Here is a 144,179-nt window from a genome sequence, read left to right on the forward strand (position 1 = left end):
AGATCACTACATACAGATTATACACCACCACTAGGAGGATATCACTACATACACATTATACACCACCACTAGGAGGAGATCACTACATACACATTATACACCACCACTAGGGGGAGATCACTACATACAGATTATACACCACCACTAGGGGGAGATCACTACATACAGATTATACACCACCACTAGGAGGAGATCACTACATACACATTATACACCACCACTAGGGGGAGATCACTACATACACATTATACACCACCACTAGGGGGAGATCACTACATACACATTATACACCACCACTAGGGGGAGATCACTACATACACATTATACACCACCACTAGGGGGAGATCACTACATACACATTATACACCACCACTAGGGGGAGATCACTACATACACATTATACACCACCACTAGGGGGAGATCACTACATACAGATTATACACCACCACTAGGGGGAGATCACTACATACAGATTATACACCACCACTAGGTGGAGATCACTACATACAGATTATACACCACCACTAGGGGGAGATCACTACATACAGATTATACACCACCACTAGGGGGGAGATCACTACATACAGATTATACACCACCACTAGAGGGAGATCACTACATACACATTATACACCACCACTAGGGGAAGATCACTACATACACATTATACACCACCACTAGGGGAAGATCACTACATACACATTATACACCACCACTAGGGGGAGCTCACTACATACACATTATACACCACCACTAGGGGGAGCTCACTACATACACATTATACACCACCACTAGGGGGAGCTCACTACATACACATTATACACCACCACTAGGGGAAGATCACTACATACACATTATACACCACCACTAGGGGAAGATCACTACATACACATTATACACCACCACTAGGGGAAGATCACTACATAAACATTATACACCACCACTAGGGGGAGCTCACTACATACACATTATACACCACCACTAGGGGGAGCTCACTACATACACATTATACACCACCACTAGGGGGAGCTCACTACATACACATTATACACCACCACTAGGGGAAGATCACTACATACACATTATACACCACCACTAGGGGAAGATCACTACATACACATTATACACCACCACTAGGGGGAGCTCACTACATACACATTATACACCACCACTAGGGGGAGCTCACTACATACACATTATACACCACCACTAGGGGGAGCTCACTACATACAGATTATACACCACCACTAGGAGGAGATCACTACATACACATTATACACCACCACTAGGGGGAGATCACTACATACAGATTATACACCACCACTAGGAGGAGATCACTACATACAGATTATACACCACCACTAGGAGGAGCTCACTACATACAGATTATACACCACCACTAGGAGGAGATCACTACATACACATTATACACCACCACTAGGGGGAGATTACTACATACACATTATACACCACCACTAGGAGGAGATCACTACATACAGATTATACACCACCACTAGGGGGAGATCACTACATACAGATTATACACCACCACTAGGGGGAGATCACTACATACAGATTATACACCACCACTAGGAGGAGATCTCTACATACAGATTATACACCACCACTAGGGGGAGATCACTACATACACATTATACAGCACCACTAGGAGGAGATCACTACATACAGATTATACACCACCACTAGGGGGAGCCGACTACATACAGATTATACACCACCACTAGGAGGAGATCACTACATACACATTATACACCACCACTAGGGGGAGATCACTACATACACATTATACACCACCACTAGGGGGAGATCACTACATACAGATTATACAGCACCACTAGGGGGAGATCACTACATACACATTATACACCACCACTAGGAGGAGATCACTACATACAGATTATACACCACCACTAGGAGGAGATCACTACATACACATTATACACCACCACTAGGAGGAGCTCACTACATACAGATCATACACCAACACTAGGGGGAGATCACTACATACAGATTATACACCACCACTAGGGGGAGATCACTATATACAGATTATACACCACCACTAGGGGGAGATCACTACATACAGATTATACACCACCACTAGGAGGAGATCACTACATACAGATTATACACCACCACTAGGAGGAGATCACTACATACAGATTATACACCACCACTAGGAGGAGATCACTACATACACATTATACACCACCACTAGGAGGAGATCACTACATACAGATTATACACCACCACTAGGAGGAGATCACTACATACAGATTATACACCACCACTAGGAGGAGATCACTACATACACATTATACACCACCACTAGGGGGAAGATCACTACATACAGATTATACACCACCACTAGGGGGAGATCACTACATACACATTATACACCACCACTAGGAGGAGATCACTACATACAGATTATACACCACCACTAGGAGGAGATCACTACATACACATTACACACCACTAGGGGGAGATCACTACATACACATTATACACCACCACTAGGGGGAGATCACTACATACACATTATACACCACCACTAGGGGGAGATCACTACATACACATTATACAGCACCACTAGGGGGAGATCACTACATACAGATTATACACCACCACTAGGAGGAGATCACTACATACAGATTATACACCACCACTAGGGGGAGATCACTACATACAGATAGTAGAGTAGATAGAAGATACGCGGAGGCGGCCATTGCTGGAGAGCGGTATATAAATAATTTACTGTCCAATCTGCCAATCCTATAAAATGGTTATCACAAGTGACCAGTATGAATGACAATGTCCACGTGTATCGGGGGGAGGGGCCCATGCAGCACCCGCCCCTCCCACGTTCTCCGATGATTGGGCCGCAGGATCGGGGTCTGTACTCGGGGGAGGAGTTTATGTATAAAACTTTAGTGGTGACATGTGATCGGTGGCAACAGGCAAAGCCAATTCAAGTGCTGGATTGTGGAGGGCGGGGCTTCTCAGGGTGGGAGGCGGCTTGTATCACACATCCGTCATCTCATCCTCCAGCTCCGCGTCGTCCTCTTCCTCCTCCTCGGACGTCACATCCGGGTCCTCAGACTGAGAGAGGCACTTAGGACAACTACACACAAACAGATAGTTCTCCCTGCAGAGAGAGGACACCATTACTAAGAGGGAGGAGCCTAACCCCAAAGTATGTGGAAACTCCTCCCACCTCAAATTACACCACTCAACTACATTACCCAGAATGCATAGCTGCTATGTCACGTCAGGAAGCAGAACACACACATACCTGAGGATCTTGTGTCGGGAATGTCGGCTCCGGTCTCTCTGACAGCAATCAAGATAACTAATACAGATCTCCTGAGGAAAAGAAGACCAGCAGAATAGTGAGTGCAGCTCTGGAGTATAATACAGGATGTAACTCAGGATCAGTACAGGATAAGTAATGTCATGTATGTACACAGTGACTGCACCAGCAGCAGAATAGTGAGTGCAGCTCTGGAGAATAATACAGGATGTAACTCAGGATCAGTACAGGATAAGTAATGTCATGTATGTACACAGTGACTGCACCAGCAGCAGAATAGTGAGTGCAGCTCTGGAGTATAATACAGGATGTAACTCAGGATCAGTACAGGATAAGTAATGTCATGTATGTACACTGTGACTGCACCAGCAGCAGAATAGTGAGTGCAGCTCTGGAGTATAATACAGGATGTAACTCAGGATCAGTACAGGATAGGTAATGTCATGTATGTACACAGTGACTGCACCAGCAGCAGAATAGTGAGTGCAGCTCTGGAGTATAATACAGGATGTAACTCAGGATCAGTACAGGATAAGTAATGTCATGTATGTACACTGTGACTGCACCAGCAGCAGAATAGTGAGTGCAGCTCTGGAGTATAATACAGGATGTAACTCAGGATCAGTACAGGATAAGTAATGTCATGTATGTACACAGTGACTGCACCAGCAGCAGAATAGTGAGTGCAGCTCTGGGGTATAATACAGGATGTAACTCAGGATCAGTACAGGATAAGTAATGTCATGTATGTACACAGTGACTGCACCAGCAGCAGAATAGTGAGTGCAGCTCTGGAGTATAATACAGGATGTAACTCAGGATCAGTACAGGATAAGTAATGTCATATATGTACCCAGTGACTGCACCAGCAGCAGAATAGTGAGTGCAGCTCTGGGTTATAATACAGGATGTAACTCAGGATCAGTACAGGATAAGTAATGTCATGTATGTACACAGTGACTGCACCAGCAGCAGAATAGTGAGTGCAGCTCTGGGTTATAATACAGGATGTAACTCAGGATCAGTACAGGATAAGTAATGTCATGTATGTACACAGTGACTGCACCAGTAGCAGAATAGTGAGTGCAGCTCTGGGGTATAATACAGGATGTAACTCAGGATCAGTACAGGATAAGTAATGTCATGTATGTACACAGTGACTGCACCAGCAGCAGATAGTGAGTGCAGCTCTGGAGTATAATACAGGATGTAACTCAGGATCAGTACAGGATAAGTAATGTCATATATGTACCCAGTGACTGCACCAGCAGCAGAATAGTGAGTGCAGCTCTGGGGTATAATATAGGATGTAACTCAGGATCAGTACAGGATCAGTAATGTCATGTATGTACACAGTGACTGCACCAGCAGCAGAATAGTGAGTGCAGCTCTGGGGTATAATACAGGATGTAACTCAGGATCAGTACAGGATAAGTAATGTCATGTATGTACACAGTGACTGCACCAGCAGCAGAATAGTGAGTGCAGCTCTGGGGTATAATACAGGATGTAACTCAGGATCAGTAACGTCATGTATGTACACAGTGACTGCACCAGCAGCAGAATAGTGAGTGCAGCTCTGGGGTATAATACAGGATGTAACTCAGGATCAGTACAGGATAAGTAATGTCATGTATGTACACAGTGACTGCACCAGCAGCAGATAGTGAGAGCAGCTCTGGAGGCGGTTACCTCGTTAGAGGAGGGTGTGTCTGTGTGTGGAGCTGCTCTATGCTTGTGCTCCTGGAGGATCCATCTACCTACCCAGGGCCTGCTCTCTCCTCTCCCAGGGAGGGAGTTAGGTTCCTGGGGATGAGCGAGGGAGCCGACTCCCAGGCTCCTGCTTCCCGGGCCAGGCCGGCGGGGGGCAGGAGAGGACAGCAACCGGCCAGCGCTATGGAGGACTCAGGGGTGAGACGTTCCACCAGGAGTCGTAGTAATACGGCTCCTACTCCCCCTGAGTCCAATGTGAAGCAACACCGTAAGAAGCTGGATGTCCATGATGGTGCGGGTGAGAGCGGTCCTTCCGGGGCTGGAGCCATGAAGCGGAGTGCTCACAGAGGTAAGGCTGACCATGCGGGGGGAGGCTGGGCGGTGCAGGGACCCCGGGAGTCTTTGTCCACCTATGCCTCCCGGGTCCAGAGCCACCTCTGTGAGTACGAAGAGGCAAGTAAGACCATCAGGAGGCTCCGGGAGGAGCTGCGTTGTGCCCGCGCCAGGGCGAACACAGCGCCAAAGAAGCGCAAGACGGAGATATGTTGTGAAATTAACAAACTTAAAGCGGATATTGATAAACTGCTGAAAAGAAAAAACTTTATTTGCAACAACAGCGGACCATTTAAAGAAAAACTTTTAAATGATGACCGATTTGCTCAGATGGCTGATAACAGAGAGCAAAGGCTGATGGGGTTGCAGCCTGCGAGCCAGGTGGAGGAGGAGGATGATGATGATGACGAGCAGCAGTTCCCACCTGGCGGCCTGCAGGAAGATCAGCAGGCCTCGTGCAGTGGGCCCCCTGCGGGACAGCCAGCAGTAACACCTCGCTCGGGGGAGGACAGTGACACCGGCAGCCAGGGAGGGGCGCTCATGGCAGAGATCCGGCTGCTTGAGTCCCCAGTGCACATGGAAAACTTTTCTTTTGGCGATGAACTCCCAGAGGAAGCCGCTGGGGGGAGCAGCCGGAGGAAGAGTAAGAAGACCAGGCCCAAGCAGCAAGAAGAGGTACGTTTCATCTTTACCCCCCTCCCTGTACACCCCCCCGGGCAAAGCGCAGGGTCAGCTCACTGTGCAAGCCCTGCTACCCAAACCCCCCCCGAGTCCTGCTGTGGACCCGGTGCAAAGGTGCAGGGAGATTACTGGTGTGACATCTGATGTGGCGATGGGCTCCGTCTCTGTTTGTGGTAACAGTGGGGGAGCAGGGGAGGCATCGGCCGCAAGGCCGGACAGTCAGGGCGGCTCTGCAGTGGCGATAACATCAAAATCCGGTGCTGTGGTGCGTCCCCCAGTGGGAGGGGGGGATAGCCCGGCACTGGTGGCAGCTTCCGGTGCCTCGGTGCCTCTTCGTGCCTCGGCGCCTCTCCATGCTGTCGCCGCTGATCACTTGGTTATGGGGCGGCGGCAGTGTGGAGGGGTCGCTGAGGCTGAGAGCTCCGGACCTCCCAGACAGAAGGTACTCTTTTGTGTCGGTGTTGGGGATAATGATAATTCTATGCAGACCGGAGATCAGCGGCGCCTCACACCGGCTAAGGAGCAGCGGCGATTGTTTCCGAGCCCCAGAAAAAGCAAAATAACATCTGCTACCGATGATGCGGAGGGCACAAGTGCGACAAGAGTTGGGGTCCCCTTTGGGCGATGCTCTGCGAGGGGACCCCCGTCCCTTGTGCCCGAAGATGCGGAGGTGGTCATGTCCCCTGATGTTGTTGTTGGTCCAGCCAGTGTGAATGGTGTCAGTAATGTTGTAGTGGCTAGTGTGAATGGTGTCAGTAATGTTGTGGTGGATAATGTGAATGGTGTGAGTGGTGCAGAACCGTTACCAGTTATGGGAGTGAGTGTTGGAGTGACTGGTGGTGCGAGTGGCATGGAGGTGGGTAGTGTCAATGTGGTGGGTGCAGGGGTTGGTCCGGTCGCTCCCCCAGTGGCGGCCCCTATTAAGAGCTATGCCAGTGTCGCTGCTGGGGGAAGTAGGGGTCCATCATCCTCGTCTCTGGGCTCTGGGGACGGCTTTTTGCAACGGCGCCTCCTGCAGGCCTTACAGAAGGGTGAAAGGACGATCAATGTAGCGGGGCAGGAGGTTGATTTGTCGTTTTGGATAGAGAGGCACGGCCTGTCTGCCTTCCGAGAGCAAAGAGGCAGGGAGACATCATGGTCGCTCCCGACAACCGGGCCGGGTGCTAACCGTAGGAATGTGGTGCGTCTTCGGTGGCGTGGCAGTGATGTGTGTCCCCCTCGGGCACGGGTAGTTGAGCTGCTGCTGAAGATGGACTTCAAGGCGGCTGACATCTTTGCCTTGATCCATCCCTATGGTACATCTGAGTTTGATGTCAGCTTTGTTCGGCCGGAGGGGCTTGAGCTCTTCTGGTCCAACTATGAGCTGAGATACAACGAGCCCGAGTGGCGGGACTTTGCTGTACAAGCAGTGTCCCGCCAGAGCGAACTCAAGAAAGTGACCGTTCTTACCCGTAACGAATCACTATCTTGCTTTGACATCATGACCTGGATGAATCGTTATGGAGAGGTGCTAGGATTACCGGAAAAAAATCGTGATGAGTATGGTATCTGGTCAGGGGCCTGGACCTTCATGGTGAAGTTGAGGTGTTCAGGTAACTCAGTCGCCCACATCCCTTCATCAGCCTTCCTGGGGAGGGATCGGATCCTGATCTTCTACCGGGGGCAGCCTAAGCTGTGTCACAGGTGCGGTGACCCCACACATTTCAGCGCAAACTGCACCGTGCAGAAGTGTGCGTTGTGTGGGGGTGTCGGCCATCTCGCTGCATCCTGTACGGGACAGATTAGGTGTAACCTGTGTGGTGATCTCGGTCACCCGTACAGTCGTTGTCCTCTTTCCTTCGCTAATGCGGGCTCAGCCTCAGCGGATGAAAGCCATGAGGCTGAATCTGCTGGGGAGGGGACTAGCAGAGGCGGAGGAATGGAGGGGCCAGGGAAGAAAGACAGGAAAAAGACGCCTGCCCAGCTAAGGCGTCTAGAGAAGCGTCAACAGGAGAGAGAGCGGGGGGAGTCTCGGGCTGCTGGGACAACCTCTAGCGCTATCCTGGAGACCACACCTGTCGCTGAGGCCCCAGGGGATGATGTACTGGATGAAGAGGTCAGGAGGATCGAGAGAGAGGAAGGTGCCACGTCCTCAGACTCCTCCCATTATGAGAGTATGGACGAGGATAATAGGGCATGGCTAGAGGAAAAGCGTAAGCGTGGCGCCAAAAAGAAGAAAAAGGGTAAAAAGAAGGGAGGTGTAAGATCTTCTCCCTCCCTGACTAAGGTACCCAAGGAAGGTGCAACCGACCCCCCGCTGGTCGAACTTTCAAATCGATTCCTGGCCCTGGATGGAGCCTCTCCTGCCGATGGAGGGGCTGAGGGTGAAGGGCCAGAGGTGGCGGAGGGGCCTGCAGGGGGTGCCGAGTCTCCCCCTGGGGAGTCAGGGTCCTCAGAAGGGGAGACTGGCCCAGAGTCTGGAGACGAGGATGAGGGGGCAGGTCCTGGATCTGCCCCTGAAGCATCGGAGGTGAGGGAGATGGACACCACAATATGTCTAAAAAGGGGGTGTTCATTTCCCGAGGGAGGTGGTAAGATGGGTAAAAAGAAAGCCGTCTAACTCAATCACTCATGATGGCGGCACCCACTCCGTTGACGCTGGCGTCCATTAATGTCGCCAGCATTAAGTCTGATGCGGCTAGATTTGAGGCCTTTGATTTTCTCGGCCGTGTTGAAGCCGACATTTTATTTTTGCAGGAGACCAGGCTGCCAGATTTGGTGGCCGTGTTTAAAGCTAAGAGGGAATGGAGACACGGGCCTTCCTATTGGTCTCTTGCGGCCGAGCCGTATAGCGGAGTGGCGGTCCTTTTTACCGCACCGGTAGAATGCCGACGAGTTATTGAGTTAGAAATGGGGAGGTGCCTGATCCTGGATGTCCTCATGAAGGGACAAGAACTTCGTCTAATTAACATCTATGGTCCCCAGTCCAAGTGGGACAGGAAGTGTCTCTTTATGAGGATCAAGCCCTACCTTTTTACAAGTCGGCAGGTGGTCTTTGGAGGGGACTTCAATGCTGTCACGAGGTTCCAGGATAGGGGAGGTTCCAGAGACAAGCTGACTTATGATAGTGTCGCTCTTAATAGCATAGCTAGTGAGGCTCGCCTGGTGGATGTCCACATCCGGCACACCCCAGGCCACGCGGGGTTCACCTATTATAGGGGTAGCTGCAGTTCTAGAATAGACAGGTTTTATTTAAAGGAGGAAGCCATTTCTTCACCAGTTTCTGTTGTTGAGGTGGAGTTCTCCGACCACTGTCTAATTTTGTTTTCTCTGAATGTTACAGAGACCCCCCGGATGGGAAGAGGCTACTGGAAGCTCAATTCGTCTCTCCTGGAAGAAGCAGAGATAAGACAATCCTTCGAGGACTTTCTTCAGAGCCAGGTACCTTTGCTGGGCCTTTGTAGCAGTAAGTCAGAGTGGTGGGAGATGCTCAAGAAAAGGGTGGCGAGATTCTTCCGCCAGCTCTCGAGCCTCAGGAGCCTGGACAGGTACCGCCTGTATCAGGGCCTGAGGAGGAAACTCGAGCATCTCGTCTTGACTGGAGGTAGTCGTGAGGACATCTCCAGAGTGAAATCCTTGCTGAAGAGGTGTCAGTACGATAGACACGCATCTTTGGTTTTTGAGAGGGATTACGGGAAATACTGCTCGCCCGACCCTTACAGAAACTGCAAGATGTCAGTGAATGGTAAAGTTGTCACAGGACTGGTTGACAGTACGGGATCCCTGAAAAGGTCCAGATCAGGGATTCTGGAGGTCGTCAGATCCTTCTACTCGCACCTCTTGGGCAGGAAGGATCTAGATCGGGATGTGATGTCGGCTTTCCTGGCTGAAACTGTCCCTGAGCCAGGAGTAGACCACTCTCTTGATGTTTTGACCGAAGTGATCAGGGAAGAGGAAGTCAGCCGGGCGATTGAAGGGCTCGCCCTCAAGAAATCGCCGGGTCCGGATGGCTTAACATCTGAGTTTTATAAGACCTTTAAGGACGCCTTGGTTCCCCTCTTGACTGAGGTATTCAATGAGTGTCTTTCCTCGGGCGCTCTGCCGAAGTCAATGAGGAGGTCAGCCCTGATCATCCTGTCAAAGGGTAAGGACCGATCTTGTATTGAGAACTGGCGTCCCATAGCGCTTCTCAATACAGACAGAAAGGTTTTGGCAAAGGTGCTGTTTAATCGGCTGGTGCAGTTTGCACCCCGGCTCCTTTCGGGGACCCAGCACTGCTCTGTTCCAGGCCGCAGTACATTTAGTGCTGTGCTTTGTGTTCGGGAGGCAGTGGAGCAGGGCAGGGCTGGTAACTGGAAGGGGTACTTGCTGTCCTTGGATCAGGCAAAAGCGTTTGATCGGGTTAACCACGAGTACCTCTGGTCTGTCCTTCTGAGGTATGGCCTGCCGGGAGAGTTTGTCAATTGGCTTAAGGTTTTGTACGCAGGGGCAGAGAGTTTCCCGCTTGTGAACGGTTGGATTGGCCGCTCTTTTGAGGTCGGGTCTGGTGTTCGCCAGGGTTGTCCTCTGAGCCCACTTTTATACGTGTTCGCGATTGACCCATTCCTTAGGAGGGTTGATCGTGGGCCGTTGGTGGGAGTCGGGATGGATCGGGCAGCACCGGAAGCCACTCTAAGGGTGGTAGCATATGCTGATGATGTCACCCTTTTCGTGTCCTCGGGAGAGGAGGCGCAATGGGTGATGTCAGAGGTTGACCGCTACTCAGAGGCTTCTGGGTCCAAGATCAACCGGGATAAGTGTGAGAGTCTCTGGCTGGGAGAGGGAGGTCCAGGCTTTGATCTCCCGGACACTCTTCCAGGGCCCCAGGACTCCGCCAAAGTTCTCGGCATCGAATTTGGCCAGGGGGATTACCCCATGCAAAACTGGGACGGCAGGCTTAAGATCGCCGCTCAGAAGGTGGACCAGTGGAAGGGTTGGTCTTTGACCCTCAGAGAAAGGGTTAATCTGATCAAAACTTACCTGCTCCCGTTGCTGATATATCTGGGCAGTGTGTGCATGTTGCCAGAACCCCTCTGGACTCGGGTGTACAGTCTGTTCTTCCAGCTGTTATGGGGGAATAGGCTGAACCTAATCAAGAGGGAGGTTACTTACCGCACGAGGAGACAAGGAGGGTTGTGTATGGTCAACCCTGTGGTGTTCCTAGTGAATACCTTTCTTAAGATCAATGTTGCAAACCTCTGGAAAGAGAGGGCTCCTCCGTGGGTATACTCCTGCAGGGGATGGTTTCGGCCTTTCTTCCAGGAATGGGAGACAGGAGGGCAAGTGAAGGATCTTCGTACACCGCATGGGCATCTTCCGGCTTACGCTACCCCGGTTCTGAAGGTGATTCGCCGGTGGGGTCTGGGAATGTGGGAGATCAGGACCATGTCGAGGAAACTCCTTGACAAGAGGGTTCTGTTGACCCATTTCCAGAAGCCTCTGGCCCTCAGGGATTGCCCAAGTCGGGATCTGGGGGTGGGTTTGAGTTTATTGAATTCCATCAGGATCCCCTTGAAGTTTTGGGACGTGACTTGGCGCTGCTTCCATGGAAAGCTGTGTGTGAGGGACAATCTGAAGTGTAGGAGCTCTGAGGAAAGGGGTTGTCCCCGGGAGGAGTGCGGTGGCCTGCTGGAGAGCATGGACCACTTCCTGCTTCAGTGCCCCTTTAACACAGAGGTGTACAACCGGGTGGGCGCTTCCATCCATTGGCCCGGGTTGGCCGGTCTCTCCTATGCGGAGTGGGCCTATGGAGCATTCAGAGGCCTGGGTGGCCGGGACCGCTGCACGTTATTCCTAGTTAGTCTAGTGGTCAGGTACCACACGTGGAACGCACGGTGTTTAGTATCGACGCAGCGTAAAATCCTCCCGGTGGATGAGGTGGTTAGGAACATTCTGGGTGACCTGGTGAAGGTGCGCTCTCTGGAGTATGAGAGGCTGGGCACGGGGAGGGCCTCTCTCCTTTGGAGGGGGTTCTCCTTTAGTGTCCCTTAGTCTGTCATCTCCTCTCCTGGTGTTGGGCTGATGCTGCACTGTAGATTTTTGTTTTGTGTTCTGAGCATGTAGTGATGTAGGGGCTTGCAGGCGCCGAACCTGGGCTTTATGTGGTTTTGATTGATGATGTTGAGATTTTATTTGTATTCTGTTTTCTTTGTTATGTTGTAATTACTGTATATATTGTATATAGTGGGGTTTGGGACATAGTGTTAGGTTGGGAGGGGGGTGATGGTGTTGGGATTTTGGGATTTATGAACTGACCTTGGCCACTGGTCTGGACTACTCAACGCAAACTTTGGACGTTAGACCAGTGTCTGGGGGGAAGGGGAGGGTGCGGGCGAGGGATCTAGTAGTTAGTGTAGTGTTATGTGTATTATGTGTTTGTTATTATATATTTATAAAAAAAAAAAAAAATTAAAAAAAAAGTGGGTGTGGGGTGGTTTGTTATTAGAGGGTGTGGGGTGGGTTTATGTATATTTATAGTCATTTATGTTTATTTGTGGGTGTGACCATCGGTTGGGTGGGGGTTGTAGTATTTGGTGTATTTTAAATTGTTTTTGCTAGGAGTGAATGTGGCTGGACCAGCAGGTAAGATATTGTATATATTATATTATGTTTGGTTTGTATTGTTGTGTTTTTTATTTTTATATAAAATAAAAGATCTACAGGATGTAACTCAGGAGCAGTACAGGATAAGTAATGTCATGTATGTACACAGTGACTGCACCAGCAGCAGATAGTGAGTGCAGCTCTGGAGTATAATACAGGATGTAACTCAGGATCAGTACAGGATAAGTAACGTCATGTATGTACACAGTGACTGCACCAGCAGCAGAATAGTGAGTGCAGCTCTGGGGTATAATACAGGATGTAACTCAGGATCAGTACAGGATAAGTAATGTCATGTATGTACACAGTGACTGCACCAGCAGCAGATAGTGAGAGCAGCTCTGGAGGCGGTTACCTCGTTAGAGGAGGGTGTGGCTGTGTGTGAAGCTGCTCTGTGCTTGTGCTCCTGAGCTCCTGGAGGATCCATCTACCTACCCAGGGCCTGCTCTCTCCTCTCCCAGGGAGGGAGTTAGGTTCCTGGGGATGAGCGAGGGAGCCGACTCCCAGGCTCCTGCTTCCCGGGCCAGGCCGGCGGGGGGCAGGAGAGGACAGCAACCGGCCAGCGCTATGGAGGACTCAGGGGTGAGACGTTCCACCAGGAGTCGTAGTAATACTGCTCCTACTCCCCCTGAGTCCAATGTGAAGCAACACCGTAAGAAGCCGGACGTCCATGATGGTGCGGGTGGGAGCGGTCCTTCCGGGGCTGGAGCCATGAAGCGGAGTGCTCACAGAGGTAAGGCTGACCATGCGGGGGGAGGCTGGGCGGTGCAGGGACCCCGGGAGTCTTTGTCCACCTATGCCTCCCGGGTCCAGAGCCACCTCTGTGAGTACGAAGAGGCGACTAAGACCATCAGGAGGCTCCGGGAGGAGCTGCGTTGTGCCCGCTCCAGGGCGAACACGGCGCCTAAGAAGCGCAAGACGGAGATATGTTGTGAAATTAACAAACTTAAAGCTGACATTGATAAACTGCTGAAAAGAAAAAACTTTATTTGCAACAACAGCGGACCATTTCAAGAAAAACTTTTAAATGATGACCGATTTGCTCAGATGGCTGATAACAGAGAGCAAAGGCTGATGGGGTTGCAGCCTGCGAGCCAGGTGGAGGAGGAGGATGATGATGATGATAACGAGCAGCAGTTCCCACCTGGCGGCCTGCAGGAAGATCAGCAGGCCTCGTGCAGTGGGCCCCCTGCAGGACAGCCAGCGGTAACACCTCGCTCGGGGGAGGACAGTGACACCGGCAGCCAGGGAGGGGCGCTCATGGCAGAGATCCGGCTGCTCGAGTCCCCAGTGCGCATGCAGAACTTTTCGTTTGGTGATGAACTCCCAGAGGAAGCCGCTGGGGGGAGCAGCCGGAGGAAGGCGAAGAAGACCAGGCCCAAGCAGCAAGAAGAGGTAAGATTCATCTTTACCCCCCTCCCTGTACACCCCCCCGGGCAAAGCGCAGGGTCAGCTCACTGTGCAAGCCCTGCTACCCAAACCCCCCCGGTTTCTGCTGTGGACCCGGTGCAAAGGTGCAGGGAGATTACAGGTGTGACATCTGATGTGGCGATGGGCTCCGTCTCTGTTTGTGGTAACAGTGGGGGAGCAGAGGAGGCATCGGCCGCAAGGCCGGACAGTCAGGGCGGCTTGGCAGTGGCGATAACATCAAAATCCAGTGCTGCGGTGCGTCCCCTGGTGGGAGGGGGGGATAGCCCAGCACTGGTGGCAGCTTCCGGTGCCTCGGTGCCTCTTCGTGCCTCGGCGCCTCTTCATGCTGTCGCTGCTGATCACTTGGTTATGGGGCGGCGTCAGTGTGGAGGGGTCGCTGAGGCTGAGAGCTCCGGACCTCCCAGACAGAAGGTACTCTTTTGTGTCGGTGTTGGGGATAATGACAATTCTGTGCAGACCGGAGATCAGCGGCGCCTCACACCGGCTAAGGAGCAGCGGCGATTGTTACCAAGTCCCAGGAAAAGCAAAATAACATCTGCTACCGATGATGCGGAGGGCACAAGTGCGACAAGAGTTGGGCTCCCCTTTGGGCGATGCTCTGCGAGGGGACCCCCGTCCCTTGTGCCCGAAGATGCGGAGGTGGTCATGTCCCCTGATGTTGTTGCTGGTCCAGCCAGTGTGAATGGTGTCAATAATGTTGTGGTGGCTAGTGAGAATGGTGTCAGTAATGTTGTGGTGGATAATGAGAGTGGAGTGAGTGATGCAGAACCGTTACCAGTTATGGGAGTGAGTGATGGAGGGACTGGTGGTGCGGGTGGCATGGAGGTGGGTAGTGTCAATGTGGTGGGTGCAGGGGTTGGTCCGGTTGCTCCCCCAGTGGCGGCCCCCGTTAAGAGCTATGCCAGTGTCGCTGCTGGGGGAAGTGGGGTTCCATCATCCTCGTCTCTGGGCTCTGGGGACGGCTTTTTGCAACGGCGCCTCCTGCAGGCCTTACAGAAGGGAGAAAGGACGATCAATGTAGCGGGGCAGGAGGTTGATTTGTCGTTTTGGATAGAGAGGCACGGCCTGTCTGCCTTCCGAGAGCAAAGAGGCAGGGAGACATCATGGTCGCTCCCGACAACCGGGCCGGGTGCTAACCGTAGGAATGTGGTCCGTCTTCGGTGGCGTGGCAGTGATGTGTGTCCCCCTCGGGCACGGGTAGTTGAGCTGCTGCTGAAGATGGACTTCAAGGCGGCTGACATCTTTGCCTTGATCCATCCCTATGGTACATCTGAGTTTGATGTCAGCTTTGTTCGGCCGGAGGGGCTTGAGCTCTTCTGGTCCAACTATGAGCTGAGATACAACGAGCCCGAGTGGCGGGACTTTGCTGTGCAAGCAGTGTCCCGCCAGAGCGAAGTCAAGAAAGTGACGGTTCTTACCCGTAACGAATCACTATCTTGCTTTGACATCATGACCTGGATAAATCGTTATGGAGAGGTACTGGGATTACCAGAGAAAAATCGAGACGAGTTTGGTATCTGGTCAGGGGCCTGGACCTTCATGGTGAAGTTGAGGCGTTCAGGTAACTCAGTCGCCCACATCCCTTCATCAGCCTTCCTGGGGAGGGATCGGATCCTGATCTTCTACCGGGGGCAGCCTAAGCTGTGTCACAGGTGCGGCGACCCCACACATTTCAGCGCAAACTGCACCGTGCAGAAGTGTGCGTTGTGTGGGGGTGTCGGCCATCTCGCTGCATCCTGTACAGGGCAGATTAGGTGTAACCTGTGTGGTGATCTCGGTCACCCATACAGTCGTTGTCCTCTTTCCTTCGCTAATGCGGGCTCAGCCTCAGCGGATGAAAGCCATGAGGCTGAATCTGCTGGGGAGGGGACTAGCAGAGGCGGAGGAATGGAGGGGCCAGGGAAGAAAGACAGGAAAAAGACGCCTGCCCAGCTAAGGCGTCTAGAAAAGCGTCAACAGGAGAGAGAGCGGGGGGAGTCTCGGGCTGCTGGGACGACCTCTGGCGCTGTCCTGGAGACCACACCTGTCGCTGAGGCCCCAGGGGATGATGTACTGGATGAGGAGGTCAGGAGGATCGAGAGAGAGGAAGGTGCCACGTCCTCAGACTCCTCCCATTATGAGAGTATGGACGAGGATAATAGGGCGTGGCTAGAGGAAAAGCGTAAGCGTGGCGCCAAAAAGAAGAAAAAGGGTAAAAAGAAGGGAGGTGTAAGATCTCCTCCCACCCTGACTAAGGTACCCAAGGAAGGTGCAACCAACCCCCCGCTGGTCGAACTTTCAAATCGATTCCTGGCCCTGGATGGAGCCTCTCCTGCCGATGGAGGGGCTGAGGGTGAAGGGCCAGAGGTGGCGGAGCCTGCAGGAGATGCCGAGTCTCCCCCCGGGGAGTCAGGGTCCTCAGGAGGGGAGACTGGCCCAGAGTCTGGAGACGAGGATGAGGGGGCAGGTCCTGGATCTGCCCCTGAAGCATCAGAGGTGCGGGAGATGGACACCACAATATGTCTAAAAAGGGGGTGTTCATTTCCCGAGGGTGGTGGTAAGATGGGTAAAAAGAAAGCCGTCTAACTCAATCACTCATGATGGCGGCACCCACTCCGTTGACGCTGGCGTCCATTAATGTCGCCAGCATTAAGTCTGATGCGGCTAGATTTGCGGCCTTTGATTTTCTCGGCCGCGTTGAAGCCGACATTTTATTTTTGCAGGAGACCAGGCTGCCAGATTTGGCGGCCGTGTTTAAAGCTAAGAGGGAATGGAGACACGGGCCTTCCTATTGGTCTCTTGCGGCCGAGCCGTATAGCGGAGTGGCGGTCCTTTTTACCGCACCGGTAGAATGCCGACGAGTTATTGAGTTAGAAATGGGGAGGTGCCTGATCCTGGATGTCCTCATGAAGGGACAAGAACTTCGCCTAATTAACATCTATGGTCCCCAGTCCAAGTGGGACAGGAAGTGTCTCTTTATGAGGATCAAGCCCTACCTTTTTACAAGTCGGCAGGTGGTCTTTGGAGGGGACTTCAATGCTGTCACGAGGTCCCAGGATAGGGGAGGTTCCAGAGACAAGCTGACTTATGATAGCGTCGCTCTTAATAGCATAGCTAGTGAGGCTCGCCTGGTGGATGTCCACATCCGGCACACCCCAGGCCACGCGGGGTTCACCTATTATAGGGGTAGCTGCAGGTCTAGAATAGACAGGTTTTATTTAAAGGAGGAAGCCATTTCTTCAGCAGTGTCCGTTGTTGAGGTGGAGTTCTCCGACCACTGTTTAATTTTGTTTTCTCTGAATGTTACAGAGACCCCCCGGATGGGAAGAGGCTACTGGAAGCTCAATTCGTCTCTCCTGGAAGAAGCGGAGATCAGACAATCCTTTGAGGACTTTCTTCAGAGCCAGGTACCATTGCTGGGCCTTAGTAGCAGTAAGTCAGAGTGGTGGGAGATGCTCAAGAAAAGGGTGGCGAGATTCTTCCGCCAGCTCTCGAGCCTCAGGAGCCTGGACAGGTACCGCCTGTATCAGGGCCTGAGGAGGAAACTCGAGCATCTCGTCTCGACTGGAGGTAGTCGTGAGGACATCTCCAGAGTGAAATCCTTGCTGAAGAGGTGTCAGTACGATAGACACGCATCTTTGGTTTTTGAGAGGGATTACGGGAAATACCGCTCGCCCGACCCTTACAGAAACTGCAAGATGTCAGTGAATGGTAAAGTTGTCACGGGACTGGTTGACAGTACGGGATCCCTGAAAAGGTCCAGATCAGGGATCCTGGAGGTCGTCAGATCCTTCTACTCGCACCTCTTGGGCAGGAAGGATCTAGATCGGGATGTGATGTCGGCTTTCCTGGCAGAAACTGTCCCTGAGCCAGGAGTAGACCCCTCTCTTGATGTTTTGACAGAGATGATCAGGGAAGAGGAAGTCAGCCGGGCGATTGAAGGGCTCGCCCTCAAGAAATCGCCAGGTCCGGATGGCTTAACATCTGAGTTTTATAAGACCTTTAAGGACGCCTTGGTTCCCCTCTTGACTGAGGTATATAATGAGTGTCTTTCCTCGGGCGCTCTGCCGAAGTCAATGAGGAGGTCTGCCCTGATCATCCTGTCAAAGGGTAAGGACCGATCTCGTGTTGAGAACTGGCGTCCCATAGCGCTTCTCAATACGGACAGAAAGGTTTTGGCAAAGGTGCTGTTTAATCGGCTGGTGCAGTTTGCGCCCCGGCTCCTTTCGGGGACCCAGCACTGCTCTGTTCCAGGCCGCAGTACATTTAGTGCTGTGCTCTGTGTTCGGGAGGCAGTGGAGCAGGGCAGGGCTGGTAACTGGAAGGGGTACTTGCTGTCCTTGGATCAGGCAAAAGCGTTTGATCGGGTTAACCACGAGTACCTCTGGTCTGTCCTTCTGAGGTATGGCCTGCCGGGTGGGTTTGTCAATTGGCTGAAAGTTTTGTACGCAGGGGCAGAGAGTTTCCCGCTTGTGAACGGTTGGATTGGCCGCTCTTTTGAGGTCGGGTCTGGTGTTCGCCAGGGTTGTCCTCTGAGCCCACTACTGTACGTGTTCGCGATTGACCCATTCCTTAGGAGGGTTGATCGTGGGCCGTTGGTGGGAGTCGGGATGGACCGGGCAGCACCGGAAGCCACTCTAAGGGTGGTAGCGTATGCCGATGATGTCACCGTTTTCGTGTCCTCGGGAGGGGAGGCGGAATGGGTGATGTCAGAGGTTGACCGCTACTCAGAGGCTTCTGGGTCCAAGATCAACCGGGATAAGTGTGAGAGTCTCTGGCTGGGAGAGGGAGGTCCAGGCTTTGATCTCCCGGACACTCTTCCAGGGCCCCAGGACTCTGCCAAAGTTCTCGGCATCAAATTTGGCCAGGGGGATTACCCCATGCAAAACTGGGACGGCAGGCTTAAGATCGCCGCTCAGAAGGTGGACCAGTGGAAGGGTTGGTCTTTGACCCTCAGAGAAAGGGTTAATCTGATCAAAACCTACCTGCTCCCGTTGATGATTTATCTGGGCAGTGTGTGCATGTTGCCGGAACCCCTCTGGACTCGGGTCTACAGTCTGTTCTTCCAGCTGTTATGGGGGAATAGGCTGAACCTAATCAAGAGGGAGGTTACTTACCGCACAAGGAGACAAGGAGGGTTGTGTATGGTCAACCCTGTGGTGTTCCTAGTGAATACTTTTCTTAAGATCAATGTGGCAAACCTTTGGAAAGAGAGGGCTCCTCCGTGGGTATACTCCTGCAGGGGATGGTTTCGGCCTTTCTTCCAGGAATGGGAGACAGGAGGGCGAGTGAAGGATCTCCGCACACCGCATGGGCATCTTCCGGCTTACGCTACCCCGGTTCTGAAGGTGATTCGCCGGTGGGGTCTGGGAATGTGGGAGATCAGGACCATGTCGAGGAAAGTCCTTGACAAGAGGGTTCTGTTGACCCATTTCCAGAAGCCTCTGGCCCTCAGGGATTGCCCAAGTCGGGATCTTGGGGTGGGTTTGAGTTTATTGAATTCCATCAGGATCCCCTTGAAGTTTTGGGACTTGACTTGGCGCTGCTTCCATGGAAAGCTGTGTGTGAGGGACAATCTGAAGTGTAGGAGCTCTGAGGAAAGGGGTTGTCCCCGGGAGGAGTGCGGTGGCCTGCTGGAGAGCATGGACCACTTCCTGCTTCAGTGCCCCTTTAACATAGAGGTGTACAACCGGGTGGGCGCTTCCATCCATTGGCCCGGGTTGGCCGGTCTCTCCTATGCGGAGTGGGCCTATGGAGCATTCAGAGGCCTGGGTGGCCGGGACCGCTGCACGTTATTCCTAGTTAGCCTAGTGGTCAGGTACCACACGTGGAACGCACGGTGTTTAGTATCGACGCAGCGTAAAATCCTCCCGGTGGATGAGGTGGTTAGGAACATTCTGGGTGACCTGGTGAAGGTGCGCTCTCTGGAGTATGAGAGGCTGGGCACGGGGAGGGCCTCTCTCCTTTGGAGGGGGTTCTCCTTTAGTGTCCCTTAGTCTGTCATCTCCTCTCCTGGTGTTGGGCTGATGCTGCACTGTAGATTTTTGTTTTGTATCTGAGGTTATAGTGATGTTGGGCTTGCAGGCGCCGAACCTGGGCTTTATATGGTTTTGATTGATGATGTTGAGATTTTATTTGTATTCTGTTTTCTTTATGTTGTGTTGTAAATACTGTATATATTGTATATAGTGGGGTTTGGGACACAGTGTTAGGTTGGGAGGGGGGTGATGGTGGTGGGATTTATGAACTGACCTTGGACTCTATGACCCTGGGCACTGGTCTGGACTACTTAACGCAAACTTTGGACGTTAGACCAGTGTCTGGGGGGAAGGGGAGGGTGCGGGCGAGGGATTTAGTTTAGTGTAGTGTTGTGTGTATTTGTTATTATATATTAAAAAAAAAAAAAAAAAAAAAAAAAAAAAACGGGTGCGGGATGTGATCTGTGTGGGGTGGTTTGTTATTAGAGGGTGTGGGGTGGGTTTATGTATATTTATAGTCATTTATGTTTTATTTGTGGGTGTGGCTTGTCTTATTGTTTATTGGTTTGGTTTAGGTTGTGATAATCGGTTGGGTGGGGGTTGTGGTAATTGGTGTTCATTTCGGTGTATTTTAAGTTATTGTTTTTACTAGGTGTGAATGTGGCTGGACCAGCAGGTAAGAGATTGTATATATTGTATATTATGTTTTGTTTGTATTGTTATGTTTTTTACTTTTATATAAAATAAAAGATCTACAGGATGTAACTCAGGATCAGTACAGGATAAGTAACGTCATGTATGTACACAGTGACTGCACCAGCAGCAGAATAGTGAGTGCAGCTCTGGAGTATAATACAGGATGTAACTCAGGATCAGTACAGGATAAGTAACGTCATGTATGTACACAGTGACTGCACCAGCAGCAGAATAGTGAGTACAGCTCTGGAGTATAATACAGGATGTAACTCAGGATCAGTACAGGATAAGTAACGTCATGTATGTACACAGTGACTGCACCAGCAGCAGAATAGTGAGTGCAGCTCTGGGGTATAATACAGGATGTAACTCAGGATCAGTACAGGATAAGTAATGTCATGTATGTACACAGTGACTGCACCAGCAGCAGAATAGTGAGTGCAGCTCTGGGGTATAATACAGGATGTAACTCAGGATCAGTACAGGATAAGTAATGTCATGTATGTACACAGTGACTGCACCAGCAGCAGAATAGTGAGTGCAGCTCTGGAGTATAATACAGGATGTAACTCAGGATCAGTACAGGATAAGTAAAGTCATGTATGTACACAGTGACTGCCCCAGCAGCAGAATAGTGAGTGCAGCTCTGGGGTATAATACAGGATGTAACTCAGGATCAGTACAGGATAAGTAATGTCATGTATGTACACAGTGACTGCACCAGCAGCAGAATAGTGAGTGCAGCTCTGGGGTATAATACAGGATGTAACTCAGGATCAGTACAGGATAAGTAATGTCATGTATGTACACAGTGACTGCACCAGCAGCAGAGTAGTGAGTGCAGCTCTGCAGTATAATATTGCAGGGATACAAGTGATCGGGTCCCATGTACCTACCTCTCCGGGTTGTATATCCTCTACAGCGATGAGATGGAGCAGATAGTTGTTGTCGGGGAATGAGGCCTCGGCGTTGGGGACACAGCTGTGATTACCTGTAGGTGAGGCAGAAGAGATGAGAGGCCGCAGTGTATAATCACCGGTGTATAACGCTCCAGGTCAGCAGCTACTTACAGCAGCTCTGCAGCATGTACAGCCCCGAGCCCTCACAGTTCAGGAACTCCCCGGTCTCTGCAGAGGAGAGAGGTCACATAGGGTCAGACTGTACACAATACACTGGGGGGGAGCAGTACATTATACACGGGCGGGGGGGGGGGGGCAGTACATTATACACTGGGGGGGGCAGTACACCCCTCCCCGGCCCCTCACCCTTCTCGATGTCCTTGTAGAGTTGGTCTATCAGGGCGTCCAGCCTCTCCCTCTCCGCCGCCGGCAGCTCCAGGGCGTCGCACGCATGAACCCACTGACTCAGAGAACTGCAACAACAGGACACCAGCTACGAATCTGAACCCCGCCACCAGGGGGCCCCGCACTCACCCACAACTCCTGCCTCACCTGGTGCCGATCCCCTGCCCGTTGGTCCCAACCAGAGCAAAGAGGGAGCGGAAGCCGTCCGGGGTGAACCACTGCAAGGAAGACACAGAGGGTCAGCGCTTACTCCTGTGCAGTGACTGCAGAATTTCAGCTCTGGAGCACAAGCCATCATGTGAGGTCAGCGCTTTACTCCTGTGCAGTGACTGCAGCTCGGGAGCACCAGCCATCATGTGAGGTCAGCGCTTACTCCTGTGCAGTGACTGCAGAATTTCAGCTCTGGAGCACAAGCCATCATGTGAGGTCAGCGCTTGCTCCTGTGCAGTGACTGCAGCTCTGGAGTACAAGCCATCATGTGAGGTCAGCGCTTACTCCTGTGCAGTGACTGCAGCTCTGGAGCACAAGCCATCATGTGAGGTCAGCGCTTACTCCTGTGCAGTGACTGTAGCTCTGGAGTACAAGCCATCATGTGAGGTCAGCGCTTACTCCTGTGCAGTGACTGCAGCTCTGGAGTACAAGCCATCATGTGAGGTCAGCGCTTACTCCTGTGCAGTGACTGCAGAATTTCAGCTCTGGAGCACAAGCCATCATGTGAGGTCAGCGCTTACTCCTGTGCAGTGACTGCAGCTCTGGAGCACCAGCCATCATGTGAGGTCAGCGCTTACTCCTGTGCAGTGACTGCAGCTCTGGAGCACCAGCCATCATGTGAGGTCAGCGCTTACTCCTGTGCAGTGACTGCAGTATTTCAGCTCTGGAGCACAAGCCATCATGTGAGGTCAGCGCTTACTCCTGTGCAGTGACTGCAGCTCTGGAGCACCAGCCATCATGTGAGGTCAGCGCTTACTCCTGTGCAGTGACTGCAGCTCTGGAGCACCAGCCATCATGTGAGGTCAGCTCTTACTCCTGTGCACTGACTGCATGATTTCAGCTCTGGAGCACAAGCCATCATATGAGGTCAGCGGTTACTCCTGTGCAGTGACTGCAGCTCTGGAGCACCAGCCATCATGTGAGGTCAACTCTTACTCCTGTGCAGTGACTGCAAGATTTCAGCTCTGGAGCACAATCCATCATGTGAGGGCAGCGCTTACTCCTGTGCAGTGACTGCAGGATTTCAGCTCTGGAGCACAAGCCATCATGTGAGGTCAGCGCTTTACTCCTGTGCAGTGACTGCAGGATTTCAGCTCTGGAGCACAAGCCATCATGTGAGGTCAGCGCTTTACTCCTGTGCAGTGACTGCAGGATTTCAGCTCTGGAGCACAAGCCATCTTGTGAGGTCTGCGCTTTACTCCTGTGCAGTGACTGTTGAATTTCAGCTCTGGAGCACAAGCCATCATGTGAGGTCAGCGCTTACTCCTGTGCAGTGACTGCAGGATTTCAGCTCTGGAGCATAAGCCATCATGTGGGGTCACATGGATAGACTTTACATGTTATAGTAACGTGTGTGACTACATCCAGACTCCGGAGAGGTCGTACCCGGCTGACGCGCTCCTCGTGCAGAGCCTCCATGAAGAGGCGGCGTAGGTGATCCAGCTGCCCCTGCAAGACACGGAGAACGCCATGAATCCGGGGAGAAGACGCGGGAGCTCTGCCTGTAACAGGGGATGTTACAGCAGAACTGTGATCGCAGCTCTGCAGGTAGGGACTACCAGTATAGAAAGGGACTTCTCTCACCTTGAACTTGTCCCCCAGCAGCTTGTGGACGATCTCCTCCTCCTCGTTGGCTGCCTTGTTACAGAACTGGGAGAAGAGCTGCAGCCACCAGTCCTTGTCCTTGGCCTATAGTCCCCAGGAGAGAAGATGGGGGTCAGTATCAAGTAGCCCCCTCCTCCACATCACACAGAGGGTCCTGCCAGTGACTACCATACAGGGGCGCTGCACACATCCTCTACCTACCTGCTTCACAGAGGCCACCATCCGAGCCATGAGCATGATGCTGGCTGTCTCCGGGGGGTAGTGGATGTTCCTGGAGGGGGAAAATACACAAGTGTCATAGTGGTGCTGTACAGGGGCTGTCCTGCTCTTATACTGGCGGTACTGGGGCCGTCCGGCTCTTATACTGGCGGTACTGGGGCCGTCCGGCTCTTATACTGGCGGTACAGGGGCTGTCCTGCTCTTATACTGGCGGTACTGGGGCCGTCCTGCTCTTATACTGGCGGTACTGGGGCCGTCCTGCTCTTATACTGGCGGTACAGGGGCCGTCCTGCTCTTATACTGGCGGTACAGGGGCCGTCCTGCTCTTATACTGGCGGTACTGGGGCCGTCCGGCTCTTATACTGGCGGTACTGGGGCCGTCCGGCTCTTATACTGGCGGTACTGGGGCCGTCCGGCTCTTATACTGGCGGTACTGGGGCCGTCCGGCTCTTATACTGGCGGTACTGGGGCCGTCCGGCTCTTATACTGGCGGTACTGGGGCCGTCCGGCTCTTATACTGGCGGTACTGGGGCCGTCCGGCTCTTATACTGGCGGTACTGGGGCCGTCCGGCTCTTATACTGGCGGTACTGGGGCCGTCCGGCTCTTATACTGGCGGTACTGGGGCCGTCCGGCTCTTATACTGGCGGTACTGGGGCCGTCCGGCTCTTATACTGGCGGTACTGGGGCCGTCCGGCTCTTATACTGGCGGTACTGGGGCCGTCCGGCTCTTATACTGGCGGTACTGGGGCCGTCCGGCTCTTATACTGGCGGTACTGGGGCCGTCCGGCTCTTATACTGGCGGTACTGGGGCCGTCCGGCTCTTATACTGGCGGTACTGGGGCCGTCCGGCTCTTATACTGGCGGTACTGGGGCCGTCCGGCTCTTATACTGGCGGTACTGGGGCCGTCCGGCTCTTATACTGGCGGTACTGGGGCCGTCCGGCTCTTATACTGGCGGTACTGGGGCCGTCCGGCTCTTATACTGGCGGTACTGGGGCCGTCCGGCTCTTATACTGGCGGTACTGGGGCCGTCCGGCTCTTATACTGGCGGTACTGGGGCCGTCCGGCTCTTATACTGGCGGTACTGGGGCCGTCCGGCTCTTATACTGGCGGTACTGGGGCCGTCCGGCTCTTATACTGGCGGTACTGGGGCCGTCCGGCTCTTATACTGGCGGTACTGGGGCCGTCCGGCTCTTATACTGGCGGTACTGGGGCCGTCCGGCTCTTATACTGGCGGTACTGGGGCCGTCCGGCTCTTATACTGGCGGTACTGGGGCCGTCCGGCTCTTATACTGGCGGTACTGGGGCCGTCCGGCTCTTATACTGGCGGTACTGGGGCCGTCCGGCTCTTATACTGGCGGTACTGGGGCCGTCCGGCTCTTATACTGGCGGTACTGGGGCCGTCCGGCTCTTATACTGGCGGTACTGGGGCCGTCCGGCTCTTATACTGGCGGTACTGGGGCCGTCCGGCTCTTATACTGGCGGTACTGGGGCCGTCCGGCTCTTATACTGGCGGTACTGGGGCCGTCCGGCTCTTATACTGGCGGTACTGGGGCCGTCCGGCTCTTATACTGGCGGTACTGGGGCCGTCCGGCTCTTATACTGGCGGTACTGGGGCCGTCCGGCTCTTATACTGGCGGTACTGGGGCCGTCCGGCTCTTATACTGGCGGTACTGGGGCCGTCCGGCTCTTATACTGGCGGTACTGGGGCCGTCCGGCTCTTATACTGGCGGTACTGGGGCCGTCCGGCTCTTATACTGGCGGTACTGGGGCCGTCCGGCTCTTATACTGGCGGTACTGGGGCCGTCCGGCTCTTATACTGGCGGTACTGGGGCCGTCCGGCTCTTATACTGGCGGTACTGGGGCCGTCCGGCTCTTATACTGGCGGTACTGGGGCCGTCCGGCTCTTATACTGGCGGTACTGGGGCCGTCCGGCTCTTATACTGGCGGTACTGGGGCCGTCCGGCTCTTATACTGGCGGTACTGGGGCCGTCCGGCTCTTATACTGGCGGTACTGGGGCCGTCCGGCTCTTATACTGGCGGTACTGGGGCCGTCCGGCTCTTATACTGGCGGTACTGGGGCCGTCCGGCTCTTATACTGGCGGTACTGGGGCCGTCCGGCTCTTATACTGGCGGTACTGGGGCCGTCCGGCTCTTATACTGGCGGTACTGGGGCCGTCCGGCTCTTATACTGGCGGTACTGGGGCCGTCCGGCTCTTATACTGGCGGTACTGGGGCCGTCCGGCTCTTATACTGGCGGTACTGGGGCCGTCCGGCTCTTATACTGGCGGTACTGGGGCCGTCCGGCTCTTATACTGGCGGTACTGGGGCCGTCCGGCTCTTATACTGGCGGTACTGGGGCCGTCCGGCTCTTATACTGGCGGTACTGGGGCCGTCCGGCTCTTATACTGGCGGTACTGGGGCCGTCCTGCTCTTATACTGGCGCTACTGGGGCCGTCCTGCTCTTATACTGGCGCTACTGGGGCCGTCCTGCTCTTATACTGGCGCTACTGGGGCCGTCCTGCTCTTATACTGGCGCTACTGGGGCCGTCCTGCTCTTATACTGGCGCTACTGGGGCCGTCCTGCTCTTATACTGGCGGTACTGGGGCCGTCCTGCTCTTATACTGGCGGTACTGGGGCCGTCCTGCTCTTATACTGGCGGTACTGGGGCCGTCCTGCTCTTATACTGGCGGTACTGGGGCCATCCTGCTCTTATACTGGCGGTACTGGGGCCATCCTGCTCTTATACTGGCGGTACTGGGGCTATCCTGCTCCTATACTGTTAGTACTGGGGCTATCCTGCTCCTATACTGTTAGTACTGGGGCTATCCTGCTCCTATACTGTTAGTACTGGGGCCATCCTGCTCTTATACTGGCGGTACTGGGGCTATCCTGCTCTTATACTGGCGGTACTGGGGCTATCCTGCTCTTATACTGGCGGTACTGGGGCTATCCTGCTCTTATACTGGCGGTACTGGGGCTATCCTGCTCTTATACTGGCGGTACTGGGGCTATCCTGCTCTTATACTGGCGGTACTGGGGCCGTCCTGCTCTTATACTGGCGGTACTGGGGCCGTCCTGCTCTTATACTGGCGGTACTGGGGCCGTCCTGCTCTTATACTGGCGGTACTGGGGCTATCCTGCTCTTATACTGGCGGTACTGGGGCCATCCTGCTCTTATACTGGCGGTACTGGGGCCATCCTGCTCTTATACTGGCGGTACTGGGGCTATCCTGCTCCTATACTGTTAGTACTGGGGCTATCCTGCTCCTATACTGTTAGTACTGGGGCTATCCTGCTCCTATACTGTTAGTACTGGGGCCATCCTGCTCTTATACTGGCGGTACTGGGGCCATCCTGCTCTTATACTGGCGGTACTGGGGCTATCCTGCTCTTATACTGGCGGTACTGGGGCTATCCTGCTCTTATACTGGCGGTACTGGGGCTATCCTGCTCTTATACTGGCGGTACTGGGGCTATCCTGCTCTTATACTGGCGGTACTGGGGCTATCCTGCTCTTATACTGGCGGTACTGGGGCTATCCTGCTCTTATACTGGCGGTACTGGGGCTATCCTGCTCTTATACTGGCGGTACTGGGGCTATCCTGCTCTTATACTGGCGGTACTGGGGCTATCCTGCTCTTATACTGGCGGTACTGGGGCTATCCTGCTCTTATACTGGCGGTACTGGGGCTATCCTGCTCTTATACTGGCGGTACTGGGGCTATCCTGCTCTTATACTGGCGGTACTGGGGCTATCCTGCTCTTATACTGGCGGTACTGGGGCTATCCTGCTCTTATACTGGCGGTACTGGGGCTATCCTGCTCTTATACTGGCGGTACTGGGGCTATCCTGCTCTTATACTGGCGGTACTGGGGCTATCCTGTTCTTACACTGGCGGTACTGGGGCTATCCTGTTCTTACACTGGCAGTACTGGTGCTATCCTGCTCTTATACTGGCAGTACTGGTGCTATCCTGCTCTTATACTGGCAGTACTGGTGCTATCCTGCTCTTATACTGTTAGTACTGGGGCCATCCTGCTCTTATACTGGCGGTACTGGGGCTATGCTGCTATACTGTTAGTACTGGTAGGTGCGCACCTCCAGGCCTCCTCCAGCTTGTTGAGCGGGTGCTGGGGGTTGTCTCGGGAGGGCCCCAGGCACAGCACCTGGTGATATTGCTCCCGGGCGGCTCGGAGACATTCTGCGCTGCAGTACGACACCTGCAGGAGGAGGAGCACAGGGTTAGGTGCATAGGTGACTGTGTGGCCGCTGGGTGCACTGGGCCGGTGCCGCTCCTCACCTGGCACTGGGGGCACTGCTGGTGGAGCCCGTTCTGGACGGCGCACAGCTCGGGGTTAGGGAGGGTGATGTGCACATTTCCGGACAGACGCTGAGCGTTCTCCTCCGCCGTCTCCAGGGATCGCAGGCAGTGGTCACAGGCTGAGGGAACGAGACAGAATGTCATGGGGGAGGGGCTAACACATACATAACCCCTCCTCCCTGACCCCTGGGATTCAGATAGAACAGACGTCCTCACCTCTGTATCTGTACAGCGCGTTCCACTGGAACTGGGAGGACACCAGCGGCTTCTCCTGGAATATGGTGTCCCCCTTCCTGATACTCCGAGCCGCGAACAGACCCCTCCCCTAACCAGCAACGGGAAAAGGTAACCATCAACTAAAGCAGAGCCGGGGGCAAAGGGGCAAAGGGGCAAAGGGGTGGGGGGAGGAAAGGGGGACAGAAGGGGGGAGGGAGAAGGAGGAAAGGGGGACAGAAGGGGGGAGGGAGAAGGAGGAAAGGGGGACAGCAGGGGGGAGAGAGTTGGATGTGTAGATGGGGCAAGGAACAATGTGGGTGGGTGGGTGGGGGGGGCACAGTAGATGTTATAACTGTTGCAGGAATGGAGTCATAAATAAGCGATAAGCCGCACTATGTGTACATATTGGCAGTATGCGGCACAGGTGATGCGGTAAGTTGTACATATCAGATGGAGCGGTAGGTGCATGTACACACAGTGCGGCTCTGTCCTCCCTCTCCCCGGGGCCGGTACCTTGCCGCTGCTGATGTATCGGATCTCCACCGCCCTCCGCGCCGGCTCCGGCTCCACACAAAAGGCGAACACGTCGCACATGGAGGCGGCCATGATGGGAGAGGAGTGACCTGTGACCCGGAAGCAGCTGACATGGGCCGGTCACATGACCGCGGCCCGCCGGGTGTGTATATATTGTATATGGGTCACACCGCGCGCTCAGGAGATGTTTGTCAGAGAAAGACAAGAGGGAAATAATAACAATAACTGCGGCGTATAACGGTGACTGCCGGTAATAACTGCAGCGTATAACGGTGACTGCCGGTAATAACTGCGGCGTATAACAGTGACTGCCGGTAATAACTGCAGCGTATAACAGTGACTGCCGGTAATAACTGCAGCGTATAACAGTGACTGCCGGTAATAACTGCGGCGTATAACAGTGACTGCCGGTAATAACTGCAGCGTATAACAGTGACTGCCGGTAATAACTGCAGCGTATAACAGTGACTGCCGGTAATAACTGCGGCGTATAACAGTGACTGCCGGTAATAACTGCAGCGTATAACAGTGACTGCCGGTAATAACTGCAGCGTATAACAGTGACTGCCGGTAATAACTGCAGAGTATAACAGTGACTGCCGGTAATAACTGCAGCGTATAACAGTGACTGCCGGTAATAACTGCGGCGTATAACAGTGACTGCCGGTAATAACTGCAGCGTATAACAGTGACTGCCGGTAATAACTGCGGCGTATAACAGTGACTGCCGGTAATAACTGCAGCGTATAACAGTGACTGCCGGTAATAACTGCAGCGTATAACAGTGACTGCCGGTAATAACTGCAGCGTATAACAGTGACTGCCGGTAATAACTGCAGCGTATAACAGTGACTGCCGGTAATAACTGCAGCGTATAACAGTGACTGCCGGTAATAACTGCAGCGTATAACAGTGACTGCCAGTAATAACTGCAGCGTATAACAGTGACTGCCGGTAATAACTGCAGCGTATAGCAGTGACTGCCGGTAATAACTGCAGCGTATAGCAGTGACTGCCGGTAATAACTGCAGCGTATAACAGTGACTGCCGGTAATAACTGCAGAGTATAACAGTGACTGCCGGTAATAACTGCAGCGTATAACAGTGACTGCCGGTAATAACTGCAGCGTATAGCAGTGACTGCCGGTAATAACTGCAGCGTATAGCAGTGACTGCCGGTAATAACTGCAGCGTATAGCAGTGACTGCCGGTAATAACTGCAGAGTATAACAGTGACTGCCGGTAATAACTGCAGCGTATAACAGTGACTGCCGGTAATAACTGCAGCGTATAACAGTGACTGCCGGTAATAACTGCAGCGTATAGCAGTGACTGCCGGTAATAACTGCAGCGTATAGCAGTGACTGCCGGTAATAACTGCAGCGTATAACAGTGACTGCCGGTAATAACTGCAGAGTATAACAGTGACTGCCGGTAATAACTGCAGAGTATAACAGTGACTGCCGGTAATAACTGCAGCGTATAACAGTGACTGCCGGTAATAACTGCAGCGTATAGCAGTGACTGCCGGTAATAACTGCAGCGTATAGCAGTGACTGCCGGTAATAACTGCAGCGTATAGCAGTGACTGCCGGTAATAACTGCAGCGTATAACAGTGACTGCCGGTAATAACTGCAGCGTATAACAGTGACTGCCGGTAATAACTGCAGCGTATAACGGTGACTGCCGGTAATAACTGCAGCGTATAACAGTGACTGCCGGTAATAACTGCAGTGTATAACGGTGACTGCCGGTAATAACTGCGGCGTATAACAGTGACTGCCGGTAATAACTGCAGCGTATAACAGTGACTGCCGGTAATAACTGCAGCGTATAACAGTGACTGCCGGTAATAACTGCAGCGTATAACGGTGACTGCCGGTAATAACTGCGGCGTATAACAGTGACTGCCAGTAATAACTGCAGCGTATAACAGTGACTGCCGGTAATAACTGCAGCGTATAACAGTGTCTAAACATCCTAAATAGCATATGCTAATTAAACATATCTGTCTGGCGGGTGGTCCAGGCCGGGGCCAGATATCTTCATCATTCAGGAGTGGAGCGGCTGTGCCAGAACCTGAAGAACAAGACTTACACAGAGTTGGGTTTGCCAATGAAATAAAATTTTCAAATTTCAACCCGTTTTTATGTTACACTATAAAGATAGTTTTTAACGTCTTACTTTAAATTGTTACTCAGTGTTATTGGTGTTTTAGCTCCCATCACTCAGTGATGGTCGGTGTAGGATTCCAGAGTGTGAGCGGCCACTTTCTAAGCAGACACTTCATGATCTCTCTGTGCTGTGAGATGCTGTGTGCTGACAATGTGCTTAGATTATCAGGGTCCAGGGTTATCTACACTTTTATTTAGCTTCTGAACATTTTAATAGTATCTGACACATAGAAAGAGATAGATTAGACAGATGAGACATGATGGGATCCATGAGATGCATGTAACATCTCTGCTCTGTCAGATTTGCTGTGCCTCCCTCTCCCTTCCCGGATTAAGAACTTATCTGCCTGTAGCTCGTAGTTCGCCTCACTGTGTGATGTGTTTGGCGGCAGGAAGTCAGTGTCTGTGTATCAGTGTGAGCTCCTCCTGGAATGCATGGGGAGGGGGCTCTAGGGTGGAGAGCAGAAAACAGCTCAGCTCATGCAGCTTCAGAGAGGAGAGCAAGATGGCTGCCGACTTTAACGTCAGAAGATCCAGGTTCGGAAACCAGACATTGTATACACCAGGACTGCATTATATCTGTGAGATGCTGTATTTTTTTTAATAACAGTGAAATAGAGAATGTGATATTTTGTTATCCTGAGTACATATAAGAAACTTGTCTTTGTGGGAGGAATACCCCTTTAAGCATTACCTAATTAAAGTGCCAAATGTGGTAAACGTTTGATTCACAAACAAACGAATAGCTTAGTAATTTGGATGATTAGAAAGCCGGCTCGCCTACGTAAGGGCTTGGTGTCACGCTGGTTCTTGGAACAGTCAGAGACCATTGGGCCCTGACACTAAACCCCCTTTCCAGTTGTCTCTGCCCGATTGCCTTACCTACCCTAAGCGGTAAGGAACAAGACGTCCCCTACCTGCGCCAAAGTGCGGACACAAAGACCAAACAAACATAAGAATGGTCGTCGAATACGAGTCACTCATAACCAAGAGGAGAATGAGGGGATCACCAAGTAAAGAGATGGTCAAGATAACAGGAAAGGATATTCCAGTGTTCATATTAAAAACACAACACAAGAAGCTGAAATGTCCGCATGTCCTCAGCCATATCGATCGCCTATTCCGTGGCCACAGATGACCAAACTCCTCAGGGGTGGAGCTAGGGTCTTATATAGTGTATAATATATAAATACTTGTTTTATGAGCAGAATCCATTGGCACATACTCTGAGGACTTTCCTGGCTGGACGTGTAGGATGTCTGGATGTATAAATCATCAGATACAGATACAGTGTCCAGAGAACTGATTGTAGATACCAAGGTAAATGAGATCATTCTGGAAACCCACAGATAACAAAACAAGGACATAGAAGAAGATTGTATTCGATTTCTACAGCTAATCAATGGCTGAATTACTAAATACTGAGGAGCTCAATGAACCTCATATAACATGAGGCGAGCACATTATTATGGGGTATCTCTAATGCCAGGACATGCATCTGCTTTCAGATTACAGATAGTAGTTACTATGTATTCAGATTATAATGTGTAACTCCATTCCAGGTGCCTTCAATTTCGGTCACAGATCCATAAAGGGTCCGGACTTTAGCCCGATACGGCACAACGAGATTGGCCTTCAATTTGAGTGAAGTTGGCCCCCCCACCTTGTTCAAATCAAACAAAATTGGTGTCAAGCGTTAGTGCTATGTTTGTGCAGCAAAAAATTTTAGTTTGTGCCGCTATCATTTTTAAGGTATGTTCAGGTTTTTAAGGTGTTTAGGATGAACTAGTAAAAAACAAACCTAGTGACACTTCCCTGGTTTGATCACCAGGGGGAGCTAGCAAACACATTGGGGCAGATTTATCAAGCAGTCTGAAAGTCAGAATATTTCCAGTTGCCCATGGCAACCAATCACAGCTCAGCTTTCATTTCACCAGTGCTCATGAATATTTTAAAGGGGAGCTGTGATTGGTTGCCATGGGCAATTGGAAATATTCTGACTTTCAGACACTTGATAAATCTGCCCCATTGTACTTTGGAAGAAATGAACTCTGATGACCTCTGGAAAAAAGTATGAATATATTATAGCGCCACAAACTGAAATTTTTGCTGCACAAACGTAGCACTAACGTTTGACACCAGTTTTGTTTGATTCGGTTAATGGGGGGGGGGGGCTGGTTGAACTTTTGAACTTTAATTTTTTGTTCATTTATTCAAAACAAAAGCAGCACAAACAAAAATTTGAGCAGCACAAACCAGCACATACGTAGCAGAATTGTTCAGTCCCAGTTTTGTTTGATTTGGGCAATGTGGGGGGGCTGGTTGACCTCTGATGACCTCTGATGACTTTCATTAAAATCTTAAAAACGATAGCGGCACAAACCAGCACAAACGTTTGACACCAATTTTGTTTGATTTGAACAAGGTGGGGGGGGGGGGGGCAACTTCACTCAGGTTGGCCTTCACCACCGATGCCACCACCCGTATGGCTTTACCGGGAGGAGCCTCCACATCGGCCGCCGCAGAAAACTCTTCCTGAATGAAGAGACAACAGTCTGCGGTCAGTTCTTCTCCCAGTAACATCAAGAAAAGCTAGAAGGCATACAATTTATACGAGAGGGGGGGGGGTAGGAAGGAAGAGATGGGATAAGAACAGAAGAGGAACTTGGGAGGACTACAAGAGGCCACAGGAAGGGTGAAAACAACGCAGCATAAAAAGGAAGAGGGAGAGACTTTCCTTTACCTCAGTCTCATTGTTCTTCATGAAGCTCCACTTGTGGTTATTGCCCCATTCTTAGCAATACATGGTACCCCAGCCATAAATCTAATGTCAGCACCAAGCTCAGAAGTAAATCCGTGTTCATGTGTAAATGAGATGAATTCCTTCACTTTCTTACGAAATCTGCCACAAGTAAGAGAATAAAAGTGAATATGTGTATAGCACCATCTATATACGTCTATATCACCTATAGAAACCAGACAAGACATTAACATGGTTATATGAAACTATCGGAGCAAGGGCCCTGCACACAAGAGCTTACAGTCTATGAATCGTTTTATCCTGCTGCTGTGTAACAAATTGTCTACCTAAAACTTTCTAGCTAAAACCTGTCTCGGCATGGTCCGGTGATGGACTGGCTTTGATGTATGACCGTTGGCAGATCCATAATATTTTGGTAGGAAGTTATATCTGGAAGTTATGAGCGGTAGGGTTACACATACAGATTTTCAAACAAATTTGTCAAACTGATAAAATACTCTTTTTGAGTTGGAAAGTGTATAGTGTCTAACCATATTGTCAGGGTCAAAGGTGGCGGAACCACTGAACCACCGCCAGCGAGTGGTTCAGTCTAAGTGGCACCCGATTCTCACCAGAGCCGCCGCAAAGTGGGTTGGATGTGCTGCGGCATCAAAAAGTGGATGGAAGAAAAATATTGGCTACACGTTTCAAGATATTACAATACGCCTCAATATGGTTGATTTTTGTCATTGTTGGTTAATGCTGCACGTCCCAGATAAATGTTGTGCAAAGTAGATAGATAACAGATCTAGGGAGGGGGGGACTTGTCAGCTCAGGTAGTCAGGCTCTTACACCTACGTGTAGTCATAATCAGTTCTTGCAAAAATCTTACGTATAATATCCTCTCCATCTTTATTGATATGACCATTATGTATTCTGTAGTTAAGGGAGACGCGTTTCAGCACTAGCATTGATCCCGTATGCAAATTCACTAGAACTAAATAAGAACCTCTTCTGTGCACCCGGGTGTAAAGGCCCCAAACTTTTTGACATCTTTTTAGCAAGATTTATCAAGAACATGCAGAATTCCACCATATTGATGTATCACGTTATTACAATATGTATCAAATTGGTCAACGTTGGTTAATTCTGCACATTCTTGATAAATCTCTCTAAAGCATACGTTTTGCATGTTATAGATTTGTGTGTACTTTATTTTAGTTTGTTAGCTAATTAAATGCTTAAACCCGCAAAGTGGATTATACAATATTTGTGAGCAACTTACAGGACTTGTTTCCTGGTGTTGGCAAATTCTGATTTTATGAATGAATATTATGATGTTTACTTGTAACCACAATTCAGGCTAAAGGTTCTGTCTATAGTGAGACAAATCCTTCATCATACACCACATGGACCGGGGTCCTCGCCAGTAGCGTAGACGTCGTAACACTCACGTGAAGGATTGCTTTGATGGGCCGCTGCTCTTTCTGTTATGAATGGTTTCTTCTGTGATCACTTCTGGGTTCTCTGAACTTCTTTCCCCTCGTTGAGGCAGAAATTCAAAGCTGATAATTTTACTGATCGTCTTGTCTTGTGTGAAAGAGAAGAAACTGAATTGATGGTAATTAAATCCTAAATGCTCAGCGTTACCCAGGTATCTATCGCCATTGGGAGTGGATCCACTGTATATGTTTCCTTTTTCCTTCTCTACAAACCATAGTTTTCCATCAGGAGAAAATAACATGGAAAGGCGGTTCTGGAGCCAGTCCCCTCCATCCAGTTCTCCGCAGGTCCTCAGCCAGTCCTCATAATTTGTTGTCGTCGGTGGTTTTCCTTTCACAAGTTTTTTTTCATTGGTTACTGAGTACAGATCACTGGATTCTGGATCAAAGAAGAAGGCTTCACTCTTATTCCAACCTATTGGAATGAAACTATTAAAATGGTTGCTCCAAATGTTATTGTTATGCCCTATCTACAGGCTAACTGTTAGGGTTGGGTAACACAGAAGACAGGGGATAGTGTGCCCTGAGCTTGCCCCAACCTCTGTCCCTTCCTATAGCCCCCCCACGCTAAACCGTGGGGCGACTACCTGAAGACTCGAAATACACTGATAAGTGTGGGAAGGGAAACACAAACAGACTGACAAACATAAAACACAAAAGAGGTAAACTAGCCGGAGTCACAACGAGAGAGTATGTCAATAACAAAGTCAGAAGGCAAAACGTCAATGTCAAAAACTAGCCGGGGTCACAACGATACAGATACAGAGCAAGTCAAACCTAATGCTGAGAGCGAGTGGAGAAGGGATTTCAAACACTGGCACAGGTGACTAGTGAAGCTGCAATATATACAGCCAGAACCTGATAGGAGCTGAACAACTACTGAGAATTAACCCCTCATGGTGCAGAATAACCAAGCACAATAGAAGGCACCATGCAGAGGTACCACAAGTCCCAGCAGTTCAGAACACAACTCCTAGACAGTGTGAAGTCTTAGCAGCCACTGCCTGGGGCACACGACAGAGACCGCTGGTAGTTGGCGAGAGGTGGAGTATGCACTGGAGGTCGGAGAACGCTGCTAGCACCACCAGAAGAACCAGAAGTCCCATCATTCTCCCTTGCGACCCTGACAGTCCCCCCCCCCTGACGGGGGGCCTTCGGACCCCTAGATTGTAAAGATGGCTTCTGAGGATAGGCCTGATGAGTTACTGTGGAGCATGAACATCTCTAGCCGGAACCCAAGACTTATCCTCAGGACCAAAACCTTTCCAATAGACCAGGTACTCCAGTGAGTTACCTACCCATCTGGAATTCACGAAACAGGCTCAACATAGCGCTTCAGAAGACTCTTATGGAAGGTGTTATGGACCCGCCACCCTGCTGGAAGAGTAATCTTGAAGGAATGGTTAACAATTTGAGTAACAACAAACGGACCTACAAACCTGGGCGCAAACTTCAAAGAGGGGACCTTCAATTTAAGGTTTGGGGATAACCATACTTTATCCCCCACCACAAACGTATCAGAGTTAGTGCGCCTTCTTTCAGCCTGTTGGACCATAGAATTTTGTGCCCTCTGAATATTCTACTGGACTTGTGACCAGAGCGTGCGCAACTTGGATGTAATAGCTTCCGCTCGAGGAATATTAGAGACAGGCACAGATGAAAACCATAATTGCAGAAAAACGGAGATACCTGTGTGGACGAACTACAGTGATTGTTAATAGCAAATTCTGCCAACGGAAGGAATTTCACCCACTGGTCCTGACTGTCCGAGACAAAGAGTCGCAGATATTGAATCATCTCCTGATTCATTCTCTCGGACTGAAACGCCGACGAGAACGACAAATCAACTTCCAGTCTAGAACAAAATGCTCGCCAAAATCTGGAATCAAATTGTACGCCCCTATCTGACACAATATCATCTGGTATACCATGGAGGCGTACAATATTCTGTATAAACAATTCAGCCAATTCTTCAGCTGAAGGTAACTTTTTCAATGGAACAAAGTGTCCCATCTTAGAGAAACGGTCCACTACCACCCAAATCACTGTATAACCTTGGGATGCTGGCAGATCAGTGACAAAATCCATAGACACTTTAGACCATGGCCTGGTGGGAACTGGAAGCGGAAGAAGAGGCCCCTCAGGACGTCTCCTGGGAGTCTTTCCTCGCGCACAGACCTGACAGGCTTGGACAAATGCGTGCACATCCTTAGTCATGCAAGGCCACCAGTAACTTCTCTTTAAGAGATCCAAGGTACTCCGCATTCCCGGATGACCTGCCAACACCGAGCAATGCGTCTCCTCCAACACTCTCAAATGACAAGAAAGAGGAACAAATAATTTGCCTTCCGGAAGGTCTTTAGGTGCAGATCTTTGTCCTGCTAAAATTTGGAGAGGTGGGAGGAGACAGCCGCCAGCACAACACCTGGAGACAAAATATTTCTGTCAGTAGCCTCTGGAAGCTCAGGAGTCCCGATGTTACGGGACAAGGCATCAGCCTTCACATTTTTTGACCCAGGTCGGTAGGTGACCACAAAATTAAAACGAGAGAAAAACAAGGCCCACCTAGCCTGACATGAGTTTAAACGCTTAGCAGTGTCCAAATATACTAAGTTCTTATGATCCGTGAGCACACTTAATGGCAAGGAGCTCTCGATTACCAATATCATAATTCCTCTCACAAGAAGAAAACTTTCTAGAGAAATATGCACAGGGTCTGAGTCTGGTGAGAGTGGAGGACCCCTGAGACAACACTGCACCTACTCCAACCTCGGAGGCATCTACCTCCGGTTGAGAGAGGTCAGGTTGAACCAAAACTGGGGCTGACGAGAATGCCGCTTTTAGAGTTTCAAACGCAGAGCAAGCAGCAGGGGACCAATTACTCGGATCAGCACCCTTACGGGTTAAATCCGTGAGGGGTTTGGCGATCACGGAAAAATTCTTAATAAAGTTCCGATAATAGTTAGCGAAACCTAAAAAACGTTGTAAGGCCTTAAGATTGGTAGGCCGAACCCAGTCCATGAGCGCCTGAACCTTACTCGGATCCATCTGTACATCAGAGGGAGTAAGAACATAACCTAAGAAGGAAACCTTCTGGACGCAAAAAACACACTTTTCCAGTTTAGCGAAGAGGTGGTTTTTGCATAACCTGGTAAGTACTTGGCGGAGATGTTGCTGGTGTGAAACCATATCAGGAGAGAAAATCTAAATATCGTCTAGATACACCACCATAAACACACCGATGTAATCATGAAAGATGGAGTTCATAAACCCTTGGAACACCGCTGGGGCATTACTCAAACCAAAGGGCATAACCAGGTATTCAAAGTGTCCCAAAGGTGTATTAAATGCGGTTTTCCACTCATCCCCTTCTCGGATCCGAATCAGATTATAAGCCCCTCTGAGATCTAATTTAGAGAAAACTTGGGCCCCAGAAACCTGATTTAAGAGATCCGGGATCAAGGGGAGAGGACCTGAGTTTTTTACCGTTATCTTATTTAATTCTCAATAATCAATACACGGCCGTAAACCACCATCTTTCTTCTCAACAAAAAAGAACCCGGCCCCAGTGGGCGACCCAGAGGGACGGATATGTCCGATTGCCAAACTCTCATCAATATATCTCTTCAGTGCCTCCCGTTCTGGTACTGACAGGTTTTATATATACGACCCTTAGGCAATCTAGCATCAGGAAGAAGGTCAATTTTACAATCAAACTCCCTGTGAGGAGGAAGGACTTAGGACAAGGGTTTTGAAAACACATCTGAGTAATCAGAGAGAAAACCTGGAAGACTCTGATCTTCCGCCACCACTGTACATAATGAAACTCTGGTCAGGTGATCCTTACAGTGAGGACCCCAATGAACCAGCTCCAGAATTTCCCAATTAATTACCGGATTATGGATCTGGAGCCAGGGTAGACCAAGAATGACATTTTCAGACACGTTTTCCATAACTAGGAAAGAACACCATTCTTCATGCATAGCTCCTACCATAAGCTTTATCTGCGGGGTTCGGAATTTGATCAACCCTGCCTGTAGAGGGGTCAAATCCGCACCCGACATCTGGATAGGAGTGGACAAAGGAATCAATGACATGAAAAACTGAGAGACAAAATTATAATCAATGAAATTAGTTGCAGCGCCTGAATCCAAGAAGGCGCGACCAGTGCAGGAAACAGACTGAAACTTAACCGTACAAGGTAAATACATTCTAGACACAATTGGGAGTACCTGAGCTCCTAAGCAGAAACCAAGATGGCGTCTTATTCGATGTTGCTTCCGCTGTGCAGGAGAGATGCTATCCAGCTCTATTCTGGACTGCCTGGAGACAGACTGGCCGCTGGCTGACAGGGGACACCCGGATCTGGATCTTGGGCGACGATCAACTCGGATGACCAGAGTCATAGCTTCATCTAATGTCTGAGGCTCGGCATAAGCTAAGACTAAGTCCTGTACTCGGTCTGACAGTCCGGACATAAATTGGTCTTTTAGGGCGCAGTCATTCCATTGCGAGTCAGTCACATACTGTCTGAACTGGGCACAATAATCTTCTGCTGTCCGTTTTCCCTGACACAGAGATCTAAGGTGGGAAACTGCAAGTGCTTGGCGGTCAGGTTCGTCATAAATCTGGCCTAAAGCAGAAAAAAAAGCGTCAAGAGAAGAGCGGGATGGAGAGTCAGGTGGGAGAGAAAAGGCCCAATTTTGCGGATCCCCGCGCAAAAGGGAAATGACCACGCCCACCCTTTGTGTCTCGGTGCCCGATGAGTGAGGGCGTAAAGAAAAATAAAGTTTACATCCCTCCCTAAATGAAAAAAAATTTCTTATGGTCATCAAAAAACATGTCAGGGAGAGGAACCTTAGGTTCTGGTGCAGGTGGTGGTGGAGCCTGCGGTGTTGTCTGCCCCGAAACCTGCATTTGAAGACGGGCAGACAGACTCTGAACATGCTGAGTTAGGGTCTGGACCTGAGCGACCACAGCGGACAAAGGCTCCATGGAAGGAGTGAATGTAGCAGGTCGGATACAGGATGCAGACCAACGTGTGGCCATTGTTTCAGACTGACAAACATAAAACACAAAAGAATAGTAAACTAGCCGGAATCACAACGAGAGGGAACGTCAATAGCAAAATCAGTAGGCAAAGAGTCAATGTCAAAAACTAGCCGAGGTCACAGCGATACAGATACAGATACTGAGCAAGTCACACCTAATGCAGAGAGCGAGTGATGAAGGGATCTCACACACTGGCACAGGTGACTAGTGAGGCTGCAATTTATGCAGCCAGAACTCCACCTCCAGAACCTGATAGGAGCTGGACAACTTCTGGGAATTAACCCCTCATGGTGCAGAATAACCAAGCACAATAGCAGGCACCATGCAGAGGTACCACAACTCCCAGCAGTCCAGAACACAACTCCTAGACAGCGCGAGATCTTAGCAGCCGCTGCCTGGGGCGCACAACAGAGACCGCTGGTAGTGGGCGAGAGGTGGGGTTTGCGCGGATACCCGCCGGTGGTCAGAGAACGCTGCTAGCACCACCAGAAGAACCAGAAGTCCCAGCATTCTCCCTAGCGGACCTGACACTAACAATTTGATCGGAGAGGGTCAGACCACAGTAAACCCCACTGATCACAAGAATGGGGGTTGAATTCTGGCTAATAAATGGCCACCTATACAGAGCACAGCACGGGGGTATTTCTGACCCTATTATTCATCGTCCATGTGGACTGACAAGAACATGGCTGACATTATGCAGTTTTCCTATCACCGCAGCCCGCTCAGGATAATTGTCATGATAACTATTTGGCGGTAAACCGATTTTCATGGTTCCGTCCTTGGTAACAGTCAGCAACAGGGTCTCTAGAATACAAATCATGAAATGTCACTAGAGCTAATTATAGATCAGTAAAACGCCTATCTCACATAGTTAGGTAACAGATATGGACGCTATTTGGATGTACTGGGGGTAGAGGTGTTTATTCATGAAGCTTATTATGGTTGTGTGTGTCTTGGATGGTAGATATGGGGCAGTTGGGGGCAGGTGGCCCCTGGAAGTGGTCTTCCTCCTTCAGCGGAAGTTATGTTTGAGTTAGGCTCCAAAATGTTAGATAGTGACATAGTAATGACTCCTTACCTCTCCCTGCCTGCCCATGTCAGAGAGTCTCAGTGGGGAACTGTTTCGGAGCTGTGCAAAGATCCGGCAATGTGGTTCCCAGGATGGTGATTAGTGTTGTGTGAAGGCCACAGCCTATACAGAGGTGACGTCACCATCTTATGAGCTGATGTGGTCAGTTCTGAGGAATCTTCTAGGTCATTCAGAATAGCCGGAGCATAAGTGGTGCTTTGACTGAACCCCAGGACCTGTGTGGGCCGTTCTTATTGAAGGTCCATGTGCAATATTCCTTTAATGCTCCTCTACAATCTTGTCACGGTGATTTCTAGTGGTGGCAGTGGGATACTACAACCCTCGGCATCCTATGAGTTGATGATGTACAAACGACAATATCCCTCAAGGTGAACGAATTGCGCTGCCACAAAATCTACTACGCTCTTTCATCATATAATCACCAGCTCTATTGGGCGCCATTGGTTCCTCAGCTCTGGGTCTCTCGGAATATGGAATGTCAATCTTCTATGCTCAGGATCAATCTTCTATCACTGCGGGAACCTGAGTAGATGAATTATTCTGGATATGACGGATCTGGAGTCTTATAGAGAAGATATAAGAGAGGGTGAAGGCTTATACACAGTTTACTACATTAGAACCAGTTTAAAACCCATTGGGGACGACTAAGGCCTAAATTATACACAACTGAGTAATGCAAAAAAACTTTTCCATCACCCAAAAATTGTCTTGTGATCCCCCCCGTATCTACTGACATGTATAAGAAACACACTGCAGTAAAGCAGTTGAGCCCCAGGTGCTCAGGGCAGAGCCTAAGCTACACCCCGGGGCCAGCCTCTCCCAGACGGGTCTCATTGGCGGATGCCTGTGCATCCAATGAAGCTTTGCAGACACTTATCTGTTTACCTGGGGTTTTGGCTCCTATCCAGTGCCCCTCCCAAGCCCCTGGCTCTGTTTGAAGACTGCAGCCTATTCAATTGTTATCTACTGCTGGTGAGGGCTTCAGCTGGATCACGTCAACACCAGCCGGCTCCTCAGAGGCCTACACATTACACCATACACCCGACTGTGGGGTCCCTGCAACAGCTCCAGGTACTTATAGCTACAAGGCCCCATTCCTCCTTTATTGGCCCCCGCCTAACCTGAATCAGAACCCCAACCTATGATCCAGAGGAGAAGGTGGACTCTCCTAAAGCAGCAGACCACTTTGTTTGCTTACTCCCAGATGCCTCTGAGCCTGACCTTATTATTCATAGAGCTCATCGCCTGCCCAAACCCAAAACGCTGTCACCATCTACTCCAAGAGATTCTTAATTAGGCTGGGGGACACCGCACCTCACACATACTCTGCTGCGACTCAACATACCCGCACTTTTTCAATGGTAGTAAAATCTATTACTTTATTAACGTTAAGGGTCCGAATCCCCTAGTAAGCAGTCCATGCGGTGGTCTGCAGCTTGTAAATCTCAGGCGGACATCATGGTGGTCCCAGAACCTCACTTATACTCTGATGATTGTGGAAAGGTTTTCCCATAATTATTCCTGCTCTGCCGATAGCCGAGCCATGTGTCCAGAGCTTCTAGAGATACAGTTAATGTTCGGGGACAGATAGCTGATGACAGAGGTCGCTCTATAATACTTATAAACAACATTGAATATACAATAGTAGTGGTTTATAATCCCAATGAAACACAATGGGGCTCATTTACTAAGGGTCCGAACACAGCATTTCCTTCGGGTTTCGTGTTCTTTTTCCGTTTTGCCCCGGGTTTTTGGCATACTCGATCGGATTGTGGCACATCGGCGCCGGCTTGCATGCGACACAAATCGGGGGCGTGGCCATTGGATAACCCGACTGATTCGGACAAACCACGGAATTTAAAAAGCAAATTGTGACGCAAGATCAGAACTCACATGCACCGGGAAGAAGAAGGTGAACTCTGCGGAGGAAGCAAAATGTATATCTATGTGAATGTATCCACTTTGGCCCTTAGAAATGATATAGTCATCTTTGGATACGACCACTACAGCACTCTGCCATCGGTGGCCAAGCATGCTGTTTTGGGGCCTGACCGATCACCTGGATTCATCAATCATTACTACAGACAGATGTGGGACATGCAGTAACTCCCGGACATTTCATATAGAAAATAATTACTTTATTTGTGGTGGTCGTATCCAAGGACAACAATCTTGTTTATAAGGAGCCATTTGGCTACTTTTATGGGAATTTTTTTTCACACAGAACATTTTATTTTATAACATCACATTGAAGAAATGTATTTATATGGCAGATGAATTTAAAATTAATGGGAATGTCAAGTCCCAGATGAGAAAACCCTTTAACCTCCGGAGCTCGCAGAGGCTACTCCACGCCCTCAAGTAGCCTCTGCAGATAATATGCATAAAGATATAATGCAGTTTATCAACTGAAAGGTTTCGTGTTAAAGGATAAGGAACACCTGGGAGATCTACCGCATGTAACTACTAATAGCAGCAGCTTCCAGGCAGGAGATTTAAGGCCCCAGCTGTTTGCGCTTTAAAGGGGTTTTGTCTCTAAATATATTTATTCCCCATACACAGAATAGACAGTGAATGTCTGATGGTGGAGGTCCTAGCAGAACAGTGAGAGGTAAGTTGACCCCAGAAGTCCCATAGAAATCAATGGTCGGCAATGTAGGACGAGTCATGTGGGGATAATAAACCACAACATGGGACAAACATCTCCGGTCAGTGAGAGTTTCTATCAGCACTGAACACATAGAAAGATATTTTACCCCACCCATGGGATGACATGCACCCGGCCATTCCTAGAAGTTTATCTGATGTTGTCAGGGTTGATCCAGGACACATATGTTCAGAGTCTTCAGTGGTCTCCATTCCTGTACAGAGACCCTTCACATGTGGTTGGGACAATAACAAGTGTCATATACAACGACAGAAAACACAGGGAAACCTCTGCCTCTTCCATCCAGTGACTGCAGGTGACGTGTCCTCGGACTCTAGTGGTTTCTATCTTCTCCAATAGCTCCAGTGTCACCAGCCAAGTGTCCTCTACGTCCTCTCCATCCTACTACGTGTCCTCCATCCTACTACGTGTCCGCCCTCCTACTACGTGTCCTCCATCCTACATGTCCTCCATCCTACTGTGTCCTCCATCCTACTACGTGTCCTCCATCCTACTACATGTCCTCCATCCTACTACGTGTCCTCCATCCTACTACATGTCCTCCATCCTACTATGTGTCCTCCATCCTACTACGTGTCCTCCATCCTACATGTCCTCCATCCTACTACGTGTCCTCCATCATACTACATGTCCTCCATCCTACTATGTGTCCTCCATCCTACTACATGTCCTCCATCCTACTACGTGTCCTCCATCCTACTACGTGTCCGCCCTCCTACTACGTGTCCTCCATCCTACTACGTGTCCTCCATCCTACTACATGTCCTCCATCCTACTACGTGTCCTCCATCCTACTACGTGTCCTACATCCTACTACGTGTCCTCCATCCTACTATGTGTCCTCCATCCTACATGTCCTCCCCCCTCCTATGTGTCCTCCATCCTACTACGTGTCCTCCATCCTACTACGTGTCCTACATCCTACTATGTGTCCTCCATCCTACTATGTGTCCTCCATCCTACTACGTGTCCTCCCTCCTCCTATGTGTCCTCCATCCTCCTATGTGTCCTCCATCCTACTACGTGTCCTCCATCCTACTACGTGTCCTCCATCCTACTACGTGTCCTCCATCCTACTACGTGTCCTCCATCCTACTACGTGTCCTCCCTGTAGAGTTTACCACAAACACGTCTTATCTTCTTCATTGTCCCTACATCTTGAGTTATCCTGCGGCCACCCCTAGCAAATACTGTAATAGAGCTACACAGAAAGTCCTCCTGAAATACTAGTAACACAAATAATAAAGGCTTATAAACAATTGTGAAGTGGAACTAAATTTATTGGATATTTTAAACTTTTGTAAGAAATAATGAACTGATAAGTTGGGGGTGTAATATTATCCGGCCCCTTAGGTTTATACTCTGTGGCTGGGATTACAGCTGTAGGCGCTCGGGGTATCAGGTCTCTATCAGTTCTGCACATGGAGAGGCTGAAGTTCTTCCTGTTCTTCCCTGGAGAAGAGCCGGAGCTCAGGGAGGTTGGATGAAGCGTCTGTGAGCAGCAGTTCCGGCTCTTTCCTCAGATTCTCCATTGGATTGGGGTCCGGATGTGACTCGTTCCATCACCTGGAGACGGATATTTTTGAACCTTCCAGTGTAGATTCTGCTTTATATTTGGGATCTTTGTCTTGTTGGAAGATAAATCTCCGTCCCAGTCTCAGGTCTTTTCCAGACTCCAACAGGTTTTCTTCCAGAATTGTTGTGGATTTTTCTCCATCTTCCCTGTCCCTGCTGAAGAAAAGCCCAAACCATGATGCTGTGGGGATGGTGCCCCCACCATGTGTGACAGTGGGGATGGTGCCCCCGCCATGTGTGACAGTGGGGATGGTGCCCCCACCATGTGTGACAGTGGGGATGGTGCCCCCACCATGTGTGACAGTGGGGATGGTGCCCCCGCCATGTGTGACAGTGGGGATGGTGCCCCTGCCATGTGTGACAGTGGGGATGGAGCCTCCACCATGTGTGACAGTGGGGATGGTGCCCCCCACCATGTGTGACAGTGTTGATGGTGCCCCCCACCATGTGTGACAGTGGTGATGGTGCCCCCCACCATGTGTGACAGTGGGGATGGTGCCTCTACCATATGTGACAGTGGGGATGGAGCCTCCACCATGTGTGACAGTGGGGATGGTGCCTCCACCATGTGTGACAGTGGGGATGGTGCCCCCACCATGTGTGACAGTGGGGATGGTGCCTCCCACCATGTGTGACAGTGTTGATGGTGCCTCTACCATATGTGACAGTGTGGATGGAGCCTCCACCATGTGTGACAGTGGGGATGGTGCCCCCGCCATGTGTGACAGTGGGGATGGTGTCTCCACCATGTGTGACAGTGGGGATGGTGCCCCCCACCATGTGTGACAGTGGTGATGGTGCCTCCACCATGTGTGACAGTGGGGATGGTGCCCCCCACCATGTGTGACAGTGTTGATGGTGCCTCCACCATGTGAGACAGTGGTGGTGCCTCCACCATGTGTGACAGTGGGGATGGTGCCCCCCACCATGTGTGACAGTGGGGATGGTGCCCCCACCATGTGTGACAGTGGGGATGGTGCCCCCACCATGTGTGACAGTGAGGATGGCTTCTTTGCTGCCCTCCTTGACACCAGGCCTTGCTCCAGGAGTCTCCGCAGTGTCACAGTGCGTGCAGATGCCTCACACCTGCTGCTGCCATTCCTGAGCTCTGCGATGCTGGGAGCCCCATCCCCAAGCTTAGACACTTGTAAGAGATGCTCCTGGCACTGGCTGGTCCTTCTTGGGCTCCTGGAGGATTTTTACATGCACCGGGAAGAAGAAGGTGAACTCCGGGGACCTGAGCAGGGAAGTGACACATGCAGGATATCGGGCGCAGGATCTTAGTGACTCCCCGCACAGCGCATTATACACGGACAGTGCACTTACATGCACCCGGAAGAAGAAGGTGAACTCCTGGGACCTGAGCGGGGAAGCGACACATGCAGGATATCGGGCGCACGATCTTAGTGAATTGCGGCACAGGGCTTTATATACGGACAATGCACTTTCTGTGCTTCTTATTGTTCAACTTTTTCCAATAGGTCATCTAGATTTTCACAGAACTCGTATCTAGTGGCTTCAAAGTTCTCTCTTATCTTCTGCGATGGTTTAAGTTACGTTTAGGTCGTAAAAGCTTGATCTTCGATAAAACGTGGACTCTTATTCCTGTACATCTGAGCTCTGGGTAACGGTGCATTTGCTTAGGTCCAATGACAGAGGAATCCACAGAGGCGTTTGTGGACAGGCTGTTATCTATTCAGGTGATACTGACCCTTCAAGACAGGAGTGCGGCTGGAGAAGCCATGTGCTTGTAGGATGGTGGACAGCTCTGAGCTTACAGACTATGGGGGACATTTATGGATATTCGCAGCAGCTTCCTCCTCTTAGTGTATCGGGGCAGGAGGCTAAGCGGCATTTATTCTTCGTCCGACAGGGCTTGGCGTAGCGCTCCGGCGCAGGGACAGTAACGCCCCACGCTGGCCCATTCCTGGCCGGTTGAGCCCCCCCACTCACGTTCCACTACCGTGAAGGAGGCGGTGAGGGCAAAATAGTCGCAAGTGCTAGAAATAACCTGGCATTTGCGATTATTTCGGGGCATGATAAATGTGCCCCTATGTGTCATTTGCAGACACTGCAGATTTATCTTTTCTTTTGACTATTCTGCCACCGACGTACGTCTAGAGAAGTCCCTGAAGAGTGTGAGCAGCATCTCTGTACAAGTGAATGGTAGATGTCTGCTACAGAAGGCGCAGGGAAGGAGGATATGACATCACAGGAAGGGAGGAGTAACTCGAGAGCAAAGACACATGGGAAAATTACATCATAAACACCTATGCCGATAACTCACAGTGGCCACAAGGCGTCAGTAAGGCACATAGCGAAATATCATAGAATAAATGGATCCGGGTTGGGAAGGATAGAACATCCAGCGCGTTAATATTCATAATGAAATCATTGTAATACAGAAGGTGCAGCTAATGTTTAGATTTATTAGATACATGTATTATAGAAATTCTTTATCCTGTTATACTCCAAGTCAGCGAAATTCTAAAAAATAATGGCCCAACTTTAATTTTTCATTTTCAACAAATGTTTATTTAGAGAAATCAAAAATAAGAAGAATGCAAAAACGCCAAAGATTCCGCACACAGGGGGCGTATAAAAACAGCAACCGGGGGAAAAGGGAAAGCAAAGATAAAAATAATGGGGTTAGGAGAGGGGGTATTAGGGACGCAGCCATCAATCACATCACACAGCAATGGAAAGTAGGACGATGAGTCCATGGAGCGCAGGTCATGTATCAGCACTAGCCATAAATCTGAGGTAAACACCTAAGGGTAAAGGGTCAGCGCCCTCCGGGGTCATTAGATAGGACAAAGGTCATTCCAGGGCTCCCAGAGGCTTTCAAAGAATGAGAAGGTATCGGACCTGCGCATCTCAATTCTACCATAAAGTATAATGAGGTTAATACGACCCCAATGGGCAATATGGCCATCCATGTACCTGGACGTATTGTCCACCACACCGTATAAACATATAGAGCATGTCCTATTTACCACCCTATTTCTGTTCCGTACGCCCCATAGAAGTCAACGGGAACATATAAAATATGGACTAAATACATGCTGCATACGGCGATGCCCTGTATGCTGCCGTATATAAGTGCAGTATCCAGAACCAGTGGGAGGGGCGTTCTGTCAGCCAGCCAATAGTCAGCCATCCATCATTTGCCAGCCCACTCTATTTTACGGATACGGTGCCATATGGTTGCAATACATCCCATATTTATGGCCAGAATACAGCCGTATACACAGAACAGAAACGACCATACGGTTAAAGGTTCTACAAGTACGGGGATAGTAAGTGACCAGAAAAGGTATCTAGATCCTCTTCACCGAATGGACTCTCCCTAGTCACTACAGGTGGGTTTAGACCATTTATTAAGTAAATTTCTTGTGGGATAAAGTTCCATGTGGATAGAAATGACAGGGCCCATTTATTATATGCCCGGGTTGAGTGCCCCAGCGTATCATGTAGCTCCCAGCCCTGGCGGGTTTATCACAAGGCTCTGGCCTCCAGAGAAATCCTGATGGGCTACAGCGCTACACTGCGCCAGCGTGACCCCCTTCACAACCCATCCACTCCCTATTTATCGTGGAGGTGGCTTGAGGGGGGGAAATAGGCACAATTTCTGTCTGTTTTCTATGAATTGTGCCCCAACTGGTGAAACTGAAGATGACGGCCCAAGTAAGTAAGATAATATAAAGGAGTTGGAATCTAAATTCTGTCATTTTTATCATCAGTGGGTGTATGGAGTAAGAGGGATTCAGACTTGACCCGATAGGGAGCCATAGGTGGTGGGAGGGTCAGACAAGGGCGGGTGTCCAGGGTTGTGTGGCAGACAATAAATAGTTGTGAGCAAACAAACTGACTTTGAAGGTTTTTTGAGGTCTGATCCTGTGGCCTCCTCCACCTCAATGGTCACGGCCGACAGGGCTGCTGACACCGCGATCAGGGAGGGTCTGGTGGTGCCTGATTTTAAGTTACCCACTGGGTTATCATATAGCAAGCGAAGCCAAGATGCCAATTGTAATTTTTTTGCTGTTGTTGCAGAATAGTTTCATTGACAGAAGCTAAACAATCATTTTTGCTTTATCATTATCGGTATAGATTATTTTTCATGGCGCAGAATCTTAAGCTTTCACACGGGAATCATTCCTTTACTTGGAACAATTGTCAGAATTTGTAATCATCTTGTGTAACTTTTAGATTATAAACGTCAGCTCCATCCCAGGTGCCTCCAACTTCTGTCTCAGAGCCAAAGATGGTCTTGACTCTGGCCCGATACGGCACATTGAGATCGGCCTTCACCACCGAGGCCACCACCCGTATGGCTTTACCCGGAGGGACCTCCACATTTGAGCTTGAGGAAAATTTCACCTGTATAAGGAAAAAGGGTCAGAAATGTTCTATAATTCATCCAGTAACATCTCATCTATCACTGGCAAAAACAACTGACAACTTATAAGTAGCGTTGAGCAGACCTGAACCACAAAGTATGGGTTCGTAACAAACTTGGGGGGTTGTGTCCACTGGACCAACCCCAAACTTAGAGGTTCAGGTCAAGTTTCTGCTGTATCCTCCTTGCCAGTAATTACCATGATCGGTACCAGTGTTACTGGACAGGTTTTTAAAATTTGGGTTTTGCTGAATTTGGTTCAGCTTGATGGAAGGGGCTGCTTCTCCCTGGGACAAAGGTGGTGACCATGTGATACTGCACAGAGAGTAGCATCACATGGAGCCTTCTCCCTCCTCTAGGGCATTTTGTCTGTGGATTCAGAAATTGCCTCAAAAAGAATTTGGGTTCTAGAAGGTCTCCCCTGTTCCCTATCAGTCTCTCCATCAAGTTTGTGATCCTCTACAACTTTTTATGTCTCACATATTTGGCTGCACCACAGACAATGTCACTCCACTGCCCCCCCCCCCCCATCCCCGCCACTGGTCTCTGGACACTTCCATACATCAGGAAATCTGTTAACCCTTATTGTTTACACAGCACAGACTTCATGTAATTATTTCAGCATGAGTCTCTTCTCCTCCATGTGATGAAGGCTGCCAGGCTATGTCTCTATATACATGTATATCCTTATGACTGCGGCTCTAATGGATTTACTTGTTGGAATCTCATTGGATGTGGAAATAAGGGCTGTACGCAGTAGATAGGAAAACGGTTAGACTCCTCCTACTTCTATGCTGCTGAGGAAGATTTCTGAAAAGTAGCTTCATAATATGTGCAGCACAATATGGGCTTCGTTCTGTTTGTTTTGAAAGTGGGAAACAAATATAACACTTTGTGAGAAATCATCATGAACCAGGAGGCACCTAGGACTAATCCTTCTCATGGTAATGGCCCTTTCACGATTCCACTTCTCTCATAATCGTCACTTACCTCGGTCTCGTTGGTCTCGGTGAAGCTCCAGGTGTGTGTGGTGCTTGCACTTATCTTCACAGTTGCCTCTGTCTCTGCAAAAAATGGTATCCCGGCCGTAAACTTGACTTCTAAACCAGCTTCAACTGTGAATCCATGGTCCTGGGAGAAGGAGCTGGAGATCTTCACCGCCTTATCAAACCTGCCGAAGTACGAATACAAATAACCAAATACTGGAGAGACCGCACTACACCTTCTGCAGCTGAAATGAGCACATTTATTATTTGTAGGGGGAAATTCCTGCTCAGGGGTTACAAAAAAATGCAGAATTCTTGAATAAATGGAACATCTGATTGTTCTGCCCGTACAATAAAATTAACAATTGATATCTAAAAGGGGTTGGCCACTTTACCTCATGTTTTTATGTTTTTGTGATGTGTGAAAGTGTGGGGGGCAGGATATTAGGTAATTTACCAATATACATCTATTACTAGTTCTGCTCCGCTTTCATACGATTGCTAATGGACAGATAGAGATCACATGACCATCTACGGCCATTTTATGGTCAGAAATCTAAACCTGATGAGGTAGCAGACAGGAGGCGTCACTTTACATATCAAGAAAGCGGAGCTGAACTATTGCCTTGCGAATTTTGAATTTTACTACCTTTTGCCACATTTGAGGCTTCAAACATAAAGATATAAAATTGTAATTTATTGGAGTAAAATTTATTGGAAATTTTAAACTTTTGTAAAAAAAATAATAAACTGATAAGTTGGGGGTGTAATATTATCCGGCCCCTTAGGTTAATACTCTGTAGCGCCCCCTGTTGCTGTGGTCGCAGCTGTAGGCGCTCGGGGTATCAGGTCTCTATCAGTCCTGCACATGGAGAGACTGAAGTTCTTCCCGTTCTTCCCTGGAGAAGAGCCGGAGCTCCGGGAGGTTGGATGAAGCGTCTGTGAGCAGCAGGTTCCGGCTCTTTCCTCAGATTTTCCATTGGATTCGGGTCTGGATGTGACTCGGCCGTTCTATCACCTGGAGACGGATATTTGTGGACCTTCCAGTGTAGATTTTGCTTTATGCTTCAGATCTTTGTCTTGTTGGAGGATAAATCTCTGTCCCAGTCTCAGGTCTTTTCTAGAATCCAAGAGGTTTTCTGCAGCAGCTGTATTGCATATCGTTGGATTGTGGTTCCTCTGAGCAGGCTCCTTCTTCCACATGTTTGGTGTCTTCCCGGTGGCTTCTTCTTGCCTCTTCCATAAAGAGCAGATTTGTGCAGTGACTGATTGTTGTGCTATGGCCGGTCTCTCCCCCTCGGCTCCAGGTCTCTGCAGATCATCCAGAGGGATCAGGATCAGGATCTTGGCGGTGTCTCTGATGAGTCTTCTCCTGGTGTGAGATGAAGGTTAGAGGGGCGCCGGGTCTCAGTAGATTGCCGGGGTCTGATGCTTCTTCCAGTACAATATGGCACTTGCATGCGGCTTCTCGGGACGTTCCTGGACCTCGGCCTCGTGGAACCTTCATGATGCAGAACCTGAGATATCACCTGGCAACCTGATTACACAGGGGATTATATCCATCATCAGCAGTCATTGAGGACAACATTGGATCAGTTAGAGACCTGAGACTGAACTTCTGGAGGGAGTTTGCTGCACTGAAAAATATTACATGTCCCAATATTCAGTTCATTATTTTTTTTTTACAAAATCTTAAAATATCCAATAAATGTCATTCCACTTCCTTTGTGTCCCACTTGTAGTTGATCTCTTACCTAAAAAAATTTACAATTTTATTAAATTCAATTACAGTTTGAAGCCTGAAATGTGACATTTCAAGGGGGCCAAATGGGGCTTATTTAATAAGGGTTCCGCGGCCGTGTTTCCATCAGGTTTTCCGACTTTTTGGGGATTGGGCCCCCTGGACACAAATCAGGGGGTGGCTGTGGAACGATCCAACAGATTTGGACAACCCGCGGTTTTTAACTTAAAAATTGTGTCGCAATCCAAGCACTTACATACATCGGAAGGAAGATGGTGAACTCCGGCGGACCTGAGCGGGGAAGCGACACATGCAGGAAATCGGGCGCACAATCTTTGGGATTCGCGCCGGAGTGCATGATCATCAGAAACTTGGGAACTCCTGTGGCCGGGTAAGTAAATGTCCCCCATTGAGTTCAATCAGTTTTTGGTCACAGTTTGTTTGGTTCCATAACACATTGCACTTGCATGTAGCTCAGAGTTTGATGCATTTTTGATGCGTCTCCTTAGACGCTATTGAGCGCTTTTCATACAGTTGTGTGTGCATGGAGTCTGACCCAACCCGATGAATACAATGGACTATTGTGGAATGAAAGTCCTGCATTTCAAAAAAATACTCATGTGAAGGGGCATTGTCCACGAACTTAGAACTGGACATGAACCACGAGTCACGTTCTTCTTTGCTACATTTCTACTGAATATAAGAGGACAATGAGGCAGAACTTTCCCCATTTCATATAAATATAGAAGAGGTTCCACATGATATTTTCTCATCTATCGGTGTCAGAGTGATCAGAATTTAGGTTGAAGGCGTCTGATGGAGAAAACTCCCTGACATATTGCCCTTACCCTGGGGTCAGTCTGGGGTTGATACATTTTGCATAGACTTTGTATTACTCACGTGAAGGTGTGGTCTAATGGGACGCTGCTCCCTCGGTTATCGTAGATCCTCTCCTCGATCACTTCTGCGCTCTCAGAAGTTCTTTTCCCTTCTTCAGGAAGAAACTCAAAGCTGATAATGTTACGGATTGTCTTATCTGGAGTAAAAGAAAGGAAGCGAAAGAGATGATAGTCATGTCCCAAGTGCTCAGCCGAATCAAAATATCTCCCGTCCTCCGGGATGGATCCTCTGTAGATGTTCCCATTCTCTTTATCCACACTCCACAGTTTCCCATCAGGAGCAAATGATATAAAATGGCAGAGCTTGAGCCATCCGGTTTCTCCAACCAGCGAGTTATTTTGAGTCCAGTCGTAATCTGGGCCGGTTGGCGGTTTTCCTTTCACAAGTTTGTCTGTTTTGGTCACTGCGTACAGGACACCGTCTGGATCAAAGAACAAGGTTTCAAAGTTGTCCCAACCTGTCAGAATAAAACAAATTAATGTGTTTACTTAAGTGTATGACCATATGGATATGGTCATCATCGGCAGGGTTTATGTACAATCGTGTACAAGTGATGCAAGAAGAGCATCAGGATTGGTGGTGGGGGACCCACTGAACCTCCACGAGCAATGGAGTAAGCCGACACCTGGGAGCAGAGTCTAAGTGGCACCCGGTATTCACCAGAGCCCACCACAAAGCGGGTTGGACTTGCTGTGGCGGGATACCACCAGGTCGCTCTACAGGCGTGACTTGCTTTCTGTAGTGGCCAAGGCAAGGTACAGAATCAGCAGGAAGAATCGAGGTCAAGACGGGCGGTACAGGATCGGAGTTGGGGACATAGCTGAAGGTCAAGACAGGCAACAGGGAACATATGTAGTACACACATACACATACATTTGTAGTACACACATACACATATGTAGTACACACATACACACACATATGTAGTACACACATACACAAACATATGTAGTACACACACACATATGTAGTACACACATACACACACATATGTAGTACACACATACACACACACATATGTAGTACACACATACACACACACATGTAATACACACACACACACACACATGTAATACACACATACACACACACATGTAATACACACATACACACACACACATGTAATACACACATACACACACACACACATGTAATACACACATACACACACACACACATGTAATACACACATACACACACACACACATGTAATACACACATACACACACACACGTAATACACACATACACACACACACATGTAATACACACATACACACACACACACACATGTAATACACACATACACACACACACATGTAATACACACATACACACACACACACATGTAATACACACATACACACACACACACACACACACACATGTAATACACACATACACACACACACACACACACACACATGTAATACACACATACACACACATATGTAGTACACACATACACACACACATGTAATACACACATACACACACACACATGTAATACACACATACACATTCACAGAGGAGACTTGATAGAAAACACTGTAAAGTATATATTCACCAAATGACCCAATCTTGGTGGCTTGTCCGTACTCCCAGGGTACATACTCGTTGTCGGGCTGTGGACCTTTGTAGAACTCTTTACTTTTGGTTGTAGCGTACAATTCTCCATTTGGATGAAAGAAAAGAATTTCAAAATGGCTCCAGTTACTCTTCCCCACTCTTCTGGCCGTAGAAAACCAATCTCCATCTTTCTTTGTCGGCATCGGGCCCCGGTAGAGATCCTCCCCTCGGACACAGAACAGCTCCCCCTGTGGGCTGCACAGAACATGGCCGACAATGTCAAGTTTTCCTAAAGTCGCTGCCCGATCGTAATAGTTGTCCATAAGATTCGCTGGTGGCAGAGCGACTCTCAGCGTGGCATCTTTACTGGCAACGGTTAGCAGGAGGTTATCTGGAAGGAAGTAAAGGGAGAGCATTGCTGTAGATAAATACTGAGCATTTCATTAACCCCCCGACTCCAAAGCCAGTTTTCACCTTTGAGCCCAGGGCCTATTTTTAGAATCTATTATTTTTCCAATAGTCGCACGGCTAGCGACCAAAAAGCCTTTTTATCCACCAGGGCAGAAACAAATAATAACATGTCACCTTTATCAGTGGAGTTTGTATGTTAAAAACACAAGCAGGCAGTGTCCAAACTCCTAAATATTCATTCATATCCTTTAAGCAAGAGGATAATATAGTCTCGGGGGATCGATCAGTTCCCCCCTACTTGACAAACGTACATTATGAAAAAGGACTTGCGGATAGAATCTACCCTAATAGTCCCTGTAGGTCAGCAGAGTCTGAAATGCTTCATTTTTCTCTAACAGTCCCTAGATTTCATTCGAGTTACAGATCACCGTCTACTGCTCATTAAAAATTTTGACACAGTTCAGCCAGGCCCACCTGACATGTTTCACCTGGCGTCATCAGGGGTATGCGGCTGACTGCCCCATGTCTAATAATGGGCACCCAACTACTGTTTACTTTATGCTCTTCTGATTTCCGCCATCTATGGGGTGCTAACTTTTTATTTCATCTTGACTCGGGTGTCCGTATGTTATATGGTCATCACTTCATGCTGGAGTTTCTCTTGAATTGAAAAATAGGCTAAAATATTAGCCACAAATCACACAAATATAAGGAGGTGACTGTCAGGCACCCACTGGATCACGACGGATGATGATGTAAGCCGACATCTGGGACCGGAGTGTAAGTGGTACCTGGTTTTCACTAGAGCCCGCTGCACAGCGGGTTGGACTTGTTGCGGAGTGGTAGCACCAGGTCATTGCACAGGCGCAAATTTGTCCGCAGTGGAGGCCAAGGCGTAGTACAGACTCGTGGTCGGGGACAGGTAGGAGGTCGAGACAAGCAGCACAGGATCAGAGTCGGGAACGTAGTGCTAGGTCAGGATAGGCAGCACGGGATTGGGATTAGATTCAGGAACGGAATCGAGGGCACAACGGGAAATCAGTCTAAACGCACAAGGCAAGGAACACAGCTTTCTCCCAGGGGCTGGAAATTTATCAGGGCAGGCAGCCAGCCAGCGCCTTTAAATCTTAATGGGAGCTGCGGAGACCACAGCTGGAGCCAGGGAATGTAAGTTACCGAGGTGGCTAGCTGCGGGGGCACAGGGAGGACCACGGGATCGCAGGGACACTTATGCCATGACAGCGAGCAGGCATATGCAAAACTTTAGTTTGTCTCAGGATTTCCCCCCCCCCTCAATTAAAAGACATGGGACCACTTTAACTCTCTTAATAATTGAAATGTCCCCCCTCACAAGACAAGTCATCTCCTCACCAGTCTTTTTTGGAATGTGCAACACCCCTGCCGATGCAAGGCAGAGGAGTTGTTGCGAATACGTCCCACCATGTAGCTTGCAGCCGGTGTAGGGTCTGATCAACCCCACAGCAGGTCATCACATAACACAGGGGAACACTGCAGCGGTAGATCCTGCCTGGGAAGACAGGAGTTAATTGTTAAATGTGATGTAATATGTGTTAGCCAATCACCTGTGTTCTAATCTTGTATCTGTAAGCTGGGATGTGATTGGAGGAGTAACCACCACCTGACCAGTGGGAGTAATAAAACCCCTGGTCACGAAAGTTCCAGAGTTCAGTCGGACCAGGGAGTCTGAAGAGAGCTCAGTTCCAGTCTAGCTCAGACTGAGTACAGTGCAGCCAGTACACCAGACCAGATCAGACCAGTTGGTGAGAAGCTGAAGCATCCTACTAGGACACAGCTACCTCCCAGCCTGCCCTTGCATCCAGGCTGGTGATCTACCCCTGTGGCTCCTTCCAACTGCATCCCCAGCATTCTACCATTTGGCAAGGCACGTTGCTACTGTTCCTGGCGGTTCCAATAAAGAACTGTAAACTATTTTTGTTCAACGTCTGCCTCCGTCTGGTCCCTGCTACTACGGCTGCCACCATCATGGGACCCTGTCCACCACACAGGGACTCATACTCCAGACCCCAAAGGGTTGCCCCAGGGAGAACTACTCTAGCAGCCTCTCCCTCATCATTTCTTGCCAACACCCCCTGCTGGAGACCTGCCAGGCTGTAGGACAGCTCTCCGGTCCCCATACCAAGCACCGTGACACTAGCCTGCCTAGGCCGCAACCGCCAGCCACTCAGGTACTGTGGGCCCCGGCTGTCTCCAGGCCCCAAGAAAAGGCTAGGCCCGGTGGGGGATGTTGCAAATGTCCTCCTCCTTCATTCCCTGGGGTCTCCAGGAGTGATTGCTGTCTGTAGGACACAGATATCACCATACAGAGCATACAGATCTAATATGCTGCCAACTCATGGGCGAAGCTCAGAGAAGCCCAGCACTCATTGGCATATGCTCAGTGCTAGGTGTCACTTCACCCCTGCACAGCTCTGCTGGGCTCTGTAGTGCAGAGGATAGAACCGGCAGCTACAGAGTATGGAAGCCACCATGTAACAGTGCAGGATGCAAGGAGAGGACCCACTCCTTGTACTAGAGACACACAATTCAACTCTATCTTTGTCCTAGGGAAGAAGAGTTGAAAGCTGGGGATTGGGTCAACCCAAAGTCATGGCCCTGGTGCCTCCAGCCCCCTTGTTCCCCGGTAGCTACACCCCCGAGTAGCCACAATTAAAGATTTTAGTACCCCAAAGGGACAGGAATTAGAGGAAACACCACTCATGATGAGATGTCATTGCAGTAGAACATGATCTCACCTGGCTGATCCATTTGTGCCTTGTAGTCTATGGGGAAGAACACTTGATGATCTGGAGAAGCGGTGACTCTGGATGTTGTGGATGTGAAGTAGTGAAGTTTCCCTGTAACACAGAATAATTAGGAGACCATCAGGACTCACACATGACCTCATATATTGGGCTCATCCTTCCTCATTGTGACCTCAATGGTTGTTTTATGTATATATAGCCGCAGAGAGATTGACTATATGAGAATAATCAGGGCGACTTCAATGGCTGAAGCCACATCTCAGACATTATTCTGATACACAGAATATTTAGGAGACCATGAGGACTTGTCAACAATATTTCACAAATCAACACCCGAGGGTAAACAATCAGAAAACGCTTATAACTTCATAACAAACACTGGATATTCTGCGCACTCAGGAGCGTAATAGAATATATTCCCGAGGATCGGGATGACCCGAGGCTCTGGAGGCCCGAGGCCACCCAAACAGTTATCTCATGATCAGGCAGCTACCAAAATGTACAACGTATGAAGAAAGCGACAGATATATGCATTTAGCTATCGGTAGAGTAGACTTGTACCGTGTTATCCATGGAGAGCAGAAGACGAGTGACGACATCAGGCGATACGTTTTTGAGGCTAACTGAGTATATTAGATGGTGGAGCTTTCGAGATTACTAGTTCTCGTCATCAGACATGAGGTTAAGTATGAAACTGAATTTTCATTGTATATACACCCGGCAGTGATCATCAAAGAATATTAAAAAAAACACTTTATAACAACAGAATGGTTTATACACAGACATCTATTGACTGAGCAGGTACGATTGTAACGATTGTCTCGTGTGTTTGGGGTGGAAGCTGTCATTATCGGAATAGCTTCATTTCAGATTATTGGTGGGGTGAATGTTGTTATAAACCTCATGGTAGTGAAGCAGGGATTTGGATACTGTGGTGCACACCTTGAATCTATTGATGTTCCCATACACTGTAGTTACAGTGTCACAGGTGCACCGGTGCCCCTCTCCACTGCTCCAGCCCCGCTCCCATGGACTTACCTCTCCACGCTCCCGTCCAGACTAGGCCCCGCGTGGCACCGCTCCATAGACCGCACGTGCGGTGGTGCTTCAAGATTTAAAGGGCCAGTGCACAGGTGACTGGCGCTGGCCACTTGCGGGAATGCATGTAATCCGGCGGCTCCCATCATTCCCCACCAGATTTTCAAGCCCTTTCCCTGAAGAGAAAGCCCTCCTGTGTATCCTGTGTTCCTGATCCATCTGCCAGTCTGTTCCTGTGTTCCTGATCCATGTGCCAGCTCCTGAGATTCCTGACGTGAGTCCTAGTGTGCCTTCCTGTGCTGTTCTCCCACTGTCAACCCAGGTACAGACTGTGTCCTGCATTACTACCTTGGCAGCCACCGTGGGCTGGTTGCACCTGTGCAATGACCTGGTGGCTCCCTGCCGCAGCAAGACCATCCCAATTTGCGGCGGGCTCTGGTGAAGACCAGGTGCCACTTAGACTCCAGTCCCAGGTGTCGGCTAGTACCATCTTCTGCAGACTCAGTACCATCTCCCACTGACTCAGAGGCCATAACATACAGATGCTCTCCAAATGAGAAATAGTTGTGGATGAGCATAAAGTGTATACGTTCTGTGATCAGTTCTTCTGGTAGGTTGTGCTTCTCCATGTGTGCCCGGCATGCTGCTATTCCATCATTGTGGGGAATCTTAGTGTACAGACATTCCACATCCATGGTGGTGAATTTGCCCTCCTTCTTTCTACTGTATTTGGGGGCCTCAGGCGGCCGATACAATTGAAAGAAGTGGAAGAACAGGTAGCAATAAGTTACTGCTTAAAATGCCACATTGGCACTTAACGGTAAATAAGTGGATTTTGGTTGTAGTTCGGGCGCTCTGTCTCCGAAAAGGTTCGCCATCACTGGTCTAGGCGGTGGCCTACAGCTTGTCCTGTATGTACCTGGGAGAATTTCTGACCAGGGGTGCTGGAGATCCTACATTGTATTGCTAGGGAACTCCAAACTGTTCTTCATAAAGATACAAGACTAAAAGAAATATTCCCAGTCCACCCTCTCCTTTCCCAGTCCCACCAAACCTGAAACAACTTGTGGTCCCTTACCCCGCCTGCAAACGTGTTGGAACATTGGCACAGGTGACTTTGTTCAAGGGGACATTTTCCTGCAGGTCTTCCAATGTGGTTTACCTTATCATGTGTGAACAGTGTCCAACCACAGGCCTTTATGTAGGGGGAAACATGCCAGAGACTCCATCAGTGCATGAACTCACACAGATCTGATATTAAAGGGCATCTAGCACCAGGATGAAAAACTGTATGCAAATGGACCTGAGGGGCTTTAGGCTCCTTTAACATTTATGTAGCCTGGAGCCCTTTAGACTCACTTGCATACAGTCCTTCATCCTGGTGGTATATGCCCTTAAAAAGGAAAGATCTCCCAGTAGCTGCACATTTCTTCAGGGAGGGCCACACTATGGAATATTTGTGGATCAGCAATTTAATGGGACATTACCAGATACAGAGGGAAAGCAAAGAATGGGGGTATAAATTAATGCAGAGATTCAACACCTTACAAAGTGGACTTACAAGTCATGCAGCTTCATGACCTCCTACCTCTGACCTGGAGGCCACAAGCAGATAAGAGCCAGGGCTCTCTTGTCTCGCCTCACAGGTTTTTAGTCTGTTTATTACCATCCTGTCATAAATAAGATGTCCCTGTATTTATCAATTTGTTGTTTTAAAGTTTTTTTTTATATCCTTTGATGATCACTGTCTAGTGTGTATAAAATGCTGTGAATTTTCTGTTTCATGCATAACATCATGTCTGACAAATAGAACTAGTATTCTCCAAAGCTCCAGCATCACATATACTCAGTTACCCTCAAAATCAGACATTGCCTGATTTCTTCACTCTTCTTGGGGCACATTTATCAGGGCCTCTGCGTTGGTGCATGGTTGGCCGGGACTGGGCAGGCGCAGGAAGTTGCTGTCCCTATGACCGCGCACTCGCTGCAGCCGGCAACTTTTCACCTGTGTTTATTTCGATGGAAATAAACTCTGCTTAAGACCCTGTCAGATACATCAAGAGGCTTCAGTGTATTGATGTATCGCATTGCAGCGTATGATAACTATGCCCCCTTGTGTTTAGTTGTAATATATATATATATATATATATATATATATATATATATATATATATATATGGGTCACAATGTGAGTAGGAGGAGGTGAGGAGCCACATTGTGATGGGTGAGGAGTGGGCTACAATGTGAGGGGTGAACAGAGAGGTCACAATGTGTGTAGTGGAAGTAAAGGAGCCACATTGTGGGCTGCAAGGGGAGGAGGTGTGAGGCCGCAATGTATGGAGGAGGAGAGCAGCCACACAGAGAGAAGGAGGAGAGGGGCAGCTATGTCAGCAGTGGTGCCCCAATGTGGAGGAGGAGGAGAGGGGTTACAATGTGAGGAAGAGGAGGAAGAGGGGTCATAATGTAAGGGAGAGAAGTAGGGGAGAGGCCAAAATGTGAGGAGAAGGGGTGGAGTGGGATCACAAAGTGGATGGGATGAGGAGAGAGCCAGAGTGGAAGAGGAGAGGGGCAACAATGTAAGGAAGAGGAGGAGGAGAGCTGCCACAATGTAAGGAGGAGAAAACTGTCCATAATGGGAGGAGGTGGAGGAGGAGTCTACCAGTATATAGCCAGCCAGTCCATGCCGAAAGCCAGACCATGTCCCAGGTATATAGGCAGTCAGCACATGCCCCCAGTATATAGCCATCTCATGCCTCCTAATATATAGCAAGCCCAAGCCCACCAGTATATAATCAGCTCCCTGCCCCCCAGGATATAGCTTTGTCTATGGTGATGATAGAGCCTCCTCTCCTCTAGGTGTAGAGGATGCCCCTGTCTATGGTGATGGTAGAACCTCCTCTCCTCTAGGTGTAGAGGATGCCCCCTGTCTATGGTGATGGTAGAACCTCCTCTCCTCTAGATGTAGAGGATACCCCCTGTCTACGGTGATGGAAGAACCTCCTCTCCTCTAGGTGTAGAGGATGCCCCCTGTCTATGGAGATGGTAGAGCCTCCTCTCCTCTAGTTGTAGAGGATGCCCCCTGTCTACGGTGATGGAAGAACCTCCTCTCCTCTAGGTGTAGAGGATGCCCCCTTTCTATGGTGATGGTAGAACCTCCTCTCCTCTAGGTGTAGAGGATGCCCCCTCTCTATGGTGATGGTAGAACCTCCTCTCCTCTGGTTGTAGAGGATGCCTCCTGTCTATGGTGATGGTAGAACCTCCTCTCCTCTAGGTGTAGAGGATGCCCCCTGTCTATGGTGATGGTAGAACCTCCTCTCCTCTGGTTGTAGAGGATGCCTCCTGTCTATGGTGATGGTAGAACCTCCTCTCCTCTAGGTGTAGAGGATGCCCCTTGTCTATGGTGATGGTAGAACCTCCTCTCCTCTAGGGGTATAGGTTATCCCCTGTCTATGGTGATAATAGAACCTCCTCTCCTCTAGGTGTAGAGGATGCCCCCTATCTATGGTGATGGTAGAACCTCCTCTCCTCTGGTTGTAGAGGATGCCTCCTGTCTATGGTGATGGTAGAACCTCCTCTCCTCTAGGTGTAGAGGATGCCCCTGTCTATGGTGATGGTAGAACCTCCTCTCCTCTAGGTGTAGAGGATGCCCCGGTCTATGGTGATGGTAGAACTGCCTCTCCTCTAGGTGTATAGGTTATCCCCTCTCTATGGTGATGGTAGAACCTCCACTTCTCTAGGTGTAGAGGATGCCCCCTGTCTATGTTGATGATAGAACTTCCTCTACTCTGAGTGTAGAGGATGCCCCTGTCTATGGTGATGGTAGAACCTCCTCTCCTCTAGGTGTAGAGTATGTCCCCTGTCTATGGTGATGGTAGAACCTCCTCTCCTCTAGCTGTAGAGGATGTCCCATGTCTATGGTGATGGTAGAACCTCCTCTCCTCTAGGTGTGGAGGATGCCCCCTGTGTATGGTGATGGTAGAACCTCCTCTCCTCTAGGTGTAGAGGATGCCCCCTGTCTATGGTGATGGTAGAACCTCCTCCCCTCTAGGTGTAGAGGATGCCCCCTGTCTATGGTGATTGTAGAACCTCCTCTCCTCTAGGTGTAGAGGATGCCCCTGTCTATGGTGATGGTAGAACCTCCTCCCCTCTAGGTGTAGAGGATGCCCCCTCTCTATGTTGATGGTAGAACCACCTGTCCTCTATGTGTAGAGGATGCCCCCTCTCTATGGTGATGGTAGAACCTCCTCTCCTCTGGGTGTAGAGGATGCCCCCTGTCTATGGTGATGGTAAAACCTCCTCTCCTCTAGTTGTAGAGGATGTCCCATGTCTATGGTGATGGTAGAACCTCCTCTCCTCTAGGGGTATAGGTTATCCCCTGTCTATGGTGATGGTAGAACCTCCTCTTTTCTAGGTGTAGAGGATGCCCCTGTCTATGGTGATGGTAGAACCTCCTCTCCTCTAGGTGTAGAGGATGCCCCTGTCTATGGTGATGGTAGAACTGCCTCTCCTCTCCCCTGTCTATGGTGATGGTAGAACCTCCTCTTCTCTAGGTGTAGAGGATGCCCCCTGTCTATGGTGATGGTAGAACCTCCTCTTATCTAGGTGTAGAGGATGGCCCTTGTCTATGGTGATGGTAGAACCTCCTCTCCTCTATGTGTAGAGGATGCCCCTGTCTATGGTGATGGTAGAACCTCCTCTCCTCTAGGTGTAGAGGATGCCCCTGTCTATGGTGATGGTAGAACTTCCTCTCTTCTAGGTGTAGAGGATGCCCCCTCTCTATGGTGATGGTAGAACCACCTCTCCTCTTGGTGTAGAGTATTCCCCCTCTCTATGGTGATGGTAGAACCTCCTCTCCTCTGGGTGTAGAGGATGCCCCCTGTCTATGGTGATGGTAGAACCTCCTCTCCTCTAGGTGTAGAGGATGCCCCCTGTCTATGGTGATTGTAGAACCTCCTCTCCTCTAGGTGTAGAGGATGCCCCTGTCTATGGTGATGGTAGAACCTCCTCCCCTCTAGGTGTAGAGGATGCCCCCTCTCTATGTTGATGGTAGAACCACCTGTCCTCTATGTGTAGAGGATGCCCCCTCTCTATGGTGATGGTAGAACCTCCTCTCCTCTGGGTGTAGAGGATGCCCCCTGTCTATGGTGATGGTAAAACCTCCTCTCCTCTAGTTGTAGAGGATGTCCCATGTCTATGGTGATGGTAGAACCTCCTCTCCTCTAGGGGTATAGGTTATCCCCTGTCTATGGTGATGGTAGAACCTCCTCTTTTCTAGGTGTAGAGGATGCCCCTGTCTATGGTGATGGTAGAACCTCCTCTCCTCTAGGTGTAGAGGATGCCCCTGTCTATGGTGATGGTAGAACTGCCTCTCCTCTCCCCTGTCTATGGTGATGGTAGAACCTCCTCTTCTCTAGGTGTAGAGGATGCCCCCTGTCTATGGTGATGGTAGAACCTCCTCTTATCTAGGTGTAGAGGATGGCCCTTGTCTATGGTGATGGTAGAACCTCCTCTCCTCTATGTGTAGAGGATGCCCCTGTCTATGGTGATGGTAGAACCTCCTCTCCTCTAGGTGTAGAGGATGCCCCTGTCTATGGTGATGGTAGAACTTCCTCTCTTCTAGGTGTAGAGGATGCCCCCTCTCTATGGTGATGGTAGAACCACCTCTCCTCTTGGAGTAGAGTATTCCCCCTCTCTATGGTGATGGTAGAACCTCCTCTCCTCTGGGTGTAGAGGATGCCCCCTGTCTATGGTGATGGTAGAACCTTCTCTCCTCTAGGTGTAGAGGATGCCCCTGTCTATGGTTATGGTAGAACTGCCTCTCCTCTAGGTGTAGAGGATGCCCCCTCTCTATGGTGATGGTAGAACCACCTCTCCTCTAGGTGTAGAGGATGCCCCCTCTCTATGGTGATGGTAGAACCTCCTCTCCTCTGGGTGTAGAGGATGCCCCTTGTCTATGGTGATGGTAGAACCTCCTCTCCTCTAGGGGTATAGGTTATCCCCTGTCTATGGTGATGGTAGAACCTCCTCTTTTCTAGGTGTAGAGGATGCCCCCTGTCTATGGTGATGGTAGAACCTCCTCTCCTCTAGGTGTAGAGGATGCCCCCTGTCTATGGTGATGGTAGAACCGCCTCTCCTCTAGTTGTAGAGTATGTCCTCTGTCTATGGTGATGGTAGAACCGCCTCTCCTCTAGTTGTAGAGTATGTCCTCTGTCTATGGTGATGGTAGAACCTCCTCTCCTCTAGTTGTAGAGGATGGCCCTTGTCTATGGTGATGGTAGAACCTCCTCTTATCTAGGTGTAGAGGATGGCCCTTGTCTATGGCGATGGTAGAACCACCTCTCCTCTATGTGTAGATGATGCCCCTGTCTATGGTGATGGTAGAACCACCTCTCCTTTAGGTGTAGAGGATGCCCCCTCTCTATGGTGATGGTAGAACCTCCTCTCCTCTGGGTGTAGAGGATGCCCCCTGTCTATGGTGATGGTAGAACCTCCTCACCTCTAGGTGTAGAGGATGCCCCTGTCTATGGTGATGGTAGAACCACCTCTCCTCTAGGTGTAGAGGATGCCCCCTCTCTATGGTGATGGTATAACCTCCTCTCCTCTGGGTGTAGAGGATTCCTCCTGTCTATGGTGATGGTAGAACCTCCTCTCCTCTAGGTGTAGAGGATGCTCCCTGTCTATGCTGATGGTAGAACCTCCTCTCCTCTAGGTGTAGAGGATGCCCCCTGTCTATGGTGATGGTAGAACCTCCTCTCCTCTAGGGGTAGAGGATGCCCCCTCTCTATGGTGATGGTATAACCTCCTCTCCTCTGGGTGTAGAGGATTCCTCCTGTCTATGGTGATGGTAGAACCTCCTCTCCTCTAGGTGTAGAGGATGCTCCCTGTCTATGCTGATGGTAGAACCTCCTCTCCTCTAGGTGTAGAGGATGCCCCCTGTCTATGGTGATGGTAGAACCTCCTCTCCTCTAGGGGTATATGTTATCCCCTGTCTATGGTGATGGTAGAACCTCCTCTTCTCTAGGTGTAGAGGATGCCCCTGTCTATGGTGATGGTAGGACTGCCTCTCCTCTCCCCTGTCTATGGTGATGGTAGAACGTCCTCTTCTCTAGGTGTAGAGGATGCCCCCTGTCTATGGTGATGGTAGAACCTCCTCTGCTCAAGGTGTATAGGTTATCCCCTGTCTATGGTGATGGTAGAACCTCCTCTTCTTTAGGTGTAGAGGATGCCCCTGTCTATGGTGATGGTAGAACCGCCTCTCCTCTAGGTGTAGAGGATGCCCCCTGTCTATGGTGATGGTAGAACCTCCTCTTCTCTAGTTGTAGAGTATGTCCTCTGTCTATGGTGATGGTAGAACCTCCTCTCCTCTAGTTGTAGAGAATGTCTCCTGTCTATGGTGATGTTAGAACCTCCTCTCATCTAGTTGTAGAGTATGTCCTCTGTCTATGGTGATGGTAGAACCTCCTCTCCTCTAGTTGTAGAGAATGCCTCCTGTCTATGGTGATGTTAGAACCTCCTCTCCTCTAGGTGTAGAGGATGTCCCCTGTATATGGTGATGGTAGAACCTCCTCTCCTCTAGTTGTAGAGGATGTCCCATGTCTATGGTGATGGTAGAACCTCCTCTTCTCTAGGTGTAGAGGATGTCCCCTGTCTATGGTGATGGTAGAACCTCCTCTTCTTTAGGTGTAGAGGATGCCCCTGTCTATGGTGATGGTAGAACTGCCTCTCCTCTCCCCTGTCTATGGTGATGGTAGAACCTCCTCTTCTCTAGTTGTAGAGAATGTCTCCTGTCTATGGTGATGTTAGAACCTCCTCTCATCTAGTTGTAGAGAATGTCTCCTGTCTATGGTGATGTTAGAACCTCCTCTCCTCTATGTGTAGAGGATGTCCCCTGTATATGGTGATGGTAGAACCTCCTCTTCTCTAGGTGTAGAGGATGGCCCCTGTCTATGGTGATGGTAGAACCTTCTCTCCTCTAGTTGTAGAGATGGCCCCTGTCTATGGTGATGGTAGATCCTCCTCTCCTCTAGGTGTAGATGATGTCCCCTGTCTATGGTGATGATAGAAAGCATGTGTCAAATGCCTTTGAAAAGTCCAGATATACAACATCCACAGCATCCCCAAGATCCAGTCTGGCCAGTCAGCTCATCCCCCAGTTTATAGCAACTCAGCCCATGCCCTCCAGTATTTAGCTATCCAGACCATGCTTCCTAGTAGATAGCCAGCCATCCTAAACCTTCCAGAATATAGTCAGATCCCTGCACCTCTGTATATAGCCAGCCAGCACATGCCCCCTAGAATATAGCCAACCTACTTGTGCCCCCTGTATACAGCCAGCAAGTCCATGCCCCAAGCCTATGTCCCCTAATATATAGACTGCCAGCCCATGCCCCCAGTATATAGCCAGCCCATGTCCCAAGTATATAGCCAGCCCATGATTTCTAGTATATAGCAAACCAGTGCATGTCCCCCAGTGTGTAGTCAGCCCCCTGGCTCTTGTACATAGCCAGCACATGCCCCAGTATATAGCCAGCCCCTAGCATGCCTAGTACATAAACTCAATAACTCAATACTCCATACACACTGGCCCCATATACTCACCTTTCTGACACCCCCTACATGTCCTCTTTTCCATTACTATCAGTGACCGGTCACAGGTCCATGCGCACCACGCCACCAGACAAAGACCTGTGAACGGCCACCGGCAGTAATGAAGAAGAGGACCTGTGGGGGAATTGCATTTTCTTTATAGACTTGAGTATAAGCTGCGTTTTTTTTTTCAGCACATTTTTTGTGCTGATGACCTCAGCTTATACTTGAGTATATACAGGAAATATTGGTGGAAATGTTGCATTTTGCTCAGTGATTTTAGGATTTGTTGTTCTCTCACCTTATGGTGCCTCTGGATCTTCTATGCTTCTTAGTCTGGTTCCTGGGAGCCGGTCTCGGTGGTAGGAGATGTCTGTGATAGGTTGTGGATCTCTAATGTCAGAGCTGTTGTTGGTGCTGCTGGATCAGACTGGACTCACACTGACCCACGGGTGAGGCTATCCTTAAATATTCTTATCTACTCCTCCTACCCGAATTTGTTATATGTTTTCCAAGATAAGATGCATTTACTAGTCAGCATTTTAAGGGCACAGTCATTCCGAATTACAAAATAATAACAAAATAACAAATTGCTATAGAATAAAATACCAAAATAGCATAAATTCTTGACAAAAATGTGGCCCTTGTGAAAATGAAGGGAAGATTTAGCATGACCTCCACATTGAAACATATAACAGTTGTACATTCTTTTGGGTCAATTCTGGTGTCCCTTCCCTCATAAACTCTAAACTTGTGGATGTACCCTGTGGTAAGCATAAAAATTAGTTTGGGACACCATAAGATTTATCAGATCCACAGAAAATAAGTCAATTTCAGCTCAAAAAGTATTCCTGAGCTGCCTACAAACTCCGGAATTTTCACAGTGGAGTCCAAGAAGGATCACTTTGAGTCTGAGGTAGGTTCACATTGGTGGTTCTGGGCACCTTCTCGAGGGCCATTCATCAACACTGAGGAGAAATAGAGGAACAGGCCATCCTCTCCTTCAGAATCGGTATAAGCTAGGAAGGCACATGGATCTCTGGGATGAATGGGATATTCTTATTTGGGGGTGTGTTTGTATATATATATATATATATATATATATATATATGTTGCGCTTCAACATGTGTAAAAGGTGTTTACACTATATTAACAGGGTGTTTATGTAATTAGAGATGGGAAAATTTGTTAAAATTTGGTTCGTCCCGATTCACCAATTTTTTCGGAAAAATTTGATTCGACCCAAATCGAATCATAGCGAATCACGTTAAAAACAGGTATTTCCTGGCTGCAGAGAGCCTGTAGGGTGTTGTAGAACGTTGTGCAATGCTTAAATATGCATAGGGAGCGTGGTTTGGTCTTCAAACAATGCTGTGTTTTAGTATGACATGCACATGACAGCCGCCGCTCTTAGAATCGTTTCATTCTTCAATTCCATGGGCACTTACAGGGGCCAACTTCACCAAATAAGTGAAGCGGGAATGCAGCCTGACAAGGTAACGTCTGTGCAGGCTCGAAAGGACAGAGCTGAGGGCCAAGATCCCACTATAACAGTGGTGGCGAACCTATGGCACAGGTGCCAGAAGTGCCACTCAGAGCCCTTTCTGTGGGCACCCAGGCCTACAACCCAACACAGAGTTTGCCAAAAAGGACTCAAGACTTTCTTCTGTGATCCAATACAGACCAGAACATGCCATGCTCAGTGCTATTTTAAAGCAACATCCTTGGCTGCCAGAACTACAGGAGAAGCAAGAAGGTGTGGATAGAGATGGATTGTCATTGGAGATCCTGCTCTGGCTCTCCTGATTCTTCCTTGTCATGTTGGCACTTTGCGACATATATGTGTGTTTTTGTTGTAGCTTGGGCACTCTGTCTCCAAAAGGTTCGCCATTACTGCACTAAAACAGAGTGCATTTTGCCCTTCTTTTCATCTGTCAGTGTCCTCTTTCATTCGGTCAATAATCCATCAGTATTGCTAAAGCCAAAAACAAACAGGAGTTGATCCAGAATAGAGATGAGCAGTAAATGGGATATTTGCATGTCCTGTGTGTTCTGTATCCACTCCTGCTTTTGGCTATCAATCCTGAGGCTTTTCATCCTTCTGGCAGATGAACCGAAGGGGGAAACCAAATACTGGCAACGTCATAGAGTGATGGAGGATGAAAACAGCATTATGGAAATCACAGGGTGTTCCAGGGAGACAGCGGTCAGTTGGCAGCAGCACGAGTAGCCTGCAGAGTGGCACAATGACAAATTATGGAGGTTGTGGAAACATGGTATTCCACAAAGTGGCACAATGATAAGAGTGTGGAGGTGGCGGCGGCAGCATCAGCAACATGTGGCAGCAACATGGTGGCAGCAACATGGAAAGCCACAGAGTGGCACAATGATAAGAGTGTGGAGGTGGCGGCAGTAGAAGCAGCAGCAGGAGCCCACAGGTGGCAGGGAAAGCCACAGAGTGGCACAATGATATAGTGTGGAGGTGGCATCAGCAGCAGCAACTGGAGGCCACAAAGTGGCACAATGATAAGAGTGTGGAGGTGGCGGCAGAAGAAGCAGCTGCAGGAGCCCACAGGTGTCAGCAACATGGTGGCAGCAAAAGGGAAAGCCACAGAGTGGCACAATGATATAGTGTGGAGGTGACATCAGTATCAGCAGGAGCCCGCAGGATGGCACAATGATATAGTGTGGAGGTGGCATCAGCAGCAGCAGGAACCCGCAGAGTGGCACAATGATATAGTGTGGAGGTGGCATCAGCAGCAGCATGAGCCCACAAAACCCACAGCTGAGGAGGCCACATTGTGGCACAACAATGAAGTTTGAAATGAATTTGAAATCAAAGTATTCAATGTAAATTTTAATTTGTAGATTCGAGATGCCACATGCATAATACATTACAGTTTTCCTGAAAATATCAGGTCTTTGACAAAAGAGAGCCCCAAAGGTGGCAACAGCAGCAGCAGCATGAGGTCAGAGGTGTGGAGGTGGCGGCAACATGGTAGACCATGGAGTGCCACAATGATATAGTGTGGAGGTGGCATCAGTATCAGCAGGAGCCCGCAGGGTGGCACAATGATATAGTGTGAAGGTGGCGTCAGTAGCAGCAGGAGCCCGCAGAGTGGCACAATGGTATAGTGTGAAGGTGGCATCAGTAGCAGCAGCAGAAGGAGCCTGCAGAGTGGCACAATGATATAGTGTGAAGGTGGCATCAATAGCAGCAGGAGCCCGCAGAGTGGCATAATGATATCGTGTTTTTGTGGCATCAGTAGCAGCAGCAGCAGGAGCCCGCAGGGTGGCACAATGATGTAGTGTGAAGGAAGCATCAGCAGCAGGAGCCTGGAGAGTGGCACAATGATATCGTGTGTTGGTGGCATCAGTAGCAGCAGCAGGAGCCCACAAGGTGGCACAATGATATAGTGTGAAGGTGGCATCAGCAGCAACAGCAGGAGCCCGCAGAGTGGCACCATTCTATAATGTGAAGGTGGCATTAGTAGCAGCAGCAGAAGCCTGCAGGGTGGCACAATGATATAGTGTGGAGGTGGCATCAGCAGCAGCAGGAGCCCGCAGAGTTGCACAATGATTTCGTGTGAAGGTGGCATCAGTAGCAGCAGGAGCCCGCAGAGTGGCACAATGATATAGTGTGGAGGTGGCATCAAAAACAGAAGCAGCAGGAGCTCGCAGAGTGGCACAATGATATAGAGTGAAGGTGGCATCAGCAGCAGCAGCAGAAGCCCACAGAGTGGCACAATGATATTGTGTGTTGGTGGCATCAGTAGCAGCAGCAGGAGCCCGCAGAGGGGCAAAATGATATAGTGTGGAGGTGGCATAAGTAGCAGCAGCAGCAGAAGCCCACAGAGTTGCACAATGATATAGTGTGTTAGTGGCATCAGAAGCAGCAGGAGCCTGCAGAGTGGCACAATGATTTAGTGTGGAGGTGGCATCACCACCAGAAGCCTTTAGAGTGGCACAATGATTTAGTTTGAAGGTGGCATCAGCAGAAGCAGCAGGAGCCCACAGAGTGGCACAATGATATAGTGTGGAGGTGGCATCAGCAGCAGCAGGAGCCTGCAGAGTGGCACAATGATATAGTGTGAATGTGGCATCAGCAGTAACATCAGGAGCCCGCAGAGTGGCACCCTGCTATAATGTGAAGGTGGCATCAGTAGCAGCAGCAGGAGCCTGCAGGGTGGCACAATGATATAGTGTGGAGGTGGCATCAGCAGCAGCAGGAGCCCGCAGAGTGGCACAATGATATAGTGTGAAGGTGGCATCAGTAGCAGCAGCAGCCGGAGCCCGCAGAGTCTCAAAATGATATAGTGTGAAGGTGGCATCAGTAGCAGCAGGAGCCTGCAGAGTGGCACAATGATTTAGTGTGGAGGTGGCATAAGCAGCAGAAGCCCATAGAGTGGCACAACGATATAGTGTGAAGGTGGCATCAGTAGCAGAAGTAGCAGGAGCCCACAGAGTGGCACAATTATATCGTGCGGAGGTGGCATCAGCAGCAACAGGAGCCCGCAGAGTGGCACCCTGCTATAATGTGAAGGTGGCATCAGTAGCAGCAGCAGCAGGAGCCTGCAGGGTGGCACAATGATATAGTGTGGAGGTGGCATCAGCAGGAGCAGAAGGAGCCCGCAGAGTGGCACAATGATATAGTGTGGAGGTGGCATCAGTAGCAGCAGCAGCAGAAGCCCACAGAGGTGCACAATGATATAGTGTGTTGGTGGCATCAGTAGCAGCAGCAGCAGGAGCCCGCAAAGTGGCACAATGATATTGTGTTGAGGTGGCATCAACAGCAGAAGCCCCTAGAGTGGCACAACGATATAGTGTGAAGGTGGCATCAGTAGCAGAAGCAGCAGGAGCCCACAGAGTGGCACAATTATATTGTGTGGAGGTGGCATCAGCAGCAGCAGGAGCCTGCAGAGTGGCACCCTGCTATAATGTGAAGGTGGCATCAGTAGCAGCAGGAGCCTGCAGGGTGGCACAATGATATACTGTGGAGGTGGCATCAGAAGCAGCAGGAGCCCGCAAAGTGGCACAATGATTTCGTGTGAAGGTGGCATCAGTAGCAGCAGCCGGAGCCCGCAGAGTGGCACAATGATATAGTGTGGAGTTGGCATCATTAGCAGCAGCAGCAGAAGCCCACAGAGGTGCACAATGATATAGTGTGTTGGTGGCATCAGTAGCAGCAGCAGCAGCAGGAGCCCGCAAAGTGGCACAATGATATTGTGTGGAGGTGGCATCAACAGCAGAAGCCCATAGAGTGGCACAACGATATAGTGTGAAGGTGGCATTAGTAGCAGAAGCAGCAGGAGCCCAGAGAGGGGCACAATTATATCGTGCGGAGGTGGCAGCAGCAGCAGCAGGAGCCTGCAGAGTGACACAACGATATAGTGTTGAGGTGGCGGACAATTCCAGTCCCTGGTAAAGATGGAAGGAGGCAGATGGTGCAACTGGCAGCAGACGTGTGGCATCAGGCGGGTGGCAGCATCAGAATAGTGGCTGAGGCAGGTAGTTAGAACCCCTACTCATTTCTCAACGTTTGGAAGAGGCGTAATGGCTGATCTAATCTGATGCATTATGCATTGGTCAGTTGAAATCCTGGCCGATCCAAGACTGATTCATCTTGACAAAGGTCAGTCTCTCCACATTATGGGTGGACAAGCGGGTTCTCTTTGGGGTAACGATGGTCCCGCACTGAACACCCACTCTGATGCCACACTACTGACTGGGAAGGATAGCTTCTCTACTGCAAACTCTGCAAGTTGCGGCCACGCATCAAGTTTGGCACTAGTTAGGCAAAGCAGCATGTTGCGGGTCATCTGTGCAAGTGACTCTGAGGGACTCCCGGCCTCCATCTCCACAGTATACTGCCACAGTGCTTTTGGGTCATCTGCCTTGTCTTCTACCTCCTCCGGATGCTCCTGCTCCTCCTCTCCTGTCACCTGAGTAGAAGAACCACAAATTGCACCAGACTCTGCTTGTGCTCCAATGTCCTCCTCATCCTCCTCCAGTTCAGCCCCCACCGGACTCAAGTGGCCATGAGATGTAGTCTCTACTTCTCCAGTGCCCTGACCAGACAGATTTTGCAGCATGAGTTCCAGGACATGAAGAATTGGAAAGACGTTATTCATCCTGCAGTCGTGGTGACTGACAAATAACGTGGCCCCTTCAAAAGGCCTGAGCAAATGGCAGGTGTCACACATGAGCTGCCAGTGGCTGACATCAAAGTTACACAGGGGAATACTCCGTTCCGCTTGCATCATCAAAAAACCATTAATGGCTTTTCTCTGTTCATACAGGCGGTCTAACATATGGAGGCTGGAATTCCAACGGGTGGAAACATCGCATATCAGACTACGTTCTGATGCTGCAACTCGAGGAGGGTGTGCTTGGCTTTGTAAGAATTGCTGAAGTGGTGAACAGTGTCCTGGCCTCATGGCTTCTGCACCTTAGGATGGCTGGACGCATAGAGTTGTTTCTTTGTAATTGCCTCGCTCAACGATTGCTGGCGCCATGCATAGCGAGGAGCAGGACCGGGAGATGATGTCAAACACATACAGTTCCCTTCGGCAGAGGTGCTGGAGCCTTGACTTGCTGAAACAGCATGTGTGCCACTAGGTGCTGCTGCTGCTGTTGCTGTGTTGCGGCAGGATGGACCACATCTGACACCCGTTTCTCCCAGGCCATTGGATGGTGACGCTGCATGTGTTGGCGCAGGGCCGTGGTGACAAGGTTAGCTCCCTGGCCACGCTTCACTTTCTGCCCGCAGATACGACATATACCCACGCTCGGCTCCTCTGGTGTCTTTACAAAAAAACTGCCACACCGCCGGGGTGGTAATTTTACTGCCAACACTCTGCACTTAGCAACTACTACCACTGTCTCGCTGAGCCCCGGTGCCACTGCTTACTTGGACCTGCGAAGTAGGATTTGTACCCTGCGGATGTTTGGCTCCAGTTCTCACACTGCTGCCACGCTGCTGACTCACAGCCACAGTAGCGACTTGCTGCCTGCTCCGCTGCCTAACGCGCTAGCTGACACTCTCTTCACTTGGTGATGATGAATCCCCTGCTACACCCGGCTCACAAGTGCGATCGGCTACATCATCGTCAATTTGCGTTTCCAGGTCACTGCTACTCTCCTCACCAGTGGAGTTCAGTGCACACTGCCTACTGCCTACACTGCCTACTTTACACTGCCTACTTTATACACAGCTGCCTACACACTGCCTACTTTATGCACAGCCTGCCTACTGCACGAAGCAGCGGAAGTCTGCTGTGTGACATCACATAACGGTCGCTGATTGGCTTACAGGCCTGCAGATGTCATCGGGGGTGTTCCTTTCTCCTTCCCAGAGTTCTCTGCCCCATGTTATATGTTGTTCTCACGCCCATTTAGCTGAAAAAAAGAGGGGAAAAAAAAACTTTGTTCCCGCGAATCAGCATAAACTTTGGCTTCGTGATGAATCAAATTTTCCTGAAATTCTAACCGAAGTTAGAATCGTTAGAATCGATTCGCCCCTCTATAGTTGTCATGGCTTAACCCATTTAATTAGTTCAAAGGAATTGGAGGGTGGATATCAGGAATTTCCCATATGTTGATACAAGGTTGTTTCCTAATACTGCTTTTTTATCCTAGTGAAAATTTTTCTTTTACTATTGAAAAGGATTCTACAATCAAACTGTTTTGCTGGAAAATCAAAATCAGCTAACCTGACTATCATCAGAGATTCAGCGTCCCAGGTTATGATGATGACCATTCCTGCTCCACTACCACAGACGACAGAAGTAGATGCTTCAACCACAACAACTTCAAATTTGTCGGCCTCACAGAACAATTGTACTTATTGTGGAAAGCAAGCTGCGGAGAATCTTGCCAATTGCATCCATTGTGGAGTTATGTTATAAGAAAACCTCTGCACAGCATATATAAAGGACTTCTATAATGGACTGATATAGTGGAAACATTAGGAATTCCATTCCATTATTCTTTGCTAGTTTATATGGACTAGGACATTTTAGATAGGGGAAGCAGTGAGGTTTTCTGGATGGATGCTGGACATCCCATATTTTGTGGTTCTTTCACAATAGTTGGTCTTTGGTTTGGATTTTTGGAAGGATGCAGAGGAATGCAATCCAAGATTCCATAAACAATATGATGACATCTGTATAATTGTCTTATTGGGAAACACATGTCTATGTTCTATTTCTTACACTTTTGCACAATTTTTTATATATCAACAATTATACTGTCTTGAGTTACTTACGCAAATGGATAAACCCTCCTACCTCGGGAAGGGTATAAAATAAAGGTGCACGTAGCTCTCATCAGATCTCCGTGGATACAACTATACTTGTCTGTGTCTATGTTATTTTTGGCCAATTTTTTGTTTTATTTATTACTCTCTGCCTGGTTGATATTGTACTGCTTTATTAATGGTTACCCTGGACCTGTGCATCTGATGGGAAGAGGGTCTGCGTTATGGCCTTTGAGAAGACGTATCAGTAATAGGTGTGATACGTTGCCTGGTGTGCAAACTGAGCTAAATAAGATGTCCCCTGTGCTCCTCCGATGCCATTGTTGTGGTCTCCACATCAACCGTTCTCACAGTGTCATCCAGGGGAGCAGTGGCATGTGATGTGGGGAACCTGTTAATTACCGAAGGGTTTGGGGGCTCTACTTCTGTGTGAACAGAAAGTGCTTGAGGGGTAAGGGGTGACGGCTGGGGATCTGATTGAGCTATAATGCAGTAGGAGCTTACACCGGGGGCTTGAGGGTATAGAACACAAAGAGAGACATGGAGGGAAGAGTTATCCTCTGCACATGGTCATGAAGCTAATCCGGCCTTGGAGAAGCAGCATGTGGATCTCTCTGTACTGGTGACTTAATGCAGAACATGGTAAAGGGGGATGTTTCCTCTTACTTACAGTCCTGTGAGGCCGGACTGATTCCATCCATGGGGCACGTGCGGTGGACGGTCTTCTCCTCATGACTCGCTTCTTGTCTGGTGTCTTGTGCTAGGGATATGGAGGCCTACTGCTAGGACTCAGTTGAAGCTGCTCCACCACATTGTACCAGGATGCCCAACCACCTTCATTCATGGGTGCAATTTGCTCCACAACCTGTCTTGATAGCTGATCTACCATGATTCATTAGCACCACAGACCCTTATTATAACTAATCTTCCTTTTTATCTATAAATTCCAAGACATAAAAAGCACAAGTACATCACCATTCTTCAGCTGGATATACTATAGTCCACAAGTCCAAGCTAAATGTCCATGTCCACTGAGACAACGAAGATTGGTTATACTAAGCATCTGTGGTGCTAATGACTCACAATGTAATAGCAGGGATCGGGCGCCTTCCTCAATAGCCCCGTGTCCACACTGAGCGCTGTAGGGGAGCGTTACTATTGTGTGGATTTGGGCAGATCTACCATTACATGAACGCATGTAGAAGCTGGTGAAATACCTGCGTCTCCATGCAGGGGAAAGGGGCAGGAGGAAAGTGGGTATCCCCATGTGTTCAGGTGTTAGATAAAGGTGTGTAATGTACAATGCCGGGCAGTGTATGGTACAATGGCGAGTGTCTCATGTAGAAGCAGAATATACAATTTCCATTAAGAAATTAACAAAAGTAATTTAACCTGTTCACGATACTTTACAGAAATGCAATAGCTATATAAGAGCAAATATACATCCACCCTGCAGCAAGGCTGGGGGGCCAATATCAAGCCGGATCCAGTTCTGCTTGTCTGTACATGTGATGTAGAGTGAAGCCTCTCTACTGCCTCTTATCAGCACATGAGCCGGATCTGGCTATAATGCCCCTCAGCCCGGCTGCAGGGTGGATGTATATTTTCTCTCATATATTTAAAGCACTTGCATTAATATCTGAACATAATGCAGAGAAAATTTGGAAATAAAAACCAAGTTTGTGTAAATTTGTTAATTACCGTATATACCCGAGTATAAGCCACTAATTTTACCACCAAAAACTGGGAAAACATATTGACTCAAGCATAAGCTGAGGGTGGGAAATACATTTAGCCAGGCTGCCCCTTGTAGTATATAGCCAGCCTGCCCCCTGTAGTATATAGCCAGCCAGCCCCCAGTAGTATATAGCCAGCCTGCCCCCTGTAGTATATAGCCAGCCTGCCCCCTGTAGTATATAGCCAGCCAGCCCCCTGTAGTATATAGCCAGCCAGCCCCCTGTAGTATATAGCCTGCCAGCCCCCAGTAGTATATAGCCAGCCTGCCCCCTGTAGTATATAGCCAGGTTGTCCCCATGTAGTATATAGCCAGGTTGTCCCCATGTAGTATATAGCCAGGTTGTCCCCATGTAGTATATAGCCAGGTTGTCCCCATGTAGTATATTGCCAGCCTGCCCCATGTAGTATACAGCCAGTCTTCCCCCTGTAGTATACAGCCAGCCCCATGTAGTATACAGCCAGCCAGCCCCATGTAGTATACAGCCAGCCAGCCCCCAGTAGTATACAGCCAGCCCCCATGTAGCATTCTGTCTTCGGTCTTCTGTAACAGCCGGCAGAGGCGCGGCCATGCGCTCTGCCGGCTGGCGCATACTATGATGCGTCCGCTGATGATGTCATAGTAGGCGCTGGCAGGCAGATAACATGGCCGCGTCTCTGTCGGCTGTTACAGAAGACCGATGAAAGCAGAGGACCCATGTGGAAGGAAGAAGAGGAGCCGCACTGAGCATAAGGGCACCGGAGGGTGAGTATATAGGTTTATTTTTTTAATTGAAGGTTTTTCAGCAAATTTTTTGTGCTGAAAAACTGGGCTTGTACACAGGTATATATGTGTGAGAAAGTGAGAGGTGTCATTTGGAAGAACCGCTATCTGTCCTATCGGGAGATAAAAAAATACATGGTAAAAGCCCTGGATTTGTCTGCAGTAACCCAAGGGATAATGCAGACATGTGGTAAGCAGGAGAAGTCTGTTTGGTCTATGTTGGCCTCGCTAGCATAGAAACATTTGTAATGTCCGTACTCGGCCTGCTTATTATGGAGATAGGCTGGTAGTGGGACTCCTACTCCACCCGGCTTTGGTCCTGGGTTTCTGTATAGCCCACAGATGCAGGTCACAGGCCTCGTTAGAGCCTGATATGGACTGCACTACCTGGAGAGCTGAAGGCTGGACCCTGTTCTCACAGCAAAGGTAACTGAATGCCTCCTGTACTACTGCTGGCCAAGAGCGTGTGCCAGGCAGCCTGGTACATGGAGTTAGGTGCTGTTATTGTATTAGGCAGTGCCTAGCCGGACAGGGGTTTTTTTTTGTATTTTGTATGTGCCTAAGCCAAGGCTGATTTTTGGACTTTTACCCCGCGTGTGTCCCCACTTCCTGCACTGTTACAAGGCATCTACCAGAGCAATTCCCCACAAGACGGTAGATGTTTTCAAACAGGGATAAAAGAAGATTATCCAAAGATAGCACACAAATAATGTCCCGGGAATATGGTCTACCGAACATGCTTCTTAACGAAAGGAGGAAGCATAATACCGGGTGTCAGATGGAGGATGTAATGTACAATGCCGGGTGTCAGATGGAGGATGTAATGTACAATGCCGGGTGTCAGATGGAGGATGTAATGTACAATGCCGGGTGTCAGATGGAGGGTGTAATGTACAATGCCGGGTGTCAGATGGAGGATGTAATGTACAATGCCGGGTGTCAGATGGAGGATGTGATGTACAATGCCGGGTGTCAGATGGAGGATGTAATGTACAATGCCCGGTGTCAGATGGAGGATGTAATGTACAATGCCGGGTGTCAGATGGAGGATGTAATGTACAATGCCAGGTGTCAGATGGAGGATGTGATGTACAATGCCGGGTGTCAGATGGAGGATGTAATGTACAATGCCGGGTGTCAGATGGAGGATGTAATGTACAATGCCGGGTGTCAGATGGAGGATGTAATGTACAATGCCGGGTGTCAGATGGAGGATGTAATGTACAATGCCGGGTGTCAGATGGAGGATGTAATGTACAATGCCGGGTGTCAGATGGAGGATGTAATGTACAATGCCGGGTGTCAGATGGAGGATGTAATGTACAATGCCGGGTGTCAGATGGAGGATGTAATGTACAATGCCGGGTGTCAGATGGAGGATGTAATGTACAATGCCGGGTGTCAGATGGAGGATGTAATGTACAATGCCGGGTGTCAGATGGAGGATGTAATGTACAATGCCGGGTGCCAGATGGAGGATGTAATGTACAATGCCGGGTGTCAGATGGAGGATGTAATGTACAATGCCCGGTGTCAGATGGAGGATGTAATGTACAATGCCGGGTGTCAGATGGAGGATGTAATGTACAATGCCGGGTATCAGATGGAGGATGTAATGTACAATGCCGGGTGTCAGATGGAGGATGTAATGTACAATGCCGGGTGTCAGATGGAGGATGCAATGTACAATGCCGGGTGTCAGATGGAGGATGTAATGTACAATGCCGGGTGTCAGATGGAGGATGTAATGTACAATGCCGGGTGTCAGATGGAGAATGTAATGTACAATGCCGGGTGTCAGATGGAGGATGTAATGTACAATGCCGGGTGTCAGATGGAGGGTGCAATGCACAATGCCGGGTGTCAGATGGAGGATGTAATGCACAATGCCGGATGTCAGATGGAGGATGTAATGTACAATGCCGGGTGTCAGATGGAGGATGTAATGTACAATGCCGGGTGTCAGATGGAGGATGTAATGTACAATGCCGGGTGTCAGATGAAGGATGTAATGTACAATGCCGGGTGTCAGATGGAGGGTGCAATGCACAATGCCGGGTGTCAGATGGAGGATGTAATGTACAATGCCGGATGTCAGATGGAGGATGTAATGTACAATGCCGGGTGTCAGATGGAGGATGTAATGTACAATGCCGGGTGTCAGATGGAGGATGTAGTGTATAATGCTGGGTGTCAGATGGAGGATGTAATGTACAATGCCGGGTGTCAGATGGAGGATGTAATGTACAATTCCGGGTGTCAGATGGAGGATGTAATGTACAATGCCGGGTGTCAGATGGAGGATGTAATGTACAATGCCGGGGGTCAGATGGAGGATGTAATGTACAATGCCGGGTGTCAGATGGAGGATGTAATGTACAATGCCGGGTGTCAGATGGAGGGTGTAATGTACAATGCCGGGTGTCAGATGGAGGATGTAATGTACAATGCCGGGTGTCAGATGGAGGATGTAGTGTATAATGCTGGGTGTCAGATGGAGGAGTGTATTGCAGCTTCTGACCATGCGCCGTATAGAGCACTAATCACGGTTCTTTGTCCCACCTGACTTTCACACTGTCCGTTTTTCTTGCTTTATGTTTTTATGTGTGTTTTTAGATGGGTTATTTTTAATCACATAAATTTAGTGAAAATTTCATGTTATCTGTTTTACTTATAAAGATTGAATTGTTTCTATAATTTTATGCTATGAATCATTGGATATATAATATTTTGCTGTAGTGGAGCTTCCTCAGGGGAATTAGGAGATGGCATTTGGGGTCCTCTAGATTTTGAGCAGTAAGATTCGGTGGAATACATTGACTGTTCCTGGAGTTGTTTGTTTGTTGGTTTTTCTAACTGGAAAGGATCTGCAAGGAGGAGGCAGAGGATCCCCAAATCCAGCGGGGAAAATCTAGTTGCATCTTCCCAAGAAGACTCCTGGCTGCACCAGCTCCAAAGCTTCTACTTAAAACTGAGCAAAAGGGCCTAATACTCATCACCGGGGGCCGAGTACTCATCACCGGGGGCCGAGTACTCATCACCGAGGGCCGAGTACTCATCACCGGGGGCCGAGTACTCATCACCGAGGGCCGAGTACTCATCACCGGGGGCCGAGTTCTCATCACCGGGGGCCGAGTTCTCATCACCGGGGGCCGAGTTCTCATCACCGGGGGCCCAATACTCATCACCGGGTGCCGAATACTCATCACCATGTAATATTTCAGTTTTTATTGTGTAATAAATTAGCTTCAATTTCTACATTTCTGTTTTTGATGTCAGTATTTGGGGGCAGAGTGTATATTATTGAGCAAAACAAGGAAATTATTGAGTTTACCAATTGGCTGCTATGAAGAAAAGAATGAAACCCGTGGAGAGGTCTAAATACTTTCCATTCCCACAGTAAGAGCAAATATACATCCGACCTGTCGTTGGGCTATGGGGCATTAAAGCCGGATCCAGTTCATGTGCTTGATGTCTCTGTACACCTGATGGAGCCATTGAAGAATCTTTCTGCTGCCTCGTGTCACAATATGCATTGAATCCGGCAATAATATCCTACAGCTGAACTACAGGGTGAATATATATTTGCTTGTACTTGTATTAGAACAGAACACAGATAAAATCTGAAAACAAAAACAGAGTTTGTGTAAATTTTTTATTTATAAATTTTAAAACATGAAAAATTAGAAGATTACCTAATTATTGCACAAATGTAATCTCCTAGGAATATGGTCTAATAAACATAATTCTTTACTAAAGGTGGAAATGAGAGATGAGCGAACACACTCGTTGGAGCATTAGCGTACTCGAAACTGCTCGTTGCTCGGACGAGTATTTCGTCCGCTCGAGAAAATGGCATCTCCCGCCGTTGTGATTTTTGGCGGACAGAAACAGAGCCAATCACAAGCCAGGAGACTCTGCACTCCACCCAGCATGACGTGGTACCCTTACACGTCGATAGCAGTGGTTGGCTGGCCAGATCAGGTGACCCTGGAATAGACTAGCCGCTGGCCGCGCTGCTCGGATCATTCTGTGTCTGGATGCCGCTAGGGAGAGAGCTGCTGCTGGTCAGGGAAAGCGTTAGGGTGTTCTATTAGAATAGTGTTAGGCAGGAGTGAGTCTACAAGAACCCAACAGCCCTTCTTAGGGCTAGAATAATGTTATATATTTTTTTTTTTGTTTGCTTGTGGCTGGGCTTGCTGGCACTAGTAGTGCAGCTAGTACCATATTGTGAGGAATTTGCAGAGAGACTTTTGAACGTTATATTTAACTCTTAGTGACACACATATCCATCTCAAACACCTAAGTGGGACAATTTATTAGGGGTTTGATTAAATTAGGCACAGTCTGCTGATTTTTTTTTTTTTTACTTTTATTTTTTTTTATAACTCAAAGTCATCAGGCACAGCACAAAATCCAGTAGTGTGCTACAAGTGTAGGTTAGAAACTAGCCATAGCAATAGGATAGCATCGTTTTGTTTAAAAAAAATAAATAAAAAACACAAAAAAAAAAAAATTTAAAGTTTACACTTTAATTTGGAAAATGTTTAACCCGAGGGCTAGGGGTAGAGGACGAGGGCGTGGACGTGGGCGTCCAACTACTGCAGGGGTCAGAGGCCGTGGTCCTGGGCGGGGTGAGACACCACTTGCTGATGAGGGAGCAGGGGAACGCCGCAGAGCTACACTCCCTAGGTTCATGTCTGAAGTTACTGGGACTCGTGGTAGAGCACTGTTGAGGCCAGAACAGTGCGAACAGGTGATGTCGTGGATTGCGGATAATGCTTCTAGCCATTTGTCCACCAGTCAGTCTTCCACGCAGTCCACCCATGTCACCGAAATCAGCACTCCTCCACCTTCTCCACCTCAGCCTCCTTCCCCCCAGTCTGCTCCCTCCCAGCAAAATTTGGCATTTGAACCGGCGTACTCTGAGGAACTGTTTTCTGGACCCTTCCCAGAGTCACAAACCACTTGTCCGGTTGCTGCTGAGCTATTTTCCGATGCCCAGGTTTTCCACCGGTCGCAGTCTGTGGGTGATGATGACATTGTTGACGTAGTGGAAGAAGTGTGTAAAGAGGTGTCGGACGATGAGGAGACACGTTTGTCAGACAGTGGTGAAGTTGTTGTCAGGGCAGGAAGTCCGAGGGGGGAGCAGACTGAGGGATCGGAGGATGATGAGGTGACAGACCCAAGCTGGGTTGATAGGCCGGGTGAACACAGTGCTTCTGAGACGGAGGAGAGTCCTCGACCAGAACAGGTTGGAAGAGGCAGTGGTGGGGCCAGACGGAGAGGCAGGGCCAGAGCTGGTGCATCAGCGCCAAATGTTTCACGTAGTGAAGCTCCCGTGGCGAGGGCTAGATTTTCAGAAGTCTGGAGGTTCTTTAAAGAAACACCGGATAACCGACGGACTGTGGTGTGCAACCTGTGCCACACCAAGATCAGCAGGGGTTCCAACACTACTAGCTTAACTACCACCAGTATGCGCAGGCATATGAATGCTAAACACCCCACTCACTCAATGGCACCAAGCCCGTTCACCTCCGGCCGGGCACACCACTGCTCCTTCCCCTGTGTCATCTGCTGCCTCTGCTAGTCAGCCCCCTGCCCAGGACCCCGGCCCAAACACCTCCCGTGCGAAAACCACATCTTCGCCTCCACGATCCTCCACAGCATCCACCAATGTCTCCATGCGCAGCATTCAGCTCTCCATACCCCAGACGCTGGAGCGCAAAAGGAAGTATAGTGCAACCCACCCACACGCCCAAGCCCTCAACGTCCACATCTCCAGATTACTTAGCCTGGAGATGCTGCCCTATAGGCTGGTGGAGACCGAGGCCTTTCGCAACCTCATGGCAGCGGCCGCCCCTCGGTATTCGGTCCCCAGCCGCCACTACTTTTCCCGATGTGCAGTCCCAGCCCTGCACCAGCATGTGTCAGACAACATCATCCGTGCCCTGACCAACGCCGTTTCTGACAAGGTCCATCTGACCACGGACACGTGGACGAGTGCTGCCGGGAAGGGCCACTATATATCGCTGACGGCACATTGGGTTAACGTGGTGGAGGCTGGGACTGACGAGTCTGACCCTGGGGCTGGTCATATACTGCCGATGCCGAGGATTGCGGGGCCTACCTCGGTCCAGGTCTTTCAGGCCTACTATACCTCCTCCTCCTCCTACCCCTCCTCCACCTCCTCCTCCGAATTACCATCCGTGGGCATGGCGCCATCAGTCGGTAGCTCTAGGCACAGCAGCACTGCCGTCGCTAAGCGACAGCAGGCGGTGCTCAAACTGCGGAGCCTAGGCGATTAAACTGCAGACTGATCTGTGGCTGGCACCGCTGAACCTGAAGCCAGGCATGGTTGTGTGTGACAACGGCCGTAACCTGGTGGCGGCTCTGCAACTCGGCAGACTGACACATGTGCCATGCCTGGCCCATGTGTTAAATCTCATAGTTCAGCCGTTCCTCAAGACATACACCAATCTGTCTGATTTGCTCACGAAGGTGCGTCGCATCTGTGCGCATTTCAGGAAGTCCAGCACAGATGCTGCCACTCTCAGGGCAGCGCAGCGCCGCCTCCAACTACCCGCTCACCGACTGTTGTGCGACGTGCCCACGAGGTGGAATTCAACACTAACCATGTTATCCAGAGTTTACCAGCAGCGCAGAGCGATTGTAGACTGCCAGATGTCAACTTCCACCAGAACTGGTAGTCAGGTCAGTCAGCTTCCTCAAGTCTACAATGAGGAGTGGACGTGGATGTCTGATATCTGTCAGGTGCTGAGTAACTTCGAGGAGTCAACACAGATGGTCAGTGGCGATGCCGCCATCATCAGCCTCACCATCCCGCTGCTTGGCCTGTTGAAAAACTCTCTGGTCAGCATGAAGTCGGAAGCTTTGCGCTCGTCACAAGAGACAGGGGAAGAAGATTCCCTTGTTGATAGCCAAAGCACCCTCAGGTCTGTTTCTTAGCGCATATCGGAGGAGGTGGAGGAGGATGAGGAGGAAGAGGAGGAGAATGTTGGCGAGACAGAAGAGGGGAGCATTGCTAAGTCCTTCACTGTTCAGCATGTATGGGCAGAAGAAGAGGAGTTGGAGGAGGAGGAAATGGGCAGTCAGGCCAGTGAGGGTAGTGAATTCTTGCGCGTTGGTACTCAGGCAGCCTAGCATGAAATCTGCCATATGCGCCAATCCCGTGACCCTCGCGTTCAAAGAATTTATTCCAGCCCCGATTACTGGGTATTCACTCTCCTGGACCCACGGTACAAGCAAAATCTTTCCACTCTCATCCCTGGAGAGGAAAGGAGTGTGAGAATGCATGAATACCAGCAGGCCCTGGTGCACAAGCTGAAACAGTATTTCCCTTCTGACATCGCTAGCGGCAGAGGGCGTACTTCTGTGGGACAAGTAGCGAGGGAGAGTAGGCGAGCAGGCAGCTTGTCCAGCACTGGCAGGGGTACGCTTTACAAGGCTTTTGCCAGTTTTATGTCACCCCAGCAAGACACTGTCACCTGTCCCCAGTCTCGGCAGAGTAGGGGTGATCTTTACAGAAAGATGGTGAGGGAGTACGTAGCTGACCATACCATCGTCCTAAATGATCACACAGCTCCCTACAACTACTGGGTTTCAAAGCTGGACATGTGGCACAAACTGGCGCTGTACGCCTTGGAGGTTCTTGCCTGCCCTGCCGCTAGCGTGTTGTCCGAGCGGGTTTTCAGTGCAGCTGGTGGCATCATCACCAATAAGCGTACACGCCTGTCGACTGACAGGCTGATGCTTATCAAGATGAATAAAGCCTGGATTTCTCCGGATTTCCATTCTTCACCAGGTGAAGGAAGCTCAATCTGAATAATTTATGCACTCCTCCTCATTTTCCTCCTTCTCCTCCTCTTTGTACACTAAAGCAGAGGAAACTGGCTATTTTTTGCCAAGGCCAACTGGCTCTAGCTATAGTACTCTATGTATTTAATTTTTCTGGAGGGCCACCTACCCGGTCCTCTGTTTTAAACAATTTTTGGGAGTGCCACATACAGGCACTTAATCTATTTAATTTTTCTGGAGGACCACCTACCTGCTCCTCTGGTTTGAAAACTTTTTTGGACTGCCACACACAGGCACTATCCAAATTAAATTGTCTCCATAGCAGCCTCCACACGTCGTCTTTATAGCTGCTTCCACACGTTGCCTCCATTGCTACCTCCACACATCGGGGCAGATTTATCAAGTGTCTGAAAGTCAGAATATTTCCAATTGCCCATGGCAACCAATCACAGCTCCCCTTTAAAATATTCATAAGCACTGGTGAAATGAAAGCTGAGCTGTAATTGGTTGCCATGGGCAACTGGAAATATTCTGACTTTCAGACTGCTTGATAAATCTGCCCCATCTCCATAGCTGCCTCCAAAAGTCGTCCATATAGCTGCCTCCATACATCGTCCCCTTAGCAAACGACCTGTGTCAGGCAGAATTTTGGGTTGTTTTCATGGCTTGCACATCAAACTTGTTAACTTTGTCGCCACCCTGCTGTGTAATCCACAAAATATACTGGCAAACTTTTATCATTTACCGATATTATTTCAGCGCTTCTTGCACATCTGTTTACATTCCCCTCACCCGCCATAACCCAAACTTATAAGAACACTACTACACTTGATCTTATACAAAAGGTTCTTAGAAGTGCTGTTTGGGGAGTAGCCGAGAGACAGGGGCTTGGATTGGCGAAAGCTCGCCTGGCAGCGGAGCGCCAGCTCCATCTCAAGATCCAACTAACATAGTTTTAACTGCACCACCTTTAATCTACTACTAGTTCACTGCCTCCATACATCGTCCCCTTATCAAACGAGCTGTGTCGGGCAGAATTTTCGGGTGTTTCACCAGATGCATAATGGAACTCCGCCATGCTGGAGACCTAAAGTTTCAATCATGGATGCCCCATATTGTCACTCTTAATCATGGAAGTCGTCTCCATGGCTGCCTCCACATGTCGTCCCCTTATCAAACGAGCTGTGTCAGGCTCATTTTTCGGGTGTTTCATCAGATACGTTATGGAACTTGGTCACTATGTCGCCACCATGCTGTGTTATCGACTAAATATATCGTCAACCTTTTGTTCACATAGGAAATCATTTCAGCGCTTCTTGCTCACCTCCTTTGGTTCCTCTCTGCCCCCCATTGGTTTGAAGCCTGAGTCCATTTAGGGTATGTCGCCATGACACTCTCTAGCCTGCCGCTGCTGCCTGTCCATGCCGTCCCCTATAGTGTCAGGGTCAATTATTGCATGTTTTAGATGCTATCTAGCCTCATTCGGTCACTCTGTCATCGCCATGCTGTTGCCCATAATTTTGGCGTAATGGTGCGATTAAACAGCCTCAGAGGCATCCATGCATGCTGCCCCTGCTGTTTCCTGTCCATTTCCGTGGTGTTTCCATCCTTTTCTGAGGTTTCCAGGTGTTTGGCCAAGCTTCCCTGTGCAGACCCTTGGTCCCGTTAAAAAATGCTCGAGTCTCCCATTGACTTCAATGGGGTTCGTTATTCGAGACGAGCACTCGAGCATCGGGAAAAGTTCGTCTCGAATAACGAGCACCCGAGCATTTTAGTGCTCGCTCATCTCTGGAGGATGTAATGTACAATGCCGGGTGTCGGATGGAGGATGTAATGTACAATGCCGGGTGTCGGATGGAGGATGTGATGTACAATGCCGGGTGTCAGATGGAGGATGTAATGTACAATGCCGGGTGTCAGATGGAGGATGTAATGTACAATGCCGGGTGTCAGATGGAGGATGTAACGTACAATGCCGGGTGTCAGATGGAGGATGTAACGTACAATGCCGGGTGTCAGATGGAGGGTGTAATGTACAATGCCGGGGGTCAGATGGAGGATGTAATGTACAATGCCGGGTGTGAGATGGAGGATGTAATGTACAATGCCGGGTGTCAGATGGAGGATGTAATGTACAATGCCGGGGGTCAGATGGAGGATGTAATGTACAATGCCGGGTGTCAGATGGAGGATGTAATGTACAATGCTGGGTGTCAGATGGAGGATGTAATGTACAATGCCGGGTGTCAGATGGAGGATGTAATGTACAATGCCGGGTGTCAGATGGAGGATGTAATGTACAATGCCAGGTGTCAGATGGAGGGTGTAATGTACAATGCCGGGTGTCAGATGGAGGGTGTAATGTACAATGCCGGGTGTCAGATGGAGGGTGTAATGTACAATGCCGGCTGTCAGATGGAGGATGTAATGTACAATGCCGGGTGTCAGATGGAGGATGTAATGTACAATGCCGGGTGTCAGATGGAGGGTGTAATGTACAATGCCGGGGGTCAGATGGAGGATGTAATGTACAATGCCGGGTGTCAGATGGAGGATGTAATGTACAATGCCGGGTGTCAGATGGAGGATGTAATGTACAATGCCGGGTGTCAGATGGAGGATGTAATGTACAATGCCGGGTGTCAGATGGAGGATGTAATGTACAATGCCGGGTGTCAGATGGAGGATGTAATGTACAATGCCGGGTGTCAGATGGAGGATGTGATGTACGATGCCGGGGGTCAGATGGAGGATGTAATGTACGATGCCGGGTGTCAGATGGAGGGTGTAATGTACAATGCCGGGGGTCAGATGGAGGATATAATGTACAGTGCCGGGTGTCAGATGGAGGATGTAATGTACAATGCCGGGTGTCAGATGGAGGATGTAATGTACAATGCCGGGTGTCAGATGGAGGATGTAATGTACGATGCCGGGTGTCAGATGGAGGATGTAATGTACGATGCCGGGTGTCAGATGGAGGATGTAATGTACGATGCTGGGTGTCAGATGGAGGATGTAATGTACAATGCCGGGTGTCAGATGGAGGATGTGATGTACGATGCCGGGTGTCAGATGGAGGATGTGATGTACGATGCCGGGGGTCAGATGGAGGATGTAATGTACGATGCCGGGGGTCAGATGGAGGGTGTAATGTACAATGCCGGGTGTCAGATGGAGGGTGTGATGTACAATGCCGGGGGTCAGATGGAGGATGTAATGTACAATGCCGGCTGTCAGATGGAGGATGTAATGTACAATGCCGGGTGTCAGATGGAGGATGTAATGTACAATGCCGGGTGTCAGATGGAGGGTGTAATGTACAATGCCGGGGGTCAGATGGAGGATGTAATGTACGATGCCGGGGGTCAGATGGAGGGTGTGATGTACGATGCCGGGTGTCAGATGGAGGGTGTGATGTACAATGCCGGGGGTCAGATGGAGGATGTAATGTACAATGCCGGGGGTCAGATGGAGGATGTAATGTACAATGCCGGGTGTCAGATGGAGGATGTAATGTACAATGCCGGGTGTCAGATGGAGGATGTAATGTACAATGCCAGGTGTCAGATGGAGGATGTAATGTACAATGCCGGGTGTCAGATGGAGGATGTAATGTACAATGCCGGGTGTCAGATGGAGGATGTAATGTACAATGCCGGGTGTCAGATGGAGGATGTAATGTACAATTCTGGTAATTCTGTCCCGTTGGGTTATCTCTATGTAAGGGGCTGTAAGTTCCTGGCTACATAATAAGGATAGGAGAGGAGTCTGTGATGCACATGCGCAGGTCCAGCAGTGGTTTGCATGGATTACACTGATGGTCTCCTAGTTTTGGGTAATATTTGGCCGATTCCTGAGATTGTATTTTATTAATGACACTGTAGATCTATTAGCGCTGTTCAAGATCTTATTTATGTACCGAACAGAAGTTATTGAACATGTTCCTGCAGACATCATTTATCTTTGGGCTTTAGGTCACATGTACAGAGGATGAATATGATAATACATCATGTAATCTGCATTCCCGGTGATTATGGGGTATTTTATGCTGTTGTATAATGTTTTATCATTTATTTTGATATTTATTTCCATTTGTGCAGGGCTTTGCCGTTACGGTCAGTAACCCTGTAATGATGACTAGGGAACCCCCTACATTTAGGAAAACATATAGAAGGTTCTGATAGGTGGAGGGAGGAGGAGATTAGGATACATAAGGATCTCCCCACTTGTAGTCAGTCAGTCTGATTCCAGCAGCTCAGTGCACAGATCCGGCACCTCCAGCCACAGCCCTGACACCAGGAGACCCACAACCTACCTACAGACGTCTCCTACCCCAAGACCGGATCCTAGGAACAAGACAAAGACCCATAGAAGACCCTGAGCCACCACAAGGTGAGAGAACAAGCACCAACACTAGAGACAGCAGATACCAGGTGTGTGCTCCAGCCATGAAGTGTTTTTAAAAACAGTTTTTGTATAGTCTTGTATGATGAATGTATGTGTCTTATCTGGAAAGGGATGGAAATAATAGATGTGATCCATGACATAATTCTGTGGGGCACATTTATTTTCCCGGCCCGCTGGATTTCACTGAAAGTGCATTGTCCGTGTCTAATGCGCTGTGCGAGGAGTCACTAAGATCCTGCACCCGATATCCTGCATGTGTCACTTCCCCGCTCAGGTCCCTGGAGTTCTCCTTCTTCTTCCTGGTGCATGTAAGTGCATTGTCCGTGTATAATGCGCTGTGCGGGGAGTCACTAAGATCCTGCGCCTGATATCCTGCATGTGTCTCTTCCCCGCTCAGGTCCCTGGAGTTCTCCTTCTTCTTCCTGGGGCATGTAAGTGCATTGTCCGTGTATAATGCGCTGTGCGAGGAGTCACTAAGATCGTGCGTCAGATATCCTGCATGTGTCGCTTCCCCGCTCAGGTCCCCGGAGTTCACCTTCTTCTTCCTGGTGCATGTAAGTGCATTGTCCGTGTATAATGCGCTGTGCGGGGAGTCACTAAGATCCTGCACCTGATATCCTGCATGTGTCGCTTCCCCGCTCAGGTCCCCGGAGTTCACCTTCTTCTTCCTGGTGCATGTAAGTGCATTGTCCGTGTATAATGTGCTGTGCGAGGAGTCACTGAGATCCTGCACCCGATATCCTGCATGTGTCACTTCCCCGCTCAGGTCCCTGGAGTTCTCCTTCTTCTTCCTGGTGCATGAAAGTGCATTGTCCGTGTATAATGCGCTGTGCGAGGAGTCACTAAGATCGTGCGTCAGATATCCTGCATGTGTCGCTTCCCCGCTCAGGTCCCCGGAGTTCACCTTCTTCTTCCTGGTGCATGTAAGTGCATTGTCCGTGTATAATGCGCTGTGCGAGGAGTCACTAAGATCGTGCGCCTGATATCCTGCATGTGTCGCTTCACCGCTCAGGTCCCCGGAGTTCACCTTCTTCTTCCTGGTGCATGTAAGTGCATTGTCCGTGTATAATGCGCTGTGCGAGGAGTCACTAAGATCGTGCCCCGATATACTGCATGTGTCCCTTCCCCGCTCAGGTCCCTGGAGTTCACCTTCTTCTTCCTGGTGCATGTAAGTGCATTGTCCGTGTATAATGCGCTGTGCAGGGAGTCACTAAAATCATGCGCCCGATATCCTGCATGTGTCACTTCCCCGCTCAGGTCCCTGGAGTTCACCTTCTTCTTCCTGGTGCATGTAAGTGCATTGTCCGTGTATAATGTGCTGTGCGGGGAGTCACTAAGATCGTGCGCCTGATATCCTGCATGTGTCGCTTCACCGCTCAGGTCCCCGGAGTTCACCTTCTTCTTCCTGGTGCATGTAAGTGCATTGTCCGTGTATAATGCGCTGTGCGGGGAGTCACTAAGATTGTGCGCCCGATATCCTGCATGTGTCGCTCCCCCGCTCAGGTTCCCGGAGTTCACCTTCATCTTCCTGATGCATGTAAGTGCATTGTCCGTGTATAATGCACTGTGCGGGGAGTCACTAAGATCGTGCGCCTGATATCCTGCATGTGTCGCTTCACCGCTCAGGTCCCCGGAGTTCACCTTCTTCTTCCTGGTGCATGTAAGTGCATTGTCCGTGTATAATGCGCTGTGCGGGGAGTCACTAAGATTGTGCGCCCGATATCCTGCATGTGTCGCTCCCCCGCTCAGGTTCCCGGAGTTCACCTTCATCTTCCTGATGCATGTAAGTGCATTGTCCGTGTATAATGCACTGTGCGGGGAGTCACTAAGATCCTGCACCCGATATCCTGCATGTGTCACTTCCCCGCTCAGGTCCCCGGAGTTCACCTTCTTCTTCCTGGTGCATGTAAGTGCATTGTCCGTGTATAATGCGCTGTGCGGGGAGTCACTAAGATTGTGCGCCCGATATCCTGCATGTGTTACTTCCCCGCTCAGGTCCCCGGAGTTCACCTTCTTCTTCCTGGTGCATGTAAGTGCATTGTCTGTGTATAATGCGCTGTGCGGGGAGTCACTAAGATCGTGCGCCCGATATCCTGCATGTGTCGCTTCCCCGCTCAGGTCCCCGGAGTTCACCTTCTTCTTCCTGGTGCATGTAAGTGCATTGTCCGTGTATAATGTGCTGTGCGGGGAGTCACTAAGATCCTGCGCCCGATATCCTGCATGTGTCGCTTCCCCACTCAGGTCCCCGGAGTTCACCTTCTTCTTCCTGGTGCATGTAAGTGCATTGTCCGTGTATAATGTGCTGTGCGGGGAGTCTCTAAGATCATCCGCCCAATATCCTGCATGTGTCACTTCCCTGCTCAGGTCCCTGGAGTTCACCATATTTTTCGTGGTGCATTTAAGTGCTTGGGCTTGCAACACAATTAAAAAGTTAAATCCTGTGCTCAGTCCGAATCAGTTGGATTGTCCGGCGACCCGCCCCCTAAATTGTGTTGCATGAAAGCAGCACAGCTGTGCCAAAATCCCAGCACAGATACTAGCCGTGTAATCCCCGAAAAAGTCAGAGTCTGACAAAAACGAGCAGCGCGACCCTTAGTAAATGAGCCCCAGGGTGTCAATGGACAATCTAATAGTTTGACAGCGATCAATATTCTCTGTGATGTATCTGAAGCAGGAGATGTAACTTGTCCCTGTAAGTCTGGGATTATACTACAATATGTAGTAGGGTGCACTACTCTGACTTCCTAGTGCACGCTGCGTACCTAGAGCACTTCTCTGAAAGCACATGGGGCCATAGGGCATAGATGATGAGTATTTGAAATGCAAACCCATCATCAGACTTCAGCTGTGCTCACACTCTGTACTTACCTTTAACTCAATTCAAGCAAAGTCAGAAGAAATTTTCCCTAATTTACCTGTGTTTACACTGAAACGTTGGATCATGTATAAGTACTGCCTTTAGTAGTCACAGTGCTGTCCCCCTGTAGTCAGTGCTGTCCCCCTGTAGTCAGTGCTGTCCCCCTGTAGTCAGTGCTGTCCCCCTGTAGTCAGTGCTGCACCCCTAGTAGTCACAGTGTTGTCCCCAGTAGTCACAGTGCTGCACCCCTAGTAGTCACAGTGTTGTCCCCAGCAGGCAGTGCTGTCCCCCTGTAGTCAGTGCTGCACCCTTAGTAGTCACAGTGCTGCACCCTTAGTAGTCACAGTGTTGTGCCCAGTAGTCACAGTGCTGCACCCCTTTTAGTCACAGTGTTGTCCCCAGCAGGCAGTGCTGCTCCCCAGTAGTCACAGTATTGTCCCCAGCAGCCAGTGCTGCACCCCAGTAGTCACAGTGTTGTCCCCGGCAGCCAGTGCTGTTCCCCAGGAGTCACAGTGCTGTGCCCAATAGAAACAGTGCTGCTGCCCAGTAGAAACAGTGCTGCACCCCTATTTGTCACAGTGTTGTCCCCAGCAGGCAGTGCTGGTCCCCAGTAGTCACAGTGTTGTCCCCAGCAGGCAGTGCTGGTCCCCAGTAGTCACAGTGTTGTCCCCAGCAGGCAGTGCTGCTCCCCAGTAGTCACAGTGTTGTCCCCAGCAACTAGTGCTGCTCCCCAGGAGTCACAGTGCTGTGCCCAGTAGAAACAGTGCTGTTCCCCAGTAGAAACAGTGCTGCTTCCCTGTAGTCACAGTGCTGCTCCCCAGTAGTCAAATTGCTGTCCCCCGTAGTCACAGGACTGCTCCTCAGTAGTCACAGTGCTGCTCCTCAGTAGTGCCAGTGCTGCTCCCCAGTAGTCACAGTGCTGTCCCCACTAGTCACAGTGCTGCTCCTCAGTAGTCTCAGTGCAGTCCCCAACAGCCAGTGCTGCTCCCCAGTAGCCACAGTGCTGCTCCCCAGTAGCCACAGTGCTGCTCCCCAGTAGCCACAGTGCTGCTCCCCAGTAGCCACAGTGCTGCTCCCCAGTAGCCACAGTGCTGCTCCTCAGTAGTCACAGTGCTGTCCCCAGTAGTCACAGTGCTGCTCCTCAGTAGTCACAGTGCAGTATATAGCCTGCCAGATCCCTGTAGTATATAGCCAGCCAGCCCCTGTAGTATATAGCCAGTCAGCCCCTTTACTATATATTCTACAGTCCCCTGCAGTATATAGCCTGTCAGCCCCTGTAGTATATAGCTGCCAGCCCCTGTAGTATTTAGCCTGGCAGCTCCCTGTAGTATATAGCCACCATCACCCTTTAGAACTTTAGAATATAGACTGCCACCCCTTTTAGTAGTATATAGCCTTCCAGCCCCCTGTAGAATATTGCCTGACAGGCCCTGTATTATGTAGCCATCTCCATAGTATATAGCCTTCCACCCACTTCAGTATATAGCCTGCCAGCCCTTGTAATATATAGCCTGCCAGCCCCTGTAGTATATAGCCAGCCAGCTCCATAGTGTATAGCCTTCCACCCACTTCAGTATATAGCCTGCCAGCCCCCTGCTCCCCTAGTTTATTGCCTGCCAGGCCCTTAAGTATATAGCCTGCCAGCCCCTGTGCTATATAGCCAGCCAGCCGCTATAGTATAGAGCCTGCCAGCCCCTGCAGTATATAGCCTGCCAGCCCCTGCAGTATATAGCCTGCCAGCCCCTGCAGTATATAGCCTGCCAGCCCCTGCAGTATATAGCCTGCCAGCCCCTGCAGTATATAGCCTGCCAGCCCCTGCAGTATATAGCCTGCCAGCCCCTGCAGTATATAGCCTGCCAGCCCCTGCAGTATATAGCCTGCCAGCCCCTGCAGTATATAGCCTGCCAGCCCCTGCAGTATATAGCCTGCCAGCCTCTGCAGTATACAGCTGCCTCTAGCGTATAGCCAGCCAGCTCGAGGTACGTAATTTTAACACAAAAAAATTTAAAAACCTATTGAGTATAAGCCGAGGGTGGGAAATGCATTGGTCACAGCCTACACCCAGTATAAAAGCTGACCAGCATAGCCAGTCCATGTCAGAATATAGCCTGCCAGCCCTGCCCCCCCCCCCAGTATATAGCCCAGCAGCCACTACCCTCCTAGTATATAGCCTACCAGCCCTGCCCCCCCCAGTATATAGCCCAGCAGCCACTACCCTCCTAGTATATAACCTACCAGCCCCTGCCCTCCTAATGTAAAGTCTCCCAGGCCCTGCTGTATATAGCCAGCCGCCCCCTCAGTAAACAACCTGCCTGCCTCTGACCCCAGTATTTAGCCTGCCAGCCCCTGCAGTATATAGCTAGCCAGCCCCTCAGTATATAGCCAGCCAGCCTCTGCCCCCCACTATATAGCCTGCCAGCCCCTGCAGTATATAGCTAGCCAGCCCCCACAGTATATAACCTGCCATTCCCTGCCCCCCCAGTATGTAGCCTACCAGCCCCTGTAGTATACAGCCCACCACCCCTCTGTAGTATATAACTAGCCAGCCCCGACAGCTAGTTTTTTTCAGCACAATTATACTCGAGTATATACGATATTATTTATGATGTCAACAGAAATCTGACATATAGTAAAGGTTATTTAGAAACACAATGGGGGTCATTTACTAAAGGCCCGATTCGCGTTTTCCCGACGTGTTACGCGAATATTTCCGATTTGCGCCGATTGTACCTGAATTGCCCCGGGATTGTGGCGCACGCGATCGGATTGTGGCGCATCGGCGCCGGCATGCGCGCGACGGAAATCGGGGGGCGTGGCCGAACGAAAACCCGACGTATTCGGAAAAAACGCCGCATTTAAAAACCGAAAAAGTGTCGCTTGGGGAGCGCTTACCTTCACTTGGTCCGAGGTGGTGAATTCAGGCGCGATGAGATGACTTTCAGCGCAGCAGCGCCACCTGGTGGACGGCGGAAGAACTACATTCATAAATCCCGGCCGGACCCGAATGCAGAGCAGAGAACGCGCCGCTGGATCGCGACTGGACCGGGTAAGTAAATGTGCCCCAATGTCGGCGGTTAGAGTAATTGTATCATGAGAAAAACATTTAGAAATCAGGAAATAGCAAAAGCGCATTCAACCAAAAGAAAGCTTTACTGCGCAACACATCATGAAAATACCGTCTACAAATAAAGATATAACGGCATATCGTAACGCAGGCAGATTGAAAAGCCTTGAAGGTGAAAATAAGCTGCGTCCTCTAAAAGGTTTGAGACATTGGGGGGGGGGGGGGGGGTGTAACATTGGGGCACATTTACTAAGATTGGTGCAAACTTCACTGGATGCAGTTACCTGTGTATGGTGCAGGGGGCGCCAGGTTCATGATGTTTGGGGCCCGATCTTCATAAGTCTAGCGCTTCCCTGCACTGGCCCGACAGAGGGCACCACATTTTTTCTGGTGTATCTTCAACATAGGGCGTGGGACACATTTCTCTGCATGATAAATCTGGTGCACGGTCTGAGCACCGGAACACCCCCTGAATTTGTGTTTCATGGTGACTAGTGCACAAAACGGTCACGTACAACACAGACTCTTCTTATACTGTATATACCTGTACAAGCAGTTTACACTAGAAAGAGCGTCCAAAGTCCAACAGAAAACTGGCGCAAAGCTCTTAGTAAATGTGCCCCATAGTGTCTCACCAGATTTATCCCTGTGATGATGAATTCTGGGGTTCCTACTTTAGACCTACTTTTAGTTGGTCACCCCACCCCCACCCCGCCCCCTTCTCACGATGATTTCAGGGATTTGGGATCAAGAGACTAATAAAAGAGGTTTTTTTTATAAAAATAAGTAAGTAAAAAAATAAATAAATTATTAAATCAATAAAAATGGCCACAAACCACTGACGACATAAATAACGACCCGTACAAGACAACTATATCATTATTGAACCTGCACAATGCAACAAAAAGAGATAAAAAGCAAATCTACTCTAAAATGGCAACAGTGTAAAGTACAGAGTGTCCCACAAAATACAAGCACCCAGTACAGGAGGCACAGGCCGGCACCGTTGTCTGTTTTAGCCCATGCACGGCAGGACATGTGAAAGACTTAAGGTCTCTTGTATCTTCTGTTTTGCAGGGAACTTTGGATATCTGAGATCCACAACATCCAGAATATTCACCTCTTACAGATACAATCCCAAGTAGCAGACATGTCTGAGTTATCCCAAAAAGCCAAGGAAATGATAGCAAAAACAGGTGAGATTTCTGTATAACTGGAAGCGGTGACGCTAATGTTCACAAATGTTGTGCCAGTTATTATTATTATTATTGTTATTATTATTATTATTATTGTTGTTTATTTATAAAGAAACATTAATTCCGTTGTGCTGTACAATCAGTGAGGGGGGTCACATACATTATATTAAGACAAGAACAAATGCAGGTACAAAACAAAAGGGAACAGGTGGAAGAAGGAACCTGCCAATGAGGGCTCACAATCTATATGGAGGGTAGATGGAGACACGAGGTGAGGACACAATCTATATGGAGGGTAGATGGAGACACGAGGTGAGGACACAATCTATATGGGAGGGTAGATGGATACAGGAGGTGAAGTCACAATCTATATGGGAGGGTAGATGGAGACACGAGGTGAGGACACAATCTATATGGAGGGGAGATGGAGACACGAGGTGAGGACACAATCTATATGGGAGGGTAGATGGATACAGGAGGTGAAGTCACAATCTATATGGGAGGGTAGATGGAGACACGAGGTGAGGACACAATCTATATGGAGGGGAGATGGAGACACGAGGTGAGGACACAATCTATATGGAGGGGAGATGGAGACACGAGGTGAGGACACAATCTATATGGGGGGTAGATGGAGACACGAGGTGGGATCACAATCTATATGGAGGGTAGATGGAGACATGAGGTGAGGACACAATCTACATGGAGGGTAGATGGAGAAACGAGGTGAGGACACAATCTATATGGAGGGTAGATGGAGACACGAGGTGAGGACACAATCTATATGGAGGGTAGATGGAGACATGAGGTGAGGACACAATCTATATGGAGGGTAGATGGAGACACGAGGTGAGGACACAATCTATATGGAGGGTAGATGGAGACACGAGGTGAGGACACAATCTATTATGGGGGGTAGATGGAGACAGGAGGTAAGGACACAATCTATATGGAGGGTAGATGGAGACATGCGGTGAGGACACAATCTATATGGAGGGTAGATGGAGACACGAGGTGAGGACACAATCTATATGGAGGGTAGAGGGAGACAAGAGGTGAGGACACAATTTATATGGAGGGTAGATGGAGACACGAGGTAAGGACACAATCTACATGGAGGGTAGATGGAGAAACGAGGTGAGGCCACAATCTATATGGAGGGTAGATGGAGACACGAGGTGAGGACACAATCTATATGGAGGGGAGATGGAGACACGAGGTGAGGACACAATCTATATGGAGGGGAGATGGAGACACGAGGTGAGGACACAATCTATATGGAGGGGAGATGGAGACACGAGGTGAGGTCACAATCTATATGGAGGGTGGATGGAGACACGAGGTGAGGACACAATCTATATGGAGGGGAGATGGAGACACGAGGTGAGGACACAATCTATATGGAGGGGAGATGGAGACACGAGGTGAGGTCACAATCTATATGGAGGGTGGATGGAGACACGAGTTGAGGACACAATCTATATGGAGGGTAGATGGAGACACGAGGTGAGGACACAATCTATATGGAGGGGAGATGGAGACACGAGGTGAGGACACAATCTATATGGAGGGGAGATGGAGACACGAGGTGAGGACACAATCTATATGGAGGGGAGATGGAGACACGAGGTGAGGACACAATCTATATGGAGGGGAGATGGAGACACGAGGTGAGGACACAATCTATATGGAGGGGAGATGGAGACATGAGGTGAGGACACAATCTATGTGGAGGGGAGATGGAGATACGAGGTGAGGCCACAATCTATGTGGAGGGGAGATGGAGATACGAGGTGAGGCCACAATCTATATGGAGGGTAGATGGAGACATGAGGTGAGGACACAATCTATATGGAGGGTAGATGGAGACATGAGGTGAGGACACAATCTATATGGAGGGTAGATGGAGACATGAGGTGAGGACACAATCTATATGGAGGGTAGATGGAGACACGAGGTGAGGACACAATCTCTATGGAGGGTAGATGGAGACACGAGGTGAGGACACAATCTATATGGAGGGTAGATGGAGACATGAAGTAGGGTCACAATCTATATGGAGGGTAGATGGAGACACGAGGTGAGGACACAATCTGTATGGAGGGTAGATGGAGACACGAGGTGAGGACACAGTCTATATGGAGGGTAGATGGAGACAGGAGGTGAGGACACAATCTATATAGAGGGTAGATGGAGATACGAGGTGAGGACACAATCTATATGGAGGGCTAGATGGAGACACGAGGTGAGGTCACAATCTATATGGGGGGTAGATGGAGACACGAGGTGAGGACACAATCTATATAGAGGGTAGATGGAGATACGAGGTGAGGACACAATCTATATGGATGGTAGATGGAGACACGGGGTGAGGACACAATCTATATGGAGGGTAGATGGAGACACTAGGTGAGGACACAATCTATATGGAGGGTAGATGGAGACACGAGGTGAGGACACAATCTATATGGAGGGGAGATGGAGACACGAGGTGAGGACACAATCTATATGGGGGGTAGATGGAGACACGAGGTGAGGACACAATCTATATGGGGGGTAGATGGAGACATGAGGTCAGGACACAATCTATATGGAGGGTAGATGGAGACACGAGGTGAGGACACAATCTTTGTGGGGGGTAAATGGAGACACGAGGTGAGGACACAATCTATATGGAGGGGAGATGGAGACGCGAGGTGAGGACACAATCTATATGGAGGGTAGATGGAGACACGAGGTGAGGACACAATCTATATGGAGGGTAGATGGAGACATGAGGTGAGGACACAATCTATATGGAGGGGAGATGGAGACATGAGGTGAGGACACAATCTATATGGAGGGTAGATGGAGACACGAGGTGAGGACACAATCTATATGGAGGGTAGATGGAGACACGAGGTGAGGACACAATCTTTGTGGGGGGTAGATGGAGACACGAGGTGAGGACACAATCTTTGTGGGGGGTAAATGGAGACACGAGGTGAGGACACAATCTATATGGAGGGGAGATGGAGACATGAGGTGAGGTCATATAGGAATGTTCACTCACAAATACCGAAGAACAACCAAATATGGGAAAATGAGAAAAAAACATAAAACATACAGGGGCTCATTTACTAAGGGTCTGCGGGACCGCAATTCCGTCGGGTTTCACAAATATTTCCATTGTGCGCTGGATTGCCCTGGGTTTTTGGCGCACACGATCGTAATGTGCGCCGGCTTGCACGCAACAGAAATCGGGGGGCGTGGCCGTCGGCCAACCCCACGGATTCGGACAAATTTAAAAACGGAATTGTGTCACAAGACAAGCACTCACATGCACCAGGAAGAAGCAGATGAACTCCGGCGGACCTCAGCGCGGAAGCGACGGATGCAGGAACTCGGGCGCACAGGCTTAGTGAATCGTGGCAGCGCCGAATCCTCGTTGGACAATGCACCGCGGGATAGCGACAGGACCAGGTAAGTAAATGTGCCGCATAATCTTTATAAACATGTTCATTTAAAAATTACAACGATTAGGTTTTGATGACTGACCAAAAATCGACAAAAATCGACGCTCACAGAGACATAACATACACATTAATGACTGAATGAGCCAACTGGTCTGAATCTTCTCAATGTAGCTGCATCATATCACAAACGTCACAAATATCAAATCAATACAACAGTATTGTAATGTATAAAAAGGCTCAAAAAGTGCATGTAAACAAGCGGACCCAAAACTCCGAATGATGTAAATACTACAAATATATTAGAGGTAAAAAGCTGTTATACACATACCAACGAGTAGTTTGTGTCCCAGGGCGTCTTCCCCCTTTCTCAAGGGGCCTCTTAACGTATCCATGATAATCCTTGGGTCACCCTTCTTTGCCATTTAGAGAACCTGATGCTGGTCATTGATGAAGATGATGGTACCATGAAAGTCGGCCTCCCCCCGAGAGACTATCATGATGACTTCAATGCCCGGACCCTACCAGTAGGAAAACTGCAAAATGCCAGCCATGTGGTCTGCAGTCCGGAAGGTGTCCTGTTCTGTGTCCGTGGTGGGGATCTCTACAGGGGCCCCATTCCATATAAGGAAGATTTTGACTGGTTTACTACGGCCAAAATAGTAGGAAGAGGTGAATGGAAATATATTAAACATCTCTTCTTTCATCCAAATGGAGAATTGTGCGCTGTAACTAAGGACGCAGAGTTCTACAAAGGTCCACAGCCCGACAACGAGAATATTCCTTGGATGTATGGACAAGCCACAAAGATTGGGTCCTCTTCGGGGGCTATAGAATCACCGCTGAAGTTATTCCTTACACAAAGTAAGTAGATTGTTAAAGTAACGACCTTAAAAAGTTGCACCTTCCCGAAGGAGAAGACAAGTCTATCAGCTCCTCCCTCTTTTGCACCTATTTTTTAAAAAAATCCTTAAATCTCCCCCCAACTCCCCCAATCCCTTTATCCACGAGAACTACAATATCAGTTGGTTGAGGGCTCCTAACCTGCGGTCTGGGGGCAGGTTTGTATTTAGTGTCCAGTCTCAGTACCTGCGCCCCCTATTGGTGCCGTCAAGCTATCGCCTCTGCCCATAACCCTCAGCAGAGGATCAGTGCTGGTCCCAGGAGGAGTCTCCCCAATAATTCTCCGCCAGCATTACGAGGGCGGCTCAATAAGTCCCATTGTTAGAAATGAAGACACCATTATTTCCAAATTTTTATTTTTTATTTTTCAACATAGTCCCCTTTAAGAAAGATCCACTTCTCCCAACGTTACTGCCACTAACCCCTCCTAAACATAGGATTTGTTGAACTCTCCAAAATACGCCTCTGCCTCGGTGATGACTTCCTCGTTTGAGCGAATTTTTTTTCCCGCGAGCCATTTCTTCATGTTAGGATGATGGGGGCACAAGAGCTTACAGTCTATGAGGATGATGGGGGCACAAGAGCTTACAGTCTATGAGGATGAGGGGTGACACAAGAGCTTACAGTCTATGAGGATGAGGGGGGACACAAGAGCTTACAGTCTATGAGGATGAGGGGGTGACACAAGAGCTTACAGTATATGAGGATGAGGGGGACACAAGAGCTTACAGTCTATGAGGATGAGGGGGGACACAAGAGCTTACAGTCTATGGGGATGAGGGGAGGACACAAGAGCTTACAGTCTATGAGGATGAGGAGTGACACAAGAGCTTACAGTCTATGAGGATGAGGGGAAGACACAAGAGCTTACAGTCTATGAGGATGAGGGGGTGACACAAGAGCTTACAGTCTATGAGGATGAGGGGGGACACAAGAGCTTACAGTCTATGAGGATGAGGGAGTGACACAAGAGCTTACAGTCTATGAGGATGAGAGGGTGACACAAGAGCTTACAGTCTATGAGGATGAGGGGTGACACAAGAGCTTACAGTCTATGAGGATGAGGGGGTGACACAAGAGCTTACAGTCTATGAGGATGAGGGAGGACACAAGAGCTTACAGACTATGAGGATGAGGGGGGTGACACAAGAGCTTACATTCTATGAGGATGAGGGGGTGACACAAGAGCTTACAGTCTATGAGGATGAGGAGGGGACACAAGAGCTTACAGTCTATGAGGATGAGGGGTGACACAAGAGCTTACAGTCTATGAGGATGATGGGGGCACAAGAGCTTACAGTCTATGAGGATGAGGGAGTGACACAAGAGCTTACAGTCTATGAGGATGAGGGGGGTGACACAAGAGCTTACATTCTATGAGGATGAGGGGGTGACACAAGAGCTTACAGTCTATGAGGATGAGGAGGGGACACAAGAGCTTACAGTCTATGAGGATGAGGGGTGACACAAGAGCTTACAGTCTATGAGGATGAGGGGGTGACACAAGAGCTTACAGTCTATGAGGATGATGGGGGCACAAGAGCTTACAGTCTATGAGGATGATGGGGGCACAAGAGCTTACAGTCTATGAGGATGAGGGGGTGACACAAGAGCTTACAGTCTATGAGGATGAGGGGGTGGCACAAGATCTTACAGTCTATGAGGATGAGGGGGTGGCACAAGAGCTTACAGTCTATGAGGATGAGGGGGTGGCACAAGAGCTTACAGTCTATGAGGATGAGGGGGTGACACAAGAGCTTACAGTCTATGAGGATGAGGGGGTGACACAAGAGCTTACAGTCTATGAGGATGATGGGGGCACAAGAGCTTACAGTCTATGAGGATGAGGGGGTGACACAAGAGCTTACAGTCTATGAGGATGAGGGGGTGACACAAGATCTTAAAGTCTATGAGGATGAGGGGGTGGCACAAGAGCTTACAGTCTATGAGGATGAGGGGGTGGCACAAGAGCTTACAGTCTATGAGGATGAGGGGGTGGCACAAGAGCTTACAGTCTATGAGGATGAGGGAGGACCCAAGAGCTTACAGTCTATGAGGATGAGGGGGTGACACAAGAGCTTACAGTCTATGAGGATGAAGGGGAGACACAAGAGATTACAGTCTATGAGGATGAGGGGGTCACACAAGAGCTTACAGTCTATGAGGATGAGGAGGTGACACAAGAGCTTGCAGTCTATGAGGATGAGGGGGTGACACAAGAGCTTACAGTCTATGAGGATGAAGGGGAGACACAAGAGATTACAGTCTATGAGGATGAGGGGGTCACACAAGAGCTTACAGTCTATGAGGATGAGGAGGTGACACAAGAGCTTGCAGTCTATGAGGATGAGGGGGGACACAAGAGCTTATAGTCTATGAGGATGAGGGGGGTGACATAAGAGCTTACAGTCTATGAGGATAAGGGGGTGACACAAGAGCTTACAGTCTATGAGGATGAGGGTGACACAAGAGTTTACAGTCTATGAGGATGAGGGGGTGACACAAGAGCTTACAGTCTATGAGGATGAGGGGGTGACACAAGAGCTTACAGTCTATGAGGATGAGGGGGTGACACAAGAGCTTACAGTCTATGAGGATGAGGGTGACACAAGAGTTTACAGTCTATGAGGATGAGGGGGTGACACAAGAGCTTACAGTCTATGAGGATGAGGGGTGACACAAGAGTTTACAGTCTATGAGGATGAGGGGTGACACAAGAGTTTACAGTCTATGAGGATGAGTGGGGACATAAGAGCTTACAGTCTATGAGGATGAGGGGGGGACACAAGAGCTTACAGTCTATGAGGATGAGGGGTAGACACAAGAGCTTACAGTCTATGAGGATGAGTGGGGACATAAGAGCTTACAGTCTATGAGGATGAGTGGGGACATAAGAGCTTACAGTCTATGAGGATGCGCCCATGCGCCGCCGTCTGTGCGATCAGCAAGAAAACACCCGCGATCGGTGCCGGTAAGCCTTTGCTGCAATATGCAGCAGAGACTTACCGGCTATGGAGAGGGATCGGCCCGCGAGCCCTCTCCATGCATCGGAACGCGACCGCCGCCGTGAATACACGGCGGGCGGTCGCGAACCAGTTAATAGATAAAAATGCTGCTGCTTGTACCAGTCATCAACCGCATCTTTTATACAAAGTCCAAAGTGAAAGTGACTGCAGAGAAGCCTAGAGGTTGGTATCTTGGTATCTCAGATAACCAAGGGGAAGAGGGCACAGGATGGGTTTATAAAGAGAGAATTGATATTTTATGCAGTTAGCGAGTGTGATAGTCTTGGCCAAAGAGATGGGTTTTAAGAGCATGTTTAAAGCTTTGGAGGGTGGTTATTAGTCTGATAGTCTGGAAGGTCATTCCAGAGAATTGGTGCAGCTCGGGAGAAGTCCTGGAGACGTGTGTGAGAGGTTCAATTAAGGTGGAGATTAATCTACCATTACTGGCAGGTGGAAGAGCACAGGTTGATAGATTGACATGAGAGAGGAGATGCAGCATTATGCAGAGCTTTGTGGATGAGGGTTATTATAAATTGTATTCGGAAGGAGATAGGCCACTATTGTAGTGACCGGCAAAAACTGGAGGCATATGTGCATTGTTTGGTATGAAAGACAAACCTGGCTGCTGCATTAAGAATAGATTACAGAAGTCTAGTCGAGAGTGAATCAGAGCAACAATTAGCATTTTAGAGGTTTCATTTGTCAGAAATGGGCGGAGTCTGTAGAGGTTTCTGAGATGCAGCAAAACCAAGCAAGAGATTGAATATACGGTGCAAAGGAGAAGTCCAAGTCCAGCACAACCCCAAGACAGTGGGACTGCTGCTATGGGATTATCGTAATCCCACAGACAGAGATGCAGAGGTCAGGGGTGGGTCGGTAAGAAAATGGTAAAGTTCAGTCTTAGAAATATTAAATTTCAGGTGGAGAGCGGACATGATGTTAGAGACAGTAGAGAGTCAGTCACTGGTGATCTGGAGTAAGGCAGGGATAATGCTATGTGCAGAAGTATATAGCTGGGGGTCATCAGCATAGAGATACATCCAAGGAGCCCCCACATAGTATATAATACATAATGTGTTCCCCCATATAGTATATAATACATAATGTGTTCCCCCATATGGTATATAATACATACAGTGTGCCCCATATAGTATTTAATACACACAGCGTGCCGCCATATAGTATATAATACATACAGCGTGCCGCCATATAGTATATAATACATACAGCATGCCCCCATATAGTATATAATACATACAGCATGCCCCCATATAGTATATAATACATACCGCGTGCCCCATATAGTATTTAATACACACAGCGTGCCGCCATATAGTATATAATACATACAGCGTGCCGCCATATGGTATATAATATATACAGCATGTCCCCATATAGTATATAATACATACAGCGTGCCCCCATATAGTATATAATGCATACAGCGTGCCCCCATATAGTATATAATACATACAGCGTACCCCCATATAGTATATAATAAATACAGCATGCCCCCTTATACCATATAATACATACAGTGTGCCCCCATATAGTATATAATACATACAGCATGTCCCCATATAGTATATAATACATACAGCGTGCCACCATATACCATATAATACACACAGCGCGCCACCATATAGTATATAATACATACAGCGTGCCACCATATAGTATATAATACATACAGCGTGCCACCATATAGTATATTATACATACAGCGTGCCCCCATATAGTATATAATACATACAGAGTGCCCCCATATAGTATATAATACATACAGCGTGCCCCCATATAGTATATAATACATACAGTGTGCCGCCATATAGTATATAATACATACAGTGTGCCGCCATATAGTATATAATACATACAGTGTGCCGCCATATAGTATATAATACATACAGTGTGCCGCCATATAGTATATAATAGAATAGAATAGAATAGAATGCTTTATTGTCCCCACAGGGGAAATTGACTTTGTCACAACGACAACAACAACACCTCCATTCATGATCACAATTATACATATACAAACAAGTAAAATCAACATACATATAGATAATAAAAGTTATTTTAAAAAACAGTAAAAAGTAAAAGAAAAAAAACACCATGGTTACAGATATTAATTACTTGCCCATGTTCACTAATACAATTGCCCTAGGTATAAAGGAGTTTTTAAAATGATTCGTTCTACATTTCATATGCAGAAACCGGTCACTAAATGTGCTACGTTGACCCATCAGTGTGTTATGTAATGGGTTTTTCTCATTACATACAATCGACTTAAATTTGGAGAGCATATGTGCACACAAGACTGACTCCCAATCCTCTGTCTTAGTGCCAACAATTGAGTTCACCTTCCTGACCAACTTCTTAAATTTGTTTACGTCAGTCGTGCGAGCATTGTTTCCCCAACATACCACAGCATAAAATAAAACACTTCCAATTACAGACTAATAAAAGGACAACAACATCCTACGGTCCACATCAAAAGACCTGAGCGATCTTAGAAAGTACAGTCTCCCGGTCGCCTTTTTATACAATTTCTCTGAATTTATATGCCACAATAACTTATCATCCAGATAAACACCCAGATACTTATAGTCTGTGACGCGTTCTACTGCGACACCCCTAATCTTCGTAGGCTCACCATCAGTATCACGTTCTTTTCTGAAACTAATTACCATTTCCTTGGTCTTAGATAGGTTCAATTCCAAACCATTTGAGTCGCACCACTCCGAGAAATGTCAATGGTCGACCAATATTCAGACAGATCTCCCTATTTTATGCACCCTAATATCGCAGTGTCATCCGAATACTTCTGCAAGAAACACTGACTTCTATTTTTTTGAGAGTCTGCAGTGTAGATGGTGAATAGAAACGGGGCAAGAACAGTCCCCTGTGGGGCTCCAATGTTACTCACAACCACATCCGACACTGTGTTTCCAATTTTCACCTTCTGCGGTCTTAATATCAGATAATTAAAGATCCACTGAATTAGGCAGGAACCAACCCCCATTTTACCCAATTATGGCGTGCCGCCATATAGTATATAATACATACAGCATGTCCCCATATAGTATATAATACATACAGCGTGCCTCCATATACCATATAATACATACAGCGTGCCCCCATATACCATATAATACACACAGCGTGCCCCATATAGTATATAATACATACAGCATGCCACATATAGTATACAATACATACAGCGTGCCCCCATATAGTATAAAATACATACAGAGTGCCCCCATATACCATATAATACATACAGCGTGCCCCCATATATTATATAATACATACAGCGTGCCTCCATATACCATATAATACACACAGCGTGCCGCCATATAGTATATAATACATACAGCATGTCCCCATATAGTATATAATACATACAGCATGCCTCCATATACCATATAATACATACAGCGTGCCCCCATATACCATATAATACACACAGCGTGCCCCATATAGTATATAATACATACAGCATGCCACATATAGTATACAATACATACAGCGTGCCCCCATATAGTCTAAAATACATACAGAGTGCCCCCATATATTATATAATACATACAGCGTGCCACCATATAGTATATAATACATACAGAGTGCCCCCATATAGTATATAATACATACAGCGTGCCCCCATATAGTATATAATACATACAGCGTGCCCCATATAGTATATAATACATACAGCATGCACCCATATTCCATATAATACATACAGCATGCCCCCATATAGTATATAATACATACGGCGTGCCCCATATAGTACATAATACATACAGCATAACCCATATAGTATATAATATATACGCCGTGCCCCCATATAGTATATAATACATACAGTGTGCGGCCATCTGGTATATAATACATACAGCGTGCCACCATATACCATATAATACATACAGCGTGCCGCCATATACCATATAATACATACAGCGTGCCCCCATATAGAATATAATACATACAGCATGCCCCCATATTCCATATAATACATACAGCATGCCCCCTTATAGTATATAATACATACAGCGTGCCCCCATATTCCATATAATACATACAGCATGCCCCCATATAGTATATAATACATACAGCGTGCCCACATATAGTATATAATACATACAGCGTGCCCCATATAGTATATAATACATACAGCATAACCCATATAGTATATAATATATACGCCGTGCCCCCATATAGTATATAATACATACAGTGTGCGGCCATCTGGTATATAATACATACAGCGTGCCACCATATACCATATAATACATACAGCGTGCCGCCATATACCATATAATACATACAGCGTGCCCCCATATAGAATATAATACATACAGCATGCCCCCATATTCCATATAATACATACAGCATGCCCCCTTATAGTATATAATACATACAGCGTGCCCCCATATTCCATATAATACATACAGCATGCCCCCATATAGTATATAATACATACAGCGTGCCCACATATAGTATATAATACATACAGCGTGCCCCCATATAGTATATAATGCATACAGCGTGCCCCCATATAGTATATAATACATACAGCGTACCCCCATATAGTATATAATAAATACAGCATGCCCCCTTATACCATATAATACATACAGCGTGCCCCCATATAGTATATAATATATAGTATATATATATATATATAGTTTGTCAGAGTAGAAATACAAATATCGGACTATAAGTACAAACAATTCCTTTAACTTTTGCTGGATTAAGACCTCAAAAGACCCAATAGTCACATAGTCTGCCCCACAGTAGCCATTGCTCATATTACCTGTCCTCCCAGTAGCCACTAGTCACAGCACCTGTCACCTATAGCCATTAGTAACAGCACTTGCCCCCAGTAGCGAATAGTCACATAGTAAGCCCCGTCCCTGCCCTCAGTAGGCACAGTGCTTCCCCCAGCAGCCAATACTGCCCTCAGTAGCCACAGTGCTGCCCTCAGTAGCCACAGTCCTTGTCCCGGTAACCACAGTGCTGTCCCAAGTAGCCAATAGTAAAAAAAAAAGACATATTCAACTTGTTCCTCTAGGTGCCTTCTTCAGATGTACGAGCTGCGACGCATGCCACGTGAGATTACATCGGACGTCCCTCTACCCCAATTTAGTGCAGCCTATGACATGGGTCACGGTGGAGCCAGCGGCGCATTCTCTGCGGTGGATTCGTGTCTGGACGGGATTCATTAAGGTAGTTCCTCCGACGTCCCCCAGGTGTCGCTGCTGCGCTGAAGTCCGCCGAGGCCCGCCGGAATGCACTGAAGTTCATCGGCCTATTCCTGGTGAAGGTTAGCGCGAGTCCCGCTACACTTTTTCTTTTTTTAAATGCGGCGGTTTCTCTGGCGCAAATCGGAAATATTTGGGTAACACGTCGGGAAACCGCGAATCGAGCCCTTAGTAAATGAACCCCACATTGGCCAGATCCCACCATCAGAGTACTCTGAGGAACAATAAGGGGGAGGCAATGCCACAATGTCCACAATGCCTAGTGATAATATACGGCCCTTTCTGGGGATAATCTTCCCTTGGCCATACCCATATTGTCTTATTGTCTCATATGTTTATCGTCCAATTGTTTACACACAGTATCCATGTTTTCATTCTGACAGATTGGAACACATTTCGATACTTATTCTTTGATCCCGATGGTATTTTGTATGGGGTCTCCCCTTATGGCCAAATTCTAAGAGGAAAACCTCCAACAGCAGGAGAAGGATATATACATTGGTACGAGGCCGCCACACATATTGAAGATGCTGCCTGGATCCACATGACACATTTTATGTTATATGGTCCTGATGGAAAACTGTGGTGTGTAGACACTGAGGACGGAACCATCTTCAGAGGAATCATGCCGGCTGATGGGAGTTATTTTAATAACGCTGAACGCTTAGGATTTGGCTACCATCACTTTAGTTTCCTCGCTTTCACAAAAGACACGGCAATCGACAGTATCATAAGTTTTGAGTTTCTTCCTAAACAAGGGAAACGGATCTCAGAGAGTCCTGAGGTGATCGAGAAGAGAGTCTACAATAACAGTAACAGCAGCGTCCCATTAAAGCACACCTTCGCGTGAGTATTGGGATGGTTCTGCTCTTCCAAATTGATCAACTTTGCCACTTATGTGGAACTGCCCATGTGTAAGCAATGATCAATGTGGAAAAACACATAAACTGATGTGTTGAGAGAAAGGTGTTTCTGAGAGGAGCAATTGGTGAAAAGCCACTCTCTCACAAATGCTGGATACACATAGTCAAATACACAGCCGATGCTCAACTCCCTTTTCACAACTAAAAACAGAAAGCCTCAGGCAAAAAAAACAAACAAATAGTACTTTCCAATTGAGGATTGTATGTACCGCTCCACCTTGTCCCAAAATGGAAGACCCTTACCGTTTCAAGGTGGGCCGTCACTTCCAATCGCAGTATACGCTGTCGGCATTAATCCATTCTGTTAGATCCTGCCTTTGGATGGAAAAGAACCAGCAAAAGGTCCTAGGAAATGGGAGATAAGCCAATTGTGCGCATCAAACCGGTTTAGGGAGAAAAGTATTTATGATAAGAATACTCACAAACATACTTTAAAATGCACATATAGTATTCAAAAATTCTAAGAAACGCCAAAGCACCTCGCCCGACCTTAGGTTTCACCTATTCAGGCTTCTTTCGGGGAATGCCCCAGAAGAAGCCTGAAGAGGCGAAACCTGTGGCATTCCCCTGAAGAAGCCTGAAGAGGCGAAACCTGAGGCATTCCCCTGAAGAAGCCTGAAGAGGCGAAACCTGAGGCATGCCCCTGAAGAAGCCTGAAGAGGCGAAACCTGAGGCATGCCCCTGAAGAAGCCTAAAGAGGCGAAACCTGAGGCATGCCCCTGAAGAAGCCTGAAGAGGCGAAACCTGAGGCATGCCCCTGAAGAAGCTTATAGAGGCGAAACCTGAGGGATGTCCCTGAAGAAGCCTAAAGAGGCGAAACCTGAGGCATGCCCCTGAAGAAGCCTGAAGAGGTGAAACCTGTGGCATTCCCCTGAAGAAGCTTATAGAGGCGAAACCTGAGGCATGTCCCGGAAGAAGCCTGAAGAGGCAAAACCTGAGGCATGTCCCGGAAGAAGCCTGAAGAGGCGAAACCTGAAGAATGTCCCGGAAGAAGCCTGAAGAGGCGAAACCTGAGGCATGTCCTGGAAGAAGCCTGAAGAGGCAAAACCTGAGGCATGTCCCGGAAGAAGCCTGAAGAGGCGAAACCTGAAGCATGTCCCGGAAGAAGCCTGAAGAGGCGAAACCTGAGGCATGTCCCGGAAGAAGCCTGAAGAGGCGAAACCTGAAGCATGTCCCGGAAGAAGCCTGAAGAGGCGAAATCTGAGGCATGTCCCGGAAGAAGCCTGAGGAGGCGAAACCTGAAGCATGTCCCGGAAGAAGGCTGAAGAGGCGAAACCTGAGGCATGTCCCGGAAGAAGCCTGAAGAGGCGAAACCTGAAGCATGTCCCGGAAGAAGCCTGAAGAGGCGAAACCTGAAGCATGTCCCGGAAGAAGCCCGAAGAGGAGAAACCTGAAGCATGTCCCGGAAGAAGCCTGAAGAGGCGAAACCTGAGGCATGTCCCGGAAGAAGCCTGAAGAGGCGAAACCTGAGGCATGTCCCGGAAGAAGCCTGAGGAGGCGAAACCTGAGGCATGTCCCGGAAGAAGCTTGAAGAAGCGGAAAAACTGAAACATGTCCCGGAAGAAGCCTGAAGATGCAAAACCTGAGGCATGTCCCGGAAGAAGCCCGAAGAGGCGAAACCTGAAGCATGTCCCTGAAGAAGCCCGAAGAGGCGAAACCTGAGGCATGTCCCGGAAGAAGCCTGAAGAGGCGAAACCTGAAACATGTCCCGGAAGAAGCCCGAAGAGGCGAAACCTGAAGCATGTCCCGGAAGAAGCCTGAAGAGGCGAAACCTGAAGCATGTCCCGGAAGAAGCCTGAAGAGGAGAAACATGAGGCATGTCCCGGAAGAAGCTTGAAGAAGCGAAACCTGAAGCATGTCCCGGAAGAAGCCCGAAGAGGCAAAACCTGAGGCATGTCCAGGAAGAAGCCTGAAGAGGCAAAACCTGAGGTCGGGCGAGGTGCTTTGGCATGTCTTGGAATTTTTTAATACTATATGCACATTTTAAAGTATGTTTGTGAGTATTCTTATTCATAAATACTTTTCTCCCTAAACCGGTTTCATGCGCTCAATTGGCTTATCTCCCGTTTCGTAGGATCTATGGCTGATTCTTTTCCATCTAAAGGCAGGATCTAACAGAATGGATTAATGCCAACAGAGTACATTATGATTGGGAGTGACGGCCAACCTTGAAACGCTAAGTGTCTTCCATTTCGGAACACGCTGGAGCGGTACATAGGATCCTTAAATGGAAAGTACTGTTTGTTCTTTTTTTTGCCTGAGGCTTTCTGTTTTTAGTTGTGAAAAGGGTCCGTGAGCGCACTTTTGTCGGATTTTCTGACATTTTCAGGATTTGAGCCTCTGTGACAGGTATTTAACAGGGGATTGTGTTTCACGCAATTGGATTTTGGCGCAATCGCGCCGGCTCTCATGCGACACAAATCAGGGGGCGGGCCGTTGGACGATCCAACTGAGCGCGGGATTTAACTTTCAAATTGTGTCACAATCCAATTCACTTACATGCACTGGGAAGAAGAAGAAGGTGAACTCCGGTGGACCGGGGAAGCGTCACATGCAGGATATCAGGCACACGGTACAGTGCATTATACACGGACAATGCACTTTCTGTGAACGCCGCGGACAGGTAAGTAAATGTGCCCCAATGGCTCATGCGAATTATAAAATAAATCCATGCACTCTTCCCATGCTGCATTGTAATCCAGTGAATTGAGCCATCTGGGTGTTCCATAGCTGATCCCACTGCATCTGCCACACCCCCTTCCTCCTCCGTCCTCTTTTACACACCATCCTCTGCACATGCCTCCTGAATGACATGTGCAGGATCCGCAGGAGGCATGCAGGGGACTATTTACAAGAGAACGGAGGAGGAAGGGGGTGTTGCAGCCGGACTCTGGAACACAAAATTTACTGGATTACCCCTCAGCATAGGAAAAGTGCGGCGGCTCATTTTATCATTCTCATTTGATTATTATCACAACGCAACTACAGAAAGTGAGGTAGGACCTTCTTATTTGGCAGATAGACGTAGCTGACAGGTTCCCTTTCACATTATGCCTGGCCTAAGGTACAGTGTACTAAGGATATATTTGCACTTGCATCTGTGATCACAGAACTTTCATGCAGGTGTGAAGCCACAATCAGGTCTGAATCCTACAAAACTGAACTTGTGTCTTACTTGTGGCAGGTTTGAGAAATCAGTGAAGTCCTCCAGCTCCTTCTCACACAAACACGGATTTACATTTGGAGTTGGGGCTGAGATTAAATTTAAGGCTGGAGTCCCCTTTATTGGTGAGGCTGAGACAACTATTAAATTGAATTTGAGCACCAGCCACGAATGGAGCTTCACTGAGACCAATGAGACCACGGTAAGTGGATGCGTCACTGAGGATCTGCTTAGACTTTTGGACTGTGTGCTACAATATATGTGGGGCACATGATGCAAATTGTAGGACATAATGTAATATACACACATCTGGCCCTCTACTTGGGGTCCTCCAATAGAAAGTTGAAATATTTAGGGAATGTTATGGATTGTCAACCCATTATCGGATATGTGATATGGGGGCATAACCAGAAAGGACTGAGCAAACTTTTGTCTGCCTCATCCTCTGTAACTGTACGTTGTGTAGAGTTACCTCTTTAATATAATCTAACCCACCCCAACGAGCCCACAAAGTACAATACAAGCAGCCCCCACTTATAACCTACCACCTCCTGCCCTTCTTTACAACCTTTTCCTCCTTTTGCTATGGAATTGAAAGAAAATCAGATACTTTTCCCGTTCCCCGGCAGCAGTCTTAGTTGATGTCCGCCTGACTGTGGTCTATAGGCTGCTATGATGGTGGATCCACTGGTGACTTCATTGATGTCTAAGGATGGTCTACAGATTTGGACATTAGTTTACTTACATAATGAAGCAATATGTCTGCCTGGGTCTATAAAGAGCTAATATATTCTGTAATGATGAAGGTCTTCTACTGGTAGTCCAACATTCCTAACACCTCTATAGTGCCCTTCTTCTGGCCATTGTAGAGCACTGCAGATAGTGGGGGGAATTTGTCATACACTGATGCTAGTGCCTTAGGCCTTGTGATGTATCCGGTGGACACCAGCTCCATCCGGCAAAACTATGCCAGGTCGGAAAGCAAATGTTCACTGTTTTTTTGACAGTATGCAGGCATGGCACCAAAAAGTGGCATAGAAGTGCAGATTAATCTCCCCCGCAATATTACTGACTGAAGTGACAACCAATGACTGTAGGTTCTTTTATGCAGGCTAAATTTTCCTCCAGCTCGAATGTGGTGGTCCCTCCTGGTAAAGCCATACGAGTGATGGCATCAGTGCTGAAAGCGGATCTCGTGGTGCCGTATCGGGCCAAAATCACCACCCTCTTTGGCTATGAGACAGAAATTGAAGGCGTGTGGAATGGAGTTACCCATTATAATCTGATGGTGACACAGAAAGATTACATCCAATCACCTACAGTAAATGCGCCATAAATCCTGTCCTTAGTGTGATCCCGGCCAAGCACCAAAGATTCTTCACAATGGACAGTGATGACGATCCACTAATGGATTTAGAGTTGATAAAGCGATAATTTAGCTTCTGCTTTTCAATATAACTAAGGTCTCTCTCAGACTGGTGGAATGAATGACTAACCCCTTCTTAGCATATAACTCACCGGCACTTTACTAACAGCATTCAAACAAACCGTAGTAAACCCAAATAACGTAAACATTGAGGCTCATGTTGGGTGGTGGAAAACCGGTCACAGCATTTATTAACAATTATTGTTTAACAATCTCAAACATTATTGAACAACAGTAGGCACTTTCGGTGAAAGAAATCTCCATCCAACGGTAAAACGGCTCGGGACTGCACTATGCCCATCTGGACTCCCAGATGGCAAGTCGGCCAGACGAGCAAAGTACACCTCTCAAATCTCCATTTTCCGCCACTAGTAGGTCCGTGTACCCCTACACGGAGCTACGACCACCACCCAACAAGAATAGAGCCTGCTCCACCCCATCCTGCAAACCTGCCAGAAATATATCTAACCCAATCTCGTTCAAATGAACGCCGTCAGGCCGCAACAAAGCACCATTGTCGCCTTCCAACTCCTGATGTCGGACGACAACCCCACACTTTGCTCTCACATACCGCGCCATTCTAGCATTAACTGTGCGGCGGGATCTCTCCACTGCTGCCGCATCCCTGGCCCCATGCCACACCCTGCGAGGGATAATCTCTGACCACACGAGAACCACTTCAGGGAAATAAGACAAAACCCTATCTAGATCATTTCGCATCAAAGTAAGGAGTTCCGGCACCCGCAGAAAACCCAAATCATTTCCCCCTGCATGAATAACTAGAACCACAGGCCCTCATGTGGCTCTACCAATCTCCACCACTTCTGGCAAAACTTGAACCCACTTCAAACCACGAACACCTCTCCAAAACACATCAGCGCGTTGAAAACCGAGTTGCCGACCGCCCGGCCGACATGCCGCTCTCTGACCCGCCCAAAGGACATATGAATGCCCCAAAATCCAAACTGTCGGACGAAGTGATCCCGAAGAGCCTGCAAGACAAACAAATAAATTAGAGCAGATCAGGGCGAACATATCTAGCAAAGCATGCAGACCTCCATCTACCTATCCGCATCACCTCAGAGTCGGGCAAACCCGCTCTAGCCGCCTCAGTCGCTGCGCCAATCCTAAACGAATGGGTCCCATATGCGGATACATCTGAACCTAACTCCAACAAACATTTTTTAAAAACAGACCGAAATTGAAAACACGTCAAAGGGGAACCATCCCCATGGGATAAGAAATTTCCCCCGGAATAGACAACGACACATAATCCTGCGCAAGGGCATAAGGGCATGCTGGCCCAGGTACAGCCAGAAGGCGAACCCATGACCCCCGACCATAAAGGTCAGTCTTGGACCTACGCACCCGAATCCTAACACAACCTTGACCCAAACACACATCCCCTCTAGACAAACCACCCCGCTTGACAGAAGAAGGGGAAACCAGCTCACTCACCCGAAAGGCCCCAAAAAACGCAAAACTGAAAGCCAGCGCAAACAATAAAGCCTCTGCAGGGGAGGAACACACTATCGGAGTGACCCGAATCAAGTCACACAACAGGGCAAAAGAAACCGGGCGACGCGATTCCATCGTAACGTGTTCTCGACACCAGCCCTTCAAGGCTTGTCGTATCACAAAAGACTTTGTAACATCTGAAAAGCCATAAAGCTGCAAGAAAAAAGCTACCCCTGCTAACCTGCGCTGCGCTACCGCACCGGACACACCCAATTCCCGCAATGAGACCAAATACCGGTGGGTAACCTGAATTCTATCAGAAACACAATGGAAAACATCAAACCCACCAGACACAGCCAACCAGGCCTCCCACGCCTTACCGTACTGCTGCCAAGTAGCCGGGGCCAAAGATGACCGAACTAAAGCCATCAACTGCGAATCAGCTCCCACAGGAAAACCGGGCACTCCTTGCCCAACAGCGCCGCCGATGGGTGGCGCTGACGGAAAACCTGGAAATCAAAACGTGACAACGGATCAGCGACAACATTCTCAACCCCAGGGACATGACGGGCACGGAAATGGATGTTAAACTGGAGGCACCGCAAAACCAGATGCCATAGGAGAGACAAAACTGGCAAAGAGGAGGAAGTCTGTTTGTTAATGCAATAAACAACACCCAAATTATCAGTGCAAAAACGAATCCTCCTGTTTGAAAAAACATACCCCCAAATCTCGACCGCAACCACTATTGGAAAGAGCTCCAAAAGCGTAAGGTTGCGAACCAGACCATCCTGTATCCACGACTCAGGCCAAGGAGCCGCACACCATTCGTCGCCAAAAACCGCCCCAAAACCGCTACTACCAGCAGCGTCTGTAAACAATGAGAGCTCCACATTTTCCACCTCATCACTTTGCCAGCAAGTCCTACCATTATAAGACACCAAAAACTGCTGCCACATTTTCAAATCCGCACGCAATGAAGTAGAAATGCGAATGTGATGGTCTGGATTAACTACCCCCTTCGTGGCCAAAGACAAGCGTCTAGAAAAAACCCGGCCCATTGGCATGATTCTACAAGCGAAAACCAAAAGGCCGAGCAGCGACTGCACCTGCCGCAGCGTAACCCTCTTCACAGCGCAAAATCCCTCTACCAGAGACACCAGCCTTTCCAACTTATCCGCAGGTAAACGATACACCATGGCCTCTGAATCGAGCTCGATGCCCAAAAAGGAAATGACCGTTTTCGGTCCCTCGGTCTTGTCAACCGACAACGGCACCCCAAAACGCTGCATCAAAAACTGAAAAGTAGAAAGGAGATGCAAACACACAGGGCTCCCCGCTGGCCCCACAAAAAGAAAATCATCTAGATAGTGGGTAACCGAACGAAAACCTGTCTCCCAACGAACTGCCCACTCCAGAAATGAACTAAACGCCTCGAAATAACGACAAGAAATGGAACACCCCATTGGCAGGCAAGTGTCGTAATAAAAAAGGCCATCAACACAACAACCTAGCAGATGATAACATTCCGGATGGACGGGCAACAAACGAAAAGCAGATTCCACATCGGACTTAGCCATGAGGGCCCCTTGACCAGCCTCCCTAAGAAGATAAACCGCCCTATCAAAAGACACATAGGAGACAGAAGCCTCCTCGGCAGAAATACCATCATTCACAGACGTGCCCTTCGGAATGGACAAGTGATGAATGAGGCGAAACTTTCCCGGTTCCTTCTTGGGAACAACTCCCAAAGGAGAAACACGCAAATTAGGAAAAGGCGGCGTATCAAAAGGGCCCTCAATCCTACCCAAATCCACTTCCTTCTGAATCTTCTCCCTCAAGATCCCAGGATTCTCCCTGGCAGACTTCAAATTTTTAGACACACAACCTTCCTCCCTATGCTCAAAAGGTATAAAAAACCCACAACTAAAACCTTCCCACAACTGACTGGCGGCCAGCCGGTCAGGATACTGGTCGAGCCACGGCAACATCGCGACTACGTTCACTGGTGTCTTTTCGATCAGGGAGGGGTTGGGACCTGGCGCCCTGCTTCTGTGGCGCTCGGGGACAGCGGACGACTGCGTGGCCACCCCCACAAGAGGAGCACTCGTGCTTGTACTTACACAAGCCATAGAAACGGCAGTGTCCGTCATTGTATAGCCAGCAGGCGCCAGGCCGCCGAGGGGCCACCGATCCCTGAGCGGCAGATGCAGAGGAACCGGTGGCCGAGGACTGAAAAGGCGGCTTAGGGGACACCATCAAACGTACCCAAACATCGGTCACCTTAACACCCCAACCCACATCAGGCTCCAATGCAAGCCGCCGCCTAAAGTCCTCATCATACTTCCACCAAGCATTGCCACCATGAGTCTTAAACGAAGTATAAATCACATCTTGATACAAAAACAACTCAGAACAGCGCTCCGGATGCTTTTGACCCATAACATAACCCAAAACAGAGAAAGCCTGTAACCAATTATTTATCGTCTTAGCCACTTTCGGCTTCCTGTCCTGAGGGCGGGCAGTAGCCACCACCCTCTCCCGGTCCACCGTATTCTGATCAACCGACACAAGCGACCAAATATACGCGTTAGACCAAATCTTCTCTTTCAACTCAGCATCCAAATGCGCCCCAAGCGGGCTCACCCCGCAAAACACAGCATCCTTGTGAATCCCTGCCAGCGGAGGGGCAGCTGACCCAGAGGAAGGGGGCTGAGGGAGGGGGGCGGGCGCAGGGGGGGTATAACGGTCTAACAAAGCCTTCAATGACGCTACTAGCTCAGGCCCCCCCCCTCCTGGGCCCTCCCCACTACCCCACGCCCCAGCATATTGAAAAGTACCTGGAGGAGGAGCACCCGCGGTCACAACCGCGGGCGACGCGCTCGCTGCTGCTGGAACCAGGCCGGACGCCCTGGATGACCCACTGCGGTCCCGCTGATGCCGTGCCCGGCGACTTGGACCAGACCTCGCCGATGGGCTCGATGAACCGCCCGAGGATGACGGGGAGCGCCATCTGGACGACCTGGATCTCCTATGTCTTCGAGACAACCTGGAGCGGCCACTTTGCTGAGAAATTGACGCCGCAGAGCCGCGGCGCCTGCGCCTGCGGTCGTCCCGGGAGGAGGAAGAAGATGGCGAGCGCCTAGCGCGCTGGGATTGAGCAGGGAGAACCGAGGGCACTGGCACACTATCAGCCCCCAAGGGAAAAACAGGGGCCTGGGGCATAGCAAAAAAGGCAGAGGGGTAGACTGCTGGCTGAGATAAAGCTGTGCCATCGCCAGAGTCAGACCCCGCAGCCATAGGCATGGCAGGAGATACTGCCACCGCTGGCGAAGGTGTGGGTGGAGGAGGGACAGACACCCCAGACTCATCCTGAGAAGGAAGAGGGGTGTCTGTGGAAGATCCGGCAGACCTGGAGTTCCCCATGGCTGATGCGGCTGGTCTGGCTGCTGTGCTGCTAGAAAGCGTGCGGCTGGAGAGCTGAGAACCAGTCCGGACCGGAGTAGGGGCAGGAAACCCCCCCCCGGCCGGAAATGCGGCAACCGCACCATCACGCGCACCACTGCGCCCACTAGTGGCCCGTGCACGTGCGCCGCCAGCAGCCGCAGCACGAGCGGAGCCCGACCTCCGCACCACCGAGGGGGGATCTGGTGGCGACATCATCGCTGGGCTGATTCGCTCCGGCGGTCTGGAGATACTCGCAGACCGCCGGGCAGCGCCCGAAGCCACAACATTATCCGTGGGAGAAACCGCAAGGGGGGGGTCGGGGGGGGAGGAAGGGGGACCCGGCCGGAACCGCTGAAGGGGAGAGGACTTGTGATTACCACCCCTCCCCCTCAGATCGGACACGGGCGCGGAGCGCCACAACAAGGGGATCCTCCATCTCACCAGGTAAAGGTCCTGGATGCCTCTCAGCGCGCACTGCTTCCTTGAGTGCCGCAATCAAGAGAGGAAGAGGGAGGAGACTTGCTCCCCTTATATACAGAACAAGAGGGGAGGAGGAAAGTGCACTGCAGCAAACCTCCTCCCCTTAAAGTGCACTTATAACTATTAACCCCTTACGCCTCCACAACTTCCTCCACCAGTCCAGGTGTACCCTCCATAACCTGTCGGGCGTACACCGCACACGAGGGAGTGTGAGGCGTCCAAGTCACATCACAATCGTATCGAGTGCTGGCTGCAACGTCTGACAACCGGAACTTAACTCAGTTTGTCAGTTCGGTTCTGTTTGTCAGCTTTCGGACCGGACGTTCCAGCCGCCACTCGTTGCGAGTGATGTGAGTTGGACAAATCTCACCGGCTTGTGTGTGAGGGGCTTAAGCTTCATACAATTTTGCAGCCTATGAGGATAATTTTGGGGGATGATCCTTTCATATGATCAGGGATGTGACAGATTGTGATGTTATTTCTAGCCAATATGGGAGTATACAAAGTGGATGTGTCCGAGTCCGGTCTAAAATGGATCAACATTTGGTAAATCCTGGACACTTAATGTAGCGTCTAGTTTTAGCATCACCTTTGACATCATTGTAGCTCCGCCCCACTTATTTTGATTCAGTAATTATTGGGTGAACGCCTTCAATATTTTGCTTTTGCAGGAAATGATTATTGATCTTTTCTTTGTCTTCCTAGTCTAAGATATTTGATGTAATCAATGATTTGCTGTTTCCAATGACTAATATGTTACACATGGGATTTATTTGCTAAGTGTAAAATTTGGGCACAACTGTAAGTGAACTATTCACTACCTACAGGATTCACCCATAGATCAGACGGTCAGTGTCCAGTGGATCTGTAGATATGCACAGAGTCTGTGTTCACCGATGACTTCTTTATTTGTTGTGCACAATTGGTTGACAAATCTAATTAAAAAATCTCTGCAATCACATGTTTTGTCTTTTGTCCCATCCTGAGGACATAGGTGACAGATTTTCAACCATAAACTTGTCCCTTGTTCACATGTTACCGCACATCACATGGAGTTTCCGGGATGACAAGTTTCTTTGAACAGGGAAATCCTCACCGGATGAGAGACGACACATCATGGGTTGGTGGTCCACAGAGGCTTTTAACCCCTTAACGACCAGGGCCTTTTTTGATTTTTTTGAGTTTTAATTTTTCCCTCCGCACCTTCAAAAATCGACAACTTTTTATTTTCCTCGTAGAGAGCCGTGTGAGGGCTTGTTTTCTGCGTAACAAACTGCACTTCATAGTGACGGTATTTAATATCCCATTCCCAGTGCAGTGAAAGTGAAATTGGTGAGAAATCATAATCACGTTTTCATGCATTTACAAAAATGTAATCCTCCCGTACAACAACAAAAAATTCTTCATTTTTCCGTGTTCTGGCGCTAATAACTTTTCAATACTTCAGTGTACAGAGCTGTGGGTAGTGTCTTTTTTTGCGACGTGAGATGATGTATGCTGCCATTCTTAGGACTCTGCAGCCTTTTTATCACTTATTATTACATTTTTTATATGTTTCAAAATGGCAAAAAAGTGAAATTTTCTACTTTGGGTGCTATAATCCGTTATGATATGGTGGGAATAACCATTATCATATTTAATATATCGGACATTTTGGCACACGGCGATACTCTACACCCTTTGATCTCACAAGTAGACAAAAGCCACCTCCAAATTAGAAGAATAGAAGAATGGAGCTAGAAAGAAATTTATGTCAGTCTCGTGTGTAAAAATTATATATAAAAAAAAAAAAAGTTCCCCTCTGCTATCAATATTCTTCCGATTGATTGAGAAAATAAAGCAGATAAAACACAGAACCTCCCATTAAGAAAAATAGAGCAGAAGGGATCCACAAACTTTTCTTCAAACCCTGACCGCCAAATTCCTCTTTTTGGATGCAAGCACGAGTGCATCCAACTAAGGATACCTCCCGGAACCAAGATCCGATTGGAAAGATCCATAGGTCAGATATCTCCTGCTCTAGAGAATAAAGTTGCAATAGTATAACACAACGTGATAAGGATCCATTGGGGCTCATTTACTGAGGGTCTGAACCGCATTTTCGTCGGGTTTCCCAACTTTGCCCCGGGTTTTTGGCTCATGCGATTGGATTGTGGTGCATCGTCGCCGGCTTGCATGCGACACAAATGGGGGTGGGGCGTGGACGTCGAACAACCCGACTGATTTGGACAAACCACAGGAATTTAAAAACAAAATTATGTAGCAAGACAATGCACTTACATGCACCGGGAAGAAGAAGGTGTACACCAGCGGACCTCAGCGGGGAAGAGACACATGCAGAAGATTATTCACGATGATTAGTGATTTGCGGCAGCTCCGAATCCTCGTCGGACATTCTTGATCGGCGGAGTTTCACCTCCTTTCGTCTTCTTCCGGGGTATAGTTCCCCAGTATATAGCCTGCCAGCCCCTGCAGTATATAGACCGCCAGCCTCCCAGTATATAGCCTGCCAGCCCCTGCAGTATATAGACCGCCAGCCCCCCAGTATATAGCCTGCCAGCCCCTGCAGTATATAGACCGCCAGCCCCCCAGTATATAGCCTGCCAGCCCCTGCAGTATATAGACCGCCAGCCCCCCAGTATATAGCCTGCCAGCCCCTGCAGTATATAGACCGCCAGCCCCCCAGTATATAGCCTGCCAGCCCCTGCAGTATATAGCCTGCCAGCCCCCCAGTATATAGCCTGCCAGCCCCTGCAGAATATAGACCGCCAGCCCCCCAGTATATAGCCTGCCAGCCCCTGCAGTATATAGACCGCCAGCCCCCCAGTATATAGCCTGCCAGCCCCTGCCTTTCAGTATATAGCCTGCCAGCCCCTGCCTTCCAGTATATAGTCTGCCAGCCCCTGCAGTATATAGACCGCCAGCCCCCCAGTATATAGCCTGCCAGCCCCTGCCCCCTAGTATAAAGCCCCTGTTGTATATTGCCACGCCCCAAGTATATAGCCTGCAAGCCTCCTGTATTATATAGCCTGCCAGCCCCCTGTAGTATATAGCCTGCCCCCTGTAGTATATAGCCTGCCAGCCCCCTGTAGTATATAGCCTGCCAGCTTCATAATATATAGTAAGCCTGCCCCCTGTAGTATATAGCCTGCCCCCTGTAGTATATAGCCTGCCAGCCCTCTGTAGTATATAGCCTGCCAGCTTCATAATATATAGTAAGCCTGCCCCCTTTAGTATATAGCCTGCCCCCTGTAGTATATAGCCTGCCAGCCCCCTGTAGTATATAGCCTGCCAGCCCCTGTAGTATATAGCCTGCAAGCTCCTGCAGCTTATAGCCTACCAGCCCCTGTAGTATATAGCCTGCCAGCCCCCTGTAGTATATAGCCTGCCAGCCCTTTGTAGTATATAGTCTACCAGCCCCTGTAGTATATAGCCTGCCAGCCCTCTGTAGTATATAGCCTGCCAGCTCCATAATATATAGCAAGCCTGCCCCCTGTAGTATATAGCCTGCCAGCCTCTGTAGTATATAGACTGCCAGCCCCCTGCAGTATATAATTTTTTTGTGTGGATGTGGGCACGCTCAAAAGACGGTTTCAGAAGTGAATGATAATTTTTAATAACAATTTCTGACAGAAATAAATAAATAAAAGACAAATACAAAATTCCTTAAAAATTGCAACAAATACTTGATCTTAATTTATGACAGACAATATAGTATTTTTACAGATGGATATTATATATACTTTGATATTTCGATCATACAGTATGTGGACTAGATTAGTCTGTTTTTTACATATAATACATATATACCATATTTCTTTTCATAAAGACAATCTACTTTATCTACGTCCTAGATGAATTGAAAAAATAGAGGCTTGGTTATTTCCCAATACCTCTGACAAGCATATGGCGTGCACACGATTATATGTTGATAAAAATGGAGGCTTGGATATTACTTACTACCTCTAATAGGCATATGACAAAGATATAAAAGATCTAAAAAATGCATGCATAAAAAATAAAAATAAAAGTCCAAAAAATCAGAGGTCTAAAATTTGTATCGGAATTATATTTAGAAATCGAGGATTTTAACTTTCTATAGTAGATTGGTGTCCAGGAGGTTTTGCTATTAAACAGGATGTAGGGCCCTACACCTGTGTAGGCTCTTTTATCGCTTTTAATTATCTTTTTATAAGTGATATTAAATGGAAGTACGGGCACTCACGATTAGTTGGCAACGATAAGCATAGATGTCCCTAAGTTTGTGCTGCTGTTCTCAATATGTTGAGGTGGGCAAAGTCCAAGTGTCCACGTCTGCTGGAGTTCGCGGCTGTCCACGTGTGATGGAGTCTGTGGACGCCGTTCAGGAACGCGGTCGGAAGGTGTTGTAAGGTGTCAGTTCACACACCTCCACTTTGTCGCGTGGCCTCTCCTCCTCCAGTTCAGACCGAGCGACTGCAATGTGTCGCAGATGGTGTTATGTTCGATGATGAATACGGTCGTGCCGGCCAGGGCTCCAGGTGATGGGTTTGGATTTACAAGCGCTTTCCAGGTGAGTGTCTTTTCATTCCTTTTGTGAGCGATAGTGTTAGTAGATCCACCGGTCATCTACCTGACATGTTCTGCTATACACATGTGTGAGACACAGACATCAACTGCACAATTACCTGACATGTTCTGCTATACACATGTGTGAGACACAGACATCAGCTACACAAGTGCCTGACATGTTCTGCTATACACATGTGAAAGACACAGACATTAGCTACACAAGTACCTGACATGTCCTGCTATACACATGTGTGAGACACAGACATCAGCTACACAAGTACCTGACATGTTCTCCTATACACATGTGTGAGACACAGACATCAGCTACACAAGTACCTGACATGTTCTGCTATACACATGTGAGACACAGACATCAGCTACACAAGTACCTGACATGTTCTGCTATACACATGTGAGACACAGACATCAGCTACACAAGAACCTGACATGTTCTGTTATATACATGTGAGAGACACAGACATCAGCTACACAAGTACCTGACATGTTTTGCTATACACATGTGTGAGACACAGACACTAGCTACACAAGTACCTGAAATGTTCTCCTATACACATGTGCGAGACACAGAAGTGCCTGACAGAAGTACCTGACATGTTCTGCTATACACATGTGTGAGACACTGACATCAGCTAAACAAGTACCTGACATGTTCTACCTATACACATGTGTGAGACAGACATCAGCTACACAAGTGCCTGACATGTTCTGCTATACACATGTGACACAAACATCAGCTACACAAGTACCTGACATGTTCTGCTATACATATGTGTGAGACACAGACATCAGCTGCACAATTACCTGACATGTTCTGCTATACACATGTGTGAGACACAGACATCAGCTACACAAGTGCCTGACATGTTCTGCTATACACATGTGAAAGACACAGACATTAGCTACACAAGTACCTGACATGTCCTGCTATACACATGTGTGAGACACAGACATCAGCTACACAAGTACCTGACATGTTCTGCTATACACATGTGTGAGACACAGACATCAGCTACACAAGTACCTGACATGTTCTGCTATACACATGTGAGACACAGACATCAGCTACACAAGAACCTGACATGTTCTGTTATATACATGTGAGAGACACAGACATCAGCTACACAAGTACCTGACATGTTCTGCTATACACATGTGTGAGACACAGACATCAGCTGCACAATTACCTGACATGTTCTGCTATACACATGTGTGAGACAGATATCAGCTACACAAGTACCTGACATGTTCTGCTATACACATGTGAGACACAGACATCAGCTACAAAAGTACCTGACATGTTCTGCTATACACATGTGAGAGACACAGACATCAGCTACACAAGTACCTGATATGTTCTGCTATACACATGTGTGAGACACACACATCAGCTGCACAATTACCTGACATGTTCTGCTATACACATGTGTGAGACACAGACATCAGCTACACAAGTACCTGACATGTTCTGCTATACACATGTGAGACACAGACATCAGCTACACAAGAACCTGACATGTTCTTTTATATACATGTGAGAGACACAGACATCAGCTACACAAGTACCTGACATGTTCTGCTATACACATGTGAGACACAGACATCAGCTGCACAAGTACCTGACATGTTCTGCTTTACACATGTAAGACACAGACATCAGCTACACAAGTACCTGGCATGTTCTGCTATACACATGTGAGAGACACAGATATCAGCTACACAAGTACCCGACATGTTCTGCTATACACATGTGTGAGACACAGACATCAGCTGCACAATTACCTGACATGTTCTGCTATACACATGTGTGAGACAGATATCAGCTTCACAAGTACCTGACATGTTCTGCTATACACATGTGAGACACAGACATCAGCTACACAAGTACCTGACATGTTCTGCTATACACATGTGAGAGACACAGACATCAGCTACACAAGTACCTGACATGTTCTGCTATACACATGTGTGAGACACACACATCAGCTGCACAATTACCTGACATGTTCTGCTATACACATGTGTGAGACACAGATATCAGCTACACAAGTACCTGACATGTTCTGCTATACACACGTGAGAGACACAGACATCTGCTACACAAGTACCTGACATGTTCTGCTATACACATGTGTGAGACACAGATATCAGCTACACAAGTACCTGACATGTTCTGCTATACACATGTGAGACACAGACATCAGCTACACAAGTACCTGACATGTTCTGCTTTACACATGTAAGACACAGACATCAGCTCTCTGTGTGAGAGACACAGACATCAGCTACACAAGTACCTGACATGTTCTGCTATACACATGTGTGAGACACACACATCAGCTGCACAATTACCTGACATGTTCTGCTATACACATGTGTGAGACAGATATCAGCTTCACAAGTACCTGACATGTTCTGCTATACACATGTGAGACACAGACATCAGCTACACAAGTACCTGACATGTTCTGCTATACACATGTGAGAGACAAAGACATCAGCTACACAAGTACCTGACATGTTCTGCTATACACATGTGTGAGACACACACATCAGCTGCACAATTACCTGACATGTTCTGCTATACACATGTGTGAGACACAGATATCAGCTACACAAGTACCTGACATGTTCTGCTATACACACGTGAGAGACACAGACATCTGCTACACAAGTACCTGACATGTTCTGTTATACACATGTGAGACACAGACATCAGCTACACAAGAACCTGACATGTTCTTTTATATACATGTGAGAGACACAGACATCAGCTACACAAGTACCTGACATGTTCTGCTATACACATGTGTGAGACACAGATATCAGCTACACAAGTACCTGACATGTTCTGCTATACACATGTGAGACACAGACATCAGCTACACAAGTACCTGACATGTTCTGCTATACACATGTGAGACACAGACATCAGCTACACAAGTACCTGACATGTTCTGCTTTACACATGTAAGACACAGACATCAGCTACACAAGTACCTGGCATGTTCTGCTATACACATGTGAGAGACACAGACATCAGCTACACAAGTACCTGACATGTTCTGCTATACACATGTGTGAGACACAGACATCTGCTACACAAGTACCTGACATGTTCTGCTATACACATGTGAGAGACACAGACATCTGCTACACAAGTACCTGACATGTTCTGCTATACACATGTGTGAGACACAGACATCAGCTACACAAGTAACTGACATGTTCTGCTATACACATGTGTGAGACACAGACATCAGCTACAAAAGTAAGTGACATGTACCCTGACACGAGGGGACATGATTAATTTATTTAAATATATGAATGGTCCATACAAAAAGATGGTGGTAAGTTGTTTCAGATTAGATCAAATCAAAAGACTAGGGGGCACTGTCTCCGTTTGGAGAAATCAAGGTTTAATCTCCGGAGGCGACAGGGCTTTTTTATTATGAGAACTGTCACTCTGTGGAATAGCCTGCCTCAGGCGCTGGTCACAGCAGGGACAGCAGAGAGCTTCAAGAAGGGTCTAGATGCCTTTTTACACCTAAATAACATTGAGGGTTATGTTATATAGAATTGTTTCCCTTAAATTCCTTCCTCATCCAATCCCTTCCCTGTGTGTCTCAACTATTAATATTGAAAGTGTTACACACTCATGGTCCCAACCATTACACGACTGAATGACCCTCACATACGACGTAAATAAAAACAACCACACAACAGACTGCAGAATTTTTAATTGTGTGTTGAAAAACCTCTTCCCACAAGTTACATAATAAGAAGTTTCTGTTAGTTTTTTTAACATAGTCAAGAAAAGTGATGTTTTAGCATTATTTTGACTAATGGGTCTCAGTGAGGTCTTTTAGAACTTTTTTGTAAACAATGGGGAAGGCTGGGTGTACTGGAAGAGGCTGTATATACTGTGATGAGGCTGTATATACTGGAGGAGGCTGTGTATACTGCGGAGGCTGTGTATACTGGGGTGAGGCTGTGTATACTGGGGAGGCTGTGTATACTGGGGAGGCTGTGTATACCGGGAGGCTGTGTATACTGGGGAGGCTGTGTATACTGGGGGATGCCATGTATACTATGGAGGCTGTGTATACTGGGGGAGGCTGTGTATACTGCGGAGGCTGTGTATGCTGGGGTGAGGCTGTGTATACTGGGGGAGGTTGTGTATACTGGGAGAGAGGATGTGTATACTGGAGGAGGCTGTGTATACTGGAGGAGGCTGTGTATACTGGTGGAGGCTGTGTATACTGGGGAGGCTGTGTATACTGGGGGAGGCTGTGTATACTGGGGGAAGCTGTGTATACTGGGGGAGGCTGTGTATACTGGGGAGGCTGTGTATACTGGGGAGGCTGTGTATACTGGGGGAGGCTGTGTATACTGGGGAGGCTGTGTATACTGGGGGAGGCTGTGTATACTGGGGAGGCTGTGTATACTGGGGGAGGCTGTGTATACTGGGGTAAGGCTGTGTATACTGGGGGAAGCTGTGTATACGAGGGTAGGCTGTGTATACTGGGGGAGGCTGTGTATACTTGGGGAAGCTGTGTATGCAGGGGGAGGCTGTGTATACTGGGGGAGGCTGTGTATACTGGGGTGAGGCTGTATATACTGGGGGAAGCTGTGTATACTGCGGAGGCTGTGTGAGCTGGGGTGAGGCTGTGTATACTGGGGGAGGTTGTGTATACTGGGGGAGAGGATGTGTATACTGGAGGAGGCTGTGTATACTGGAGGAGGCTGTGTATACTGGGGGAGGCTGTGTATACTGGGGAGGCTGTGTATACTGGGGGAGGCTGTGTATACTGGGGGAAGCTGTGTATACTGGGGGAGGCTGTGTATACTGGGGAGGCTGTGTATAATGGGGAGGCTGTGTAAACTGGGGGAGGCTGTGTATACTGGGGAGGCTGTGTATACTGGGAGAGGCTGTGTATACTGGGGAGGCTGTGTATACTGGGGGAGGCTGTGTATACTGGGGTAAGGCTGGGTATACTGGGGGGAGCTGTGTATACGAGGGTAGGCTGTGTATACTGGGGGAGGCTGTGTATACTTGGGGAAGCTGTGTATACGGGGGGAGGCTGTGTATACTGGGGGAGGCTTTGTATACTGGGGTGAGGCTTTGTATACTGGGGGAAGCTGTGTATACTAGGGGAGGCTGTGTATACTGGGGGAGGCTGTGTATACTGGGGAGGCTGTGTATACTGGGGGAGGCTGTGTATACTGGGGAGGCTGTGTATACTGGGGGAAGCTGTGTATACTGGGGGAGGCTGTGTATACTGGGGTGAGGCTGTGTATACTGGGGGAGGCTGTGTATACTGGGGAGGCTGTGTATACTGGGGGAGGCTGTGTATACTGGGGAGGCTGTGTATACTGGGGGAGGCTGTGTATACTGGGGAGGCTGTGTATACTGGGGAGGCTGTGTATACTGGGGGAGGCTGTGTAATACTGGGGTAAGGCTGTGTATACTGGGGGAAGCTGTGTATACGAGGGTAGGCTGTGTATACTGGGGGAGGCTGTGTATACTTGGGGAAGCTGTGTATACAGGGGGAGGCTGTGTATACTGGGGGAGGCTGTGTATACTGGGGTGAGGCTGTATATACTGGGGGAGGCTGTGTATACTGCGGAGGCTGTGTATGCTGGGGTGAGGCTGTGTATACTGGGGGAGGTTGTGTATACTGGGGGAGAGGATGTGTATACTGGAGGAGGCTGTGTATACTGGAGGAGGCTGTGTATACTGGGGGAGGCTGTGTACACTGGGGAGGCTGTGTATACTGGGGGAGGCTGTGTATACTGGGGGAAGCTGTGTATACTGGGGGAGGCTGTGTATACTGGGGAGGCTGTGTATACTGGGGGAGGCTGTGTATACTGGGGAGGCTGTGTATACTGGGGGAGGCTGTGTATACTGGGGAGGCTGTGTATACTGGGGGAGGCTGTGTATACTGGGGTAAGGCTGTGTATACTGGGGGAAGCTGTGTATACGAGGGTAGGCTGTGTATACTGGGGGAGGCTGTGTATACTTGGGGAAGCTGTGTATACTGGGGGAGGCTGTGTATACTGGGGGAGGCTGTGTATACTGGGGTGAGGCTTTGTATACTGGGGGAAGCTGTGTATACGAGGGGAGGCTGTGTATACTGGGGGAGGCTGTGTATACTGGGGAGGCTGTGTATACTGGGGGAAGCTGTGTATACTGGGGGAGGCTGTGTATACTGGGGTGAGGCTGTGTATACTGGGGGAGGCTGTGTATACTGGGGAGGCTGTGTATACTGGGGGAAGCTGTGTATGCTGGGGGAGGCTGTGTATACTGGGGGAGGCTGTGTATACTGGGGAGGCTGTGTATACTGGGGGAGGCTGTGTATACTGGGGGAGGCTGTGTATACTGGGGAGGCTGTGTATACTGGGGGAGGCTGTGTATACTGGGGAGGCTGTGTATACTGGGGGAAGCTGTGTATACTGGGGTGAGGATGTGTATACTGGGGTGAGGCTGTGTATACTGGGGAGGCTGTGTATACCGGGAGGCTGTGTATACTGGGGAGGCTGTGTATACTGGGGGATGCCATGTATACTATGGAGGCAGTGTATACTGGAGAGGCTGTGTATACTGGGGAGGCAGTGTATACTGGGGGAGGCTGTGTATACTGGGGTAAGGCTGTGTATACTGGGGGAAGCTGTGTATACGAGGGTAGGCTGTGTATACTGGGGGAGGCTGTGTATACTTGGGGAAGCTGTGTATACTGGGGGAGGCTGTGTATACTGGGGGAGGCTGTGTATACTGGGGTGAGGCTTTGTATACTGGGGGAAGCTGTGTATACGAGGGGAGGCTGTGTATACTGGGGGAGGCTGTGTATACTGGGGAGGCTGTGTATACTGGGGGAAGCTGTGTATACTGGGGGAGGCTGTGTATACTGGGGTGAGGCTGTGTATACTGGGGGAGGCTGTGTATACTGGGGAGGCTGTGTATACTGGGGGAAGCTGTGTATGCTGGGGGAGGCTGTGTATACTGGGGGAGGCTGTGTATACTGGGGAGGCTGTGTATACTGGGGGAGGCTGTGTATACTGGGGGAGGCTGTGTATACTGGGGAGGCTGTGTATACTGGGGGAGGCTGTGTATACTGGGGAGGCTGTGTATACTGGGGGAAGCTGTGTATACTGGGGTGAGGATGTGTATACTGGGGTGAGGCTGTGTATACTGGGGAGGCTGTGTATACCGGGAGGCTGTGTATACTGGGGAGGCTGTGTATACTGGGGGATGCCATGTATACTATGGAGGCAGTGTATACTGGAGAGGCTGTGTATACTGGGGAGGCAGTGTATACTGGGGGAGGCTGTGTATACTGGGGAGGCTGTGTATACTGGCGGAGGCTGTGTATACTGGGGAGGCTGTGTATTCTGGGGAGGCTGTGTTTACTGGGGGAGACTGTGTATACTGGGGGATGCCATGTATACTATGGAGGCAGTGTATAGTGGGGGAGGCTGTGTATACTGGGGGAGACAATGTATACTGGGGAGGCTGTGTATACTGGGGAGGCTGTGTATACTGGGGGAGGCTGTGTATACCGGGAGGCTGTGTATACTGGGGAGGCTGTGTATACTGGGGGAGGCTGTGTATACTGGGGAGACTGTGTATACTGGGGGAGGCTGTGTATACCGGGAGGCTGTGTATACTGGGGAGGCTGTGTATACTGGGGGATGCCATGTATACTATGGAGGCAGTGTATACTGGAGAGGCTGTGTATACTGGGGAGGCAGTGTATACTGAAGAGGCTGTGTATACTGGGGGATGCCATGTATACTATGGAGGCAGTGTATACTGGAGAGGCTGTGTATACTGGGGGAGGCTGTGTATACTGGGGAGGCTGTGTATACTGGGGGAGGCTGTGTATACTGGGGGAGGCTGTGTATACTGGGGGAGGCTGTGTATAATGTGATGAGGCTGTATATACTGGAGGAGGCTGTGTATACTGGGGAGGCTGTGTATACTGGGGAGGCTGTGTATACTGGGGGAGGCTGTGTATACTGGGGAGGCTGTGTATAACGGGGGAGGCTGTGTATACTGGGGAGGCTGTGTATACTGGGGGAGGCTGTGTATACTGGGGAGGCTGTGTATACTGGGGAGGCTGTGTATACTGGGGAAGCTGTGTATACTGGGGAGGCTGTGTATACTGGGGAAGCTGTGTATACTGGGGAGGCTGTGTATACTGGGGGAGGCTGTGTATACTGGGGAGGCTGTGTATACTGGGGGAGGCTGTGTATACTGTGATGAGGCTGTATATACTGGGGAGGCTGTGTATACTGGGGAGGCTGTGTATACTGGGGAAGCTGTGTATACGGGGGGATGCCATGTATACTGGGGAGGCAGTGTATAATGGGGGAGGCTGTGTATACTGGGGGAGACTGTGTATACTGGGGAGGCTGTGTATACTGGGGGAGGCTGTGTAAACTGGGGAGGCTGTGTATACTGGGGAGACTGTGAATGCTGGGGGCCCACATGGGTTGCAGAGTGATTCAGTGACTTACAGATGATGACCCTGATGTTGTCTCTCCACTTTTGGTCTGATCTTTTGACTTCTTCCACCCGTGACACATCTCTGAATATATATAATCATGGTTAGCCTCAACCTATATAATCCATACACCTCACTTCCATATATATCATAAATACCCCTCATACTTTAATCCCACATATACTGTATCGTATATACCCCTCATACCACAACTGACCACACTGTGCCCCCACATATATCATATATACCCCTCACACCACAACTGACCACACTGTACCCCACATATATCATATATACCCCTCACACCACAACTGATCACACTGTGCCCCCACATATATCATATATACCCCTCACACCACAACTGGCCACACTGTGCTCCCACATATATCATATATACCCCTCACACTACAACTGACCACACTGTGCCCCACATATATCATATACACTCCTCACACCACAACTGCCCACACTGTGCCCCCCACATATATCATATATACCCCTCACACCACAACTGACCACACTGTACCCCCACATATATCATATATAACCTTTACACCACAACTGACCACACTGTGCCCCCACATATATCATATATACCCTCACATCACAACTGTATACACTGTACCCCTACATATATCATATATACCCCTCACACCACAACTGATCACACTGTACCCCACATATATCATATATACCCCTCACACCACAACTGATCACACTGTACTCCCACATATATAATATATACCCCTCACACCACAACTGACCACACTGTGCCCCCACATATATCATATATACCCCTCACACCACAACTGTATACACTGTACCCCACATATATCATATATACCCCTCACACCACAACTGACCACACTGTACCCCCACATATATCATATATAACCTTTACACCACAACTGACCACACTGTGCCCCCACATATATCATATATACCCTCACATCACAACTGTATACACTGTACCCCACATATATCATATATACCCCTCACACCACAACTGATCACACTGTACCCCACATATATCATATATACCCCTCACACCACAACTGATCACACTGTACTCCCACATATATAATATATACCCCTCACACCACAACTGACCACACTGTGCCCCCACATATATCATATATACCCCTCACACCACAACTGACCACACTGTGCCCCCACATATATCATATATACCCCTCACACTACAACTGATCACACTGTACTCCCACATATATCATATATACCCCTCACACCACAACTGACCACACTGTGCCCCCACATATATCATATATACCCCTCACACCACAACTGACCACACTGTACCCCACATATATCATATATACCCCTCACACCACAACTGATCACACTGTACTCCCACATATATCATATATACCCCTCACACCACAACTGACCACACTGTACCCCACATATATCATATATACCCCTCACACCACAACTGATCACACTGTACTCCCACATATATCATATATACCCCTCACACCACAACTGTATACACTGTACCCCACATATATCATATATACCCCTCACACCACAACTGACCACACTGTACCCCACATATATCATATATACCCCTCACACCACAACTGATCACACTGTACTCCCACATATATCATATATACCCCTCACACCACAACTGATCACACTGTACCCCCACATATATCATATATACCCCACATACCACAACTGACCACACCGTACCCCCACATATATCATATATACCCCACATACCACAACTGACCACACTGTGCCCCCACATATATCATATATACCTCTCACACCACAACTGGCCACACTGTATCCCCACATATATCATATTTACCCTTCACACCTCAACTGACCACACTGTGCCCCCACATATATGATATATACCCCTCACACCACAACTGTCCACACTGTGCCCCCACATATATCATATATACCCCTCACACCACAACTGTACACACTGTGCTCCCACATATATCATATATACCCCTCACACCACAACTGACTACACTGTGCTCCCACATATATCATATATACCCCTCACACCATAACTGACCACACTGTGCCCCCACATATATCATATATACCCCTCACACCACAACTGTATACACTGTACCCCCCACATATATCATATATACCCCTCATACCACAACTGACCACACTGTGCCCCCCATATATCATATATACCCCTCACACCACAATTGACCACACTGTACCCCCACATATATCATATATACCCCTCACACCACAACTGACCACTCTGTACCCCCACATATATCATATATACCCCTCACACCACAACTGACCACATTGTGCCCCACATATATCATATATACACCTCACACCACAACTGACCACACTGTGCCCCCACATATATCATATATACCCCTCACACCACAACTGACCACACTGTGCCCCCACATATATCATATATACCCCTCACACCACAACTGACCACTCTGTACCCCCTCATATATCATATATACCCCTCACACCACAACTGACCACACTGTGTCCCCACATATATCATATATACCCCTCACACCACAACTGACCACACTGTACCCCCACATATATCATATATACCCCTCACACCACAACTGACCACACTGTGCTCCCACATATATCATATATACCCCTCACACCACAACTGACCACACTGTGCCCCCACATATATCATATATACCCCTCACACTACAACTGACCACACTGTACCCCACATATATCATATATACCCCTCACACCACAACTGTACACACTGTGTCCCCACATATATCATATATACTGCTCACACCACAACTTACCACACTGTGCCCCCACATATATCATATATACCCCTCACACCACAACTTACCACACCGTGCCCCACATATATCATATATACCCCTCACACCACAACTGACCACACTGTGCTCCCACATATATCATATATACCCCTCACACTACAACTGACCACACTGTACCCCCACATATATCATATATACCCCTCACACCACAACTGACCACACTGTGCCCCCACATATATCATATATACCCCTCACACAACTGACCACACTGTGCCCCCACATATATTATATATACCCCTAACACCACAACTGACCACACTGTGCCCCCCTAATCCATTTAGGCAGTGAACCTGCGCACCTAGTTCTCCATTTAGACAGGGTCCCCATTTGTTATCCATTTAGGCAGGATCCTCCTTTAGAAATCCATTTAGACAGCCCCCCTCATAATCCATTTAGGCAGGCCCCTCCTTAATAATCCATATGGGTCCCCTTAGTAACTAACCATGCATGCACAGTATTGCTAGAGTAAGGGGCTGAAGGTAGGTTAGATAGGTGTAATGTAAGTAACGGGCCGCATCACTGCAGGAGTGTTTGATTATTTGGTCATAGGACTTTTACTCAGAGGACCATACATAGGTGCAATGGTTTATTATCGCACTTACGCTATCGGCGCGCCCATATCACACTCAGGAAATTGTTTCTGTGGATTGGGGTTTTAAAAGGTACAAGTGGATGGTTTAGCGCAGCCGGCAGAAAATTGTGAAGTATACTGAGTGCACACACCGCTCTGTGCTACACAAGGACCTCAGCTTCCTGTAAGTGTAAGTAAACACGCACTAGAGTAAGGAGCCATCTGGTAGGGAAGTAGTTGGTGGAATTAGTTTCATCAAATTCTAACAAATAATCTAAAATTCAGGTTTATTAATGATTCTTTGCAGCTATAGATCAGTTTGGTTAACAGTGCATTCCTTTAAGTGCATCTATAAGTGCAGAACAGAATTACACCAGAATGTAGGACTATGGAATATGACCTTGCAATCCATCATCATCATCTTCATTGTCATCTTCTGCCATCACTTTCACCTGATCTCACCAACACTTATTTCTCTCATCCTCAGGTATTTGTGCTTAACTCAGTATCAGAAGTCCCAGCCACCTCACGCAATAGCCTTGTATCTGCCAAGTATCTACCGCAAGTCAGGAGTAACAGTGCACAAGCTACAGTGGTAACCAAGGCCGGATTAAAGCAGGGGCTCCTGGGACTAGAGCCCCGGGGCCCCCACCACTTTCAATTTTTAAGGGGCCCCCACCACTTTCAGTTAAACACATCTGCCTCCACAGGGGGAGATCGAAGAGATCGCCATTTTCTACAGGGGACTGGCGGCTAAATTCTACAGGGGGCTGGTGTCTGTATACTACAAGGGGATGGCAAGCTATATACCTCCAAAAACATTGTTGGAAGGGCCCCCACCAGTTTGTGCCCAGGGGCCCCCACCACCCTTAATCCGGCCCTGGTATTAACTACTGTATTTTGTGCTGTAATTGTTTCACCCCATTCAATGTAAATTGGTTTTGTTATCCTGTACAGTCCTGTAACTGTTTGTTTGCAACTAAGGAACTAGGAACATGTAAGAACGTGCCTCTCATAGTGTATGTATGGAACTGTAATGTTTAGTCTGCCTCTAATTGTGTGTAACAATCGCCAGGACACTTTGTACAAAATACTTTACTATTATATCGTATTGTGCCAGGATCTGATGTGGTGATGTACAGTGCAGCTTATCTCTCCCAGCAGGTCCTTCACTTTCACTTTCATGTAGATATCTGCTAGTGCCCAGAAGAGAAAGATAAGGTGTTCTGCTAGTGCTAGCATACATTATATATTTACATCCAGGGAGAGCAAAGGCCAAAGGTTACTGACTGTGCTAACAATACAGCTTCTCGACCCCTGATCAGAACATTATCAGAACAGACAACCCAAGCAGAGAGACGCAAAGAAGAGAGAACACAAGCAAGGAGAGCTCAAGCAGGGAGACCCCAAGAAGAGAGAACACAAGCAAGGAGAGCTCAAGCAGGGAGACCCCAAGAAGAGAGAACACAAGCAAGGAGAGCTCAAGCAGGGAGACCCCAAGAAGAGAGAACACAGGCAAGGAGAGCTCAAGTAGGGAGACCCCAAGAAGAGAGAACACAAGCAAGGAGAGCTCAAGCAGGGAGACCCCAAACAGGGAGACCCCAAGCAGGGAGACCCCAAGCAGGGAGACCTCAAGCAAGGGAGACCCCAAGCAGGGAAACCAAAGACAGGGAGACCCCAAGCAGAGAGACCCCAAGCAGGGAAACCACAGACAGGGAGACCCCAAGCAGAGAGACCCCAAGCAAGAAGAGCTCAAGCGGGGAGACCCCAAGCAGGGAGACCCCAAGCAACGAAGCCCCAAGCAACAAAACCCAAAGCAGGGAGACCACAAGCAAGAAGAGCTCAAGCAGGGAGACCTCAAGCAGGGAGACCTCAAGCAGGGAGACCCTAAGCAGGGAGACCTCAAGTAGAGAGAGAACCCAAACAGGGAGACCTCAAGCAGGGAGACCCCAAGCAACGAAACCCCAAGCAGGGAGACAACAAGCAAGAAGAGCTCAAGCAGGGAGACCACAAGCAGAGAGACCTCAAGTAGGGAGACCCTAAGCAGGGAGACCACAAGTAGAGAGACCACAAGCAGGGAAACCCTAAGCAGGGAGACCTCAAGTAGAGAGAGACCCCAAGCAGAGAGACCACAAGCAAGGAGACATCAAGCAGAGAGACCTCAAGCAGAGAGACCACAAGCAGAGAGACCTCAAGCAGAGAGACATCAAGCAGAGAGACCCCAAGCAGAGAGAGCCCAAGCAGGGAGACCCCAAGCAGGGAGACCTCAAGCAGGGAGACCCCAAGCAGGGAGACCCCAAGCAGGGAGACCTCAAGCAGGGAGACCCCAAGCAGGGAAACCACAGGCAGGAAGACCCCAAGCAGAGAGACCCCAAGCAAGAAGAGCTCAAGCAGGGAGACCCCAAGCAGGGAGACCCCCAAGCAACGAAGCCCCAAGCAACGAAACCCCAAGCAGGGAGACCACAAGCAAGAAGACCACAAGCAAGAAGACCACAAGCAGGGAGACCCTAAGCAGGGAGACCACAAGTAGAGAGACCTCAAGCAGGGAGACCCTAAGCAGGGAGACCTCAAGTAGAGAGAGACCCCAAGCAGAGAGACCACAAGCAAGGAGACCTCAAGCAGAGAGACCTCAAGCAGAGAGACCACAAGCAGAGAGACCTCAAGCAGAGAGACCACAAGCAGAGAGAGCCCAAGCAGGGAGACCCCAAGCAGGGAGACCTCAAGCAGGGAGACCCCAAGCAGGGAGACCCCAAGCAGGGAGACCTCAAGCAGGGAGACCCCAAGCAGGGAAACCACAGGCAGGAAGACCCCAAGCAGAGAGACCCCAAGCAAGAAGAGCTCAAGCGGGGAGACCCCAAGCAAGAAGAGCTCAAGCGGGGAGTCCCCAAGCAGGGAGGCCCCAAGCAACGAAGCCCCAAGCAACGAAACCCCAAGCAGGGAGACCCCAAGCAGGGAGACCCCAAGCAACGAAACCCCAAGCAGGGAGACCCTAAGCAGGGAGACCTCAAGTAGAGAGAGACCCCAAGCAGGGAGACCTCAAGCAGGGAGACCCCAAGCAGGGAGACCCCAAGCAGGGAGACCCCAAGCAGGGAGACCCCAAGCAGGGAGAGCTCAAGCAGAGAGAGACCCAACGCAGGGAGACCCTAATCAGGGAGACCTCAAGTAGAGAGACCACAAGCAGGGAGACCTCATGCAGGGCGATCCAAAGCAGGGAGACCTCAAGCGGGGAGACTTCTAGCAGCGAGAACCCAAGCAGGGAGAACCCAAGCAGAGAGACCCCAAGCAGGGAGATATAAGACTTGTTTCAAGCTAAATCAAGCTAAATCAAGCTAAGCAGGGAAAGTGCTGGAAAGGTTGGAAAGAGTCACTAGTTTCTTCACACTTCTACTTCCAGGACTGCAATTTACTCGTGCTGTCTGGATCTTCTTATTTTTCCCTGAATGTCACTTGTATCACGAGAACACAATTCACACTGCGCTGCTCTGGATGCGGAGCCACCACTGCCCTACAATGTCCTAATATCGCACTCAGTGTCATGTAGTCACTCAGCTTCTTCACGATGCGTGATGACTTCTCCTTGTCCCGTGCTGTCTCGTGCTTGTCCCATGCTGTCCCGTGCTTATCCAGTGCTGTCCCGTGCTGTCCCTGGTGCTCACCCGCTCTCGCTCTTCTCAATTTTCAAATGAATTCCAAATTTTTCTCAAAGTTTATTTTGTTTTCTTAACATGTAGTCCATACAGTGCAGGGTTATGGTAGCCACCACTGACCCCATGAAGCTTCTACTTAAAAATACCACTGTGACAAACCTACCCATAAAGAGGTGTACAACAAATGTTGGGTGTAAAGGCAACAGCGGACGCATTTATTATAAACAAACGGCATCATCAAATACCATTGTATAACATTACAATTTTACATTAAACAAATTTACCTAACCTAAAAAGGGGTCCTGCCACTAAGTCTCACTTGCCCCCAGCCGTATAAGCGCCGGACCAGGGACCCAGGATGGAGACTTTTCCACCTCCTGAGATCCTTGTTCCCAGGAATTCACCATTTCTCTGTTAAACACAACTATTCAGGGGACTGGACACCCCTGTGGTGCCAGCTCCCCCGTCTCAACACCTCCTTTTTGCCCTCGAGAACCCCTCCTAAATCCGGCACTGGGGTTATAGTTATTGTCCCTTCCTCTATATCCCCTATTTCTTGGGCAGGCGGGTTGATCAAAATTGTTCTTCTCTCCCTGGATTCCAGTGACAGACCTCGACCTCGTGTCTGTATATTAACAAATATTCCCAATCCCTCCCTTGTACGTGACTGCTCCAGACTTACTGTAAACATCTCCCCCTCCGGACTCTCAACTTCACATAACCCCATAGGTAAGCTTAAATTTAACCCCATGTCATGCCGTTACATTTCATTCACTCCACTTTTTACTAATACATTTTTTAAAACTTCTCAGTTCTACTTGAAAACTATTGTCAGGCAGAGCACAAGGAAGGTGGGAAAAGAATGAAAAAAACTTTCTGCCCCTCTGCATACCCAAAGGCGGAGATCTAGTTATTGGCGGAGGTCTAGTTACTGGCGGAGGTCTAGTTACTGGCGGAGGTCTAGTTACTGGCGGAGGTCTAGTTACTGGCGGAGGTCTAGTTACCGGAGGTCTAGTTACCGGAGATCTAGTTATCGGAGGTCTAGTTATCGGAAGAGCCGCAGCAGCAGCTGCTCCTTATCTGACTGAGAGGTCTGTATGATAAATGTGATGCATGGTCCGAATGAGCCCCGGAACGCCCCTTTATGTGCAGAAATGTGTGTTGCGTCGGGCTCTATGTGCAATCAGTTTGTACTCAAAAGAACATCCAAAATCAGACAAAAATGGTGCGAGGGCTTATCACATGTGGGCCAGGAAGTCTCAAATCACACTCATTTTTATCAGTTTATTTGCATTAGTTGTTGTCAAACACAGGAATGGAGAAAACACAGAGATCAGGTCCAGTATAATGGAAAGATTTGCAGGCCCGGAGGCGTATAGCCGTTGGGCTAATGACTGCACAAAGGGTGTCTAGTTAGCGGGGTTCTAAGTGCAGGAATAGGCCCTCTTTGATGGAGGTGGTTTTTTCTTTCCCTTTCTAGTATCCTGCGTATGCCAGGGTGGTGGGGGCTACGTGACTAGGGGCGGGGCTGGTGTCGGGGGCTATGTGACTAGGGAGGGGCTTGTGGTGGGGGCTACATGACTAGGGGCGGGGCTGGTGGTGGGGGCTACGTGACAAGGGGCGGGGCTGGTGGTGGGGGCTACGTGACTAGGGGCGGGGCTGGTGGTGGGGGCTACGTGATTAGGGCCGGGCTTGCGTCGTGGGTGGTACAGGAAGTGAGCATAGCTTAAATAGGAGCTGCAGACGTCACTCACCCTCTTTCTGGATCGCGTTTCCCACCCGCCCTCCATTGTTTAAGGTATTTTCGGCATTACAAGTGTCACAGCTGGCGGTTAGTTGGGTCATTTGGCCTACATGCCCATTGGCTGGCCGGCATACAGATGGGAGGGGTTTTTTGCACTTTATGTTTGTTGTTATGTAAATTTGTTTATCTGTTCAATCTATGTTTTTAAATAATACAAAAAAAAATATTATATAAAGAAATAACTTGAATACAAGTGGCGAATATTGGTTCAGGGT

At 48.9% G+C, this 144,179-nt stretch overlaps 4 protein-coding genes across 4 annotated transcripts; 1 reads left to right on the forward strand and 3 right to left on the reverse strand.

The window, feature by feature from the left end:
- Positions 1-2,749: 2,749 nt before the first annotated feature.
- On the reverse strand, positions 2,750-29,368 carry SMYD5 (SMYD family member 5). Its single transcript, XM_072126429.1, has 13 exons — positions 29,160-29,368; positions 28,647-28,755; positions 28,410-28,549; positions 28,208-28,329; positions 24,087-24,156; positions 23,865-23,969; positions 23,667-23,729; positions 22,218-22,288; positions 22,032-22,138; positions 21,837-21,893; positions 21,663-21,757; positions 3,317-3,387; positions 2,750-3,169 (listed from the first exon to the last, which is right to left on the reverse strand). The coding sequence occupies exons 1-13, from the start codon at positions 29,250-29,252 to the stop codon at positions 3,046-3,048; spliced, it is 1,227 nt and encodes a 408-aa protein (XP_071982530.1). The 5' UTR covers positions 29,253-29,368; the 3' UTR covers positions 2,750-3,045.
- Positions 28,640-117,054, forward strand: LOC140084121 (uncharacterized). The gene is made up of 6 exons (XM_072126428.1): positions 28,640-28,775; positions 98,378-98,496; positions 102,378-102,812; positions 111,507-111,969; positions 115,231-115,411; positions 116,321-117,054. The coding sequence occupies exons 2-6, from the start codon at positions 98,451-98,453 to the stop codon at positions 116,543-116,545; spliced, it is 1,350 nt and encodes a 449-aa protein (XP_071982529.1). The 5' UTR covers positions 28,640-28,775; positions 98,378-98,450; the 3' UTR covers positions 116,546-117,054.
- On the reverse strand, positions 32,881-48,023 carry LOC140064112 (uncharacterized). Its single transcript, XM_072110664.1, has 7 exons — positions 47,939-48,023; positions 41,365-41,456; positions 36,896-36,899; positions 35,550-36,012; positions 34,130-34,257; positions 33,816-33,922; positions 32,881-32,988 (listed from the first exon to the last, which is right to left on the reverse strand). Exons 1-7 carry the CDS (start codon positions 48,021-48,023, stop codon positions 32,881-32,883), a joined length of 987 nt encoding a protein of 328 aa, XP_071966765.1.
- On the reverse strand, positions 48,492-68,823 carry LOC140084105 (uncharacterized). The gene is made up of 6 exons (XM_072126427.1): positions 68,699-68,823; positions 58,765-58,866; positions 55,578-55,970; positions 54,012-54,468; positions 51,375-51,555; positions 48,492-50,365 (listed from the first exon to the last, which is right to left on the reverse strand). The coding sequence occupies exons 2-6, from the start codon at positions 58,775-58,777 to the stop codon at positions 50,162-50,164; spliced, it is 1,248 nt and encodes a 415-aa protein (XP_071982528.1). The 5' UTR covers positions 58,778-58,866; positions 68,699-68,823; the 3' UTR covers positions 48,492-50,161.
- Positions 117,055-144,179: the final 27,125 nt, after the last annotated feature.

The sequence above is a fragment of the Engystomops pustulosus genome, chromosome 1, assembly GCF_040894005.1.
Source record: "Engystomops pustulosus chromosome 1, aEngPut4.maternal, whole genome shotgun sequence".
Lineage (NCBI taxonomy): Eukaryota > Metazoa > Chordata > Amphibia > Anura > Leptodactylidae > Engystomops > Engystomops pustulosus.

What these genes read in the sequence shown, in the direction of transcription:
- SMYD5 (XM_072126429.1), bottom strand. Translation starts at nt 29,252, where the DNA reads ATGGCCGCCTCCATGTGCGACGTGTTCGCCTTTTGTGTGGAGCCGGAG. An exon ending in GATACATCAGCAGCGGCAAG is followed by an intron (nt 28,756 to 29,159) that starts GTACCGGCCCCG and finishes GTTGCTGGTTAG; the next exon opens with GGGAGGGGTCTGTTCGCGGC. An exon ending in ACGAGGAGCGCGTCAGCCGG is followed by an intron (nt 22,289 to 23,666) that starts GTACGACCTCTC and finishes TCTTCCTTGCAG; the next exon opens with TGGTTCACCCCGGACGGCTT.
- LOC140064112 (XM_072110664.1), bottom strand. Translation starts at nt 48,023, where the DNA reads ATGCCCCGAAATAATCGCAAATGCCAGGTTATTTCTAGCACTTGCGAC. An exon ending in CTCCTTCACGGTAGTGGAAC is followed by an intron (nt 41,457 to 47,938) that starts GTGAGTGGGGGG and finishes TTTGTATTCTAG; the next exon opens with AGACCCTGTTGCTGACTGTT. An exon ending in CCATCAAAGCAATCCTTCAC is followed by an intron (nt 34,258 to 35,549) that starts GTGAGTGTTACG and finishes TACTTGTGGCAG; the next exon opens with ATTTCGTAAGAAAGTGAAGG.
- LOC140084105 (XM_072126427.1), bottom strand. An exon ending in CACCAAGATTGGGTCATTTG is followed by an intron (nt 54,469 to 55,577) that starts GTGAATATATAC and finishes TTATTCTGACAG; the next exon opens with GTTGGGACAACTTTGAAACC. An exon ending in CCGAGACCAACGAGACCGAG is followed by an intron (nt 50,366 to 51,374) that starts GTAAGTGACGAT and finishes TTCCTTATACAG; the next exon opens with GTGAAATTTTCCTCAAGCTC.
- LOC140084121 (XM_072126428.1), top strand. Translation starts at nt 98,451, where the DNA reads ATGTCTGAGTTATCCCAAAAAGCCAAGGAAATGATAGCAAAAACAG. An exon ending in CCATTAAAGCACACCTTCGC is followed by an intron (nt 111,970 to 115,230) that starts GTGAGTATTGGG and finishes TACTTGTGGCAG; the next exon opens with GTTTGAGAAATCAGTGAAGT. An exon ending in CTGAGACCAATGAGACCACG is followed by an intron (nt 115,412 to 116,320) that starts GTAAGTGGATGC and finishes TCTTTTATGCAG; the next exon opens with GCTAAATTTTCCTCCAGCTC.